This window comes from Myotis daubentonii, chromosome 6, assembly GCF_963259705.1.
Source record: "Myotis daubentonii chromosome 6, mMyoDau2.1, whole genome shotgun sequence".
Classification (NCBI taxonomy): domain Eukaryota; kingdom Metazoa; phylum Chordata; class Mammalia; order Chiroptera; family Vespertilionidae; genus Myotis; species Myotis daubentonii.
The window spans coordinates 20,400,512-20,544,690 of NC_081845.1; the positions used below are offsets into that span (position 1 = coordinate 20,400,512).

General features: G+C 41.3%; 1 protein-coding gene and 1 non-coding gene across 2 annotated transcripts; both read left to right on the forward strand.

Moving 5' to 3' along the window:
• The first annotated feature begins 13,110 nt into the window (after positions 1-13,110).
• TMEM200A (transmembrane protein 200A) lies at positions 13,111-77,297 on the forward strand. Its single transcript, XM_059700309.1, has 2 exons — positions 13,111-13,712; positions 74,389-77,297. Exon 2 carries the CDS (start codon positions 74,405-74,407, stop codon positions 75,878-75,880), a length of 1,476 nt encoding a protein of 491 aa, XP_059556292.1. The 5' UTR covers positions 13,111-13,712; positions 74,389-74,404; the 3' UTR covers positions 75,881-77,297.
• A 14,461-nt stretch (positions 77,298-91,758) lies between these two features.
• On the forward strand, positions 91,759-91,887 carry LOC132237842 (small nucleolar RNA SNORA11). Its single transcript, XR_009453660.1, has one exon. It is a non-coding gene; the product is annotated as a small nucleolar RNA SNORA11 (small nucleolar RNA).
• The last annotated feature ends 52,292 nt before the right edge of the window (positions 91,888-144,179 follow it).

Below are 144,179 nucleotides of genomic sequence, written 5' to 3' on the forward strand. Positions count from 1 at the left end.
AATTAAAAACCTGTTGGGTACAGCTTTTGTTTGTGAATAGATAGAACTCCCCAGGGCTGAAATGCACCTGCAGCATTTCATTTAAGGTTACTCTGATATCGATGACACTAAAAGATACTTTACTGAAACATGGCAAGATTATTCTTGAAACCAATAAACACAAGGCCCCCTGACTCCTGGGCAAGCTTTCACAGTGGGGATCCAGGGTGACACAGGAAAGGCTTGGTTCTTGTGTGTAGGCGGCACCAGACCAGATGAGGTGATGGCGTTTTCACCACTTTGTGCATTAATTAACATTTTTCGGTTCTAAGAAATGTTTTCCAAACTATGATTTTTGTTATTTTAGCCCCAGCTATTTTCCAAGATGTTGTTCAGATCTTTTGAGTCTGGGAATTTACTTGATGTATTGAAGAGGTCATTTGTCTTCCTCTGAGCCTAATTTTCCTGATAAGCAGAGTTTTAACCTAGTGTCTGCAAGGAAAGAGAAATAGTTCCAAAGGGGAAGAAAGCCCACAGTAAATTGGTACAAACCATTCAGAAAGTGCTTCATACTGTAAAAAAAACGCCTAAGTACAGAGATAAGAATAAGATTTTATACTTTGATGGTAAAGAAGCAAAAATCATTATATGAATTGATACAACCATACAAAAATATAGAATGTCATATATACATTTTTAACAGCCAAAACAACCACACTTACCATACTTATCATACTCATGGCTTTTACCAAATTGTGGCAGCAATACATTTAAATAGAAAAATATAATAAACATTGAATTTAAAATCCTGATTTCTAGTCTGAAAATAAAAGAATTAATTATCTCAGAGGTAACTTCTAACTCAGAAGGTTTACTCATTTAAATCAATGTTTTGGGAGTCAACTAATTTTTCTTAACTATTACCTTAATGTTTAAGAACATTTGATCAATCGAAACTGTAAGGAAATATTTTTAAGGCTTATTTATATTTAAAATGTTCAAATTTTAAATATATTTTTTATTAATTTCAGAGAGGAAGGGAGAGTGAGAGAGTTGGAAAAATCAATGATGAGAGAGAATCATTGATTGGCTGCCTCCTGCATGACCCACTCTAGAGATAGAGCGCAACCCGTGCATGTGCCCTGATCGGGAATCGAACCCTTTCCTCCTGGTTCATAGGTCTACGCTCAACCACTGAGCCATTCTGACCATGCGAAATGTTCTATTTTTCAATCATGTAAAATAATATGTTCATAAATGTGTCAAATTTTAAATGCCAGATTGTATTGAAGTCATCTTTTGTGCATCTTTTTAGTTCAGTGAGCTTGGACAAGTTATACACTCTTTCTGAGATTCAACTTCTTCATTTATATAATGGGTATCATTACAGGGTCAATGGAAAATTTAAAGAGCTTACATGCATACATGGTATCTTACCCAGAGACTGGTACACAGAAGATAGTCAACCCTGTACTAATCCATATATGATCTACACCTGACCCCTTGCTCAAAGCCATATATGCAATGAGTGGCAGATCCTAATGAACACCCAGGCTCCCCTACTTCACTTGCCACTCTTTCTATATTGCATCTTCAGCTGAGGGAAACAGTGAAATATGGACAATCGGGCTGTATTAACAGTAGACAAATCTGTTACCAGTAGACAGGCAGTATGCTTGCTCAGTGTGAAAAGGGCAACATATCATTTATCAATAATCCCTTTCATTTAAAAGATTGATAATATTTGCATAAACACTTGGCAACATAAATTGCCTTTCTCTGAGCTGCAGGGCCAAGGCCAGACAGTAGCAAAGAGTCAGGCTACCAGCTGCTATTTTTCTCAAGTTGGCTTTCCTAGTCCCAAAGATGAGCCAAATGGTCAGCAGGCAGCTGATTAGCGGCGTTTGTCATTCTCCAGGGTGAATGGAAATGAGGCCAAAGTTCTCTCCCTTTATGGGTAGGTACATGTCTGAAAGGGAAAACAATGCGCCAAGGCTCATGGGCCTGGCCCTGATCCTTCCCAAGAAACTCCAATGTGTATGACCTGTCACCAGGGCAAAAATGTCAAAGATGCCACAGCTCAGCCCAAGACAATCAGTACCAAGGAGACAGTTCCAACAGTGACTCTTCCTGGGGGAAGACCACCCACATCTTGTGAAGTGAAGAACAGTGTACTCAATATTATTATATGATACTGGCGGCCTAGTGCACAAAATTCATGCAGGGGGGGTGGGGGAGTGTCCCTCAGCCCAGCCTGCACCCTCTCCAATCTGGGACCCCTCGAAGGATGTCAGACTGTCACTGGGATCGGGCCTAAATGGGCAGTTAGACATTCCTCTTACAATCCAGGACTGCTGGCTCCCAACTGCTAGCCTGCCTGCCGGCCTGATCACCCCCTAACCCAGGGGTGGGCAAACGTTTTGACTCAAGGGCCACAATGGGTTCTTAAACTGGACCGGAAGGCCGGAACAAAAGCATGGATGGAGTGTTCGTGTGAACTAATATAAAGTCAAAGTAAACATCATTACATAAAAGGGTACGGTCTTTTATTTCAATAGTTTTATTCATTTCAAACAGGCCGGATATGGCCCGCGGGCCATAGTTTGCCCACGGCTGCCCTAACCACTCCCCTGCCAGCCTGATTGATGCCGAACTGCTCCCTTGCTGACCCTATTGCCCCTAACTGCCTTCCCCTGTTGGCCTGGTCACCCCCAACTGCCCTCTCCTGCAGTCCTGGTCCCCCCAACTACCTTCCCCTACAGGCCTGGTCCCCCCAACTACCCTCCTCTGCAGGCCTAGTTGCCCCTAACTGCCCTCCCCTGCAGGCATGGTCCCCCAACTGCCCTCCGCTAGAGGCCTGGTCCACTCCAACTGCTCTCCCCTGCAGGCCTTGTCCCTCCCAACTGCCCTCTTCTGCAAGCCTGGTTGCCCCTAACTGCCCTCCCCTGCAGTCCTGGGTCCCCCCAACTGCCCTCCCCTGCTGACCTGATCGCCCACAGCTGCCCTCTCCTGCTGACCATTTTGTGTCCACATGGGGGCAGCCATCTTGTGTGTTGGAGTGATGGTCAATTTTCATATTTTTCTTTTATTTGATAGGATAGACTTAAGCAAAGCAGAAATGTGTTGATTAATTAATTTATTCACTCAACCAACATTATCAAACCTGGGGTTTTGTAAACCAATATTATTAAACAGATACCATGTATTAGTTTTCTGGGTTTCAGCTATTAAAACGAAAGCTAATGTTAACACAATGGATTAAGCACTTTACATAAATTATCTCTTTAATTATCAAAAGCCACATATGAGCTATTTTTTATTATCCCTGCTTTACAGATGAGGAAAATAAGGTTCAGAGTTCCAAGGCCACACACGGTGTTAGAGCTGGGAGTTGAACCCTGACTTCTCTGTGTTTAATTGCTGTATAATGCTACCTTCAAGGGTTCCAATCTAGTGCATGGGAGTATCTATAAGAAATTTACATTCTAAAACAGAGAGGAGGGATAGTAATTACCATTGGAGAGGGTGTACTGGGTGAGTGGGAGTAATGTTTTTGAGAACTGATTTTTATTTGTGCATTTCCCATAAGTATAATGGGCATCTCCTAGTGACTTCCATTAAGAAATATTCAGAGGAAAAATTCATCATATTTTCCTATGTGCTGCAAAGCAGTAGTCTTGTGGGAGCACATACTATACTATAGTCATTTTCTACCTGAAGCTGGGTAATCAATCTTGCTACAGTAGATAGTATTCTGTTAAGTGCTCGAAAATGCAAGTGTATTCTCTTTTACACTGGAAAACTCATTATCTCAAATGCCGGTCATTGTCAAATTACAGTAGGACCTAAAAAGTCAGCTGTTCACATTAATAACGGGGGAGTGCCTGCCACCACTGTGCCGGGGAGGTGAGGCCAGGAGAGCACCCACGTCTCCAGAAGCCCCTCAGAAACAGCAGCATTCAGAATGCATTGGAGTCCCTGGCACATGCAGAGCCTTGGCGCATGTTTATTGAATGAGTAAACACAGGAACTGCGAAGGCCCTCCTCACAGCAGGAAGTGAGGCTGATCAGCTGTCCCCAAGTGGTACAAAGGAAGCCGGTCTATTTGACTACACGTATGAACACAGGGAGCTCAAGAAGAAAAAGAGAACAGACCCTGATAACTTGGACTAGAAAATGCTCAGTATCTGCCCTGGTCATGGGTTGTACCCTATTGCCAAGTTGAACATTGGGACATCCAGGTAAAGCAGCTCTGTTAGTGCCCTAAGCGGGTTATAGGTGAGTCTAGAAAGGTCAAAACCACATTAGGTTGTAATAAAGAAGCTGAATACTTTGCACTTTATCTTATAATAGGCAGCCATGCAAATTTTTAGATAAGAAAATGACTTGATTAAAAATTAATATGAATAAAGGGGTATCAACTCTGGTCATGGAGCTATGTTAATGAATAAAGGTATTAAGTATTTATAAGTAAAAGTCCACTCAAATTATTTCAGCACACAATTTTCCTTGTCATATATATTTTTTAAAGGTTGAAAGCTTTTGCTTTCTTTTTTTAAAAAACACACACACACACGATTTTATTGATTTCAGAGAGGAAGGGAGAGGGAGAGGGAGAGGGAGAGGGAGAGGGAGAGGGAGAGGGAGAGGGAGAGGGAGAGGGAGAGGGAGAGGGAGAGGGAGAGGGAGATAGACACATCAATGATGAGAGAGAATCATTGATTGGCTGCCTCCTGCACACCCCTGCATGTGGGGACGAAGCCTGCAACTGGGCGTATTGCCTGACCAGGAATTGAACCATGACCTCCTGGTTTATAGGTCAATGCTCAACTACTGAGCCACACTGGCTGGGCTCTTTATCATATTTTAAAACCCAAGAGTGACTCATAATTTAAGGGGTTTTTGAATTCAAACCTCTTTACTTTATGATTTTTCTTACTATAAATAAAACCCTCATCCCTGTCACTACTAGCCACCAATTCTCATATTTATGATTATAAATTATCTCTAATGAAAAGGGCTCCAAATACCCATTCCCTCATCAACAGTAATGCAAGGTCAAGAATAGGGCAACATAGCTGCACTTAGAATGAAGATCATTCAATAAAATAAAATATTATCTTTTTCAGAATGTAGCATTACAATGTGTCTGGATCTTCATGCTCAATGGAGTTAGAAACTAAACACTCTGAGGAGTAGACTCTTATTTTGAATGGAAGAAAGTGTCTTACGGACAATGATGGTAGACCTTGAAAGGCGGCCAGTGCTGAAATTGTATGAGTAGAGTGAAATGGAGTCAACCTGGGAAGCCTTCAATTTACAAGATGTTTTAAATTATCAACTATATTTTTATTTTGTTTTTAAACTTAAAAATGATTAATATAATGCACTGTACATTCAGCTACTATAGAAGAAATAGTATGATTTGATTCTATTTATTTTGTGTAGAAACACTGGTTTTGGTTGGTGACATGAGCAGAAAAAAACAAGTATCTTAGCCAGGAACTTGGACATTATCCCACTCTCTTACCAATCAGCAAATACTATTTCTCAGTATGTAGCTCTTCAATTCATCCCTCTTCCCAATGTCCTAGTTCAGTCTGTCGTATTTCCTTACCATGGCTATTACAAAAATCTAATATTTTTGCCTGCCTGCTTCCTCCTCCATGTAACCTCTACTACATCTGCCAGAAGGGCATTTCAATGGTTCCCTAATATCTCCAGGATAAAACCTAAACTTTTAACTTGGAATGCAAGGCCTTATGTGAGCTGGCCCCTGCCTAGCTCTTTAATCTCCTTTTTAAAGCTCCTGTCTTGGGTGCACCAAGGAAGCATAACAAAATGCGGAGACAAAGAAACAGGACAAAATTGTCAAAGGAAGATATAGAGTTCAGAACCACACTTTTAAGGTCTCTCAAGAACTGTTCAGAAGCTGCTGATAAACTTAATGAGATCTACACGAAAACTAATAAGACCCTCGATCTTATATTGGGGAACCAACTAGAAATTAAGCATACACGGACTGAAATAACGAATATTATACAGACGCCCGACAGCAGACCAGAGGAGCGCAAGAATCAAGTCAATGATTTGAAATGCGAGGAAGCAAAAAACATCCAACCGGAAAAGCAAAATGAAAAAAGAATCCAAAAATGCGAGGATAGTGTAAGGAGCCTCTGGGACAGCTTCAAGCGTACCAACATCAGAATTATAGGGGTGCCAGAAGATGAGAGAAAGCAAGATATTGAAAACCTATTTGAAGAAATAATGACAGAAAACTTCCCCCACCTGGTGAAAGAAATGGACTTACAGGTCCAAGAAGCGCGGAGAACCCCAAACAAAAGGAATCCAAAGAGGACCACACCAAGACACATCATAATTAAAATGCCAAGAGCAAAAGATAAAGAAAGAATCTTAAAAACAGCAAGAGAAAGAAACTCAGTTACCTACAAGGGAATACCCATACGACTGTCAGCTGATTTCTCAACAGAAACTTTGCAGGCCAGAAGGGAGTGGCAAGAAATATTCAAAGTGATGAATACCAAGAACCTACAACCAAGATTACTTTATCCAGCAAAGCTATCATTCAGAGTTGAAGGTCAGATAAAGAGCTTCACAGATAAGGAAAAGCTAAAGGAGTTCATCACCACCAAACCAGGATTATATGAAATGCTGAAAGGTATCCTTTAGGAAGAGGAAGAGGAAGAAAAAGGTAAAGATACAAATTATGAACAACAAATATGCATCTATCAACAAGTGAATCTAAGAATCAAGTGAATAAATAATCTGATGAACAGAATGAACTGGTGATTATAATAGAATCAGGGACATAGAAAGGGAATGGACTGACTATTCTTGGGGGGGAAAGGGGTGTGGGAGATGTGGGAAGAGACTGGACAAAAATTGTGCACCTATGGATGAGGACAGTGGGTGGGGAGTGAGGGCGGAGGGTGGGGCGGGAACTGGGAGGAGGGGAGTTATGGGGGGGGGGGAAAGAGGAACAAATGTAATAATCTGAACAATAAAGATTTAATTAAAAAAAAAATAAAGCTCCTGTCTTGATTCCATACTCTTGCCATACTGGCTTTATCTACACCAGTGGTTCTTAACCTGTGGGTTGCGACCCCTTTGGCAGTTGAACGACCCTTTCACAGGGGTCGCCTAAGACCATTTTGCATATCAGATATTTATATTATGATTCATAACAGTAGCAACATTACAGTTATGAAGTAGCAACAAAAATAATTTTATGGTTGGGTCACAACATGAGGAACTGTATTTAAAGGGCCAGAAGGTTGGGAACCACTGACGACACTCCTCTGAATGGTCTCTCCTCTGGAAATCGCACACACACACTTCTCATCCTTGAATTCTAATCCCCATTTGCTCACATTTTGAAGGTTTCTTGTTTTTTAAAGCCAGAATCCTCTTTCTGCATTTTTTTAAAATTTCCTTTAAGCTATAGGTCCCCCCAAATTTTCTGATGATGCCTACTTAATATCACCATTTTGTTCCCCTATTAGGGCACTTTTCATACTCTAATTATATGCTTATAAAAGCACCAAACTCACCAGAATAAATATGAGGAAAAGGGATCTGAATCTGTCATTTTTATATGGCTCCAACTGAATATAATATCCACTACATTATGTGAATGCTTTCTGAATTAATGAACAAACGTTCTAAAACTGAAGTTCTCCTATTTTTACCATAAGGCTGTTTCCTTAGGTGTGGAGGTGTAGTAAGGATGGGAAAATGCAGATACTTCCAGGGATATGTACAGATCTCTCAATCACCTGGGGGCTTTAAATCAGCCTAATATGAGTCATGTTTTATGTGTGTTGAATGAGCACTGAACTAGGAATAGGAAGACCTGTATTCTACTCATGGCTTTACCACTCTCTTGTTATATGATCCTGAGACAGGTACTTGACTCGTGTTCATAAACTACAAAATGAGGGAGCTGGAAGAAATGATATCTAATATATTATAAAGATTATTTTCCAGGAACTTTAAAAAGTGAAGATAGAACTTAGAAGAAAAGTTGACTTTCTCAAGTTCATAATAGCTCATTCCCTTAGAGAACAGGTGTTTCCAGCTCAGCAGTGCAACAAGCAATGCTCCTAGTGTCAAACGCATTACATGGCTATTGTAATGGGACAGATGCTCATATTTGATGTTTCTTTTGAAAAAAATGTCAATTTTCCCTCATGTTCTAAAATACATGCTTGAAACAGTATTCCCAGTGTTCCTAAATAGCACATTTTAAATTGCATTATATTATAACCAACATTATGGCTTAATTAGGGTCTATACATCAGTGTAAATAATTATTGTTTACAAAGTCAGCTATACATGTGTACAGATTTCTGTTGGTAGTAGAATTAAGGCATCCAGACATTTATACACATTTTGGTGTACAGGATGATGCTCCAACCAATTGAGCCACCCAGCCAGGGCCATTTATACACATTTTACTATTCAAAATACCAAGTCACCTTGTGCTAATTGAATAAAAACAGATCTAACATAATTGTCAAGAAAGACCTTCTCTTTCTTTACTCCAGGTTATAATTATGGGTGTGGAGAAACACTAAACTGAAAGAAGATTTGGTGGGTTTAAAGTTTTTATTGTATTAACTAATTTAATGTAAATGTTTTGTTGACTTCATTGAGCAGAAATTGGAGATTAAATTCTTTTACAATGCCTGGGAGTGTTATGGTGAGAGGGTACCCCTCCACAGTGTTTGAGAGATTTATTGAACATCTGCTATGTGTCAGGTTAAGTGCTTTACACATACTATTTTATTATTATTGAATCCTTAAAACATCATTATTACGGATATATAATAATATTGACATTTATGAATGAGGACAATGAGGCTCAGAATGGTCAGTACAAGCTGAGGTTTTAACCTAGCTGTTTGACTTAAAGGCTATGCTCTCTCTCTTAAAAAAGTCTTCATTGATTTCCAGGAGGAAGGGAGAGGGAGAGAGATAGAAACATCAATGAGAGAGAATCATTAATTGGCCGCCTCTTGCATGCCCCCCATTGGGGATTCAGCCCACAACCCTGGGCATGTGCCCTGACTGGAAACCAAACCATGACCTCCTGGTTCATAGGTCAACGCTCAACCACTGAGCAACACCAGCCTGGCAGGGCTATGCTCTCTTAACAGCACACTGCCATCCCCAAATTAAATGCAGCTAAAAAAAGGCAGCATTGGGGCTGCACCTCCAGAGGGGATGATATGAGAGGTGATATAAGCAAAGCATCAGGAAAGTCACAAGGCAACATGAACTGCATCCTAGTACAGCATTTCTCAAATTGTTAACAAACAGATGAATCATATGAGGATGTTGTTCATTGCAGAGCGTGATACAGTAGGTTTGGGCGGGGCCTGGGATCCTGCTACTCTAACAGCTCTCTAGTAAAGGCAATGTTGCGGAGCCAGAGACCACACTTCTAGGAATCAAGAGCTAATGCCCAATGACTGATTCAGCACCGTGGACAGCAGAACAGGTGTTCTACCACCATCACCTTCTCTGCCATTTCATTCAAATCCCTTTAATATCCTCTGTGATATGATTATGGTGACAAAACACATAGTCAGAAATTTTTAAAATTACTTTTTGGATTGCTATCACCTTGCGTTCACGCAGGTACAAATCTGTCTAGAGAAGAGAACTGGGGCTTAGAGAGGATGGAGGTGCCCCTCAAGCATTTTAAAAAAAGTATGCTTCCAATGAACCTTGGGTAAAAAGAATTTAATCAACTTTATTATTGAATAAGGAAGTTGATACAGAACTCATAAAATATTTGTTATATTACAAGATTCAATATTATAAAATATCTACTTGAGAAGAGTAGCACTCTAACTTGCACATGTGAACAGAAATTAGCAACATCTCTCCTTAAAACAATCGTTATTGTTGAAAGTATTACATATCTGCTGCTAAATCTAATAAACTATTAGTCAATTGCACATGAGAGAGAAATGATTAAAAATATGTCAAAGTGCTAGTCAAAATCAGAGTGAAACAAAAATGCCCTTAAAATTTTATTTTAAAATGTGTTTGTTCCCTTTTTCTTTCTCCTGTATTCCTTCCACCAAATTCTATATTTTAAGGACAAAACCAGACAGATCATTTTCTTTGAGTGACACTGTTTTTATTTACTCCCTAGTTTGAAACAGCAACTATGGCTGCCAGCAGAGATACCTCCGGGTTTTAAGACTATCAATCTATTTCACAGCTGGAACAAAAGAATTCAGATAAGAGTCTGGCAAACAATTTAACTTGTTTTCCTTTGAAGATATTTTTTATTTTCTGGTTGAGGACCCTCTTCTCAAGTCTGGAGAAGCTATGGGCTACACTTATGGCAAAAGAAAATGGGTATAATCCCAGGTAAATTTTCTAATAGGCCTTCCCTTAGCCTCATTGCATCATTTACTTAAGAATACATACTGTTTTTCATTCCAATGGATATTTTCAAACTTAATTCATTAACATTTTTTATATTTATAGTGTACCAAGATAAAAATGTTGATCATATTTCAACATTTTTCTTAAATTTATTCTTGATTCCAGAGGAAGAGTCTTCTTTTTTACTATGTTAATAGGATTCAAACAAGTTTTGTGCATGTGTAACTACATGTTGAGAATCTATGTCACAGGTAAACAGTTTTATATGTATTATTTCATTCAATTTGCACAAAGCCCTTTGAAATGGGTCCTTGTTTTTACTTAAGGGATGGGAGAAACAAGGCTGGAAGTCCCTGTTAGTAGGTAGTTGAGCCTGAATCACTGCAAGGAGTGCTCTCTTTTCTCTGCGCACTCTTATAAGATGTGCTTGTTCTGGCGGAAATTTACACATCTCAGAAGGATACACCAGAAAATATTATGTGTGAAGTGCAAGGCAGCTGGATGGTGAGAGGTCTCATCCATTACTTTAAAAATGGATATGGAGCTAAATTCAGAATCTATTAGACATGGTATATTCACTGGGAGTTTTTTCAGATGGAGAGATGCTGGCCTAAAGCAGATATTAAATACATAATTTACCTGAACTTGCCTTGAGCACTCCTTGGCAGGGGAGAATTTATAATTAATATCTCAAGATCTGCTTGGTCTACTGAATTGTAGATAGTCCTCTATTTAGAGGACATGTTACCCTAATCTTTTCTGAGATGAATAGTAATTATTTTTGAAAGAAACATAAATAATTCCCTTTTGGTAGTCTGATGTAGTTCATCTTTCTGCTGCTTCTTTTATGCCTGAATCACTGAAATCTAAGTTTAGAAATGAGGAATCATCAATATCTGTGGCCATAGAATGTGCTAATTCTTCCTTTCATCAGTCACTCTGTGAGGAAGGCTCAGTCATTCAATGTCTAAATGGTTAGATACCCATCTTAAATACTTCACTGCTTGTCTTAGATAAGATGCCTTGTCTAATGATCTCTAAGGACACTAGGAGCCTGTTCGTCATCCTGGGAAGCTAGTGATCCTAACCGGGAGGTGTCCACTCTCAGGCGCTTTATAGGAAAAGGTGACTTCAGGGTATTTCTTTAAAAGATGAACAGGCTACAACTGGAGGCAAGGCCGGGTGGAATCACAATCCTTTGATTGGATGCCTGGACAAATGTGTAAGAAAACCTGAGAGTTCAGCAGGTGGCTGTGGGCTAAGATGTACTAGATGCAGGTGAGGTAACATTAAACTACAGATGGTTTATAGCTGTGACTCATTTCTCCACCTCCCTCCCTTTAGTTTTTTTCTTTTTAACATTTGGATTGTGAAATTTTTACTAAAAGGGCCAATTTTCCAAATGTTTCTAGTCAAGATTGTACCACAAGCAATCCATTTCTACATTCTCTTATCTGATTTCCAAGATTTTTTTTTTTAATGTGGAAAGTTTTGCATGGAATTCTGCCCCACCACTCAATCTCACTCCCATTCCCCTCCCTCCCTCCCTCCCTCCCTCCCTCCCTCCCTCATACATTTCCCATCGCCAGAAACAAACTCCTTTTAGAAATATTTTTCACATCTCTAGATTTATTTCTATTGTTTAAAATTTAATCTCTAATAATAAAATAACTATATAGAAAAAAAGAGCCTAACAGATCATACGCTGAAATACACAAATACACTGCACCAGAATGTTACACTTGCCTTCTGGTCCACCACCTAAAATACATTGAGGAGACACACAAGGAAGGGCACACCCCACCCCCAAGCGCTGGGAGCTGGGAGCTGGGAGCTGGGAGCTGGGACTGGTGTGCTCTGATGCTCTGTGGCGGGCTTGGAAGAGCCCTTATTCCAGTTTTACACGAAACTTTACTTGCTGAATTGACCTGCATATATACAATCATCATTTCTGTCTCTGTCCAGTCGGAGGTAACCATCATAATGGTTTACTCTGTGAATGGGGCACAGTCTCCACTCGGTGGCTGTCTGGGGGTAAGAGGAGTAACTTGTATCCCTCATTGGCTTTGATGTTTGGAGCTGAACCTCACCACTGTCCGTCGAAGCCCTCAGCGATCCAGTTCATCCTCTTCGTCCCTGCCGCCTGTTGGGAGCCCCTTTCCGGGCCAGACCGCGCTTGATCATCGCGCGCTTCCAGGTGGGGAGGGAGGTCCACAGCGTCGCGAGGGGCCGGTGAGGCTCCGCTCGCGCAGCGCCCGCTCAGCCCGCCAGGGGGACCCCGCCCCGCCCAGGCGGCGTCTGATAAGAAAGACGGAGGGGCGTGGAGCGGAGGCGCCTGCTCCGGGAAAACCGTATCAGCCGGGGCTCCGCTACCGCTCGGGGACACCGGCGGGGCCGGATCCACGGCTCTCCGGGGCCCGGGGTCCACGGCAGAAAGGGCGCGCCCCGCGGTGGGTGTGTCCGTTTCCACCCTCTGGCCTTCCAGCCCGGAGAGCTCCTGCAAGCGGGTATTTTCTTCCCAAAGACAGGTTTTTGTCTGCGGTGATCCCGGCTTTAGAAGTGCAACTTTGCGGCTGGGGCGCGGGGCTGGGGGCTGGGGGTCCTGGAAGAGGAGGAGCGGACCTGGTCTGCATCCGCCAGGAGGGGGCGGGCCGCGAGAGTGGGGGAGGCAGGGCCGGGGGAGTGCCCAGGGGTCGCGGGGGGCGGCGGTCGGGTGGCCACGCTCCTGGAAGCCCGCCCCGCGCCCTGACCCCACCCGCCTCTTAGGTTTCGCCGGATCCATCAGGGACCCAGCAGAAAACTTTTCCCTTCCCCAGCCCCGGCTCCCTTTTGTCTTTCTTGGCGGCGGCGACGCCTGAGCTGCGAGCCCCGGTCCCCGGCCCAGCGCGCCGCGCCTGGTGACCACCGAGGGCAGGAGCGCTGGGATTCCGGGTGCCCGATGGCGGCGGCCGGTGTCGCTGCGACTCGTGGGGGGCACTGGCGGGAGCGTGCCCTCCCTCCCGAGGCCGCCGCCGCCCCGCCGGTGCGGGAGTAGGGCCGTCCCCGCCCCTCGCCACGGTCCGCGCCCCTCGCCGCCGCCCCCTCGCCTGACTCATCCGCCCGCGGTGGCCGCGCGCGCCGCTGCCCGAGCCCCCGCCGGGATGGGGAGGGAGACCGAGGCTGCCGGCGGCTGCGGAGCTTCCTGCTGATGACCCCGACCCTGCCGCCGCCTCCTGCGCTCGTCTCCGGAGGCGCCAGACGTCCCAACAGCTCCCGGAGGGAGAGCGCGGAGAGGCGGCTGGACCTCCGAGTCCCCGCGCTCCGGACAGGTGAGGGGGAAGGAAGGGTGCGAGCGGCGTGGGGAGGCGGGCGGGCGATCGCGGCAGCCAAAACGGGGAGCTTCTTCATCGCTCCCCCCTTCTCCCGCTCCAGCCTCCGGAGTTAGGGTAAACACCGTCTTCTGAAGTTTGGGAAATAAACCAAGTCCGCCATCAGTTCGGGACTCCCCAGTCCCTGGAGCGCAAGGCAAGCCGCGGGAGCAGCCTCCGAGAGCGAGCGCGGAGCTCGGCGCGCCCCGCTGGCTTTCTCCACGCTACACCCTCCTTTGTTTCCGTTCCGGAGTCGGCGTCCCCGGGCAGGTGTTCTCAGCGTTAATGGATAGCGGTCCTTGGCCCGAGCAAAGTGTTCAGGGGTTCCTAAAGCAGTATAGTCTGCGGTTAGTATGTACACAGGCAAAATGGAGAGGCGAAGCAGTTATTGCCAAACCCAGCGCTACTCTTCTTCCTATAGAGCCTGTCCTTAAGGAAAGGGCTGAGGGTTTGCGAGATTTGCTTCATTAATCATTTCTTTTTACTATAATTAATTGTCCAAGCCAGTATTTCATACTGTGCGGTTGTAAGCTCTCTCTGTGTGTTTTCTGCCCTTAGATTTAGATTGAGGGGTGTATGTGTGTGTGTGTGTGTGTGTGTAATATTTGTAATAAAAACATTTCATTGTTCAGTACCAGGCAAATGCCAGAAAGTCACATGCTTCACATCAGTGTAATTTACTAGTTGTAGTCAACCCAGGTGCACCTTAATCTGGTGTACTTAAGAACTAAGTAAAGTATGTTGCCCTCTTTCCTTGTTTTTTTCTGAAGTCGTTGTGGACAACTGAATATATTGAAAACATTTCATTTACTTTGGTGGTTTGTCATTATGGTAACACTTAATATATAAAATGACATTCAGGTTATTTGGCTACTGATACTAAAATATATTACCATTTTGTGAAAAGTAGGCTAAATTTTGAAACTTCATAAACCTTACTTTATTTTTCTGCTACTGTCTACTCATACAGAAGCATCTGCTCATAGTTTCATGATTTTCAAACAGCTTAGGTGAAGAGTAAGTGTCTTCTAAACAAATTATTTCCATTAAGTGGAAACTATAGTTAAATGCTTTAGCAACTTAATGTTGTGGAATTTTTTTTTTTTTTACTCTTTAAAATATATTCTGCCCCAGCCAGTTTGGCTCAGTGGATAGAGCGCCGGCCTGCAAACTGAAAGGTTCCAGGTTTGATTCCGGTCAAGGGTACATGCCTGGGTCGTGGGCTCGATTCCCAGTGGGGGACTTGCAGGAGGCAACCGATCCATGATTCTCTCTCCTTGTGGATGTTTCTGTCTCTCTCTCCCTCTTCCTTCCTCTCTGAAATCAATAAAGATATATTAAAAAAATAAAAACACAACACAAATGTATAAAATATATTCTGAGGTGTTAAGAGTGATTTGTTGAAGGAAGTCCCATTAGAGAGCCCACAACTGTGATGATCTGGCTATAATTTGTAACCTAGTTATGTATAGCTTTGTATTCTAGGCTAGGGAAGTCTTCAGTGAACCAGAGTTGTTTCGTGCAATTTTCAAGCAGTTGGCACAGGAAGGTTTTACCTGTTGCTTCTGTGTCAGGTCCAGGTAAATCCATGTAGTATCCCAAAGACATCTGTAATCAGAAGGGTTCTGCAGGCAAAATTGTTGTAAAGAAGGCTGCTGTACTTATTTTAACTCAGAGAAATTTGTAGTGAAGCTTTTAAATGCTCCAAGAGTTAGCTTGTGGTAGTTGGACTTGGTGTAGTTTCAGAATTTTGACAACAGCTCATTGGGCAGAGGAAGGTAACTAGTGATTTATAGGGGGAGTGGATCTGAATTGTTCCTTTATATTCTCTCATTCTCAGGATGACTCTCAGCTTAAAGGGAAATACATTCATCTTTAGCTTAGGAAAATAGATAAGAACAAGGATAAAAGCAGATGTCACTTTTTACAGTTCTTAAGAAAAATGAGTAGAAGATAAAATAATAAGCTCTCATGGCAATGCATATTACTTACCAAATAGAATGTAGAGTTTAAAAGCAGTTTAAATATAGATTTCATTTAATGTCACTGTCCTTAAATAGGAGACCGCATGGGGCGTCTGCATCAAGCAAAACACATCTGGAATGAGAACTTGTGTAGAGATGGAACAAACGAGCCCACAGTGAGATGGGCCCTTTATTTTATTAAGGAGTACATGAACTGCAGTTTTACCGAGTGTATCCATTTCAGGACTTAAGATCTGTTTTGTCTGCTGAGGTGTGTTATGTGCCCAAGCCCCCAGAGAGCACAGATGAACACTTGTGTCATGCTAGCTGCTGGAGGGTAAGGTAGATCCTGCTATGGGAGCTTACAGGCCGATATGGAAGGGACTGGAAAAGGTGCCATGGATCACTGAGGACTTGGGGTGGTCCTTGAGATTCAGGGGTTGCCAAAGGCACTGTAAGAGGAATTGGAAAGACCAAGTCATCCTGACCAAGACACTGATTATGTGGCCCTGAATACATTCCTTGGCCTTTTTGGGTCTCTCTGCCTTCATCAACAGATCAAAGCCTTTGGACTGTGACCTTCCCATCCTCTTTTAAAAATACTGCATGATGAATCCTAAAGGAATTAAGGGGAGGGAGAAATCAGAATGTGGTGGGGTGGTGTTGTGCCATCAGTAGAGTGTGGGTTGGTTGGAGGGTGACAGGGAAAGGGAAATATGATAATATCAGGAGGTAAGGAGATCTGACCTGGGGCATCTGGCCCATCATGGATAGTCTGTGTTCACAATACATAATAAAATAAGTACCCATGCTCACTGAGTACTTGATGGTTTTCAGTGAATTTTCAGAAATAATGGCAATTGATTTTTACAACAACCCAAGAAGTAATTAGAGCGGAAAGGTGAGGAAATCAGGACTAACACCGCAAAGTGCCCTTGCACCAGTAAGCTCCATTGCCTTTCTGCAGGATTTGTAGAGATAAGAGAAGCTAGATAGGACGTGCTTTGGAAACCCTGTGGAAATGGGAAAGAGAGAGGAAGTTGGTGTCAGATTTTTGCGGGTGTTCACATTTCTGAGTACAAATTTAGTTTACATTCTGGAAGAGAAGAGTCTCCAATCATGAGATAAAGACTTCCTGAAAAGTCTTGAGTTCTGATTGTTGATGTTTAGTCTGATGACTCCTGTCTGTGCTCCCTCTCACCTCACCTCCCTCTCATTCTCCGGCACTAATTCTGGGGATTTGATTATTGCAGAGTCATTGATAGGACTCTTCTAAGAGCTTTCAGAGCAACCGGTGACAGTGAATTCTCCTGTGAAGGTGTGGATTCTTGGACCATTGTGCTGTGAATTAATGGGATATGTTCCAGCAGCAGGTTGTGCTTTGGAAACTTTGTCACCAAAGGTGGAAATTACACAGAAATCACAGGAATTACACAGGAATGTGAGCAAGGCGAGAAGATGTGGATCTCTGCATTCCTTCCTGTAGTGTCTTTGTCATCAGCTCAAAGCATTAAGTGTACCAAAGGGGACAAGTCTCTCCTCACCCCCTGCCCCATGTTCCTGTGGAAGGGAGTTGGTCAGAATTCATCTGGTTATATACACGAGAGGAACGTATCTTTAACCAGGTTAAGCAAAGAGGAAGATTTATTGGCTCATGTGACTGGAAAGTTCAAAGGTGGACTTTGCTTCAGTCATAACTGTTTGCCAGAGACACTACATCTTTGTCAGGGTTCTTTCTTTCTCCCCCTGCTTCTCGGCTCCTCTTCTCTCTCAGTAAACTTCATTCTGAGGCTCTCTTCCACGTGCTGAGAAAGATGACAGTCTGTAGTAACACACCTGCATCTCTAGGCCTTTGATCCGTAAGAAATAGAGGGCTTGTCTCTTCTGGGCCCCATTTCTAGAAATCTGGAAGGGCTTGGATTGGCCCTGCTGTGGTGGTCATTGAATCAGTCTGTGTACAGCAGAGAGGAGTACCATGTGCCCGATACTGTGTGCATGAGATGCCAGTGGTGGGGTGGAGTGGAGGAGCCTGGTAGAGCACCTTGATGGGCAGTTCTGTCTAGTCACATAGAGGTGTGGTTCTCCCAAGCTAATGATGCTCTCTGCTGTTAAGGAGAATTGCTCCCTCTTTTAGGGGATAGTCCCCTGCACCATGATGTCAAGTTTGCACAGGGAGACATCTCAGATGCCATGCAAATTCCAGAAGTGGACTTTGCTACGAGGACTGTGGTTCGTAGAATAAATATTGTACACGGAGCCGACCACGTACCTAGATCTGTGTACTTTTATCAAATACCCCTGTGTTTTGTTTCCAGCTTAAGGATTTTATTTACAAAAGCCCTGGTCATCTAGGGATCACGGGATTGGAGACCCCTGGTTTGGGCATTTTCAGTGAAAGTTTGAACAGGGGAGTGAAGTGATAAACACAGAACTGTTATTTATATAAATTCATTGGGTTTGTGGGAGATGGCTGGGCAGAGGGGAGACAGTGGGCTCAGGTTAGTGTTATCACTTAGGAGGTATAAGGTGATAGGTCCCAAGTGAGAATATTGGCATATGTGGATGAGATAAGGAAAGTCTGGTGAGGTTGCATGTTAGGATGAGGGAGCATCTGTGTTGACCAAGCATTTGTGTGATGAAACAGATCAGGAGAGATGAGACCAAGTAAACAGGCTGGGCCAGTAGGTGAAATGGCAGCTGGATTGTGTAGAAAGGAAACCTGTGGCCACCAGGAGTCCTAGGGACAAAGCTTTTAGGTGTATAGCATTGCCATTTATTGAACACCTACCTACTATGCCAGGTCCTTATTGTTTTAAGTTCATTATATTAAATCTCACAATAGTCCTCTAAGGGAAGAAAATTGAAAGTTAGGAGGTAAATAACTTGTTCAAGGTTATGTGGTCCTTAAGTTGTAGAGCTGGGATTCAAACCCCTGCAGTCTGAAACAAAAGCCTCTGCTTTAAGACACTGTGCCACATGACCTCTCAAGCCCAAGATCAGAACCCAGGATAGCAGGCCACATGGAGGGACAGGTGCAGTGTTGTGCCTCCTAATAAGCAAGCAGAGCGCCAGAAGTTCAGGTCAGACAGAGAGGATGCAATAGAGGTTGGCAGGGTGAGGGTGCAGAGCATCCATGCTCAGAGGCAAACGGGACAGCAATGCCAGGGAAGAATAGATTCTTGGTTTGGGGTTTGGGATGTAGCAAAGAAAGTGGATGGAAGTGGTATCCGGACCAGGTGGGCAGTTCAATAGAACATCTAGGGCTCAATTGCTGATCTGAGAACAGGAACTCTACCATCTACTCTAGCTTCAAATATTCTTCCTGGTGTAAGTTTCTGAAAATATGGAATGGGCAACTGACTCCTGAGTGGAAGACTGGGTTCTATTAGTTGTCAGGTACTATTAAGGAAAAAATAGATGACATTTGTAGAATGTTTGCCATGCGTCTTACAACATCATCTCACAAAATCTTCGGTAGAGGCCTGGGAGGGTAAGTATTAGGGTTTTTTAAAGCCAGGAAATGGAGGCTTAGAAAGATTAAGTTACTTTCCTGAGCTTCTGGAACTAGACCGGAAGATGAAGGAGTGGTCATAGAAACCCAGATTCATCTAAGTCTGGACCTCATCCTGGGTCTTCAGAGAGTCATCCTGGTCCTGACAGGCAAGGTCAGTTTCAAATCTGGGCCATAGAAATTAGGGAAGTCAGCTGGGGCATATGTTTTGTGAAGGGGGACCGTGAGTTAACTTCTGGACATCTGAATATGAGCTGATACCAGGTCATCTGAAGACAGTTGTCCAGCAGGATTATATCCAGCTTCGGCACAAAACCTAGTAATCTAGTAGGTTTTTCCCCTCAGTACAGGATCTCTGTCATTATGCAGGATATGTACGTCAGCAAGTCAGATGTTTGGAAGGCTTAATTTTAGTCACTGATTTCAGTTGAAGAGCAGGGACCTCTGCCAGCTACCATGGCCTGGATTTACCTTTATACATACAGGTACTTTGCCCTAAATATAATAAATAAGAAACAGATATATACTGAGAGAGAGAGAGCAAGCAAAAGCACTAACACATACTGAATGTAGTAGGTACAGGGAACACACTCCAGCTGTAAAAATCTGTACTTGAAGCTGCTCTAAATCAAATTATTTACTACTGGAACATCATAGCGGTCCCCAAAAAATGCAAGGTCAAATTTGTATCTGCTTAGATGTATGACCAGATGTAGGTCTTCATTATGTTCAGTGGACTGTGTTTCTATCTAAGAGGAAGGGGAATGCGAAGATATGTGAGACGTATTTGTCAGAACTCATAGCCCATTTGGGGAGGTAAGCAACCATACATTAAACTTTTAAAACAACACAGTGGAATAATACGATCTTTAGAGTTGGAAGGATCTTTTAGAGAGTAGTCAAGATGACAGCACTATGTAGTATTATGAAATCCAAACTTAGTAGTAGCAGCTGAATATAAGTGCTATGGAGACTAAAAGAAACAGAGCTATCTGAAACCTGGAAGCCAACAGTGGGGCTTTCAGAGGAGGAGAGGTCTGTTGAATAAAATGGAAAGAGAGACAGGAAGGTATTCCAGGTAGGACCAGGAACTTATCAATGCCCTCCAGCCAGAACCACCAGGAAATTCCATTTAGTCAAACAGGGTTTGCTACTCATTGAGGCAAGTGAGAATGTACATCATAGGGAAAAGTGGGGTGTCTCAGGAAGAGGGTGTTAGGAATTAGTTATTGTGGGACTTGGGCTTGTGTTAAATGCTTTGGGAGACAGTTTAAAGAAGCAGGGCTTTGTTCCAGGTCGGAGCAGGCATAATCCTATGAGTTTGTATCTTAAATCTTATCTAGAAGGAGGCAAGACTAGAGAAGCTAATTGGCAAAGAAGCTGCAAGCTCCCATTAGCTAGGTTAGGGGGTATTGGTCATTATGGGGTTGGACGGTGTTCGTGTTTTTGTTTGTGTTCAGATATGAGTACATAGTGGTCTTGTTTCTGTCCTGATCCATCATGGTCACGAGGTGTCCTTGTCCAGTGTTGATGTTCTGTGACATAATCTCCATCTAATAGGAGAACACCAAGGTATAACCCTGAGTGCCAGGCCAGCTCCTGGGTATTAGGGGCTGCCCTGCTCTTTCATTAACTGCAAGTGATACTCCGGAGTATATCTTATTGCATGCACCAAACAAGGTTCCCATTAGCATAGGATCCTGTGAGTGAGTGTTTCTCTTGTGAATTAGTGAGATGATTTTTTTTCTCTGCTCTAAGAAGTTATTTAGCAACCTTCATTAAATGGCCACTACTTACTGGGTGCTGTGTTAGATTCTGAGGCTGTTAGGATGACAAGAATCTCAAGAATCTCATAATCTAATGGAAGAGTCAGATATAAACCAATGACCACAACACAGTGAAACAAAGCTGGCAGGGCTCTTAGAATAGGGAAAGGAGGTTAGAGTCTCTTGGGATAAGTCATGCTGAGAAGGGGCAGGCTCTTTTGCAAATAGTGAGTTACTCACAGAGGTGCTGATAGGTTGGCAGCTACTAAGGAATATTATCCTTTTTGAGAACCAGCATCTTTGGGCTGGAATGCAGGGTGAATTTAAGGAATCTCAGGACTGATTTTGGCATAAGAGAGGCACAAATTTTCACTCACTTGGTGAACCACATATCAGATCAGCTTAGTGAACATACAATACAGTAGAGTTAGTGTTTCTGAAGAGACACTATTATTTCTTATGACAGCAATACATGATCCCAATAAAAACTTTGGAAAATATATTAAGTATAAAAAAATCAGGAAGAATATTTGCCTATAATCCCATGACCCAAAGGCACCATAACATTTTGACATTTTCTTCCCTCTTATTTTTAACGAATTTTCCATAGTTAATAACATAGTACAACCTGCTCTGTTTGCTTAGCCTTGTCTCCTAAATATTTCCAACTTCCCGGCAAGCTTTACTAATGTCTGTATAATAACTGATTGTATGGACAAACCATAATTTATTAGCCAATCCTTTAAAATTAGACCTTTAGGCTGTTTCCAAATATCTGGTATTATAAATGGCACTTTGATGAAATCTTTGTACAAATTTCAAATTACTTCTTTAAGCAAGTTCCACGGAAGGGTAATTCCTGGGTCAAAGGTAATGAATCTTAAATCTTGTATCTTAAGATGTTTAATGCAAAACTGGTTTTCATAATAGATGAACTTGCGATTGACAGTGCACAGAAATACCCCCTCACTATGGCTGTACTAGTGTGTTATTTATTTTTTTAGATAAAAATGCTACCATTTCAAAACAAGTAACAGTTTATGCTCACTGCTGATTTTGTCCCTTTGTTACCAAAAACTCTCTTTTAGAATGTGGACTGGTTAAATATTGTGATGAACCACGCAGTTTTTAAAAATGTATTGACAAATGTTTATGAATATGCAGATCGGAGCCATGACAGAGAGAAGATTAGAATGCGTTTTGGAGCCAATAATATGTACAACTTGTGAGGGGATGTGTAGTGTAGAGAACATGCAGGAGGCTGGGATGGAATTTCCAGCTTTGAACTAAATATTGTTCAACATGAAAAGATGATGCAGGACAAGAGCCCCGCTTGCGGAGTGAACCCTCTGACAGCCTTGCCCTTGTAGCTTGGTGGTCAGGTCCTTGTGTTCATGGCACATTGTACTGTTGTGCTCATGGTCCTACCCTATCTGAAAGGCTGTGACCTAGGTCAGGGCAGGCCTGTCTGTTTTATTCCTGGTTGTATTCCCAGAAGGTCACCCAGGACCAGATTGTGCTGGTAGGTAGAATGTGAGGTAAGATGTGCTCTAATGTAGGATGTAAAAACCCTTGAGATTTCCCGCCCAAGGAACTCTCATCTCTGTTAGTCACTGATTCCCTCAAAACACACCAAGGATCTTCAACTTTGAACATTCTGATTATACTTCATTTTCCAAAGAAAAGCCGCCACATTGCAGTATCTAGTTTCTGTAGTGATAAACTGAGACTCATTCCACAAGAAGGAGGAACTTGAATCTCATTTAAACTTGGGTTTGTTTGTTGTCTAAAAACATTGCTTGAGACTACAGGGGAACTATTAAACTTACTGTAGCAGTCAATTTGAGGTGGATTTGGAGTGCCAATTTTAATTTCTCCACAACTGCTACTTTCTACAAAAGTAATTCACAACTAAAATGAAAATAATTTTGGTTTCCTTTTAAACGTTGAAGGAGAGTATTTATAACTCCATTTTCTTTTATGGGTCTCAGTCAGTAATTTTGAACAAAACTGTTTTCATTCATTTGTTCACTAAATCAGTATTTAGTGAGAGTCCTTCAGTAGTTGCTATTAAATTACCCTAATTAGCTGTTTTGTCAAATGTGAGGCACATCTTACACAACGATAATGCAGACAAACATGTAGGGAAGCAGGACCTGTACATCTATCATTTGCTTTCTGATGAGACATGTAAAAGTTCCCATAACATGCATAAAATGGAAACCTCAAACTTTGTAGGAAGTTCACTTATTAATAATTGACTTAATAAATATTATGTGCCGGCAGCTGGAAATAGGGTAGGGAACCATACAAAAGTTTTGGTGGAGCGTACCTTCTCTTTGGGGAGGACAGACAATAGATGAGCGAGTCAGTTTCAGATGGTGGCAAGGGCTGTGCGGAACCAGGGAGTCTGATGGAATAGACTAGTGCCTGGGCATCTGTAGTCAGAGGTTGGGGAAGGCCTCTCTGTGTTTGAGGCATTTGAGCTGAGACCTTTAAAATAATGAGGAGCCAGCCTCCCTATTTGGGGTGGGAGAGCCAGGTAGGCTTTACTCTCAGTATACTGGGAAGCTATTAGACGGTTTCTCTTTTATTAAAAACTAGAGGCCCAGTGCACAAAAATTTGTGCACTCGGGGAGGGGGGGAGTCCCTCAGCCTGGCCTCTGACCTCATGCAGTCTGGGACCCCTCGGGGGATGTCCACCTGCTGGCTTAGGCCCGCTCCCCGGGGGATCGGGCCTAAGCTGGCAGTCAGACATCCCTCTAGTAGCCTGGGAGCCTTTGAGGGATGTCCACTTGCCAGCGGGAAGCAGACCTAAGTTGCATTGGACATCCTTAGTGCTGCTGAGGAGGCGGGAGAGGCTCCCACCACCACCGCTGTGCTGGCAGCCATCAGCCTGGCTTGTGCCTGAACAGAGCTCCCTCTGTGGGAGCTCACTGACCACCAGGGGGCAGCTCCTGCATTGAGCGTCTGCCCCCTGGTGGTCAGTGTGTGTCATAGTGACCAGTCATTCCCAGTCATTCTGTTGTTAGGGTCAATTTGCATATTACCCTTTTATTATATAGGATAGGATAGAGGCCTAGTGCATGGGTGGGGGGCCAGCTGGTTTGCCCTGAAGGGTGTCCCGGATCAGGGTGGGGGCCCCGTTGGAGTGCCTGGCCAGCCTGGGTGAGAGGCTGATGGCCATTTTCAGGCTGGCCATGCCCCCCAGCAACCCAAGCCTGCAAAGGCCTCTCCTTTTATTCTTTTTTTTTCTGGGATTTATTTATCTTCTATAATTGAAACTTTGTAGCCTTGAGCGGAGCCCAGGGCCGGCCAGGGCAGGCAGGAAGCTTGGCTTCCTCCATCGCCAGGGGCAACCCACGCCTCCTGCTCACTCCAGCTCTGTGGCTGCTGCCATCTTAGTTGGGTTAATTTGCATACTTGCTCCTGATTGGCTGGTGGGTGTGGCTTGAGCATAGCAGAGGGATGGTTAATTTGCATGTGTCTCTTTTATTATATAGGACTAGAGGCCCAGTGCATGAAAATTCATGCATTGGAGGGGGTCCCTCAGCCCAGCCTGCCCCCTCTCACAGTCCGGGAGCCTTCAGGGGCGGGAGGTGACTCGACCATCAGGGGAAGGAGACGCCCCATCACACCTCTGTTGCTGCCACAGCCGGCAGCGCAAACCTCTGCCATCCCTGGTTACCTGAGCCTCGGGGAGCCCTGGGTGGCTGGGAAGCCATCATCTGAGGCTTGCGTGCGCCTCAGGTTGGCCCTGGGTGGCTGGGGGGCTGAGGGGACTAGGAGTCTCTAGAGGCAGGCATGAGGAATGTCCGGGCCTCCCTGCCACCCCAGCAGGACTGAGGGGACTGGGCGCCACCATCTTGTGGCTGTGGGTGCCGCCATCTTTGAGGGTGTGGCAGAAATTAGCATATTCCCTCCTTATTGGCTGTGGGCGCTGCCATCTTTGCGACAGTGTGAGGATCAATTAGCGTATTCCCTCTTTATTAGATAGGATAAGATAAGAATGCAAAGTAGTGCATTTTTTAAAAAATATTTTTTTATTGATTTTTTTTTACAGAGAGGAAGGGAGAGAGATAGAGAGTTAGAAACATCGGTGAGAGAGAAACATCGATCAGCTGCCTTCTGCACACCCCCTACTGGGGATGTGCCCGCAACCAAGGCACATGCCCTTGACCGGAATCGAACCCAGGACCCTTCAGTCCTCAAGCCGATGCTTTATCCACCGAGCCAAACCGGTTAGGGTGCATTTTTGACTCTGATGGTGGTATTGGATTTGGAAGTAACTCAGTGCTCACGTTAGAAACTCCCTATGTATTCATGCTCACAATGTGTCATACATCATTATGTGGTGAAGACATTCCATATACAGCATACCCACCTTCAACGGGTTTTTAATATAAGTATTAATATAAATATTGTCCTCTCAGTAGAATGTAAACAGCTAAGTCATTCCACTGCAAAGTTTTTGTTATGTGAAGCTTATATTTTTTAACTTGTATATTGTATGCATTCAGTAAATGGTTGCTGAATTAATCATATTGACTCTTCTATAATGTCAGGGGGGAAAAATCACTCTAGCATACAAAATCACATTTAAGACATAGTATTTTAATGAAAAGACCAAATAATTTATTTGAAAAAATTTAGATAAAATGTTATATTTTTAATTATATTCAGTGTTAAAATTGAAATATTGAAAATTAAAATATAAAATTCAGCTATAATTATCTTTACATATTCCCCCAGCTCCCACCCCCTCAGTATAGGTAGAACCCTCTAGAAAATCCACATGTTAGATAAAGGTTTCATTACCTTTATCAAAAGCACTGACATATGTGGAAATTCCTTACTTATTTTGTGAGTCTCCTAATCCTTGAACTAATCTCTGTGCACAATTTTTCTGCTAATACCTGCATGGTTATCGAGGCTGAGAGTTTTGGGAAATGGTAGTGAGTGAAATTGTGGGTTAATTCACAGGAGCCTTACATTCAAAATTTGGTTAATTGATTTTTAAGAGACATTACAAAAGGAAGACAAAGATGAAAAAGGCAGCACATGGCATCCATCTCCAGGTAAAAAGGCCTCCTGTGTCCCGATTCTCATTTCTACAGATATTACCTGGGACTTTCCTGTTCTCCTGCTCCAGTTGTAGAGGCTCATTGCTCAGTTATGAGGCAGGGGACCAGCTGACCGTCAGGCCCTGGGGGACCCAACCCCACCTGCCATACCATAAATTCAACCCTCCCATCTTCAGGCTCCTGGTAGGGGTGGGAGATCTGGGGGCTGCCTCTTGAGTCCCTGCCTTGTGGTCCCGGGACCTAAGCTCCTTCTCCCAGCCTTCATCAGCACCACTTCTCCACGGTCTCCATGTACTCCTGCAGCTTTAGATTGGAAGATTCTCAATCCTGCTTCCTTTTTTATTTCTTGTAGAGAGTCACTCATTCAGTCCTTCATTCATTCATTCATTCATTCAATAAATATTTTCTGAGTACCTACTATGTACTCTTTTAGGCACTAGCTATATAACAGTAAACAAAACAAAGTTCCTCTCCTTATAATCTCTATATCCCAGTTGGAAGAGACAGAAAAATACATGTATAATTTGCTGTGACAAATAATAATAATTAAAAATAATCAGGGCTCAGGGACAGAGAGCAGCTGGGATGGTGGCTTAGTGGGACATAGTCACAGCAGCCCTTCTGCTAAGGTTTGACATTGAGCAGAGATCTGAATGGAGGGAGGGAAGGAGTCATTAGAATGTCTGGGGTGGAGAGTGTCAGGCAGTGAGAACAGGAAGTGCAAAGGCCTAGAGGAGGAGGTAGGAGTTGGCTTGGAATGCGTGAATAGCAAAGAGCCAATGTGATTAAAACAAAGCAGTGGTTGAGAGAGAGCCTTAGGGCCACAGGGAACTTTGGACTTTATTCTGAATAATATGGGCAGCATCAGCTGGGATCCTAACCTACAGTGAGAGCTTTGCTGGGCCCCATCCTTAAGGTCATTACGCTTCTCAGAAGGAAATATGCAGTGAGCAGAGGCCCATATGTCTGCATTCATCACCTGTCGGTCCTGCCTGATGGGTCAGAACTCTAATTCAAGGTCCTCGGAAGCCATGAGATCAAATAAAAGTGACATTGATAAATACCTTGAAGCAAGCATAGCCCAGAGAATTCCAAAGCCAATGGGAGTTGTTTTACTTTGGATGTGAACAAAATTTTGTTGCAATTTTGAAAACAGTGTGCATTCATAGATCCAGAGTATGAGAGCTGAAAGGAGACTTTGTCATAGAACAGTGAGAACATGAGGTACTAGATGCAGATATAGGATTAAAGTCAGACTTTTCACCTCCTGATCTTGGCTCTTGAATAATGGTTGTGAGACACATCCATTAAGGAAAAGAAAAGCTGTGAAATTTGGACTGAAATTAGTTACTTAATAAGATCCAGGCCTGCCAGGGTCAACGACTTGGAGTATTTCCAGAAAACCTCCTGAAGTACCAGCGTTCTTTTGGTCAGCAGCTATTCATGGAGCACCTACTATGATGTAGGCACCGACTGTGGGTGATGCTAGGGGAAAAGCTGTGAATGGGGTGGAGAGGGAGCTAATACTCTGTTAGCAGGGACAAAAACAACTACACCATAAGTAACAAGTGTAATTAGTGCCACAAAGACATGCAGGTTGCTAAGAGAGAGGCTTGTGAGTCAGAGGGTTGGTGAATGCTTGCTTCCCCAGGAAATGTCTTATATGATGAGACTAGAATCCAGAGGAGCTTGTCTGGAGAAGATGCATGCCAGAGAGAAAAATCCATGCGGGAAGGATGAAGAAGGAAGGAGTTTGGTTTTTTTGAGGGACAGAAAGAAAGTCCTGTTATTGGATCATAGTGAGCAGGGGAGAGAAGGTAGACGGAAAGGTTGTAAGCTGGGCAGAGGCCCACCATGTAGTGCCATGAAGGAAATGGTAAGGGTTTGATACTCAATCCAAAGAGCACGCTTTGAAAAACCAGGAATGACATGAACTGATCTACATTTACACATCACTCTGGCAGTTTGGTGGTGAAGGGGTTGGAGGAGGCAAGAATGCATGAAGGAAGAGAAAACAGGGCTTTAGTTTGGGTGGTGACAATGACGATGGGGAGAAGGGACAGATTTAAGAGGTTTCTAAGGCAGCGTCAGCAGACATTGGTAACGGATAGCACATGGGAATTGTGGCTCAGGACACACCAAGATTTTAGCATGGGCAAGTAGATGGATGGTGGTAACATTTGCACAGATGAGGAAGCCTTTACATACGTTTGCTTCATGGGTTCAGTTTTGCACACGTTACATTTGAGATGCCTGTGAGACATCGCAGGGGAAAGAGCAAGTAGACATTTGGACAGATGGGTCTGGAGCTCAGATGAGGAATTGGGAATGGCGACATCTATTTGAGTCATTAGCAAGTAGGGAGAGAACAGAGCCTGAGCCAGAAGGTGACTCGGGAGCATGCTTGGGGATGTCCACATTTCTGAGTGGCTAGAGGAGCATATGGAGATGTGGCAGCCCTACAGGTGGGAGAGGAGCCAGGGGTGTGATGTCGCTCATGGAAGGTGTGCGTGGCATTAGCAGTAAAGCGTGGTGCATGCTCCTCAATGAGCCCTTCCTGAAGATTTGGTTTCAATTTCTTTCTCCAATTGAATTGACCAGTGAAACTCTCATGTAGGATAGCCTTCACACTTTTGGGTGAGATGAGATTAGAAACTACTGAAAATATTTTTTAAAATTTTATTTTGAAGTTGATACTGCATAAGAACAGAATAGATACACGAGTCATTCCTTCACAGTAATATAATGGTAGAAGAGCACATTTGAAGGTCAATTTCGTCATGCTGATTACTAATCTATTCTTACTGTCAACTCCTTTGCTGCCCTTCAGTTTAGTAGGTTGTTACATCTTTTAAAGTATTTGGGTATACTTTAAAAAACTTGAGACATAATTGACATAACATTATATTAGTTTCAGTTGTACAACATTATGATTTGACATATCATGTATATATATTGCAAAATGATCACCATAATAAGCCTAATTAACATCCATCATCACACAGTTAAAAAATTGTTTTAATAACAAGACCTCTTAAGATCTACTCTCTTATCGGTTTTCAAATATGCAATACAGTATTGTTAATTCTAGTCTCCATGCTGTATAGTACATTCCCAGGACTTATTTGTCTTATAAATTTATTTTAAAGGATTACTAGGTCATATATCATCTTTGTGACAGATGTTTTTAAAACCACAAATAGAGGTTTAAGCTAGCTTCCTTTCTAGGACCCTACAAGGAAAGTATGTAATTTAAAAGGGAAGTGCTTGAACAGCTCTCAGAAGACTCAGAGAATTATCCTTGCTCTTATTATAAATGCATTTTAGATCATTAAATCGAAGAGAAAAAAATACCTGCTATTGAAGGTCGTGTGTGATGGTGGACCTGAGGGAGCATGAGACCCTTGTTCTTATTTTCCTACAGAGGAAGATACACTGGGGAGTTGCCGGTAGTACATGAGACTAATGGGCAAAAATTGACAACCATCCTTGGGTGAATCATTGTCAAATGAGAGCTGATCCACTATATTTACTTCACATTTTCTTTTAATCATATGGTATGGCCTTTTCATTTTTATAGTTTTCATTATATTAAAACATTAAGATTCAGAAATAACCTTATTTATCAAATGAAGTTATCAGAGCACCCGATAGTGCTTACTATGTCCATAGTACTTTCTTAGGTTATGATTGAAAAGTTTACATAAAATCTCTCCTGGACTTTGAGTCCTTTGGGAGTTAGCACCATGCTCACCAGAACCCACTGCCATCTGGCTGTCTAGCTAAAGTGTCTCTCCTTCAGAGATCTTTTAGAAAATACATAGTCAACTTTTGATTCTCTGGGCTATTTATAATTTAAGTGAAGTTTTGCTTGACAGAGAGTCCCCTTACCAAGGATAATTTGAAAATCACATTATCACAGAAGAATTTGAGCTTTATCACCCAAGAGCTACGTGACCTTGGTCACATTTCTTAACCTTGCTGGGCTCTACGTCGCTCATCCTTAGCATGGGACAACATGACACCTTAGAAGGGTTGCTGAGGATTAAGTAAAGGATCTGGCACAGAGTGTGGCACACAGTGGACACTGCCCGGTGTACTCCTTCTCCCCGCACTCCCATGTCTCATTCACTCCCACCAGGATGCCCTTGGCACAGGGGTGGGCGAACTTTTTGACTCGAGGGCCACAATGGGTTCTTAAACTGGACCGGAGGGCTGGAACAAAAGCATGGATGGAGTGTTTGTGTGAACTAATATAAATTCAAAGTAAACATCATTACATAAAAGGGTACAGTCTTTTTTTTTTTAGTTTTATTCATTTCAAATGGGCCGGATCCAGCCCGCGGGCCGTAGTTTGCCCACGGCTGCCTTGGCACATGTGCTCTGTGTGAAATAGCTGTTATCTCTGCCTGTTCTCTAAGCTGGCCTCCTTGCTAGGGGAAGCACTTTTCATTTTTCTAGAGCCACCTCGATTGCACCTCTTCTGTCTATCTCCCCTGCCTCACCTGGGAGAGTTGGCTGTCAAGGTGCTTTGCTCATGCCAGCAGTTAAGCCTGATGCACTGAGAGTGACATGTCCAGCTTCTGTCTCTCTCTGATACCCAAGGGTATAAGCAGTGAAAATGCACCTAAGAACAACTCTCAGAACAACCAAAAGAGGGGAATGAAGCCTGGCCAGTGTGGCTCAGTGGATGAACATCGACCTAGGAACCAGGAGGTCATGGTTTGGTTCTTGGTCAGGGCACTTGCCAAGGTTTCAGTCTTGATCCCCAGTAGGGGGCGTGCAGGAGGCAGCCGATTAATGATTCTCATCATTGATGTTTCTATCTCTCTCTCCGTCTCCTTTCCTCTCTGAAATCAATGAAAATATATTTAAAGGACAAAAGAGTGGCATGGCGATTGGAAGAGAGTTTCTGTTGTTTTCTGCTAGTGGTGTTACCACTGGCAGTGTTACAAAAATAGAGCCCACTGCCGCTCTGTGGAAGCGGACGTGAACAGCTGCCTTTTGGAGACCAGTGGACGGGGTTCTGAAGAAAGGCTGCAGCCCTCTAAGAGTAACCCTTTCCACCCCCAGGAAAATTTTCTCTCCATCCTCCTGGGGAAGGGGCAAAGCAGCTGTACTAAGCAGAACTTTTCCACTAGTAAGCCTGCCCACTTTCTATTACTCAGTTTCTTCCGTTGAGTCATTTTTTTGTGGCCAGGCTCCTCAAGGCACCTGCTCTGGGCTCGTAGTGACTCCAGACCAGAAGCAAACCCTCTCCCCTGATGAATTGTGTGAGCTCCTTATGGTCTCCTCTCAGTGGTTATTGAATCGCTGCATTAAATTGAAGTGGGACAGCAGCTCTGAAGGGTTTATTAGCATTGGGTCTGATAGTGTCATCTTGATTGAGGTGTTGGTCTTATCCAGCAAGGATATTAGTATTAACTAGTCAGAGGATGAGCCATGCTGAACAGAATGAGGCAGCCAAGTCAGGGCATGCTGGCATTCCAAAACATAGCCAGATGGAGAGTTTTAAATGACAATAGAAAATCTAGTTCTTTGCTTGGCCTTATTCATTTGGATGTTTTGAAACATCCACGAAGCCATTCTAATAAAATATAAAGTTGAGCACTTGAATGCCTGGCGGCGGCAAATACTCTGATTCCCATAACTCATAACTCAGCCGTGTGTCTAGATATTGCTTTCTAGGTCTCTGAAAATACTGATCAATAAATTATGAGCTGTCATGCTAAAAATCCAGTGTCTTCAGTTTTCTTTTAATTTTTAGTGTTTTATTAAATCACATTTGGTTGGTATAGAGATAAAAACGAGTATCAAAAAGTGGTGAATATTGTCTTCAGAATGAGTACAAAGGGTTACTTTTCCCTTTTAAAGCTTTTCTAATTCTGGCAATTATTAAAACTTTGAGGGCCAATGAACCCAAAGAAATCTCTAGGAATAATTTATTTAAATAATGTAGAAAGAAAGAAACCACTTCTTAAGTATTTTCTCAGCATTATAAGTTGTTTTTATCAGTATTTCATATAAAATAAATTTCCCCAATGACACATCTATTTTTTAGTTTATTATAAACATTTGTCATGTTACTGAAGTTTTGGTAAGCATACCTTTCTAGAGGATGCATTATATTCTGTTACCTATGTTTTTCAATTACAGTTTTTAATTAATAAAAAAGGAAATACTAATTTTTATGACATTTAGAACTTTCCTTTGTGATTTCCTTGATTCAGGAAAGAAAGGAATGTTTCCCAAATGTATTGTTGGATTTTTTGACATTTTCTATTAATTTGAGGTGATGATCAAATCACACAGAAGTTAAGTTGTGAATGGGCAGATAACTCTCCTGTAAAGTTTCTGAACAGATTTTTTTTTCTTCTTTTTAGAAGCTTCTCAGTGTCAGACAGTTTGGGGTTATTTTTCTTTTTCTTTGAATATTACAAAAGTTTACACTTGGAGTACATTTATTTATTATCTCTTTGCAAAAGTATTAATCTTTAGCACTGTGGTAAAAACACAAGAAGACCGTTCAGTCATTTTTTAATACAATTTTCTATACTATCTAATAATAGACAAACATGATAATTAACCATACCTCTGCTATTCTTCCCATTGGTTAATCAGCAGGATATGCAAATTAACTGCCAACAAAGATGGCGGCCGGCAGCCACACAGCTGAAGTGAACAGGAGGCTTGCTTGCTCCAGTGATGGAGGAAGCCAAGGTTCCCCGCCTGCCTCGGCCTGCTCTAAGCTACGCTCTGAGCAACAAAGTTGCAATTATAGAAGCTAAACAAGCTCCCGATACCTGCTTTCAGCCAGCTTCCACCTCAGAGCTTAGAGCGCCAGTGATGGCAACAAAGTTTCAATTATAGAAGCTAAACAAACCCAGATACCTGCTTTCAGTCAGCCACAGCCTCAGAGCTGGAGCTGGGCCTCAGTTCCAGTGACAGCTATAGAAGGTAAATAAATCCCAGGAAAAAAAAAAGAAGAAGAAAAAAAGAGGCTGGGAGCTTCAGTCGCCCGCCAGACTGAAAACAGCCCTCAGCCCCTCACCTAGACTGGCTAGGCACCCCAGTGGGGACCCCCACCCTGAAGGGGGTGTGACCAGCTGCAAACAGCCATCAACCCGTCATCCAGGCTGGCCAGGCAACCAAGCGGGACCCCCACCCTGATCTGGGACACCCTTCAGGGCAAACCAGCCACCCCCCACTGGAGCACTAGGCCTCTATCCTATATAGTAAAAGGGTAATATGCAAACTGACCCTAACAGCAGAACGACGGAATGACTGGTCACTATGACACACACTGACCACCAGGTGGCAGACGCTCAATGCAGGAGCTGCCCCCTGGTGGTCAGTGCGCTCTCATAGGGAGGAGCTCTGCTCAGCCACAAGCCAGGCTGATTGCTGCCAGTACAGCAGTGGTAGTGGGAGCCCCTCCTGCCTCCTCAGCAGCGCTAAGGATGTCTGACTGCAGCTTAGGTCTGCTCCCCGCTGGCAAGTGGACATCCCCCGAGGGCTGCCGGGCTGCCAGAGGGATGTCTGATTGCCATCTTAGGCCCAATCCCCCAGGGAGCAGGCCTAAGCCAGAAAGTGGTCATCCCCCGAGGGGTCCCAGACTGCGAGAGGGCACAGGCCAGGCTGAGGGACCCCTCACCCCGAGTACACAAATTTTTGTGCACTGGGCCTCTAGTATATATATAAAAGCCTAATATGCAAAGTATCCCGTCAGGAGTTTGACCAACCAGGAGTTCGATTGCTCACTATGACGTGTGCTGACCACCAGGGGGTGGCACGGAATGAAGGAAGGCCCCAGCCAGCATCCGGCAGCCTGGGAAGAAAGGCCCCGGCCGGCAGCCAGCAGCCAGCAGCCGCTAGGGACCCTACCCATGTACGAATTTCGTGCACTGGGCCTCTAGTCTTTTGGATAAAAATGTGGAAGAAAGTAATCAGAAAACCTAGAAAGGGGATTCCCTCAGGTTAACATTCTGCTGCTTGCATGCACTTTTGGGGCATCACTAATTATGGAGATTACATAATAAAACTTTAACTTTCTTATGGCCTGGAGCCACTGCAAAACCTGAGGTGGGCGGGGCTCCTGGCTGGGATCCTGTGCCTGGAGGTGAGTGACTACAAGGAGGGATGATGTCAGGGCTCTAAAGGACTGACCGTCACCTGAAAGGTGGCTTTTTACAACCATTTTTTTTTAAATGTATTTTATTGATTTTTTTTTTCCAGAGAGGAAGGGAGAGGGATAGAGAGTTAGAAACATCCGATCAGCTGCCTCCTGCACACTCCCGACTGGGGATGTGCCCACAACCAAGGTACATGCCCTTGACCGGAATCAAACCTGGGACCCTTGAGTCCGCAGGCCGACACTCTATCCACTGAGCCAAACCGGTTAGGGCTTACAACCATTTTTATAACCTATTTGTTCTTCCAGAGATCTAACAGAGTTCCTTTAAATTCTAATCAGTTTATTGTCTGGGATGTGTTTTGTTAACCTCATTACATAAGGCAGTTGTCTTATTTTGCCAAATCAAAGTTCTTTCAATAAACACTTTTAATACACAATAAAGATAAACACTGGCAAAACACTCACTAGAAGTAAGTTTATAGATCATTTTCTAGAGGAGGCTGTTGAACAAGATCTTTCCTCCTTCCTCCAGTTCTTTCATCTCCACTCAAGTCCCACAAAGAAAATGCCTTTACTGAGAAGCCATTGACCAAAGAAAAAATCAATTTCTTTGCAGTTCTGTAATTTTATAATTGCATCATGTTCTGTTTGGAATAAAAGGAGGCTTATAATCTTGTAACCAGCCATCTCTCAGACCATTTTCCATTTTGCAGACTTTTCTAAGAGTCTGAACATTAACCAACTCATAATGCTGTGTAATCTCACATTCTTTTTTTTAAAATATATTTTATCGATTTTTTACAGAGAGGAAGGGAGAGAAACATCGATCAGCTGCCTCCTGCACACTCCCTACTGGGTATGTGCCCGCAATCAAGGTACATGCCCTTGACTGGAATCGAACCTGGGACCCTTGAGTCCGAAGGCCGACGCTTATTCACTGAGCCAAACCGGTTAGGGCTAATCTCACATTCTTATAAACCACAGGAAGAATTTTCAGATGAGTTTTTAGGGACGATCTTTTTGCCCTTTGGCCATGCTTTGAAATGCAAATGAACAATTATCCTTAGGACAAGAAACTCCCATTTTTCTGAAATCATATTGATATTCTGGAAAAATTTGTTTATTAGGGGAGAGTTCTTGAGTTATCTAGACTTTTCCAATAGTCTTCATTTCACTTGTGTGTATGTGTCTGGGTTCATACAACAACTGACGTAAAGTCCTTGCTAAAAATATCTAAAGTATTAAAAGAGCTTTCTGGTTTCCATTCTCTGAGGTAATCCCAGCCCCAACCCTGAAAGGTAAATGACCTCTAACAAAGTGAAGCAGGAGCTCAAACTGGGACCAGCCCTGTTCTCTGAAGAGGAAGGGTAAGGGAATTCGTGTGATGGGAAATCTCTGCTGAAAGGGAGCAGCTGCGTTTGCTTGAGGCAGAGCTGGAAGCTGCTCTGGACTGCGATTCTGCCTGTCGGAGCAAGTGAGGGTTGCCCTCATAGGTTCTCTTTCACTGTCTGCTTTTAGAGTTACTAAAAGAAACCATGCTTCTGTCAGCCATAAAGACTGGCACATGGGAATCGATGATCTTTTCAGATGAGTCTGGAGAAGGCTTCTGAGCTCTGCATCTTAGATGTCATTCCTCCCTCCCACCCCCAAGGGATGCAGCATTGCCCAATCTCTGTCCCTTTCAAATTTTAAGGAAGCCATTGGCATTTAAAAGCTACTCTTGGAGGTTAATGCTGAAATACTTTTACACACACACACACACACACACAAGAAAACAAAGAAACTAGTAAAAATATAATCTCAGCAGATAGGATCTTGGAACATTTTCTAATATAACAAGTTTGCTTTGCATTACAATACTGTTATTTTAAAACTGTGTTAAAAGGCTGTATTCCTTTCTCTTCATCAGCAGCATTTGAAAACCAGGTCCTTTTCTACAAGACCCTGCAGGACTCCCAGCCCCTCCCTGACAGAGAACCTGTTTCCAAACCTTTCTGTTGTGGTGGAGGCAGGCATGTAGCTCATTCATCAATAATCCTTTACTGCTGTTAAAGTGAGTAGATAGGAGAGTGCTCTTTCTTTAATTATCAATTCTAGTAAGAATGGACCTTTATGACTCTCCAGCTCTATTATTTTGTGACAGTATGTCTTTATGAGGGTGGTAGCTTAAGGCACTGAAATGCTTGAAAAGAAAGAATGAGGGATCCCCTGTCTGTAACTAACTGAACCCCAGCTCTGTTAAGTTTATAATAAAGATAATGTTAACAACATTAAAGACCTTTGTAAAAACTCCCATAATTCCTTCGTAGCAGAACAAATGTTTTTATTTGGATAGGGTTGTTTGAAGAATGTTTGTATTGATTTTAGAGAGAGAAGAAGGGAAAGGGCTAGAGAGATAGACACTTCCATCAGAGTGGATCATCTGCCTCCTGTATGTGCTCTACTGGGGATCAAGCCTGGCAGTCAAACCAGTACCGTCTTGGTCCATGGGTTGACGCTCAACCAGTTGAGCCACACTGGCTGAGCTGGATAAGATTTTTAACAGGTTGGGCAACCCTGGATCATGTGGACATGATCACCTCATTTCTCAAGTTTGTTTATAGTTGTTTGAGCCCAGGGGACTCAGATCTGTGGAGGGAATTGTAGACCAAATTCACGACAGCTTCCTTACCCTTAAATATGTTTCCCTGGAATAGTCAGTCATACATGAGGCTTTTTGGCAACTGGACTTAAAAATAGATAGGTTTAAACCTTCTGTCTAAAATGGTATAGATCCCTGTCCGGTTTCTGGGTGTCTTTTTTTTTTTTTTTCTCTTTGGAAACTTTTAAAGTTCTGTTTGCTTTATGTGAAAAGAGGAAAGAGCATAAAAATGTGAGGGTAGATATTCCAATGTTTTAGAGAATTGAAAATTTACAGTGAGTTTCTGCTTTTCAAGATAATTTTCTTTTCACAGGTGGAAGTTTTCATAATGAGTATTGTGAGAGTAGAAGGGAGAATGACAAGTACCACTCAGGAATGAAGAGAGCAAAATTTTAAAAATTCATTAACTTCATCAGACTCTGCTCTAGTGGAGGTCCTTTGGAGATTATCATGTCCACTTCAGGAATCTGCATGTCAAGAGGGAAGTAAAGGAGTTGACCTTTTAGATGAACAGTAAGGTTTGATTAAGAAGTTGGAAAATGTGGGAGGAACTAGGGTGATCCTGGAAACAAGAAGGCTTGTATTAATGGTTTTCAAATGTAAGAATCATTCCTCCCTCTTTAGGGAAATACAAGTTTAAGAGGAAATGTACTTAAACTATAATATTAGGAAATTAGCTATTTGTAAATGCTTTCTCACTAAGTTGATAACTCCCAAAATGATTTCTCAAGGGAGGTATTAGATCTGTGCTTAGAGAAAATGAGGCCCATCTCCTTGGTGTGAGACCTCATGGCTTATGTGAGTTCTGTTTCTGTTGATGTTATATGTGCGTTCTTGCTTATGTATGTTTTCACACGTGTGTCATTCTATGGTATAAATTTACATATCCCTATTTTTTTCTATTTCTGATAAGGTGATTGATTATTTTAGTGAGTGACATAATTAGGTTATCATGCTTTCTCAATCTTGATACCAGAAACAATGACTATATATTGTAAGTATATGTTTAATTTTTAAATAATTATGGTATTTTAAAAATTATATGCATCACTCAATTATAAACACTAAAATTACCAAGACTGGAAAAAGAAAGCATTTGAATATCCTTCCTTAAAGCATACTTATTGCAGTGTATGTGAATTACATCATCAATGGTTGCTGATAAAACCATTTAACTCCTGGCTTTAAGTGGCAATAATTTTAACACTAATCATTAAGTTCACGGGGAAGGCAAGCAGACTTATTATTTAAAAAAATGACTTCATCATTCATCTGATAAAGATGTATTGAATATAAATATAAAATACATTTTATGTAAAATATAAAGTAATTACATATAAAATGCTATATATTCTAGCTCCATTATCTTTTAATAATTAGATAGGTCAATGATATTTTCATTGCCTGTCAACTAATCAGAACCTTAGAATATAATTTTAGATTAGAACAATGGGTTTTTGGATTGAGGTAGACTATAGAAGATCTAAGATAATCCTCTGATTTTACATATGAGGAGATAAAGGTTTAGAATTGGACTCAATCATACAGCAAGGTATTAGTGGAAGCAGGAACCAGACTGGGCACACTCCACTGTAGTGCACTGTCCTGAATACCAAGTGTAGCTTTTGAGAAGCACAGGGAAGGTGCATGCTGGGAATAATGACAGGGAGGAGAGCTATTTCAGTGTTTGTACTGTTAGGGGAAGAGTGAGGCATGAGCTGCAGGAAAGTACTAAGGAGACCAGGACCTGTAGTTCACCAAGCCAACTCTGAACACGTGGGAGCCCTGTACATGTGTGACCCCTGTAAACGTGTGACCATTGAAAGGTGCCTTCTCAAATATAAAGGGTAGGCTGTGTGAGGTAACTGTTACTTTAGAACTCAAAGTTCATCTTTCTGTGAAGGAAAATGCGTAACATTTGCTAGTGTGAACTCTGCGTACTTTGCTAGGGACTTCGCGCTGTCTTCTCACTTGATTCTCCCTGCACTCTATGAGGTAACCATTCTCCATCTAAGAATATCCTAGAAAAGTAAAGCAACTTATCCTTGGTTGCTTACCAAGTAAAGGGTTTGTCTCCGGGGCTCTTGCTCTTTTGACATATGTTGCCTCCGTCAACATACAACTATATCATCATATAAGAAAAAAGTTTGAGAAAACAGATGTTATCAACTTGAAAGTTATGTGGCTCCCAGGGCCCTCCACCAAATAAAAAATTCATGTGATAGGAGGCAAGCAATGTTGCAGCTTTTCAGAATTTTGAAAACCATTCAAATTCTGAAAACCATTCAAATTTTAGATACTGAAGATCAGAAGCCAGATTTTTTTAAGGCCATCAGTTGATTCTGATGATTCACTGAATTTCAAATTGTCTCAGATTTTTCCAAATTTCTCAGTAAAATTTCCAGGTCATTTGTGCTAAGAAAGGGACATATGCCCTAACCGGTTTGGCTCAGTGGATAGAGCATCGGCCTGCGGACTGAAAGGTCCCAGGTTCGATTCCGGTCAAGGGCATGTACCTTGGTTGTGGGCACATCCCCAGTCGGGAGTGTGCAGGAGGCAGCTGATCGATGTTTCTCTCTCATCGATGTTTCTGACTCTCTATCCCTCTCCCTTCCTCTCTGTAAAAAATCAATAAAATATATTTTAAAAAAGAAAGGGACATACATGCAAGGCTCCATGGTCTCACCTCCTGACATGAGCTCCCATTGTTATAATAAAGCTATGGGGTCCTCCACCCACTTCTTAGTTAATATGCTTTATTTACAGTAAGAAGGCTTAGGTATGTGAAAATTGCTAGTAAAAGTTATTCTGCTTCCAAGAGCATTAAGCACTTGTTAGGAATGGCCAGAAATAAATGTTTTGGTTTCCTGGATGTTCTGGTTAACCAAGAATTACTATAAATGCTTTATCGATTTTTAAAAAGGCATGAAAAATAAAATGTGCAACAGCCTCCTAACTATTTTCAACTATGATTCAATCTTTCTTTGATTACAAAATCTCACAGCCCAATAGACATGATTATAAATCATACAGTTTTGTTTATTTTATCTCAGTTGTTTGAATCCTGGAGAAACAGGATCTTATTCTACTTCTCCGTCTTCTGGTTTTAACAAAAACGTGTTCTGCAGTTGTTAACTGCAGCAGTTATAGAGAAAATTTGAACTAAATGACCAAAGGCTTCTATCATATCATATCGTGTGAATGGGACACGCCTTACGTAGGTGCTGTTTTGCAGAGGGCAGGAGCAGCAGGAGAGTGACTTGCGTTCAGAATAGCTCCACTACTTCCTTTGTGGTCCGTCAGTTCACCTCGGTCAGCGGTTTCTGAGTTTACAAAGTGAGACTCATACTGCCTACTTCATAGGATTGCTCTGAGGTTTAAATGATGTGAAAAGGCTTGACAAGAGTTGATATTCTTTATGCACTTAAAGGTGAGAATCCTGACTTTTTCATGAATATTTCTCCCCCTGGCATGGGAGGAATGCATTGCATATAGTAGGTGCTTAATAAATGCTGATAATGGATTGGGATTGTGGGGGGAAAAAATAGTGCCCAGCAAGGAGCAGATGTCCATTAAGATCAGATGTCGGTTCATTGCCTGGCAAATTCCTTCTGGAGTCAGCGCCCAGGTTTGAGAGGTTGTGCTGACCCTCCAAGGCCGCCTTGTGTGTTTGATTCCTCCTCCCGGTCTTTCTCGGCTCCCCTTCATTCTAGCAGGAGTTCTCAACCTTCTCGCTGTTTTCAGTCTGGGCCATATAACTCTTCGCTGTGGGAGCTCCTCCTGTGCATTGCAGGCTGTTTAGTCACAGCTGTAGCTCTACTTACTAGATGTCAGTCACGCTGCTCCCCCCCAAGTTGTAACAATAAAAAATGTCAACAGACCTGACCTCTTGCCCCCGAGGAACAAAGTTGCGCTCAGTGTGAACCCCTGTTCACAGGTCTTCCAGCTTTGTGATGATGTAATCATCAGGTTGCCTGCGCCCCTCCCCGCCAGCCAGCCAGCCCCTAGAGGCGGGTACTGTGTCTTTCTCTGGGCCAGAGCTCCCCATGCACGGTAGAAGTGCAATACATGTGGACAGAGGAAAAGATCATCAGTTACAATAACTGTGTTGGTCCATTATATGTAGTGGACTTTGGTTTCTTCTGGACCAAAAGGGCAAGCACTTGCCATAACCTCAAGTCTCTTTCCTGAGGCCATTAATGTCACCTCATTCTCAGACTTTTCTGCCCCCTTTGCCCTGACCGTTATGCAATGTGTTCACTCTAAGCAGAGGGTGCTCTGAGCCTGGATTCCCGAGACTTTAGGCTTCAAGGTCCAGGCAGATTTTACAGTCACCTCTCTCTCTCCCTCTGTCAAACTCTGTTACACCTCCTGCACCCAGGCTCTAACTAGCCCCACACCCTGAAGATCCCTAGCGTACAGCCTCCACATTCATTCAAGAATCAGGTTTTCTAGTCCTATAAGAGACCCCTTCTTGTATATTTTATAAGCTCTAGACACAGAAGCCCGGTGTGTATAAACCTGAACTCATGCTCTTCCTTCTTTTGCTCCTTGTAAACTTCCTTTGGGATTCTTTGTCCCGGGAATGGTGAGGGCTCGGGAGTGAGTCTTCCTTCACCACTTGATAACTCAGTGCAGGTTCTTTCCTCCTATTGCTTCACTTTCCACATCTGTCAGATGGATACTGGTCCCCCAGGATTGTTGTGAAGAATAAATTAGGTAATGTATGTAAGTTAATTAAAATAATGCAAGTAAATCACTTAGAAAATAATGCCTGGCTTGTCTAAAACTTGCTGTAGCCAGGTACCTGAGAGCCATCTCTTAGTCCATCCTCACCATTTCCCTGTTCCCACCCACAAAACCCTGCATTTTGTTAACCCTACCTCCCATTTCAATTCCATGTGGCCCATCTTTAACCCTTTCAAGTTCAATGGCTTCAGGGCAGGCTTTGCCCAGATGAGTACAGTAGTAGCCTTTTAACCAGCCTCCAGTTTCACATTCAGCCTGTCTGTCCCTTGCCTTGCTGTGGGGCGGAGCTATTTCTTAGTGTCTCCTTTTGCCTTTTAATGATGGTCAGCCTCTCAAGCATGATGTAGATGGCCTCTGTGACCTGCCTCCTGCTTACCTTTCAGTCTCACCATCGATGTTTCCCGACATACTTTAGCAATCAAATCCTGTGCTTCCGTGCTTTTGTACCGGCTGCTACCTCTTCCTTGTTTTTCTTCTCTTGTCTTTGTTGGGTGAGCATCTATTCATCTTTAAGACAAAGCTCCATCGTCCTTTATCTTAGAAGCAGTACTTGGCCACCCTTCACTGAAGTCATTGCTCCACTGTGTGCTTGTCCTCTTATCACATATCACTGTGTATGTGTATCTCATAGCACTTACCACGCATAACTTTTGTTTCTTGATTGCATCCCCCACTAAATTGTGATTTTTTTTATGTTGAATTTATTTTGGTTTCTATATGAGTGGCTCATTTCTTAGCACATAAGAGATATGTTTGATAACCATTCATTGCTGAATAAAGCTAGGGTTTCATAAGGTTGAGTTAGGCAGCATAGACTGACAACATTGTAGGAAAAAATTGAATCAGAATAAGTTGACAGAATACCAAGGTTCTGGGTGTTAAGGCCTCCTTTTATTGGCCCTGACTTTAAGGAACTTTGACATCACAAGGGAAAAACACCAGAGGAAAAATAAAGCAATTCTTACAATAGAGGGCTATTTAAAAATGTGTGTACCTTGTGTCATGGCATTAGAGACAAAATAATTTTTCAAGTGGAGGTACGCCATTACCTGGGGGTCAGAAATGATCAGGTCAAACCTCAGAGGCAGATGTGCAGTGGGCACATGTTTTACATCACTTTCAAGCCTTCAGTGTCTATAACAGTGTCGTGTGAGGGCTAGATCAAAGATCGCTTTCAATAGCCCAGACAGTTTTGGGCTCACATGGCCTCAACCACAAAAGGTGCCAGTGTTCTGTCATTTTCTGCCTAAGCGTTATTAGATTAGTTTGCTGCTAAAAGCCATAGTGTCAGGAGACCTTTTTTCAGTAAGATCATTTTCAGGCATTTCACTTGAAGCAGGGAACACGGTGTCCACTTTCTCAGCGCTGAGGAGATGACCCAAACATCACTTAGTGACATCACTAACCATTTGACTTAGGACTTTTTGAAAGGAACTGTATTGGTCTCCTTGGTCCAGGAGCATGTGTCTACATTGCCTGAATATGTGCTTTTACAAATTCCGTTTGAAAAATCTCGAACTGCATTTTATCTTTTGGAATATCATCTCTTCTTCTGGGAAAGGACTCCCATCCTTGATCTTACAAGTTGAGTAGCACACATGGCTCTTCAATTAGAGTCATAAGTGAGTTTCGTTCCCATTATTTGTACACTGCTTTGTGGTTGAGGTGAAATAGCAATCCATCACATCCCTGGTTGTAGTTAGTGACTCAATAAACTGTACTTGAGAGTCAGTTGTTAGGGTTTGAAGTCAGTATTTGTCCATTTCTCACAAACCTTCCACCAACCCCGGAGGATTTGGCTCTTGGCTTCTCTGTATCCAAGGAGCCACCGCCGTTGTGCTAAACTCAGGCTGGAGTCTGTGAGCCTGGTCCTGCGTAAAGGAAGATGCGGGACTGATACACAAGAAAGAATTTTGATCAAGGCGTGGTATGGTTCTGCTGTGTGACACCTGTCACATTGAAATTCCCTTCCGTTCCCGCAGAAGGGAATACTTCTGCCTGCAGGTTCCTGCCAGGAACTGGAATGAATCCCTGTAAGTACGCAGAGTAGCAGGGGTGGCAGAGCTTTCTCCCCTCCCCAGGCTGCCCCTGCTTCTGGCAACGGTTTGGGGATCTGCAGGGACGCCCTGCCTCTGCACAGTCTGCTCTGGGAGGTGGGGGATTCCTCTGACTTCCAATTACCAGTTTCTTTACACGTGGGAGGACTTTTTTTTGGCACAGTTTATCCTCTCCTCTTCATGTCTGGCTGACAGCGCCCTTGCTAATTTATTTTTTGACATCCTTTCTGCATTTGTTAAGATGTCAACCATAGATACAAAGCATCGGAGTGAAGGTTGAATTTACATTCTGGAGCTTTGAGTAGGTCTGAGGCATTAGAAGCCTTCTCTCTGCAATAGAGGTTACAGCACTGGGTAAATAGAAGAGAGTGGGTGTGATTTACTTGCCTCCTTGCAGAAGTCTCAATACCTTTCAGTGAACAGTGAATTACAGAATCTCAAACTTGGAAGTGGGTAGGGATTTGAAAGTTCGTGTGATCTATTGCCCTCATTTTCCAGCTGGGAAAATGGAGGCTGGGAGCACTTAAGTGACTCGCAGGCCACCCAGCTGGCGGGTGCTGGAGCCTATGCCAGAATTCTGCTCTCTGTCCTGTGTTCCTCTCCCTATATCGCAATGCTTTGAAAGTAGTAGGCATTCAGTCAATTCTATTAGGGATCTCGAATATCTATTTTCATAGTGCTTTCTGCCCATAGGATGGAAAAAGGAACCTCTCTCCTTTCCCCTTCAAAAAAAAGTCTGATAGCTACCAGCCATACTGCATGGATTGGCCCAAATTCTTGCAGCTAGATTGAATTGCCTGGAAAGGGGTCACTCCAGTCGTTTTCCCTCTCTCATGTGGTTGGAACTGTGGTTGAGATGCCAGCCCGCTGAAAAGTGTCAAAATCCATCTGTGCTGCTGGGGGCTGTAGAGAGGCCGTTCCCATCGCCTGCCCTGGATGGTCTGTTCTGTTACACCATCTGAAACGCGAACAGCAGACCTGGGAAGGCATTCGCGGGAAGAGCCAGTCTCACCAGTCATGCCCTCGGAGGGGATGATTACATAAACAACGAATTTGAGTGAAAGGACAGTAGCTCAGAAAAAATGTCAGGTTCTGGTTGAGAATGATAAGTGTTCAATTAATTTTTAAAAAGCTCTTATTTAACCTGGTATTAGGAAGTGATTTTTTTTTTAAAAATAAAAGGTTAATGGTTTGGGTTTCTGTTCATAACAGTTGCTTTAATTTTTTAATTTTTCAGTTGCAGTTGACATTCAATATTATATTAGTTTTAGGGTGTGCCGCATAGTGGTTAGACATTTTTATAACTTTTGAAATGATCCCTCCTGATGAGTCTAGTATCCACCTGGCACCATAGTTACTGCAGTATTATTGACTATGTTCTTTATGCTGTATTTTACATCCCTGTGACTATTTTGCAACTGCCAATTTGTACTTCTTAATCTCTTCCCTTTTTTCATCCAGCTCCCTAACTCCCTCCCGTCTGGCAACCATCAGTTGGTTCTCTGTGTTTATGAGGTTGTTTCTGTTTTGTCCTAATGATTGCTTTTCTTTTTATTTTAATATTTTTTATTGATTTCAGAGAGGAAAGGAGAGGGAAGGAACGATAGAAACATCAATGATGAGAGAAAATCATTGATCAGCTACCTCTTGCACACCCCCTACTGGGGATTGAGCCTGCAACCCAGGCATGTGCCCTTGCCCGGAATTGAATCCAGGACCCTTCAGTCCGCAGGCTGATGCTCTATTCACTGAGCCAAACCAGCTAGGGCATAACAATTGCTTTTAAATTCACTGGCCAACATCCTGTAGGTGCCACGACTTCTGATCTGTTTCCCACAGGGCCACACTCTCTCTGGGCCACTCCCAGGCGGGGTACCATTGAGGGGCCAGTTCTGCCTGATACAGAAGTCATTTTGTGGGCAGGCAGTCTTTGCTTGAGTTTGGGCTGGCAGAGACTTCATCAGAGTCTCACGCATCTTGAAGCTCCTCCTCCTCGACTCTTCTTTCTCTCCTTCCCTCTCTCAGGTGCCAACAGTTTATGGTGGTCTGAAACTTCTTCTGCCTATTTCTGTACCCTACCCCCTTTATCCATCACAGGTGTTTCCCCCAATCATCTCTTATATTTCTAATTCTGTCTGGACATCTGCTTCCCATAGGACATGAACTGACACATGGTGCCTTAAAGTCTATTTTTAAATTTTAGTGTATATTTTTAAGTGGTTATTTATGTCTTACCCTATGAACTAAGATGCTTTTCCTTATATAAAATAAACTGTTTTTATGAAGTCAGTGGTAATCTTAACTAAATTAACTCAGGACAGATTGGACCTCTGGGCATACCAAGCCTTTTTACATACGTTTATCGTTACATCTACCTGGGATCCGGCAGGCTTCCGGAACACTAGTGCAGAACCGCCAGCCTTGCTTGGTTCTACTTAAGAAATACATCTCGTTGTGGCAGGCTTGGCTCAAGTTCAAAGAGCTGATGGATAGGAAATGCTTCAGACAGATAGGGTTTTTTCCCTGTCATTCTTATAAAGTATTTTGATATCTCATGACTAGCAGGTGGTTAGATAAAAAAGGAAGATAATTTGAATCTTAAAAGCCTGTGGCCTACCATTTGAGAAGACAGAATTAATTATAGCCAACCATAGTGTGATTTTTAAGGCAGTTTTTCTCTATGGAGTATTGTGCCTTACGCATGAAAGGCACTTCTCTCTCTCTCTCTTTTTAATAAAAATTCACTGTTTGAGTAAAAACAGTGAATCATGGTGCTGAAGTAGGTTGTAATCTTCAAACATCAGATAAGTATGAAAGTTAGTTTACATAATCTGGCTAATAGCAAACTTGTACACTGCATTTATTTAAAAATAAAATGCTAGGGTGAGAATCATGTTTTTTGAAACTGAGATGAACGTGTTTAAGTTGTGGAATCGAGCCTTATCTAATCTCCTGGGCAGACTTCCCCGTGATCAGAGCTCCTCCATGGGTTCTCTATCAGTGGGGATTCCCTGTGTGGCCCAGGATTTAAGGACCAACCTCGTGGTTTTCGCTGCACTGCGTTGCTTTCATCTTACACATTAGAATCTGTCCAGTAAGAGACAACTTAAAGGCTGACAAAAATTCAGACGCATTCAAAATCTGTGGAATGGTAAACTGTTAGATGCCTTTAATATTAATGTTTCCATGAAAAACATTTTAAATGCAAATAACATAATTGTGATTGTGGGCATTGTCTAGTAAGTTTTCATTTAAAGAGAATACACAGTAGTTGCTTAAATGTGAGAAGAACCATGTAAAGAAAAATTTCTCACTTCTGTGAAAGTGTCTAATAGTGCTAGGAAGTCTGTTTAGTAAAAGATTTCACGTAGTATCCTAATTTTATAGTATTTAGAACTTCTGTTTAAACAAAGCTAAATGATAACCGGTGAACATATAAAAAATGATTACTCCAAAAGCCCAAGTGAAAGGTTAAAGAACTAGTGTCATAATTCTTTTTTTTTTTTATTGCTTAAAGTATTACAAAGGTTATTACATATGTGTCTTTTTTTCCCCCCCCCGCCCTTGACTATCCCCTGGCCTCCCCCACCCCCCAGCGTCCCATGTCCATTGGTCATGCATATATGCATGCATACAAGTCCTTCGGTTGATCTCTTATACCCCTCCCTCCTGCCCCCCAACTTTCCCCGGCCTTCCTGCTGCAGTTTGACAATCTGTTCGAGGCAACTCTGCCTCTGTATCTATTACTGTTCAAAAGTTTATAATGGTCTCTATTATCCATGAATGAGTGAGATCATGTGGTATTTTTCCTTCATTGACTGGCTTATTTCACTTAGCATAATGCTCTCCAGTTCCCTCCATGTCGTTGCAAATGGTAGGAGTTCTTTCTTTTTTACAGCAGCGTAGTATTCCATCGTGTAGATGTACCACAGTTTTCTAATCCATTCATCTACAGATGGGCACTTAGGCTGTTTCCAGATCTTAGCTATGGTGAATTGTGCTGCTATGAACATATAGGTGCATATATCCTTTCTGATTGGTGTTTCTGGTTTCCTGGGATATATTCCTAGAAGTGGGATCACAGAGTCAAATGGGAGTTCCATTTGTAGTTTTTTGAGGAAACTCCATACTGTCTTCCATAGTGGCTGCACCAGTCTGCATTCCCACCAGCAGTGCACAAGTGTCCCTTTTTCTCCACATCCTCTCTAGCACTTGTCGTTTGTTGATTTGTTGATGATAGCCAGTCTGACAGGTGTGAGATGGTACCTCATTGTTGTTTTGATTTGCATCTCTCGGATGATTAGAGACTTTGAGCATGTTTTCATATGTCTCTTGGCTTTCTGAATGTCCTCTTTTGAAAGGTGTCTATCTAGGTCCTTTGCCCATTTTTTGATTGGATTGTTTATCTTCCTTTTGTTAAGTTGTATGAGTTCCCTATAAATTTTGGAGATTAGGCCCTTATCAGATATGACATTGGCAAATATGTTTTCCCACACAGTGGGTTTTCTTGTTGTTTTGTTGATGGTTTCTTTTGCTGTGCAGAAGCTTTTTATTTTGAAGTAGTCCCATTTGTTCATTTTTTCTTTAGTTTCAAGTGCCCTAGGAGCTGTATCAGTGAAGAAATTGCTTCGGCATATGTCTGAGATTTTGTTGCCTTTGGATTCTTCTAGAATTTTTATGGTTTCCTGTCGTACATTTAAGTCCTTTATCCATTTTGAGTTTATTTTTGTGTATGGTGTAAGTTGGTGGTCTAGTTTCATTTTCTTGCATATATCTGTCCAATTTTCCCAACACCATTTATTGAAGAGACTATTAATTGAGCATATTGGTTCGGGCCGATTTCTGGGCTCTCTATTCTATTCCATTAATCTATATGTCTGTTCTTGTGCCAGTACCAGGCAGTTTTGAGAACAGTGGCTTTGTAATACAGCTTGATATCTGGTATTGAGATCCCCCCTACTTTGTTCTTTCTCAGGATTGCTGCAGCTATTCGGGGTCTTTTTTTATTCCAGATGAATTTTTGGAGAGTTTGTTCTAGATCTGTGAAGTATGCCATTGGTGTTTTAATGGAAAGTGCGTAGAATTTATAGATTGCTTTGGGTAGTATGGACATTTTAATTATGTTGATTCTACCAAACCATGAACATGATATGTTCTTCCATCTGTTTATGTCTTCCTCTATCTCTTTTTTCAACGTCCTGTAGTTTTCTGAGTAGAGGTCTTTTACCTCTTTAGTTAAGTTTATTCCTAGGTAGCTTAATTTTTTTGGTGCAATGGTAAATGGGACTGTTTTTGTAATCTCTCTTTCTGAAAGTTCACTATTGCCTCAGATTTCTTGGGGTTAATTTTGTATCCTGCTACATTGCCAAATTCATGTATTAAGTCTAGTAGCTTTTTGATGGAGTCTCTAGGGTTTTGTATGTATAATATCATGTCGTCTGCAAATAAGGACAGTTTTACTTCCTCTTTTCCAATTTGGATGCCTTTTATTTCTTCTTCTTGTCTAATTGCAATGGCTAATACTTCCAGTACTATGTTGAACAGGAGTGGTGAGAGCGGGCATCCCTGTCTTGTTCCTGTACTTAGGGGAAATGGTGTTAGTTTTTGTCCATTGAGTATGATGTTGGCTGTGGGCCTGTCATATATGGCTTTTATTATGTTGAGGTATGATCCTTCTACTCCCACCTTGCTGAGAGTTTTTATCAAAAATGGGTGTTGGATTTTGTCAAATGCTTTTTCTGCATCAATTGATATGACCATGTGGTTTTTTTCTTTCAATTTGTTTATGTGATGTATCACGTTTATTGATTTGCAGATGTTGTACCATCCTAAGATTGAATTTGGGGGCATGGCTTCTTATTTAATTAAGAATAAGTTGTCAGTGTTGCCGTAGCGCCAGGGAAACCACAGTGGACGTATGCCTGGCTGCAATGGGAGGCTGCCTACGTCAAGTGGAAGTTTGGAAAATCAATATGGCCTCTCAGTTGACACTGGAGATTTATTTCAAACCAATAGTTGACTATTGTGCAGTGAGTGGATGGGACACTAAAACAAATCAATGCCATTTTTTCAAGTGTTTATTTTTTAAAACTCATGCTTACAGTAAGTTTGCAAGTATAATAAAAAAGCCTTTTTCCCCCTAAACCACTTGAAAATAACTTGTCCGTATGATACCCTCACCTTCCAGTACTATACTGTGCATTTCTTACACACAAGGACATTCTACGTAACTACAATCCAACCACCGAGTTCAAGACATTAATATTGGTACATTACTACCCTCTAATCCTCAGACCTCATTCGAGTTTTCCCAGTCGTCCCAATAATGTCTTCGGGAATAAAAGGATCTAGTTCAGAATCGTGTGTTGGATTCAGGGTCATATCTCATCACTTTCCTTCAGGCTGGAATGTTTCCTCCGTCTTTCCTAGACTTCCCTGCTCTTGAAAGGCCAGCTATTGTAGGATGTCTCCCAATGCGGTTTTAATGGATGCTTTTGTGTTGTTAGATTCAGGTTTGGCAGGAGTTTCACAGAAGTAGTAGGAAAATAACTTTTCCTCTACCTTCTTTGGTTTAGTGTTTGGAGGTCTGCAAATTAAACTGACAAAAGACAGATTAGCAAGAGGAAAGAAAAATACTTAATTATGTATGCACATGTGTTCACAAAAAAAATATGATTCGAAGAGGCACCTAGGATTTGGGGTTTATATATCATCTTAATAGGGAATGGGGAAGGACCAGCCAGGGGAGCACTTCTGGGAAAACAAATGACTTCTTAGAAGCAAAGGGGGCAGAGGGAGGTGGGGCAGGGAGGAGAGAAGGGCACCATGGAAGAACAAATGATTTTTAGGAAATATAGACGGGAGATATGATAGTTTTGTGACAGTATCTATTTAGATGGGTACCAACTTCTGAGTTTTTCCCGGGTTGGGATTCATGACAGTTGAATTTTTTTTTTTTTACTTCTTTTGGGAGGTTCTGCTTTTAGGCAAATAAGAGATTTCAGGAACTCAAATGCCTTTGGCTTAAAACAGTTTTTATGCCACAGTAGCTTATTCTGGGTCCCTCCGTGGTGCCGTATTCTCATTGTGTCATTTAGTGCTTGAGGTCAGCTCATCTCGTGATGATGATGATCACTTTGATCACTTGATTAGGGGTGTCTACCACTATCAAGTTTCAGATAGTTTTCCATTTTTAATTAATAAGTATTTTGTGAGGGGGTGCTTTGAATTTATACAAAGTATCTTATCCCTTCTTAAACATTCAACTTATTTATTTGTTAATTTATATTATTATGGTCTCATTTTTAATGGGTCATAATCTGTTACTGTCATTTATTTTGATGCTTAATTATCCCATAATTGGCCAGTGGCAGAATCAGGCAGGCTTCTATGTCCTTTTGATAACCCCTATTATTCTCTGAGCATTCACTTGCCTTTTTTTTTGGGGGGGGAGGGTTGTTCTAAAATCATTTTATACTTTCCCTGCCCTAACTCTGAAATTAGCCATTTCTCCCAGATGTCCTGATTCCTTTTAGTGGAGAGTGGTATTTAGAAACCAAGATCTGGAAGATAGATGTGCTCATTGCTATCCAGGTACCCTACAGAGACCATCTCAGTAGGTAAGCAGCCTCTTATTACTGCTGCCCTCATCCCACCCCATGGGGACTCTCTATTCAGTGTTAGTGTCCTGATTCCCTGCTCTGGCCTACTGTGCAATACCATTCCTTCCTCATGCTACTGAGGTGTCAACACCCACGTCAGGCCTCCTCACATCTCCCAGAGGAGTCCTGTCACACCTGGCTCAGGCTCTGACACCCTGTGCTGGACCACAGCCCCATATGGAAATATCTCTTGCTCTAGTTGGGCTCTGAGACTCTGTGGCTGGGCATCCCCACTCTCTCCCTGTGGGGATGCCTTCTTTGCTTTGCTCGATATTTAACACCCTGATTGGGGCTGCCAGCCTTCTAAGTGAACATCTTCCTCATGCTAACCAAGTTCTGACATCCCATTCTCCGGACCATGGCTCCCCTCCTCCTGCGGGGATTTCTACCTTGCTTAAATGGCTTTAGAATGAATTATTCATGAAGGGGAATGGGGCTTGGTGCCATTTCAAAATGTTGATTTAGAAGTTACCTAATCACTTCCTAAACTCAAAAGGTCTGTGGTCAGATTTTTCCACCAAGATTCTGGAACATATAATTGAAGAAAAGTGATTGCTTAAGTCTCCTCATGCCAGTTTATTTTTCATGTGAAGATACATATTTTAATAAGGCAATGCTTTGTTGTTTAATTGATTCTGCATTCAATGAGAAACAAACACATATTTATAGCATGTCTTCTCCAAAATAGACATATGCTCTGATTACTTAGGAGTAGGTTGTCTGCAGAGGATTTTGTATCTAAAGAAATCCACGATGAAAACTTTTAAATCAAGTACCAGCAGGTCCCCATTTACATTCCATCGGATCTGTGGTCTTTTAAATCAAACAAAGGGTCAAAGGCACTTCTCCTTCTGCACATGAGGATGTTGTATACTGATGACCCCAGATCTTGGCCCTGGAATTGCCTGCAGAGTCCTCTACTTTGGACTGCCCGTTTGTCTCAATTGTGCCACAACTTTGTCATGGAGATGCTTGTGAAATATCAAAATGGACTTGTCAAGTAGGCATCCCCCGGGCTTCATGCTCCTGTAGCCAGTGCCTTTGTGACATCTTGATTTTGATGTCTCACAGGTTTCTCAGAGTGAGCATGCCCACACCTGAACTATTGATTTCCCAACACTGCCTTCCCAGCACAGATTTTCTTCCCAGTCTTCCCTATCCCAGTGAATGACACAGCCATTCTTGTAGCTAGGGATCTGTAAATCTCCTTGGTTCTTCTCCTTTATCCCTTATGTAGAATAGATCAGTGCATTCTGTGGTCTGTTCTGTTCTTTTCAGCACCTTCTGTCCTGGTCCTAATCCTATCCACCTCTTACCTGGTCTCCTTCTTACTCCATCCCTGTTACCTGGGGATTCATTATCCTCACAACTGCCAGAGTGATGACTGCACATAGGATCATGTCACTAACCTGCTTAAAAGCACTTCACCAATCCCACAGTTCTGTGTACAGCTGCATGAGCAGCCCGTCCATTCCTACAGTCTCATCTTGTGCTGGTCACCGCTCACTATGCCCCAAGCACTTGGCCTTGCCCCTGTTCCTGGAATATATCAGTTTTGCTACCTGAGAGCTTTTGAACTTCATTCGCCTAAAATATCATAAACTTTCCTATTCCAAATAGAACCTTTAATCTTCACATGACAGCCTAATGCTTACTAATGAGTGTGATTTGGGGATTAATTTCTGTCTTCTTACAATATTATTTATTTTGTACTTGAAGGAGAATTTCAATGGCAATTAGTATGCAATAGTTGTTAAACTTAATTTACTATTAAGAAAACAACAGTCTGCTTCTGACTGCTTCTAAAATAAACGTCTTAATAAAAATCAATGTAATTATAACATTTAAAATATAAATTGGAAAAACCCCACAGTGTTTATAAAATATTCAGTATTTGAAACCTGAAATAAAATGGAATTCAAAGTATTATTGTTATCAATTTATTACTAGTTTAATTTTCACAAGACTCATTTCAGTAAAGATGAAAAATTTTTATTAATGGTTGTAAATACTATAATAATGCATTATATGTTCATAACAGTTCAGTGCACAAGCATGTGTGCATGAATTGTCTCTCTTGGATTTCCAATCTCATGAGCATACAGAAGTGACTTGTGTAGAAGCGTCTCTTGGCCAAGACTCCACTTTCATTCAGTAAAATTTGTTTGAAAATATACTATACTATTCATCAAGCACCATACTATGAATTTGTAAACAAAATGTTCTCTTAGAGCTCATGGTCTAATGGAGGAGACACATAGCAAACAAATAAGCCAGCAAATACAAATAAAGGTTGGAGGGATATATTTTGTTGCTCATACATACTGTTTTTTTGTTGTTGTTGTTTTTGTGTTTGTTTGGTTTTTTTTTGTTTTTTTTGTTTTTTTTTTTTTTTTGAGCCAGAAACATACTGAACTTCCAAACCAACCTTTGGAAGTGAAATACAAAGAAAAGGGAGAGTCAGAGACTCTTGGCATATTAACTCATAGGAGGTAAATTATTTGAGGCAGTATAAAAGATTTTATTGTTTTGTAGATCATCTATCCACTATCACTCCATCCAGAAGAGAATTCATTGGCATGGAAGGACTTGAAAATTTAGCCTCTAAGGAAGCAGAAGGTAGAGGGGCGGGGGAGGAGTGTCGGGAGTTACAGACCATGATTGATGGAAAGAACTGAGTTTGGCCCAAAGGGGAAGGATTTTTCTTCTCCTACAGAGTGTATGATAAGGTGCCAAGGTGAGAGGACGAGCAGAAGAGAGTAAGGGAACCGCTCCCACCTGCAATTCCCTATGCACCCTGTAGACACCAGCAGAGAAAATTGGAACCTGAAGAGACAAATGGTTTAGTATGCTCTCTTCACTGCTGTGGGCTTGACTGGCCGACAGCAAGCTTCATTATTAATGAAGTGTATCGTTCCTTGGTGAAGAAACCAGCCCTTTATAGTTTAAAGAGAACTACATGTCAGTAGTTAGAAAAAAGAGAATCAAAGTCTCCATAATATGACACATCCTTAAATTTGGAGCGAACATTCACAGTTGACTAAATTATGATAAATCTCCCCACCCTTCCCCTGTTTATGAGATCTCCTTTTCTCTATTTAAGTGTCATTCATTCGATGCCTCCTTCCCTGCCCCAAACAAAACAATTCTTGGAGGGTATCTGAAGTTGTGCCAGTATGTAAAAACAAAACAAAACATACAAAAACCCAATTGCCATCTGATGTGTAAAGATTCAAGGAGGTGAAGATTAAATCTAAATTGTTCATCATTTTATCCCTGGCCGCCAGCAAGGTGCTTTAGGCATAGCAAATGCTCAGTAAATATTTGTTGGGTAGATAAAAATGCATACATGAGTTGAGTGAGTCAATGAAAGCCTGATATGACTATTATTTAAACACTGATTTTTGGTGTTATGACAATTGGAGTTCAGAGAAACCAAATGAAAATTTGAGCACCGATGGATGGTACTTTTTCAAAGTTTGAAAGTGTCATTAACAGTCTTGTCTACTCAGGTTCAGTGGACTTGGCAGTGTATGGGTACATTTAGAAAGAATCTTTTGGGTGATGAAATTTAAACATACTGGTAAACCCTGAACTAGCAGGAAGGATTCTTTATGAACATGTATATGGAGTGTAAAATCTAGAAGATACGGTTTTCTTGAATTCATGCTACAACATATCTAAAAAGCTCTCTAACATAAAGGCTGGTCTAACATATAATGTTACACTCATTGGAAATGGACAGACGTATTAAGAACCCAGCAAAACCAGGAAGTAGACACACCGAAAAAGTAAAAAAAAAAAAGTTAAATAGATGTCATAAAAACCAAAGAATATGTACACCCAAAGTCTTCACTCCACTACAACTTTGCTTGCTCTTAATTTGCACAAAGTATCAATAAACCTATTCACTTGGCTCTCTCATTTCTAAGTCCAAAGCCCCAACAAGAGGTGGGCAGGCAAAGTTGCTGCAGTAACCCACTGCTCCCAGTGGCAGCGTCGGCCGTCATCCGAGTCTTCTTGCCCTCCTCCAGACCTTTGTGGACCTTTACTTGTGTGACAGCACTAATCACGGTTATGCTTTTAAAAAGTCATTTCCCATTCTTGACCTTAAGTTTCTTAAGAAAAGACCTTGGCTTTTCACAAGGTGTCCAGAGTATATCACACAAGACCATGTCCTCGTTGATATTCCAATCAAAACAGGGCAAAACCACTCTGAGTCATCAGGACAAAATTAAATTGTGTTTAATATTGTTTGAGGAGCCTGCAATAAAGTATTACATTTTAGAAATATTTTCATCCCTAATAATAAAAGTAAAAAGCTTTTCTTCTAAAAGCGGTGAATACAAAGTATTACTTTCCCCTTTTTTAGAGCTTTTATAAACCAGGAGTGTCCAGAACTAAAATTCTACTATTTACTAGTTGTAATTCTATTAATGTGTAGTTTGCAAACCCTTTAAACTGAATCTAGTTCATAACAACCTATGAGGAAAGGAGGATAAGTATTCTCACTTTATAAATAAAAACCTGTAGCCATAACTTAAATTATGACCTCAAGATGATAGCTATTAAGGACCAGAATTTTTAGTCTTTTTGGATGTGCTTTGCCATGAAAGTAATGTAGTTTTGTGATAAAAATCCCAAGCATTAGTGTCAGAAAGCTCTAGGTTTGGATCCTTCCTTTGGTCACATAACAGCTGAGTCACAGTGGGCAACATGTTAATCTCTTTAGATGAAGGCAGTCTCTGAGAAATTTTTGGTCATGTGATATTATCACATCTCAGTTTGGCTAAGTGTGAACTGGAATCACAAGAGGGATTCTTTGAGGAATCAGCTAATTAATTTCCTTTAGCTCGGGAAGCCAAAGGATCAGGCATTAAACAAAAATTCATTTACTCGGTGACACTACCCTTCTATGTGTTACTAAGGTATTTTTTAGACTCTCCAACTCCCAGTTTCTTTATATAGAACATTGGAATAATAATAGCACCTACCTGTATCAGTCAGCATAGGTTATGTGCTGTAACAAGCCCCAAATCTCAATAATATGAAATAATGAAATGTATTTCTTTCACTCATGTCCATTGTGGATCGACCAATAGCTCTTCCACCTCATCCTTGTACGAGAACCTGGGATGATTGGCTTTTTACTCTCTGGAAGGTTATTGGTCATCATGGCAAGGGGAAGGGATGATAGCAAATTGCACACTGCCTCTTAAAGATTTTCATCTAGAAGGGACACACATCTCTACTTCAGAGGGTCAGGAAAATACAGCGCAATAATGGGCCTATGGCCTGGAAGGAGAACTGGGATGTTGGTGAACAGCCCTAATGGCCACTGCCGGTCCTATTAGGATTGCCAGGAGGACTAAGTTAGTGAATGAAAACCTTACAAGAACTAGGTAAATATTAGGGATTGTTCTGACTTACATTGCTTACAAACTTTATTAATAATGATACCTTGAAGCTTATTTCACCTTGTTGTATGTAGAGTCCCTTAAGAAAATGAGACATCTGGAATGAAGCCTGTCTAGAAAAAAGTAGGGCTGCATAACTTCATAACCTTGTGCCGTGGAAATGTCTCAGTGTGCTACACAGACAGCATACTGACTTGGATGACTTATGTGTAACAGTGGTCAGTTATTCTTTTCCGTCCAGATGGGAACTTTGTGATTAACAAACTGCTAAAGAACAAAGACAGTTGGAATTCTACCTTTCATTTTCTGGAGCCACGTTCATTATTTTTGAGTGTGCAGCCTTGTTCTGTGCATTCCTTTGCTCCATGTGAAGCTGCAAAACACACAGCCCTGCTTATGGTTCACAGATCCTTCCAGGTTGATAGGAACCAGGTCAGACTGTAGTCAAAGCAATTTAGGCAAAAATACGTCCTAATGGTTTTTAGAGTCTTCTAGGTGTGACCCCAGGGAAGCAAGGAGGGGTCTCCCTAATCCTCCTCGCACTGCTGGGCGCTCTTGTCTCCAGCCATATTTCTCTAATAATAGCATTCCCTCCCCCACCTTCTTCCACCCCAGAAAAAGAGTCCTGTTTTAGAAGAAATGTGGTCAGCAATTCAACCCCCCTTCCCTCCCCCCTGTTTCATCTGAGCAGAGTCTGGGCCTGTTGAGGAAATTCCTCCATCTCAGTGGCCCTCAAACATGAGCAGGCCTCAGAATCTCCTGGAGGGCTTGCTCAAACAGAAAGGTAGGCCCATCTTCTGATTGTTTTTTAAACATTCTACATTCTTTTTCTTTTCCTTTTCCTTTTTAATTTTTATCGATTTCAGAGAGGAAGGGAGAGGGAGAGATATAGAAACATCAATGATGAGGGAATCAAACTGTGACCTCCTGGCTTATAGGTCGACACTCAACCACTGAGCCACACCAGCCAGGCCATCCTCTGATTTCTGATTCAGTAGGCGGCATTTGGTCCATGAATTTGGATTTCTGACAACCCCACAGGTTATACCAGTGTTGCCACATTTGAGTGGCACTACTGTATCTGAATGAACTCTTCTGGTGCTCCTACCTTCCCTTGCCCCAAGTCTTCCTGGGCCATTTCTTTTCAGGTACTGGTTTTGCTTCTTTTCTCACGTTGCTTTTGAACTGTCGATTGACCCTGTTTCTCTCCCTTTATGATATTGCAATACTAGTGTTTCCTGTTATGTATCTGCCAAAATGTTTTGATTGTTACAGATTATGAATTCCTACGCATTGGAACTATCTCCTGCCAGAAGACCTTATAGAGAGAAAGCCCAGGGAGTTGCCTGCCCAGTACTGGTGAAGGCTGTATTTGGTCTTAGTGAATGTAAAACAATAAACACAATGCCAGCTACCTTACAAGGGTAAAGGGATGGTTTCCTTGTAGCAGAGACATTTGGACCTTATAACCAACTATTTAAGAAATTTATGAGTGTTTTTATGATACTCCTAGTAGCTAGCTAGTTATTCAGTTGGCCTTTTTTGAAATCATTAAAAAAGAGTTATTTCAGCTATGTCGGTGGGAGATAAAATTAGTGTGCCTGCAATTTTTCACAAGGAGTTTTAGCATGTGGACTTATTTGAGCTATAAATTCATAGTTGTAGCTCTTAAATTGCTCTTAATGTAACAACAAAGTCATTTGACTTTTGAAAATAAAGGCATATTAGCCTAATGAAATGAAATTCCAGATTTTTAAGTGATCTTCAATTTGAGATGTTTATTAATAGATGAGCAAAGAAAAATTATATTTAGCTGGACCATGGAGCGAGCTCTTTTCCAAATGGCTTATCAGGATTTTTTTTATGTATATATTTTTTTCTCTGAGCCTTTAATTACAACAGGGCTATTTGTGTAGCTCAGTCAGTAGTGGACTTTGGACAGCTGTGTACATTTTTGTATTTGTTCTCCAGCTCTGTTTGTGTATATACAAATATTTTTAAATGAAATTGCTTGTCCTATTATGTTTTTCTTATATTCAATTAACTTACTTATTGAACATTATTTTCCTGTCAGACATTTTGTCTACATTTTAAAATGACCACATAGTATTCCTTTATTTGAATGTACCATAATTAATTGGTCAAATCATTTTGTTAATATAATTGAAAGAAAAGTATGCATGTTGCCAAATTACCCTTTGGAAAGACATAGAAAACTTTCATATAAACACTAGAGGCCCGGCACACGAAATTCATGTGCGGGTACTGTCCCTAGGCCTGGCCTGCGATCAGGGCCGTCTTCCCCAGCTGCCCACAGCCGGCCCTGTCCCCCGCTGCCACCCATCCCCAGTTCCCCATTTGCCATTGGGTGATTGAATCCCCCATCGCAGGGGGCGGGGTGCCTGGCCTGGGCGAGGGGCCGCGGGCAGTTTGTAGGCTGCCCACGCCTCCAGCTTTGTCAGGAAGGATGTTTGGAATGACGTCTGGAAAAGGTCCAGCCTATCCAGTCTAAATAACATATTACCCTTTTATTAGTATAGATTGCTTACAAATATAAAAGCTTTTGCTGATATCTCCTAAGCTTATACTTCTTATCTGATACTTCAGGGAGGAAAATGAAATAATTAAACTGACTGGGCTTTTTGTTTTTGTTTTTAAATTTATCTCTATTGTTGAAAGTATTACAGGTGTGCTTTTCTTCCCCCACCCCCGCCTCCCCTCTGAGGCTCATCAGTCTGCTGACTGGGTTTTAAAATATCAATCAGTTTTTAGAGTGATAGGAGACATGTTTTAATATCCTTCTCTTAGTTTTGGAGACAGATGGTCAAATCTGTAGCAATGAAGAGATAAAATACCAAAAATTGTGCCTTAAAGTAATAAGATACTTAGGAAACTAAATAGATTTGTACTGTTGCCAATGTTACCTGCTTTTGGGAATATTTGATCTTTATTTCACCTATGCATTGGGTGATATAGTTTTGGTGTGTATGGTGTTTTTTTTGGGGGGGGGTGCGGGGGGAATTTGATTATTTCCTACATACAGACTTGATAATTTTTATAGAAATGGGTTCTTATAAAGGTTAGAAGTTGAACTCATTTTGTTCTAACCAACAAAGTTACTGAGGGCATGGCAGGCTATGCCATGCAATTCAGAGATGCATCTGATTTCTTTCTTTAAATGACATACTTTGTTCTTATTTAAATAACATTTTTTCTTACTGCATTCTAAAATCATGAACTCTTCACTCTCACCCTCATCTGCTTGTTTTCTCTCAACATTTCCAATTATGTATCCTGCCCCCAATCCTATTTCTGTTAACATGCAGTATGATTGAAGGAGAAATCACGTGCTTTTGAAACATTGTTCTTCTACTTCTTGGCTCATGGCATTGAGCAAATTACTTACCCTCTCTGAGTCTCAATGAAATGGTAGTTTTTTTTCTCTCCTTTACACAATTTTACTGAAGATTAAACATGATAATATATATTAAGTTCCTTAAAAATACCAGAAATCAGCAAATGCTAGTTCCTTTCTCATTCTGATTGTGCATATTTTCTTCTCAATTTTTTATACCTTCCCCCAAAGTCTCCAGATAAATAATTTGAACCTCTTGACAGTTCTCTTGGAAAAGATTCAAGATAAAAATTTTTTCTTTCTTTCTGGAATTCATCATTATTAAAAAGTCACCATTTAACTAATGTTTACTTTGATCTCAGTAAGCTTGTAGACTTTAGTTTAGTCAACTTTATTTTACTGAAGTCTGAACAAATCCTAAAATGACCTTTTAAACAGAACATAGCCCTCAACTATTTTATGAAAAGGAATTACTCTCCGAGATCATGGGTTGAGCAGGCAGGGCTGGGTGGGGGAGGCTATGATAGTGACCAGTAGCTCCATCAATTAAGACTTAGAGATTTCCTCAAAACATTAAATATGGAACTGCCATTTGACCCAGTGATCCTACTTCTGGAATATATCCTAAGAAACCCAAAACAGCAATCAGAAAGAATGTATGCACCCTTATGTGTATAGCAGCGCAATTGCAATAGATAAGAGCTGGAAACAGCCCACGTGCCCATTAGTAGATGAATGGATAAAAAAGCTGTGGTACATTTACACCATGGAATACTATACAGCAGTAAAAAAGGATCTTTTACCCTTTGAAACAACATGGAGGGACCTGGAGAGTATTATGTTAAGTGAAATAAGCCAGTCAGAGAAAGACAAGTGTCATTTGATTTCACTCAATGTGGAATGTAATGAACAAAATAAGCTGATTAACAAAATAAATCCAGAGATGGAAGGCAAGGGTGGGTGAGTGGGTGTGAAGAGATCAACCAAAGGACTTGTATGCATATATGTATAACCCATAGACACAGATAATAGGGTGGTGAAGGCCTGGGGTGGGGAGTGAGGCCTGGCTAGAAGGGGTCAATGAGGAAAATAAGGGGACATATGTAATACTTTCAACAATAAAGATTAAAAAACAGAAGACTTAGAAATTTCACCACTGAATTCAATTTCTGCCTTGGGATTGTAGATAGAAAGTTATGCTTCTTGGGTCTAAACCCCCAACCAGTCTGAATTCATGCGAGCGTATTTATGCTATACTTGTGTCTCATCTTCCCTGGAGCAGAAGATCTCTGTCCAGCCTTTATGGCTGCAAGTTTTATGCGAATAATTCTGAAGCTACAGGGCATTCTCAGAAAGAAGCTACTTTCCTTAAGTGAATCAAAGTTGTAAGGTGAGAGTAACTGGAGGACTTCAGTGAGGTTGAGCTTTGGGGGAAGAAAGCCTTCCCCCTCTGAAGGCAGAGGGAGCTGTTTGAATAAGTCAGGGTCACCCAGGACAGATGAAGCATATCAATCCTGATAAAGGATTTGCTTTACAACGCAGAGCATTATCCTTGAGCAAAGTCTAGAAATTTCTTATAGGCAGATACCAATTCTTTTTTTAAAAAAATAACGTATAACATAAACTGATGAACAAAAACAGATCCATAGACAAAGAAGCATGGATCAGACCGTCAAACCTCAGAGGGAAGGGAGAGATCAACCAAATGACTTGTATGCATGCGTATAAGCATAACCAAGGGACACAGACACCCCCAAGGGGGATGAGGGCATGAGTGGGGGTATTGGGGGCATAAGGAAACATATATAAGACCTTAATCAATAAAGAAAATAAAAAAATACATTTTTATTGATTTCAGAGAGGAAGGGAAAGAGAGAGAGAGATAGAAACTTCAATGAGGAGAGAGAATCATTGATCGGCTGCCTCCTCCACACCCCACACTGGGGATCAAGCACACAATCTGGGCATTTGCCCTGACCTGGAATCAAACTGTGACCTCCTGGTTCATAGGTTGATCCTCAACCACTGAGCAACACTGGCTGAACTTTTTTTTCAGATACCAATTCTTAATTCTTCCTGGATGTTACCTTGCACCCAATAGATGCAGGTGTTGCTCAGGTAGGCAGAATTGTTTCCTGTGCTTGAAGATTATGGTCTAAGTAAGTCTCTTTCCTGAATTTATGATTTAGTCTAGTTAGTGATTTTAGCCATTTGCTATTTTCTTGTGTTTTTTTTAAATGAGCCAGCCCATTTAATTACCCAAATGTGTACCAAGTTGGTCTCCCCTTTACTCTAATTTTCAAAACTTTAGCATCCTTTTCTCTGCCCTGTATTTAGAGTTCCAGAATGGAAATGAAATAAAAGCAATGCATGCTCCTTGCAAAAAGGTGAATAGTGAGGTTACATATAAAGTGAGCGTTGTTACCTATCACCCGCAATGTCACCCTTTAAGCGTAAGCTCTGTTAATAAGGATGTTGCCTCCCATAGCCCTCCAATATGAATTCAAACACATGTTCTGTATGTTTGCCATAAGCAGGACTTTACTCTTTATTGCTCTTCTAAAAGCTACAAAATATGATGTGAACATTTTTCCTTATTGTCATACATTAATCCTTTTAAATATCTATGTCTTATTCCATTGTATAGATGCAGCATAACTGGTTGAACTAGCCTTCCATTGATGTGCATTTAAGCTAGTTCCAAGTTGTTGCTATGACTGCAGCGTGAAATGTGTACTTTTATGTATGCGTGTCTACGTCTACAAGTCTTTTGAAAGGCTGGTTCACAGAAGTGAGATGGAGGAGGATGGGCATTTAAACTTGCAAAAGTCATTCCCAAATTAACTTTTAAAAAGTACCATTTCATCCTCTCATTGACAGCTTATTAGAGTTATTTCCTTATACCTCCCTAGTAATGGGCATAATCAATCCCATTTTTTTGTTGTTTTTGTCAATTAGTAAGTGAAGCCATATTTTCACTTTTGAAATTGCTTTAATTTGCATTTCTTTGCATACTATTGAGTTGCTCTTTTCATTTGTTAACTGGACAGTTGTATTTTTCTTCTGTGAATTGGCTATTAACGTCTTTGGTCCATTTTTCTTTGGGATTGTGATCTCTCACAGGAAATAACCAGTGAAGCAAACCATAATAAAGCATAACAGGTATTTGAAGCTAAAAATATCTCAGGCATGACCCCAAAATACCCTCCCCTAGTGAAAAGTGGTCACCTGCATATGGTGTTTCGGAGACATGGTGTTGTCCTCTGTTGTTAGGTTAGGCCTCCCTTGAAACCGTTTTTTACTGCTAAGCATTCTTCCCTGTCTTTTTTTATACTTCTGATAACTTATGCAGTTTACGATTCTCAATTCTTCCTTTTCAGGTTACATCTTTAGAGTCAGGATTTGGTAGATGATTCAGTAGTCCCAGCAATCCCAGGAGATAATTCCTGTCCTTATATAAATGCTTCTAAAAAAGAGATGGAAAGAAGTAAGGACCTTACAGAAAATATGTAGGAGTTAGTCGTCATTTCAGATAGTTAATGTTTGCAATAGTAATCCCTCACTTTCTCCCCCGGGACATGTTTCTCCTTTTCTTCCTCCACTTTATCCCCCACCTTTGCCCTTCACCTGCTCCTTCCTTTCCTTTCCTGGTCTTCCTCTCCGGGAGCAGCTCTGAATCAATTAATTTTGTCTCCTGGAATTCCAGGTAACAACCCTAAGTACAGCAGCACTGCTTGGTCCATCTTCAGTGGTGAAACAGTAGGCACGCCAGTTACACTAGGAGAGAGGCAGGGATGTCTGGTTTGCTTACTTGTTCACCTTTGTTCAACATCTATCACCTGGATTGAAAAATAGCAATTGCAGATTTCAAATTGGGGAAGAGAATAGTATTATAGCTGGATGATACAATTGTATTTCTAGAACACCTAAGAGAATGAACTGGAAAAAAATGTAAAAAACATTGATCAAGTTCAGTAAAGTAACTTAGTACAAAATTAATGCACAAAAATCAATAGCCCTCCTACATCCAAACAACCATTTAAAGATAGAAATGCTAGTAAAAGAAAACACAGTAGAAACCCAGTGAGAAGATACCCAGGTAACAAAAAGTAAGAAATGAGAAAGATCTTGTTTTTAAAAACTGACATAAAATAAAATTTTTAGATAAAATGCTGCAGTGGTGTAACAATGTCAGTTCTCATGTGTTTATGTACAGATTTGGCATGATCCCAATAGAATTACTAACAAGATTTAAAACAATCAAATTCTAGAGCTCATAGGCAACATAAAATGTTCATAGGCATAGAGGAGGATAAATGGTGATGGGAAAAATAAAATTAATTTTAAAAAATGAGTACTTCTCAGATTTTACTTACAGGGAAAAATAAAAAGTAAAATGCTCCAGTGGAAATGATGTAGTTTGAACAATTTTCTTATGTTTTTCTAGGGTTTTAAAAAATTCTAATAGTAGCTTTAAGCTACCATCTTTGGAAAACTTTACAATAAATTTGATGTATGTTACTATGGATTAAAACATAACACAGCTCATTACTAATTTAAATGGTGTTTTTGCTCTGGTGAGAGATGATTCCTTACTTGGAGTAGAGAAGAAATATCTTTTGCATCCTTAACAGTGTTGGCACAGCTGGGTAACATGAGAAACTAATAGACTTATACAAGATTTTTGATAGAAAGTAGAGCAGCAGGAATTGAAACTTACTACTGCCCTCCATCTTTCCCCCTTCTCCTATATGACTGTCAACAGTATGTTTGGATTTTCTGGGTATTTAAAATCACTGGAAAGACTGTTAGTACGTATTAGAGTCTCACTTTCTTTTTTAAAAAATATTTTTTATTGATGAGAGAGAGAGAAAGAAGGAAAGAAAGAAAGAAAGAAAGAAAGAAGAAAGAAAGAAAGAAAGAAAGAAAGAAAGAAAGAAAGAAAGAAAGAAAGAAAGAAAGAAAGAAAGAAAGAAAGATCAAAGATGGGAGAGAATCATTGGTAGGCTGCCTCCTGCACGCCCCACACTGGGAATTGAGCCTGCAACCCAGGAATGTGCCCTGACTGGGAATAGAACCATGACCTCCTGGTTCATAGGTTGATGCTCAACCACTGAGCTGTGCCAGCCTGGCAGAGTCTTACTTTCGAATGCTGTCTCCACAAACATGGTCTTCATACCTCTAAGTGAAGTTCCTGTGTATGTTCAGCAGAGGAGGGATCTGTATGAAAAGTCCAATTTGTGATTTTAAATGCTTCAGCTCTCTATCCAGGGATAGCTTGGCTAATTTCCTGCATTTAGTAAATATATGACTTCTTTAGGGGTAGCTTCCTTACACCAATTCCAAGTTGACTTCCTGTCAGGAAGTGCAGTGTAAAGAGAGGGTGCAGTCATTGTAAAAGCTTGTCCAAATTTGAAGAATTGGGGTCGAGGGCAGGAAGCATATTTCTACGTTGGGGGAAATAGGCTTCTCATTTCTTAGGTTCCTGTGGAAAACGTCTCCCACTGGGTCTCAGTGGGGTTTTCTCTAATAGCTCATTATGGATCCGTTATTTGGCCTCCTGGAGACTTTTGTGCTCTGTGGACTTCATAGATTTTAGTCACTGGAGAGCAATTGTTCCATGTCATTGTTACGCAGCTCATAATTGGTTTGGGCCCATATTGTGTGGTTTGTGAGGGTGACAGGTGTGGAAGGCATCGGGAACCAAGAGCACATACAAGTGCAGTCTCTACTCCTGGCATTTTCTGCACATTCAGGATGCACTTGACCATAAGTGATATTTTATATTTAATGACTTAACTATATTCTGCTAATTATCAAAAATTCTATACTTCCCTTTAATTCCAGCTTTCGTGTGAGTGTAGTACTATACTGAATATTAAGCAACCATTCTCTCCAAGACAGACCAGCAAAGGCCCTCAGAGTGCACATAAAATCACAGCTTAAACTTTTTGTCACAAAATTACCATTTTGTGCATTTTCACTTTATTTCACCCTTATGGTTTCTTCTCTAGTCCCCATCTCCCCAACCCTCATATTCCTCTTTGTTTTCAGTCTGTTTTATGCCCAAATGTCCCTATGGAAACAGAATGGGGCTTGCAGAATCGATCAGATTATTCATGCATTTGGTTCAATGGCATCATTAAGATGAGTAAAAACATCAGATGGACTGGTTTGGGTTTTCCTACCTTGCTTTTATTATTGCTATTATTTTTTGTTACAAGTCTTTAAGTATGAAGAAATAGAATGAATTAAAAAGAAAGGCAGGCTTTATTCTTTCTATAATATATTCCCCACCTGTCTCTCTCTTATGTAAACTCTTCTTTGCAACCATTCATGCTCTGCCACTAAAATGCACAGACTCCATTCAGATAGTTTTTGACTCTAAATTCCAGGACAAATTTTCAATCATAATTTCCTTTCCATATGCAGTGAGCCATCACTAAAATTTAATTTATTAAAATATAGTTTTGGTTTGCTTAGCTGAGCAATGAAAGAGTTAATAGTGAGCAATGAAGAGTTTAATAGTATTAGCTAAGTTATTGAGAACTTAGTATAATCAACACTGTAAGCATTTTATATATATTACTTAATTTTTAATTTTGTCCTTAAGAAGACCTTAAAATCAGACATAGCTGATGTCACTAATGTAGACCTTAGTTCCCAACCACTAAACTGTGATGTGCATTCATTATTTCCTTTGCTTTACAACAACCCTATAGGTACTGTTACTGTCCCCATTTTACAGATGAAGAAACTGAGGCTCCAAGAAGTTGGGATGCACTGTGTATTAAAGAGTGTTTTGCCATTCTACACATGGAAGAACTTAGCTAAGGAGTTTAAGACAACTTGGCTAAGGTTGCATGGCTATCAAATGATGAAGCAAGGTTGTGACTCTGTTTCTCTGATTCCAATATCCATGTGCAAAACCATTATGCTACACATTAAAAAATGATTTCTATTCTTTCTTATCTTTTAAACTTCAATATGATTGAACTATTGGTCACTATAGGCATTTTCTCTTTGAACTCTGGTAAAGATAGATAAACTAGAAATCCTATTCTAAAAGTTTAAAATGTCTCTATTGGGAAGAAAGTCCTAAAACTGTTCTGGCTTGAACAGAAAGTATTTCCATCTGTCACATTTGTGAATACCACATGGGAATTTTATATGATGTTTTTGTTTGGTCCTAAAGGCATAGATTAATTTCTACTTCCATTTGGTAGAGAGCCTCACATTCTGGCGAATTTTTAAGCTTTGAGATAAGAATAAAAATTCAAACATGTAAGTAAGACATTGTTAATATATTTAAAATAATTGGCACATTTTAGGTGAAAAGAGAAAGAGAAAGCATGGGGCAAGGACCCCAGTGGAAGAATTAGGGACAAGGATGAATGAGAGTCTGTCTGCCTGGCAAACTCCTACTGATGTACCAAGCCTTTGATAACTACTGCTGCTTCTTGGAAGCTTCCCCTGATACCTCCAGATCATGTGGAAGAACATTCTTCAGTGTTCCCATGGCTCCATCATACAATCAGTTCATTTCATTATGAATGTGCACTTTGCTTTCCCATTGGACTCTAGACTCCTTGAAATCAGTGTCCCTAGTGTCTCGTGCATTTCAATGATACTTAAGCCAGTGCACAGTCAATAAACTTGCTGAGCATTTATTATATTCCAGGCACTCTGCAAGGCATTGGGATAGCATACAAAAACAATAGAAAGATTTCACCAAAAATGAACACTGCATTGGGCGCCTGAAATCATGAATACCAATCCTGTTCTTCCTGCTAATTCAGCGGTTCTCAACCTGTGGGTCGTGACCCCTTTGGGGGTCGAATGACCCTTTCACAGGGGTCACCTAAGACCATCGGAAAACACATATATAATTACATACTGTTTTTGTGATTAATCACTATGCTTTAATTATGTTCAATTTGTAACAATGAAAATACATCCTGCATATCAGATATTTACATTACGATTCATAACAGTAGCAAAATTACAGTTATGAAGTAACAACGAAAATAATTTTATGGCTGGGGGTCACCACAACATGAGGAACTGTATTAAAGGGTCGCGGCATTAGGAAGGTTGAGAACCACTGTGCTAATTCATTGTTGGAACTTAGACAACATTCCTGGTCCTTAATTGGCTAAAAGGAATGTCTCCTTCAAAAATTTGAAAAGTCTCTCAACTATGCAAGCCTATTTACTTATCATCAACTCAGATATTAGTATGTGAGTGCATCTGGAACCATATCTGATGTATAGTAGGCTCGCAGTGTGATCAGAAGACCTACATGTTCAGGAATCAACTCCCATGAGAGTGTGAATACTAAAAAATGGTATAAATTAGTGCCATGAAAAGCAAATTACAGAATGTCCTTAAGCTTGTAAGAAGGGTGTAAAGGACGACAACAATAAGGCTTTAAAAATTGTTATCAGAGCAAGAATAGGAGAGACCAAGTCTGATGATTAGACAGAATGATGTAGTGTTAACACGTGACACACAGGGCAGAAATCTTCTGTCAAGGAGAGAGCTTTCAGCCGAAAGGGGTAGAATGAACATGGTCCAGAGGGAAGATGAGCCCAAGGTAGGCGAGTAGATTGTAATAGAGGGCTTGAATGAGTGCAGGAGTTCACATCTGCACCGAGAAAGGTAACAAACAAGATTGAAATCCTACTGATAAGTTCTGAGATCCGTGATGAATGGGTAGGATGGTAAAGGCCTGAAGATAGCACTGCAGGACTCTGGTTTGAACAGTGAAGAAGTTGTGCAAATTTTTTAAAACATATTTTTATTGATTTGTGAGACGAAGATAGAAACATTAATGATGAGAGAGAATCACTGATCAGCTGCGTCCTGCACATCCCCTACTGGGCACCAAGCCTGCAATCCCGGGCATGTGCCCTGATCAGGAATTGAACCGTGACCTCCTGGTTCATAGGTTGGATTCAACCACTGAGCCTCACTGGTTGGGCTATTGTGCACATTTTAAGCTGGTAATCTTGGTAGCAAAATTGTGGCTGTTTTGTGAACACTGGGAATGGAAAATAGGATGATTAATATGTAGCCAAGAGTTAATTCAAACTAATTTTTTTTTGGTTGTCGACAGAGGAATATATGCATAGCTATCTTTTCATTTGGCCTTTGATAAAATCATAAGAATATTGAAAATATGGAAACCAAATGCGGCTGATCATCTAGTTAGGTTTATTTATAACGAGTCAAATGACCTCCTCAAAAAGATAGTTGCTGATCATTATATTCTTTGGGCCAGGAAACATTTTGAGCCCTATATCTATTGCATTTGCAGACACCAGTTTTTACTAATTACTTGAATGAATATCTGCGCAAGTTAACAATGTCCACCTAGGTCTCTAGTGAATGCCACAGGGCTTCAAGTTGCATAAGTTTGGATGAAGCTTTTAATCCAAAGACTGATAAGCAAAAACTCTGCCCAAGTTAACACAATGAAATTCACTGTAAGTCTTGGCCCACCCTGTAAGGGATGGAGGAGAGCAAAGAGGAGGAGTGTGGAGGTGGGGGTGGGTGGTCAATTTTGAGCCTGCACCTTCACGTGCTGAAGGGCATCTCAACAGGTGTGAGAGGCCCGCTGCTTGCCCAAGGATGGTCTTCATCTCCACCCCATGGCTTTTCCCATGTGGTCAGTGTGATTTGAGAAATGGCAGTTGGCTGGCCCATGTCACAGTTTTAAAGAGAAAGATCATTCTTTTTAAAAATATATATATTTTATTGATTTTTTTTACAGAGAGGAAGCTGAGAGGGATAGAGAGTTAGAACCATCAATCAGCTGCCTCCTGCACACCCCCAACTGGGGATGTGCCCGCAACCAAGGTACATGCCCTTGACCAGAATCGAACCTGGGACTTTCAGTCCGCAGGCCGACGTTCTATCCACTGAGCCAAACTGGATAGGGCCAAAGAGCATTCTTTAAAATATGCTGTTCTGATGGAAACAGGAATCAAAACTGACAGGGAAAGCAAATTTGGAGGCCCATCCCCATTTCAAATTCTGTAAGAGCACAGGCGCTGGAGCCAACCCTGAGCTGTGTGACCCTGGGTATGTTACTAAATTCACTTAGCTTCAGTTTTCTCCTCTGCAGAATAGAGATCATAACGATTATATCCACTTCCAGAATTGTGCGACTAAACAGGTGCTTATACCTGAAGCGCTTAGAGCAGTGCCTGGCCATAGTTGTGTGTTTGTATGTTAGCTAGCATTACTATTATTGTTATTATAAAAACTGAGGAGAATGCTGACTTGTTACAATAAGGAGATTGTAGTTAACCTGGTCCCTTTGCCCTCAAACACTCCTCCCTCCCCAAGTGATAAATGTGTGGGATGTGGCTTTGCAGCACAAACCAAAAGATAGATTTAGGCGCTTTTATGCTTATACTGAACAGTATGGACCAAGTGGACGTTGCAGTTTGAAGAAGCAGAGGCCTGTGCTTCTCCTCCCTCTGGGTTGCATGGTTTCACTAGGCTTCTTGCTGCAAAACTGTCCTTAGCATCCTCAGGCTACTTCCCAAAACCAGTCCTGGATGACTGCTTTCATCTACAAATTGAGATTAATTTTCCTCAGTTAAGGGCAACAGTACTTGTGTCTTACTCCAACCCCGTTGCATGTGAGTGTAAAATTGAAGCATTTAGGTGCGCCACTTGCTAATTTCCAAGACCTGGCCCTCCTTTCCTTTCCAGCCTTACCTGGTTTTCCTCCCTCAGTGCTGAGCTGTGTGCTAAAGGCAGGTCAGAGGTTGGTATCCAGGCATTCTTTCTCTTGACCTTCCCTGAAATGCTAGTCACTTGATTTTTTTTTTAATATATATTTTACTGATTTTTTACAGAGAGGAAGGGAGAGGGATAGAGAGTTAGAAACATCGATGAGAGAGAAACATCGATCAGCTGCCTCCTGCACACTCCCCACTGGGGATGTGCCCGCAGCCAAGGTACATGCCTTTGACCGGAATCTAACCCGGGACCCCTGAGTCCGCAGGCCGATGCTCTATCCACTGAGCCAAACCGGTTAGGGCTAGTCACTTGATTTTCATGTGTTAATGCTTTTGTCTGCCTGAAGCCTGTTCAAAGGCCCCCCTCATTCAAGGGCAGTGGTTCTCAACCTTCCTAATGCTGCGATCCTTTAATACAGTTCCTCATGTTGTGGTGACCCCCAATTTAATTGTTACAAATTGAATATAATTAAAGCATAGTGATTAATCACAAAAACAATATGTAATTATATATGTGTTTTCCGATGGTCTTAGGCGACCCCTGTGAAAGGGTCGTTCGACCTCCAAAGGGGTTGCGACCCACAGGTTGAGAACCGCTGTTCTAGGGGTTAGCTCATTCTGCTTTAGGTAGATATACTAGCTCTTTGAAGTGATGACTGAGTTTGCACACCTTGGCTTTCCCCTCAGGGCTGGGCCCGAATCACAATAAAGGTTCACTTAGTGTTGAGTTGTCTCCAGTGGAATTAAGAGGACAAGGGCTCTCCACCTGCCCCCTCCACCCGAGTTTGCTAATCCTGGGAGTGGGGTGCCCCTGCCCAGACCCGGCCAGGGTAGGCTGGCTGAAGAAGCTGTGTGTGCTTTGATTTTCCCCAATTCAGTCCTTTATTTCTAAACTTCTCCAGGCATCTTCTCTCCTTTTATTTTTAATAAACGTTCATTCTCTTAAACTGCCCTTGCTACTTCTTCATGTCTGGTCTAACCTGCTTTGCTTGCTCACAAAGGAACTCGGTCCCTCATCACTCTTTTCCACCTTACTATTCCCATCTATCTTTCAGAATACATATATTTTTCTTTCTCAGCCCCCTTTCCTTGGTCAGCCTCAGAAATGGAGAATGGCACAGCCTGCAGAAAATGTTTTAACAAGGGGGAGGGGGGAGGATTAAGAATCTGTGTGGAATGATAACTCATGATGGTTATTTTTAAACCAGATGAAAGCCTTTTGCCCTTGTTTTCATTCTATTCTGAAGGATTTCAGAGTAAATCCTTATCCTGTCATATAGGAGTAACTGAGTTAGATGGCCACTATCTAATCTAAATGTTTTATTCAAACATTTATAACTGTTTTGATTTAAGAAAACATAAACTGACACAAAGTTTTGTTTTAGCCAAGGTTTGGCAGAAGTTTTAAACTATAATATGTATACTTTGATAAATTTAATAGACTAGAGCTATGGGTTACAATATAGTTTGGTATTCGACCATTAATCTATTTTAATCCTAGTTATAACTCCAACTCAGGCTGGATTTACTAACCAGCTTGTTCAACTAGCTAAAACTGTAGATACCATCCGCAACGCTGATATTTAAACACAACAGAAATCATAAATAGAAATTCAAAAGGATCGCTTGATTTTGCAAGACAAGATTTGATGCTGTGAAGAAACCCTCTCAGAAATTCGCCAGAGACCGTGTGGGTCTTAAAATATCCTCCGTATCCTACCAGCCAGATTTGGCAGCTTGAGAACTAGTCATTGCAAATAATGACAAATATTTACCAATTCACAAAACGTTGCTATTTGTTTTGGCTTCGATTTTCTGTTTTTTTAACTAGGAAATTTAGTATACTAACATTATGGCCACTCAGCAAATCTCAGGGGAAGAATTACTCCCTTATTGAGCATTTTAGCACATAGGTTTTGAATACTGGCTATATGCAAGTACTACATACAGTGAATGTTTCTGGTGATAAAAAAGTGAATTAAATTTGATGTTTGACCACAAGACATGGAAGAACTGACATTATACCGTGAGTGCCATAGAAAACTTGCTGAAATGCTCTGAGGAATGAGAGCTCACGTGGGATTTGCTGAGTCATTCAGAGAAGGCTTTATAAAGAAAGTGGAAAGAAGAGCTTTGATGACTAGCTAGACGCCAATATGTGGAGTTGGGGGGAGTAGGAAGAAATTCTAGATGAATGAGAAACATTATTAACAAAGTCTCAGAAACAGTATAATATGGAGTATAGTTGGGTTTTAGTTTTATGTAAATGAAAGGGAACAATTGGAGATAAAGCTAAATTCCATGGGTGTGAAATCCCAGATTAAACCTGGGTAGGTGGTGGAGAATATTTTATCAATTATTCCACTCTTTAAACAACTTCAGAGCTGTGTTTCAGGGTAATTAATCTGCCCTCAGTGTGTAAGCGTGATTGTGGAGAAAGAGAAGTTGGAGTTTGGAAGAGCAGCTAAGAGGTTATTACTCTGGCCTAGTACCAAGAGTTAGTAAGAGCTTCTCTGGGGTGGGAAGAGTAGGCTGGAATGGAGGGGTAGAATTGAGAGAGAGCGTGGAGTGAGAATTTCTGGGATTTACAACCTGATTGGAAGATGTGAGGAAGAAGAAAGGGATAAGTTAAAAATGACTGTAAGGAGTCAAGCCTGAGAACTGACACCATTAAAAAAGTTAAGTAGTGCTGGTAGGAGGTGAGTTCAGCTTTGCTAGTGGTGCATGAATGTGTATGTGTTCCCCACTGGGGAGTTGGAAATGTGGAACTGAAACCCAGGCTATGGTTTGAAATAGAGACTTGGGAATCATTAGCATAGAGGAAATGGTAGAAGGTGTAGGAGCAGATATGAATGCCAAGGGAGAGTATAAAGAGAAGATGGCCAAGGACAGGGCCCTTAGGGAATGATGGTCTACTTTTAAATGAGGGAAGATGATCCAAAATTGGAATATGAGGTCAGGGAAGAGCCAGAAGACTTGGGATCATAAAAACCTGAACAAGAATTTCAAGAAAGGCGGGGTCAGTAATATCCATGGAAATAGAGAAGTAAGGAAGATGAGAATTGAGAAATTGAATGTTGGAGTTTAAGAGTTCTTTGGTGCTTTCACAAGAGTGGGGCTTATTCTTCTTTTAAGTCTAGGGTTTGTTTTATTAAGTATTCTGGATTTTTCCATTTCTGTAAAATAACACAGATAATGAGGATAGTGTGTGTGTGTGTGTGTGTGTGTGTGTGTGTGTGTGGCAGAGAAACTTAGGATATCGCCAGGGAACTATTTTATATGATAAGTAGTAAAATTATTGAAGTAATATATACGTTGAGCTTACATTTCATTAATAATAAAAACACTAATTCAGCCAAAAAAGGAAATCTCCAGGATTTTACTGTAGTCAATAATAAAACTTCTACCCAAATTATGCCAATTAAAAAGCTATTCTTCTGCCCCATTCCATTGTATGAAATAACAAAAATATACAAACAATGGTTGAATTGATGAGCATACCCCTAAACATGGTGAGATCATTATCTTTTTCCCTTCCTTTCAGAATAAAAGACGGAGCTATGATAGCGACTGGTGGAGTGATAACCGGCCTGGCCGCCTTGAAAAGGCAAGACTCTGCCCGATCACAGCATCATGTCAGCCTCAGCCCCTCACCTGCTGCCCAAGAGAAGAAACCAGTCAGGCGTCGGCCAAGGGCTGATGTCGTGGTTGTTCGAGGCAAAATCCGGCTTTATTCCCCCTCTGGTTTCTTCCTCATTTTAGGAGTGCTTATCTCCATTGTTGGAATTGCGATGGCAGTCCTTGGATATTGGCCCCAAAAAGAACATTTTATTGACGCTGAGACCACATTGTCCACAAACGCAACTCAGGTCATTCGGAACCAAAGTGGCGTGGTGGTTCGCTTCTTTGAGCAGCATTTACATTCTGATAAGATGAAAATGCTTGGCCCCTTCACCATGGGGATTGGCATTTTCATTTTCATTTGTGCTAATGCCATTCTTCATGAGAACCGTGACAAAGAAACCAAAATCATACACATGAGGGACATCTATTCCACAGTCATCGACATCCACACGCTAAGAATCAAGGAGCAAAAGCATATGAATGGCATCTACACCGGTCTGCTAGGAGAAACTGAAGTCAAACAGAATGGGAGCTCCTGTGCCTCGAGACTGGCAGCGAATACCATTTCCTCTTTCTCAGGTTTTAGGAGCAGTTTTCGGATGGACAGCTCTGTCGAAGAGGATGAGCTTGCGCTAAATGAAAATAAGAGTTTGGGGCATCTTATGCCACCTTTGCTCTCTGACAGCTCTGTCTCTGTCTTTGGCCTGTATCCATCTCCTTCCAAGACAACTGATGATAAGACGGGTGGCTCTAAGAAATGTGAAACCAAGTCAATTGTGTCGTCATCCATCAGTGCTTTTACATTGCCTGTGATCAAACTTAATAACTGTGTTATTGATGAGCCCAGTATAGATAACATCACCGAGGATGCTGAGAACCTCAAAAGTCGGTCGAGGAATATGTCTATGGATTCCCTTGTGGTCCCTTTGCCCAATGCCAATGAGTCCTTCCAGCCGGTCAGCATGATGCTCCCTCGGAATAATTCCATTGGGGAGTCATTGTCTAGTCAGTACAAGTCCTCTGTGGCCCTTGGACCTGGGGCTGGCCAGCTCTTGTCTCCTGGGGCTGCTAGAAGACAGTTTGGGTCCAACACATCCTTGCATGTGCTCTCATCACATTCAAAATCCTTAGACTTAGACCGAGGTTGCTCCACCCTAACTGTTCAGGCAGAACAACGGAAACATCCAAGTTGGCCTCGGTTGGATCGAAGCAACAGCAAAGGATATATGAAACTGGAGAACAAAGAGGACCCGATGGAGAGGTTGCTTGTGCCCCCAACTGCAATCAAAAAGGACTTTACCAACAAGGAGAAGCTGCTTATGATCTCAAGATCTCACAATAACTTGAGTTTTGAACATGATGAGTTTTTGAGTAACAACCTAAAGCGGGGAACTTCTGAAACAAGGTTTTGATGTTAAAAAACATATAATTTTACAAGGCTGTATATTTTAAAACTATTTTCATCAGTGTTTCCTTGTTAAAGCATTGGCGATAAGCATTTTTAATCAAATGGTTTGTAGTGTATTTGACCTGGCTGCTTAATTCTGCAATGGAGATAGTTACATGTTTGGGTTACTAAGACTGTAGTACTCTATGTTATCATATATGATTTTATTTTTTCCATTCCTTTGAAAGCATGATCTGAATTAAAGTTTATTTTCTTTACTTTCATGTTCTCGTTGACGGTCATATTCATAGAATAAAGTGTCCAGTTTGGAAAAGGTAGGGAACCAAAGTGTGGGCTAGAAGTACCAATTTCAGGCCCAAACCTCAATATAGTATACTTGTAAATGAGTAGGAGTGCAAATCTTAGGTGTGCTTTTCTGAATAATTGCTTTTATGCAGGATTGATTAGACTATTTAAAAGGAAAAAGATCCAGCTTCTGTGAGAGCCAAATGATATGAATTGTTTTAATTCTGTGTGAGCTAATGGATATGAATTGGTTAAGTTGGTAGGTAGGTATTTTTTCAACATCAGTTCTATTTTAGTGATATTTTATCAAGAAACCATGTATTCAAGAGCCATGGCTGAGAATGTGAGGTAGTTTTAGTGGTAGATGATAGAAAATGTTATTAGCTATGTCTTTAGATATCCAGAATTGAAATTTCTTTGCAACCGGCTTGAAAAATGAATGGACCAATTAAGTTTTTAGTAATGCTACCTTAAAATAATAATATACACGAAGAGAATGTTGAGTAATGAATGAAAATATATTATATGCTAGTTAATGTTAACTAGTTTCAGTACCTTTTACTAATCATCTCTATTATCATCTAGTATCCACTCATTCTCACATCCTTATTTCTCCCCAATATTTTTAAGATCCTATTATTTGGAAAATAATCAGCTAACCTTGACATTTATTTTTATCTTCACATATCACTAGCTTGGTGGTTTAAGAAAATATAGTCCTTGATAAATTGCCTTGAAATTTATCTTGTGCTGGAAAGCCTTATGATGACTCCAAAGACTTTCTTATGGTATAATACATTTTGGGGATTGTGGTTCTCAGTTATTGAAGATAATAAATATTAAAATGGGTGTTTCCACCAGAAAATTTTCATGTTTTCCAATAAAGTAATATATAATTTTAAGAACTGGTTAGTGGAATACTCAGAAAACTTGACAAGTTTTCCCCAATGCCTAAACATTTCTGAATATCAGATTTGCAGTTGTGGAAGAAGAGAAGGAAGATACCTTTGCAGGTTCCCGCAGTTACATCATGAACTTGAAGTACAGTATTACTTGTTAGAACATCAAACCTGTGTATTGTAATAGAGTGGGCTCAATATTTTACTATAAAACATTTAATAAACTTCTGTTCTTAATAGAAATTTGTGTTCTTCATACATTTGCTTTAATTTTTTTAAATAAAATAAATTTCTGCTTAAAGTATTGTTTTTCAAAATTTCAGACATATTCTACAGAAGGTTGTTGATACTCTTGTGCATGTATTGGTTGCTGTGGCTTTTTTATTTTGCCTCTGTTAGATTAGAGAGCCTAGTTCCATTCGCCTATTTAATTAGGCTGTTTTCGTATTTTGTTCCCTTGGTGTGATGGTTAATTTTATGTGTCATCTTGACTGAGCTAAGGGATGCCCACATTGCGAGTTGTGTTTCCGGAAGAGACTAGCATTTGAATCAGTGAATGAGTAAAGAAGCTTGTCCTTACCAATTCCAGTCAACGTCATACAATCTGTTGAGGGACTGAATAGAACAAAAAGGGAGAAAAAGGGCAAATTTATGCATGACCTGGGACATTCATCTACTCCTGCCCTTGGACTCAGGTGTACACCATTGGCTCCCCTGGCTCTCAGACCTTCAGGTTTGGATTGGAATTATACACCTGCTTTCCTGGGCTTCCAGCTTTCAGATGGCAGGCTGTGGAACCTCTTGGCCTCCACAATCACATGAGCCAATCTCTTATAATAATTATCTATCTATCTATCCATCTATCTATCATCTATTCTCTTTCTATCTATATCAGTTTCTCTGGAGAATCCTAACTAATACACTTAGGATCATTTTCACTTAAAATTTCATCAACTCTCAGAAAAATAACCAGATATATATTACAGTATCTACCAAATGTCAGTGATACAGATTTCAAAACAATGGCTCTCAACACCCCTGATGTGACAAATGACTAAAGCCATATAATTTTCTCAGTTCATCCCTGAAAGAGCTTTAAGAATTTGAAGAGGATTAAACAGCTTGGGTCTTAGAGGATCCAAATAAAAGAATTGGGGCTTAAAGCAGTGATTCCTGTTCAATCTCTCTCCATCAACAAACCGGAGTCCTTTACCAAACAAATCAAGTTTATTAAATGATAAGTAACCCCATTTTAAATTAATGAAAGGAACATGCTATAAGTAAAGCTTCAGATGAATATGATATCATTAGTGTTACTGTATTGGAATTTTAATTAGACTATTTTGTACATTTCCCTTAGGCTTTTATAAATAGTGAAAATTGTTCAGAAACCCCATTTCTTCTTGTGGGAAACCTCAGGAATTTGAATCATGGGCTGACTTCTGCCAGGCCAAAGAGTTTCTAAGGCTTGTGGCCTATCTTGGGCTGTGTTGGTTGGTTAGGGCTACCATAACAAAATACCACAGACTGGGTGGCTTAAACAATAGAAATTTATTTTCTTACAGATCTGCAGGCTAGATTCTAAGATCAAGGTGTTTGATTTCTCCTGAGGCCTCTCTTAGGCTTGTGGATGGCTACCTTCCGTGTTCCCACACAGCCTTCCCTTTGTGCATCGGTTTCTCTGGTGTCCCCTTCCTTCTTAGGAGGACACCAGTCGTGTTAGAATAGGGCCCCATCCTATAGGCTTCTTTTCACCTTAATCACCATTTTTAAAGACCCTACCTATCTCCAAATATATTATATTCTGAGGTACAGGGGCGAAGACTTCAACATAGACCTCTGTGGGGATACAATTCAGCCCATAACATGAGGTGTGCCATTGAGAAGTGGCAGAGCTGAGTGAGTGTTCTGAGTCTGCAAGTTGGTGAGAAGAGCACAATATGCCCCAATGGCTTTACTGCTGCCACTGTGTAGCCTTGAGTAAATCACGTAATCTCTCAATTTTAATTTATTCCATTTCAACTAATTTCTTAATTTCAAGACTTCAGATTCTTCAACCATGAAATTAGATGAGTAAGAACATCAAGTGCTACCTCTAAGGGTGAAGGGCTCTTGGTGCCCTGGGATGAAGATCGCTTTGCCTGTCACTATCCCTGCAGCAGTTTGCTTTTCAAATGAGGGGGCAGAAGCTATGGTAGAGTAGACTGGTGACTCATGGATGTTGGAGCCAGAGGACCAGGATTTGCACCGGATTCCTACTTTCTGGTCATGGGCCTTGGGCGCTGACCCAGCAGAGGTGCTGAGAACTACTGGTGTGTTGCAATGAAGTGCCAACCCCACTCCTCAGCTGATATATATGAAATGAGTTGATGCTCTTAGTGAGCATTCAACATATATATGTAATATTACTATCTGAAAGTATCATCTAAGAACTTTCCAATCTTCACCTTGTCCCCATCCCAAACCCAAGTATATCCCCATGGTAGCATGAATAAAGGCCTCTAAAAACGCCCATGTCCACAATCTGGAACCTGTGAATGTTACTCATGTGGCAAAATGAACTCCCAACTCTAAATTAAGGAGCCTGAGGTAGGAGAGATTATCCTGGATTATTCAAGTGGGCTCAATGAAATCGCAAGGAAGCAGGGGGAGATATGACTACAGAAAAGATGATGTGGCCAGAGTAGAGGAAGAATGGATGATGCTAAGACCCTGGCCCTGAAAATGGAGGGAGGAGCCATGAGCCAAGAAATATAAGGAGCAAAGGTCTAGTTGCAAGGAATGGATTCTTCCCTCAGAGCCTCAACAGGAACTAGTCCTGCTGACACCTTGACCTTTGCTCTGTCAAACTGATTTTGGACTTCTGGCCTCCAGAACTGTAAGAAAATATATGTGTTATTTTAGTCCACTAAGTTTGTGTAATTTGTTACAGCAGCCATAGGGAACTAATATATTCCCCCAAACCAAAGTGGCTTTTTCAGAGCAGTGAGCCAGTTGTCAGCAGACTTGTAAGCAAGATGAAAGGCATTCATACCAGCTAATGGCAGGTGGCTCAAAGCCTGCCATAACTTTAGTACTGATAATGTAAGCGTAATAATTTAAACAAAGAAGGTAGAACTTCTTTGAAGCAGGAAATATTGATTTTGATAGATAATAAAAAATATAAAAGCCCACAGTTGGTTTAAGAGTAGCCATCATACTTGTATGCATGCATATGAGCATAAACAATGAACACAGACAGTGGTGGTGGGGAGGTGAGGGCATGTTCCAGTGGGGTGGGGTGGGGGGGCCGGGGAGAGGTCAATGGGGGAAAAAGACTTATGTAATACTTTAAACAATAAAGAATTTAAATTTAAAAAAAAGTAGAAATCAATTGTAAAAGCTTTCAGGCTCAAATGAACATTCCTATCTATATAATTTTAGAAGAATAGTGGTAATATAAGTTAAACATTTTTTTAAATAAATTATATATTTTTGTTAAACATTTTTATATCAAAATGGATATTACATTAGCATTTAACAATTTGCTAAAGATAAATTTTTAATTACTTATTTTAGCAGTTCAAATTTAACCCCCCCTTTTTTTTCATTGATTTCAGAGAGGAAAGGAGAGAAACATCAATGATGAGAAGAATAATTGATCGACTCCTGCACACCCCATACAAGGTTAGAGCCCCCAACCTGAGCATGTGCCCTGACTAGGAATCAAACTGTGACCTCCTGGTTCATAGGTCGATGCTCAATCACTGAGCCATGCTGGCTGGGCCAAATTTAACCCATTTTCATGCTTACTTTAACACACCATGAATGATGAAAATAGGCTAAGTAAACAGTTAAAAAATTGTCAGTTTATCAAAACTTTAACTATAATGCCCTGCATGCTAAAGCTGTGGCCACCCCAGTGATATTTTTCTACAGCTGTGGTATTCAGATTGTTCAATGATCTTAACCACTTGTTCTTTAAGTAAGAACCAAAAGAGTAGCCAGATATGGATTATCCTGACTCTTACTTTCAATGAATTGCTCTGTTACCCTTTTCCCATCCTATATGCAATCCTACTTTAGACTCTATATCAATAATAGGGTACATAACCTTGATATTGGATCACATCCCTTTTTAACGATGATCTAAGTCAGGGGTCCTCAAACTACGGCCTGCGGGCCACACGCAAATACAAATAATGTATTTGTTCCCGTTTTGTTTTTTTTACTTCAAAGTAAGATATGTGCAGTGTGCATAGAAATTTGTTCATAGTTTTTTTTTAAACTATAGTCCGGCCCTCCAACGGTCTGAGGGACAGTGAACTGGCCCCCTGTTTAAAAAGTTTGAGGAACCCTGACCTCTGTGATTGGAATTCAAACTGAAGTAATTCTATAAGCTTCTCTCTATATTCTGTTTCTCTCAAGATTGTAGCACAAGGGAAAAAAGGCCAACTTCATCGAGGTGCCTTTTACTCATTAATGCCATCTTGAGGTAGTAACTTAAAATTCAGGCCTGCCCCAAAACAGCTCATTAAAGTGAGCGAATGGAGTAACTCAACCTTTATATGTCAGCAGGTCAATTCCTATTCTTGAAACGCATCTTTGGTATATTTCTTCTTTTGCTAACAGGTGTTTGAGAAAATAAGTGTTGTATAGGATACAGGAAATCTCTACACATAGGATTTTGCCATTCTCACAGCATCAAGTTGGTTTTTCACTATACTGCATAATCTTAAATTTCGTGTATTCCCTTACTACTTTTCTTTACTACTGATTGGTGCAGTAGTTGTTTTATTATAGAAATGATTGAGGAAATAATTTATTTTTGTCTCTTCTCCTATAAATTTACCATTTAACATATTGAAATTTCTAATAAATCTCTAAGTCTTTCCATTCATCAAATGGTATAGATTGTATCTCCAGGAATATGTGTACTCTACAAATTAAATTTAGAGATTTTGTTAGTAGTGCAATTGTTTATAATCTAGACAAAACCACAGTATTTGTGGTATAAAAGATTGGACACTTGCTAATAGAAACATAAAAATATAGAATTTAGAAGCAATAAGGACATTGCAGTTGACACCTAGTGGAACACACAAGTTAGTGACAGAATCAGCACTTGAATGCAGGACTGTTGATTCTCAGTATCAACATCAATGAAAACCAAACCAGGTTTTTTAAAAGGGGTTTATAAAAATATGTTGAAAATCTAATGAATAAATTTGGCTTTATTAGGACTGGTACAGAGAAAGTATTTAAGGATATATCCCATACAAGGATAGAGCCCACAATTTCAGGTGGAAAACATAGTGTTGAAATTTTCATCACATCTTGGAAGTGTGTGGGGGTGGCTGGGAAGGAGATGATATACTAGGGGCTGACATTAGAGATGTTGCATAGTCTGAAATGGGAATTCTTAGAATTTTATGCACTGGTTTCCTTTGTTTTAATATATTAACTATGTAACTGCCATGAAAATTATGCCATCATGCCCTTCTGAGCCATTATATTATCTTTGAAGATGATCTATAGAACTAAAATGAGTCATTTACATGCATATTTGATAAACCACATGTACTAGAAGGAAGGCAGGAGGATGACGAGGAGGGAATGAAGAGGTGTGGGTTTGGGGGATAGAGGAGAGAGAATGACATGTTTTCCTGCTTATTGAAAACCCATGCACAGCAAAAGGCATTCTATTCATACATTATTTGGGAATTAACCAAACTCATAATTTTTAATCCCTAAAGCAGTGAAAAATATTCTTAGTTGATTATAAAATACACTACCAGTGTTTATTATTCAGTTTGAATCAGTCACCCTAAGGGTTGGTGAATTAATCATTAATTTGAGGTTGTCAACTAATGAGTCATCAATAGCTCAAAGCTGTTTAGAGGTTGTTATTTAAAAAATGAAGTCACTTTTTTTGCACTCAGACATTTTCTGTGTTCATTAGATATATTTTTTTCCCTAAAGCATTTCAAAATTCCAAATGTGTTTCCTTGTGTTATCATTTACAATGTTCATTAACTTGAGAAGTCAAATTAACTTTTCAGCCAGCTGAAAAGTTCAGGAAATATCATACATTTTGTGAGTTTGTTATTATATTTTATTACTATTTCAGGGCCTTTAAGAGGGTCAAATAAAATATATATGAGCAAAAATTATGAAGAACATTCAAAAGCTGGATCATATTCAATATGGGCTATAATGAATTATCCCTTACAGTATAACATACTCATTATCATTTAATAGACAGGAAAACTTTTTTCTTATGAATAATTTAAGTGAAATATATTCTCTTTGGCATGTGAACACTACATTGTATTTAATACTGGCTAGCAAGATGTTTAACAACTTACAAAGTCAATTTAATATAAGCCATTCCTTTCTTACTCTAGAGTTCTGGCAATGATAGACACTAAAAAATTCTGGTACAAAATTACTCTCTGTTTATAAATCACACCAAAAGAGTCTAGTCCTAAAAGTATAACCTGCTCTCAAATATTTAAATATTTAGTAGTTAATCTGTGGATCATTCAGGCTCTTCTCTTTCAACTTCTTTCATATATATATATAATTATTACTTTTGTTCATGGTTTTATGGTTATGTTCTCTGGTTGATAGGTTAAAGGAGAGGTAAAAGTTAGTATTGACCATTCTGCAACAAAATGGTAACACTGGCATGGGCTCATAATGGAAGAAAAGAGAGAATATCTGAGAAAGTGCAATGGGGGTGGGGGTGGAATTTCTAAGTACATGCTTTCCATGTGTTACCTTTGTTCTCTCATTCCTGTTGCTGTAGTCAACCAAGAGTCAACTGTTGGTCAGAATGAAGGTTATTGTCAGAATGAAGGCATGTCAGTGAATTACTTATTTATTGGTAAGCCCAGGAAATTCTGGAATTGATTTTAACATATTCTTTGTAGACTCCCTTCTCAAAATTTCTATTCTTCTAGACTTTAGACTTGATTCATCAAGATGCCTTAGAGTATTACAGTGCTGGTACATTTTGGACTCCCAATGCATATTGATCCAGTTAATGTACTTTTTAGCTCATGGTGAAAAATACAGTCTATATTATATTGAGCTACCCTTATGGGTCAGTTTGTAAAATACTCTATAATAACAAAGGGAGAACATATGTGGCTGGTTATAAATGTTTAAGTTTTATTGGACGATAAGGCATGGACTGGCTTATAAACAAATTGCAGGAAGGTAAAGGAGTAATTAATCTGGTGGTCCTTTTGATTCTAGAATGAACAAGAAAAATAATTTCAAAAACTGTATGTTTAAAAAAAATTTTAAAAACAGGAAAGCTACTTCTGAAATAAAAAAGGAATTTGATACTTGTAGAGCTGGTCAATGGCCTTTTTGAAACTTTGTATTATCCCTATTTGAAATGAAGCAGATATTCCATTTCATCAATGATACAATTACCCATAAGTCTAAATAATTATCTTCAGTTCTTGTGAATCTCAGGTTATAGTTCATTTACAAAGATCTTGTGATTAGTATAGCACATTTTCCTCATTACCTAGTCTCCCAGGAATTCCAACATTACCTGAACATGCAAATTACTTTCATTTCCTAGTTGTAAATCTGAAATAAGAACTTGCTCTTAATGAACTTTTATATGTATGAGCTAACAGCAGTTACCAGGAGAATGAGAAAATATATACTTAAGATGCAAATATTCACTCTTCCAAGTTAAGTATGAAAAGTAATTCTGACATTATAAATTTTTTAAATGAGTAGAAAAATAGATTTTTAAAAGGACTCTTAAATATCTTAGATATTATGGATTCCACATGTAAGAGGGATCATAGAGTATTTGTCTTTCTCTGTCTGACTTACTTCACTTAGCACAATGCCCTTGAATTCCCTCCAGGTTGCCACAAATGGCAAGATTTTATTTTTTTAGGGCTGAATAATATTTCATTGTATATTGGCTTTTAAAACTAATGCCCATGACTTCCAAACTTTCCCCTTCATCCCAGACTCTTATCTTTTCCACTTGGAAGACTAATAGACAAATAAAATTTAACATATCAAACACTGAACTCTGATCATTCCCTTCAACTGGATGCATTTGTAGTCTTCCCTTTCTCAGTTGATGGCAATTCCGATTGCTCAGTCCAAAACCTTAGCATTATCATTGACTCCAGACTTTTTTTCACATCCCGTATCCAATCTTTCAGCAAATGCTGTTGGTTCTGCCTTCAAAATATATCCACAAGCCTCACGTTTCTTACCACTTCCATCGATTCAGTCCTCCATCATATCTCCCCTGAAATTCTGAAATACCCACATAACTAGCCTTCCTATTTCTTCTCTCCTTGTTTCCATGCAATCTATTCTCAACATGGCATCCAGATTGATTATGTCACTTCTCTTCAAGCCTTACAATGGCTTCCCACCCCTAGCAAGACCCTATATAATCCTTCTCTCATTACCCTCTAACCTCCTCCATTACTCTCCCCCTTACTCAGCTCTCACCATTCACTTTTCTTGCTGTTCATTAAACACAACAGACATCCTCCTGCCTTAAGGCTTTCTACAGTGTGTGCCTTTTTGCCTAGCCCGTGGTCAGCAAACTGCGGCTTGTGAGCCACATGCGGCTCTTTGGCCCCTTGAGTGTGGCTCTTCCTAAGCCTTAGGAGTACCCTAATTAAGTTAATAACAATGTACCTACCTATATAGTTTAAGTTTAAAAAATTTGGCTCTCAAAAGAAACTTCAATCGTTGTACTGTAGATATTTGGCTCTGTTGACTAATGAGTTTGCCAACCACTGGCCTAGACTATTATTCCTCCAGATAGCTGCCCCTGCCTTAGATCAAGTGGCATACCTTCTACATCTCAGGGCCTGAGTTAGTATTTCTGGTTTATTCTTGTCGCATACTCTCCTTGTCCCACTTCCCCAAGGCAGAGCTTGGACCCTGAATGCGGTCCTGCCTCATTTGGATAATGATGCTGCTTCTTACTAGAGCTATGTCTTTCAAAATGGGCCTGAATAACTTAGAAAGTGAAATGTCCCTCCCTTAGATGGCCACTATAACATTCACTTTTTGAGAGCCATTGTGTATCAGGCACTGAATTAGGTGCTGCAAAAACAAAGCGAGGTGAAAAATTGTCTGTCCTTTAAGCGGCTTGCAAATCTCAAATAATGAACCCCCCTTTCCTGCATGGACATAGTCACTGTGCTATGACCTGTATCTCACACCTCATTCTAGACACAAACCATCTCTTCTGGCCTGGTGACCCTCCTGCCTCTCTGGCCTTCTCTGGCTGTGTGGATGCACAGAACCCCCAGCTGACATGAGGGATGAGGAGGTGGAAACAGTGTATTCAGAATGAAGAGGCTGGATGAGGCCAGGAAGACCAAAGGCAAATAGTTTTGAAAAGGCTGTTTCTGAGATGATCCAGAAACTTAAAAGGTATTAAGTCATGTCACGTATAATTGAATAGATTTATGGATTTGAGTGATTCTAAGTTTCTTGCTTTTTCAGAAATAGACCTTCTCAGAACTAAAATCATTATTAAAAAGGGAAAAAGAAAAAGTCTCCCAAAACTTGAGAAACAGAGCGGCACATATCCTTACCTACACTTGAGAAAGCACCCAGGCAAGGAGTACTTGACCCAGCCAGGGGAGATCCTAAGGAAATTTTGAATATATGTCTGTTTACAGTTCAACCTCTTCCTATCTCTACACATGGCTCTTTGGAAGCAACTTACTCCATCCCTTGAGCTCCCAAGAGGAAAAGATCTAAAATAATCATTCCTGCCCTAGCTGGTTTGGCTAAATGGTTAGAGTGTCAGCCTGCGGACTGAGGGTCCCGGGTTTGATTCCGGTCAAGGGCACATGCTGGATTGTGAGCTCAGTCCCCAGTAGGGGGTGTGCAGGAGGCAGCTGATCAATGATTCTCTTTCATCACTGATATTTCTTATTTTTAAAAAATATATATTTTATTGACTTTTTACAGAGAGGAAGGGAGAGGGATAGAGAGTTAGAAACATCGATGAGAGATATTTCTCAAGGTCTATCCATTGAGCCACACCGGTCAGGGCTCATCATTGATATTTCTATCTCTCTCTCCCTCTTCCTTCTCCTCTGAAATCAATAAATATATATATATATATTTAAAAATTAAAGTAATCATTCCTGCTTGTTAATTGAATAATTGATTACACTTTGATTTTAAGCCTTCTATCTCTAACTATGGAGTGAATATCTTTGTTCTCTTTGCAAGCAGGTGGACATGGAGAATTTATACTTCTGCAGGCTCTACTCTTCTGAAAACTCTCTTAGTTGTCAGAGAACTATTTTAGAATCTGTTGGGAATGGAGGAGTCTAAGTCCCATACCTCCTGCTTTATCTAGGACCTAGGGCTTCTACATGTGAGTCCTTTATATTCCCTACATACCAGCCCTTTCCCCAATAACTCCCGCTCTCTTCTCTGCCTGAATTTGGATTCCATTCTGTTTTCTCGTACCCTAGTCTTACTCCTCTTCCAGCTTTCTAACCCTCCACTTCAAGTCTCCAGAGCATATATGCTTCATGGTTTGCATTACTGGTACAACGTGACCTACGCCAAGGTGGGCACAAATAACCATTTTGGTTTTTATTATTGTTGATTATAATACCAATGATTACAGATCAGTGACTTAATTATTGGTGAGTACTAAGCTAGTCTCTTACCTTGCTACCAAGGTTGTAATGAAGGCAAGTTCCTACCAAATTCTGGGACAATAAAGACACTTATTAGAAAGTAGGAGAAAAACAGTTTGTTCTGTAAGCTCGGTAAAGTTATAATTCTCCAAAAATTCAGAAGCTCCTAGTACACTCTAGAGGGGGAAACAGTTTTCCTTGAACCTCTTTGAATCTCTGATGGGGTCTGAAAATGAAACTGACAAAGACAGATTGACAGGAGAGAAGCATACAAATTTCATTAAATTTGTATATGTGCATGGGAGTCTTCACAAGAGAATAAAGACCTGTAGAAGTGACCAGAAAACAAGAAGGACTTCTATCTTTTATTTTTTTTGTATATTTTATTGATTTTTTACAGAGAGGAAGGGAGAGGGATAGAGAGTTAGAAACATCAATGAGAGAGAAACATCGATCAGCTGCCTCCTGCACACTCCCCACTGGGGATCTGCCCGCAGCCAAGGTACATGCCCTTGACTGGAATAGAACCTGGGACCCTTGAATCCGCAGGCTGATGCTCTATCCACTGAGCAAAACTGGTTAGGCAGGACTTCTATCTTTTAGACAAACTACAAAGCTGTGAAGAATTGACAAGACAAAGGGGTTCGGGTTGGGAATAGTAAATGGTGAGAAAGGACCAAGGATTGTTTTACAGCCTTCTTGGCCCTCACTTCCCTCGGTGATAAGATGTCTCCTGCCTCCTGGTACTGAGAGGGCACCTTTCCGCATGGCAAGTTTAGCTCTTGCTTTCAGGAGAGAAGGGCACGTGTTGGGGGAAGATCGGAGTTACCGTCCTGCTTTTTTCTGTGTCCTCAAACTTTTTCAGCTTAAGATATTCAGTATGCCAAGGTGCCATATTTGGGGTAGCATGTCCTGAACCCCATCAACATCTTGTATGACAGTTTCATTCAAGGTAGACATGATTATCTAAAATAGTGGCAACTTCAACTTTTTGGGCTCAGGAATCCTTTGCTCTTAACTTTTATTAAAAACTCCGAAAAGTTTTTGTTATGTTTTATGTCCATGGGTATTTATTTTATTGGAAAATAAGCTTTTATAAAGTAACCCCCCCCCCCCCCCAACACACTAGCTGCCAGAGCAATGGTGTTTTCATAGAGCATGTCGCCTCTGGACAACTCCACCTACACTCCTGAGAGAATGCAAGTGAGAAAAGCAAACACAGCCTTATTATTAGGAAAATAATTTAACCTCACGAACTTCTTTCAAGTCTTGAGGGCCCCCAGAGGTCCCAGAAACATACTTTCAGATTTGCTGCTGATCTAGAGTTAGGATTCAGTTATTCAGAAATTAGCAGATGCAATTAGAATCCTCTGAACCAGGGACACAGGACAATTTAGGAATAAAACCTCAGGCACCATCCCTACAGATGAAAGATAAAGAACGAAGTCAAAGGGATTCCAGGACTTTTAAATCTGTTCATGCAAGTGTAGGGATGATGCCAAAACATTTCAGCCAATCTTCTTGTCTTGAATACCACAGATTTCATAATAATGGAAGCCCATCTCTCACAACCATTTTGTTTTTAGAAAGGCACAAATTTTAGCAATGCAAAGTCATTTCTAATATCATTATACTAATTAGCAAAGTCTCTGATGTTGCTAAGAGATTTGAAAAACAAAAAGGTAACTGTCTCACCTGACTTCCACCACCTACCGAATTATTTTGGAGCAGATCCTACCTATACCGTTTCATCTGTAAATGTTTCAACATTTATCCCTAAAGGAGTCTTCTTAAAAAATATTAATTTTTTAATACTATTACATACTTGGTATTAAAGTTTACCCAATTGTTTAATAATTTTTCTGTTGGTTTCTTTATATCTGAATATAAATAAGGTCCACACATTATAGTTGATTAACATGCCTCTAAGTCTCAATATTTAGCTTCCTCTTCCATTTTCTTTTTCTTGAAACTGCTTTGTTAGACCATTTGTCTTCTATCATTTTCCACATTCTGGTTTAGCTGATTGCTTCTCTTTGATGTTATTTGCCAAGTTTCTCTGCCCCATATGTCCCATATATGCATTGTCTGATCAGTGAGGTATTTTGGTGAGATTTTGTCGGTGTTATTATGTGCTTCTCTTGGATCTAAGGAGGCTCATGAGATTTGTGGTCTCTTGCTCAGTGGGCCGTTTAAATTGGATTGGAATTGAGAAATAATCTTTATAGAATTAAACCTCTGAGATTTCTGGGATTTTCTGCTACAGAAGCCTTGCTACTCATCATTAATGCATCCACAGTACCATCACTTTGTCCAGAAGCAGTATTATAAGCTAGAGGCCGGGCACACGGATTCATGCACTGCCGGTGGGGTCTCTCAGCCTGGCCTGCACCCTCTGCGCCCCTCGGCCTGCAGGACTGGGCCGAAACTAGCAGTTCAACATCCCCGGCGGTAAATAGTAGTGCGTGAAGCGGCAGGCAGCCAGGGAGGAGCCTGAGCCTGGCCAGGTGCTTCGCCACTCCAGCTCATCCCGGCCTGCTGTGCCTGCTGGGCTGCTTGGTAGTGCTGCTGCAGAGGCAGGGGCGGCTTCACGCTGCTACGGCTGCACTCACCAGCCGTGAGCCAAGCGTCTGATGCCCGTGGGTCAGCTGAGTGGGAGCGCCCCAGACCACCAGGGGGCAGCTCCTGTGTTGAGCATCTGCCCCCTGGTGGTCAGTGTGCATCATAACGATCAGTCAAACAGTTGACTGGTTGCTTAGGGTTTTATATATATGGATTATAGGCATCAAAATAATCATCTTTCACATTATCAATTTTTAATAAATTTTCATAATGTAACCCTCTTTACTGAAAAGCATAACCATTTCTATTATTATGTCTCCCTCTAATAGTAAAATTTCTGAGAGAAATATGTGACTGGAACAGCCTTGTTGATAATGATTTTATTGTTTTTTTAAAGCCAGGACAGCCTAATCTCCAACCAATCATGCCAGATAACAAAAGATTTTTTTATTGCCTCAACATTCCATTAAGAACTCTTCTGCTTAAGCAATAGTACTTTCTTCCTGCCCAATTATAGACTTTCTTGATAACATCATGTATTTGATGGTTTAGCTAACCTCTCTCAATCAAGGCGATCTCTGTAAAAGCCATAAACATTTAAAACCTCAAAGATGATGATAATAATGTAGAGTTACCAGACTCTCAAAGTATAAGGATTCATAGCAAAATAAAAAACAACAACAACATACTCTTAAGTTTTCCTTTCCCAGGTGTTTTATCATCAAACCTTCATTTCTTCTCCTTGAATCATTCAACTCCCCTACAACTGAGCTAGTAAAAAGTTGTTTAGTAAATGAAAATGTAGCTGTTTACTAAGAGACGTCTTTACTCAGAGAGAAAAACACATGATGATAATTCTTAAATGGCCTAGAAAAGAGGATTTGGGCTTATGTGTCATCATAAAAGTGTTTGTTGCTCTTTGTGTGGACATGAGCAATTTGGCCAGATGATGTGATTGCAACTTGCACTGCTAGCCCTATTGGCATTAATCATCTCCAAGGTGATCCCAGTTTCCGTGGCAACTGTAATATTGATTTTTGCACACAGCACTGGCTGATCTCTGATGGAAGAGTAATCCTGAAATGTTAAGCCTCAGTCATAGATTTCTAATTGCTGATGTTGGAAAACCAGTGCATAACTTCCAACTATTCATCTGCATTCAGACAATTGTATTACAAATCTGTTCTTACTAGTAGTCAACCTGTGCTTGGTTGCAGGTTACCAGGCTCTAAGATCCAAAGGGCTTTTGCTGACTAACGAAACTCCAGTTGCATCAAATATTTATAATAACTTCACACATACATAATGTATCACTGTTATATTTACCTGGAAATAGACTGAAGAAGTCTAGGTATAACTCTCTCAAGGAAAAAGAAACTAAATATTAAGTATAACCTTATATGTTCTTCAAGAGAGAGATATCAATCAAGTTGAACTGACATTCAAGTTTCTGAATTTCATTAAAATTAATAAAATTCTATTGGGTGTGGAGAGAGCAGAGCGCCTGAAGAATGGCTTCTCTGTGTATAACACATCCAACAGCAACTTGGGCTTACTCCTCACGGGTGGCAGAATACTATGGCCTTCCTGTGACATTACGCCCTATACATAAAAAATAAAAAAATAAAAAATAAATAAAAAAAAAATAAAATTCTAGAGTAAATCAGGAAAAATCTCTGATCGCTCCTGTCTTCATCAGAAGTAATAAATATGGTGTCAGATATCAAGACTTTCCTAGAAAGGGTCCCAAGAACAATGACAGCTCGGTGGATTCAAAGGTGGAAGAAAGCCTTTTTGGAGAGATGGCCTGCAGTAAAATTTTAGGTTCTTGGTAGCCTTGCATGACCAGCATTTGTAATCCTGTTCCTTCAAGTTCTTTTTATCCTGTGTGTCTTTTAAAATATCTGATGAACCCATTAGACATATAACTTTTAAAACGTTAGCTCTCAAAGGCTTTTAAAAAATTATGCTGTGTCGGCTCCTTCCATCCTGCCTATGCACAAAATCGGCCTGATCCTTTCCCCCTGCCCAGGGTTGGAATGGTGCCGCAGAATGGCACAGCCCTCTTAGAAACCTGTGATCAGGTGTGAGAAAGGAGGCAGGAAGAGGTGTGGTGGGAACAGAGAAGAGGAAGTGTGAGGACAGGCTGAAGTCACCACGATCAGACTGGCCACTTGGTAAGGTCCCACAGCTGTGGCACTGGGCGTCTTATCCTGCCCTATAATGAGAGCTGTGCACCAAGTGCAGATGTAGGAACACTGGTGGCTGCAGAGGAGGCAGGTTAGGGAAGCCAAGCGCCCAGAAGGGGTCTGTACACACCGTCTGCTCAGAGGAGACACTGCAAGGACATGGAAGGAAAAACCTTATTCCCAGCCAAAGGGGAATGTTTAAGAATGTTTAAGCACTCTCTTAGATTGCATACATCCACACTTTGAACTTTTTCTACTCTGTTCCTTAAATTCAGAGACAGTGGATAGCTCCAGATATGAAAATGTGACCAAACAGAGCGAATTCCATTTCAGTCTCTGATACTTCCTCCAAAAACTAAAAAATTAAGTTGTTTGATTTATTGTAATGCTTCCAATATAAAGGTGTGTGTGTGTGTGTGTGTGTGTGTGTGTGTGTGTGTGTGTGTAGGGGGATGGGGTAAAAAACACACACACAACCCACTGCCCGCATGGGACATGGTAATTAGGTCTGCTTCTCTGTTATGTTGCTTCTCTGTCATGTTTTTAAGCTCCTATTGAGGAAAATCCTCAAAGAATCTCAGACTGATGTCAAGGTCCACAGGCATCATGATAAAAGGAATGCCTTGAATTAGACATGAATGTAATTATCTCAGTTCTCTTAAAGAGAGTACTTTATCTTTGAGGCGGCTATTCAGAGAGTGGACACTCCTCTGGGGAAGCCTTTAAAATAGATATGATGGATGTGATTCTTTAAAACCAAATGATTTTATGAAAGTCTGGGTTCCTGGTGGAAACAAAGAGAAGTCTACTTCCTCTATTTTTCTTCACCTTTGAGCATTTCTCTTATTGTGTAATGATATTTCATATTTCTCTGTCCCAAAGACAGAGGCACAAAGACACAACAGTTGTTGGGGTGAAGTGCTTACAAAGTACAGGGCACAATGGCCTTGGTTGGAAACCTTTCTCTCCTGCTGGGAAAAATGTGGTAAGTGGTTCACTTACAGCCAGTTCTCCCCCAAGGATGAATATAAGTGCGCCAACTTGAAGCAAGTCCAAGAAAAGCCCTCAGCCACAGCATTTTAGATTTGCAGGTAGCTTACAGGATGACCGTGAGCGAAAGGAGGAAACGCAGGAGCAGTGGGTGTCTCCATTCTCTGGAGCTCTGCCTGCGGCCAGGCCTGAGGACAAGTGCCGGCCGTCTTGGGGGCCTGGCCTACTGTGGGGCACGATATGCTTGGGAGACACACTGCAGCTCAGCTCTATGTTTTAATCAGCATTTTCTATGTGACTTGGGGAACTTGAATTTGGGGGGGGGGGGCACATGCAAATAAAATGTGCTAGGAGCTGTGAAACTTCACATTGTTGTGGCCTCTGACCCTGTCTCCAGAGGCACAGTGTTTCCAGACCAAGTGAAAAGGGAGGAAAAATAAGAAAGGAAAAGATGTCAAAGATGACAGACTCATGGAAGCACAGAGTAGATAAATACAAATAAACTCTAATGTTAATGCATTTGACTGGACTTTAAGATTCTATGATCTCATCAGAATTCTCTCTCCCTCTCCCTCTCCCTCTCCCTCTCCCTCTCCCTCTCCCTCTCCCTCTCCCTCTCCCTCTCCCTCTCCCTCTCCCTCTCCCTCTCCCTCTCCCTCTCCCTCTCCCTCTCCCTCTCCCTCTCTCCCTCTGTCTCTCTCTCCCTCTCTCTCTCCCTCTAACTCTCCTTCTCCCTCTCTTTCTCTTTCCCTGATTTAAATTAAAGCAAGCTTGCTGTGTTTTCTCTTCAGACACTCAGCTCTGAAGCCACTTCTCTTCCAACTCTGACCTTCTGTCTCCACCATGGTGACTGACAGACCCCTACAGGGTCTGAAAATCTCTGAAGCCCAAGCCTTCCCTGCAGGGATGCAGAGCTGGAAAAATCACTTGGGCTCATCCTCCTCACCTCCCTTTTTATTTAAAGTGAATGAATTCAGAGAATGTCTTAGAGGAAAAAAGAAGGCATGAAAGGGAGTATGCAGCAGAAGGGCAGAGTATAGAAGAAATCGGATGGCGCTGAACTGCTTAAAGGGCTCTGGTCTACATTTGCACCAGCTGGGAGAACTGCTGGGCCCCAGTCCCTGGAAGTGCCAGGCCCTTGCTCTCCTGCTGGGCCCTGGGGGGTGGTCCAGCGATTTTACCCATGTTCCTCCAATCGCTACCCTTAAGACAGCTCTGCTTCTTCACCCAACAGCCTGCCAAGATGACAGAAGGATATGCCACTGCTGCAATAGAAGCCCAAATTGTAAACTAAATCAAAGCCATCCTAATAGATTAGCTGCTAGATCTACAGAAGCTTGGGAATCTTTGTTCCCAGAGGGTATTTTCAACTTGAATTCTTTGGAATTTAGGCAGCTCATCACGTAATGGGAAGAGCATGGTTAGAGAAGAGAGACCTGTATTCAGGTCATGGTTCTGCCCCTCAGCTTGAGTTTTCCCATCTGCAATCGAGTGCCTTCCTTCTAGGGCTGCTGAGAAGATTACATGAGGTCAGGCCCATTAAACATGGAGGAAGTACGTTACAAAGGTCACCTGTTTTTATTGGCAGAGTCAGCCTTAAGGAAATTTTTAGGCAGGCTCTGTTTAATTTCAGAGTCTTTGTTCTGTTTTCAGTTCTTCCACATCTCATTGGGCAGCTTCAAACCTCCAGTACTCAGAGGAATGTCTTTGTAATACATTCCCTCTAACCACACCTAGGACTCTGATAATATAAACCCCTTCCCAAAATTAACCAGGCACACAGCACCCAGTGAAAGCCATGGTTGCAAACTTTATGTATGTAAGAATGTCTTAGGGTGCTCATCAAACACACAAATGTTACTATGCCAGTGATTCTGGAATGGCCTCTAGGACTCTGCATTTTAATGAGCACACGGTGTGATTCTGATATAAGAATATTGTTTTGAGAAAAACTTCAATAGCAAATAGAAGTTTCCTATAACAAAAGTTTTCAATGGGTGTGTGTGTGTGTAAATTTGCCTTCAGGAAACATTTGACAATATCTGGAGGTGTTTTTAACTGTTACAACTTGGGAAGGGGTGCTCCTAGCATCTAGTGGGTAGAAGTCAAAGTTGCTGGTAGACATGCCACAATGCATAGGACTGTCCCCAACAACAAAGAATTATCTGATTCAAAATGACAATTGGCAAGGATGCGGAGAAAAAGGAACCCTTGTGCACTGCTGGTGGGAATGCAGACTATTGCAGCCACTGTGGAGAACAATATGGAGTTTCCTCAAAAAACTAAAACTGGAACTCCCATTTGACCCAGTGATCCTACTTCAAGAATATATCCTAAGAAATCAGAAACACCAATCAGAAAGAATATATGCACCCCTATGTTCATAGCAGCACAATTTACAATAGCTAAGATTTGGAAACAGCCTAAGTGCCCATCAGCAAGTGAGTGGATTAAAAAACTGTGGTACATCTATACAATGGAATACCACGCTGCTGTAAAAAGGAAAGAACTCCTACCATTTGCAACAGCATGGATGGACCTGGAGAGCATTATGCTAAGTGAAATAAGTCAGTTGGAGAAAGATAAATATCACATGATCTCACTCATTTGTGGAATATAATGAACATCATAAACAGATGAACAAAAACAGATGCAGAGACAAAGAAGCATCGATCAGACCGTCAAACCTCAGAGGGAAGGCAGGGGAGGGTGGGGGGAAGGGGGAGAGATCAACCAAAGGACTTGTATGCATGCATATAAGCATAACCAATGGACACAGACACTAGGGGAAGGAGGGCAAGAGTGGGGGGGGGGCGGTGAAGGGGCAATGGGGGAATAAGGACACATATGTAATACCTTAATCCAGGGGTCCTCAAACTTTTTAAACAGGGGGCCAGTTCACTGTCCCTCAGACCGTTGGAGGGCTGGACTATAGTTTAAAAAAAAAACTATGAACAAATTCCTATGCACACTGCACATATCTTATTTTGAAGTAAAAAAACAAAATGGGAACAAATACAATATTTGTATTTGCATGTGGCCCGCAGGCCGTAGTTTGAGGACCCTTGCCTTAATCAATAAAGAAAATAAATTTTTAAAAAATGACAATGGTGTTAAGGTTGGGGAAACCTACCTCATAGCCACACTGACCTAGTCAGACCTGGGACCAAAACTCAGAACATCTGCCTTTAGTTTATAATCTACCCAAGAGTCAGGCTTGTTCATGGTGCCTACTCACCACTTTCCCCAACCCCTGTGGGCTTAGTCTTAGAAGTTTACTATAGAGCATCTTGACAACCTGGGCACAGAGACAAAGGAATAAAAATGCTGACTTACATCTGACTCTGGGGACATTGACATGGGCTTGAAGGATGATGATTGGTTGCTGTGTGGCCACTCCTGAGTCACCACTGCTTTTGGCAGACATGCTGGGAAGATTTCTCTGTGGATTTCAGTTCTGCTTGTGGTTCTAAAACAGTGGAGTTGGAATCAAAGTAGATGCTAGAAAAGATGCTTAAACTAGAAGCTGTGGAGGCTTTGCTGACCAATTATGACTCTCATTTCAACTCTACAATTCAACAAACGGTTCTGTGCCAGGCAAAGTGTAAGACACAGGGAAGGATTCAGAATTTGGTAAGACAGTCCCTTCTTCCAGGAGACAGCTTCAGCTCCCTCCACCCTCCTTCTCTGTGCTCTGTACTTCCTCCTCACTTGCTTAAAAAGCTCCTCCTCATGATTTACTTCCATTTATTGGCTGTTTAGAACGGACAAAGCTAAAAGGACCCAAAGAGACCAATCTAGAAGTCCCAGAAAAGGCAACAGACCAATGTCCCTCTTCATCGGAAGGTTCTGCTAATTTATCATTTACAAAGTAACAGCTTCCAGTGGGGCTATTAAATCCTGAATTTCTATACACAAGAACTATCTCATAATGCTGCTCATTTGTACAAAGCACCTATTTGCAGGGAAGGTTATTCTTCCAGTTTAAGTGTAATAATCATAGGACTAGCATTCGCCTGTGGACAAAAGTGCAAAAGGCATTGAAGTGTACCATACTGGAGTCCAAGTAAGAATATGAAGCCCCACCAGCCCACTCAGACCTTATCCTTATGCTCAGAGACCACCCTGGTGGCCCCTGCAGCACTGAGAAGCTGGGTTAGGGTCAGAGTACACAGAACACTGCTGGTGTTTCTCTTGAAAAGTTATTCAATGAAACCAAATCCATCATATTTTCTATCACCCACATTATTTATTCTCCTGTGCATTTCTTTTTTCCCCCCATAAAACCTCATATTTCTGGACTCTAAGTTCAGGATAGAGCCCACCTTCTCAGGGCGAGAGAGGCATTCTGAGACTGGCACCAGGAAGCTTCAACAGTGGGCAATATTCTTTTTTTTTAAGCTGAGTATGGTGGGTAACTGATATAATTATAATATACCAACCTTTAAATATGTGCTGCCTATATTCCCTGGGATATAGAAAATATATCTTGTGATTAAAAACAAAAGTTCCCAAATAATTCTTATGATCAACCAGATGCACATTTAGGGTTGTTGGTCCAACTTTCATTGTTCTTGCTTCCAAACCCCCATTTCTCTGTCACTCCTATTCCCTTCTCCCAACTCCGTTCTCTGTGTGTTTCTCGATCCTGTCTCTCCACCTGCTACTTCCTCCCACTGCCTCCCCTGCCCTTCTGGCTCTGTGTCCCATTTCTGCAAAACCTCCTACTCTTCCTCCCACGGACCCAGGCATCTGTGAGGAGGGCGGGGCTGGTATGAGCCGGCAGTCAGGTTAGTTCTAGACCAAAGCTTCACGTTAAGACTGTCCACATGGTCCTTAAATCCTCAGATGATTTCACACTCGTTTAAAACTGTTAATTACTTTACTTTCTGCATCAGGGATCTGAGAGTATTACTAACATGTATAGAATAGAAGGATTCAAAGCATAGAGGGAATCGGAACAAGGATCCTACCACGTTGTTGGGTTGCGTTTGCATGAAATTATGCTATTACCAACTTAATTAACCTGCATCTATGATCCCCATTGGTTCTAGATTAGAATTGTCCAAAAGAGAATCTTGTGCAAGATTTGGGAGGTAGAATGAAGAAGCAGCAGCCCTCCTCTCTGAAGGTCCTATGGTCAAAAATACCAGCAGGGTCCAGTTTCAACTCCCTCTGCCCGGCTTCTCTCTCAGCCATTTGTCCTGACTTTGGAGCCTGCTGACCAACAGTGTCCCTAAGTCTGTCTCTAGACATGTGGCTGTGGGCCCACAGGCTTCTCCTGTAGACTTCTCCACCAGCTCCCCCGAGGCTTGCTTCTCTTATGGTCAGCCACCCCATTGATCCTCCAACACCCCTATGAGAGCATCAATTCTCCTCCCCCTCCCCACAATTGTGAAAGGTCTAATTCCTGAAATAGATCAGTTGTCTCATAACTCTTAGAGATTTGGCTTTCTAAACAGATTCAGTGAGAATGGTGGTCAGGACCAAAAAGAAAACGCACATCAGATTTTCTCTCTGAAGCATTGGCTGTGAGCATCATATGACAGTGAGGTGTTCTAGTCCACCAATCTCAGTTACAGATAAGGAAAGTGAGGCCCACAGACATTAAGGCCACATCCACATCAAGGTCACATAGCTATACTGACAGACACAGGACTAGGACTTGTCTTACTGACTTGTATAGTTTCAATTTTCTTTAACAATGACTATTTATATTTTAAATTACTGATTTTCAAATCAGTTTGCTTTTAAAAAAAAATAAAAAGGATGTGTCAAAGCAACAGTTAGTACTTGGACACCGCTTGAAGCATTATTTTAGAAAGTAGAGAACTGTTATGATTATTGTTTAATATCTGACAGGAAGCTAGATGGCATATCATACAGAAGCTAAATTTCACCTTCTTTTAAAAAATCAACAATAAAGGTTATTAGAATGAAAAAATCGTGAGCATATGAGAGCCTGAATCTAAAGTTACTATGGCAACATTACTTAGCAAAATGGTCAGTATTAATTTTGTGCTTCACTGAAGATATTAGCATCTTCAATTTTTAATTAAAAAAATAAACACTCATCTCAAGATGTACCTATTTATATTTTTAACCAGTAGATTTATAGTCTATGGAATATATTTTCACTCTGTCTTTAAGACACACACACACACACACACACACACACACACACACAGGGGTCTCCTCACTTCCTGTTTAGAAATTTTCCTCCTTAAAATCAAATTTGCATTTATAAAAATATAAATAGAATATGTGTTGAAACAGCCACAGTTGCATGACATTATTTTTGGGTATGAAGGAAAGGAAAGCCTGCGATTGTGTAAACCATTGTTTATGTAGCTCCCTGGCCCGGGCCCTGGGTAAGATGTGGTTTGTGGGCTGATCATGAGGTGGCTAATGCTTAGGAGAAGGTGCGTTGCATACCAGCACCTTTGTATTATCACCAACTGGCTACCCAAGGGAAAATCCTGCCATCACTGGTTTGGTTTATTTTCTCATTTGTGAAATAAAAGAAAAGTCTGGACAACCTATGATGCATCTTGCTGTTCTTAAAATCTGTTTTTTTTTTGTTTGTTTTTTATAGTGCCAAGATATAGAATAATGGTGTAAATGAAATTTTATTAAGGATATTGTACTGTATAAATATACTCTACTTTCACCTAAATCATAGAATTATGATGCTGACAAATTTCTAGATGCTGTGTCAATCATTATTAAAAGTTAATCTTTTCAGAACATCTACGATCCATGCAGAATTCCTTGTCAGAGCAGCTCCATCTCAATAAAAACTTTTTCAACTCAAGATCCAAAGTTCCTCCAAAGCAGTGGTTCTCAATAAACATTAATAATGAATGGTGGTGACCTGGTATTATTTCATTTAAGTCATTTGTAGTTTAAAAGGTCTTCCTCAAAATACTACCTTAAGACAAAACACTTGATTTCTTATTACAGCAGTTCTTTCATATGTCAGACTAATTTGAGTGATACTGGGGGTCAGAAAGACCTTCCCTGGCCCATCCTATCAAATGATCAATCTATAACTATACATTAGTCATCTTCAATGTGCTCAGTGAGGCAGTAAGCCCTGGGGCAGGGTGTGTGTGTGCACATGCACCTGTGTGGTGAGGAGGCCCAGATGAGTAAGTAGGAGTTCACTGTGTCACAGGCCATCTGGGATTCTTCCCCCAGGGTCATGCTACCCCCCCCCCCCACGCCACCCCCCCCCATAGATCGCCTACTGCACTGGATGGGGCTGAGCACCTGCAAGAGTGGTGGGGTCAGGGAGCATATACCCTGGGCTGCAGTGAGAAAGAAATCTACCACATTTGGCGACCAGATGGCAGAAATGGAGCTGGTTCTGTTCTGTGCGAGTCAACATTATTGTCTACCTGCTGCAGGACTGCAAAAGAACAACTCAGATGCTTCTGCGTAGCCACTTCTCACAAAAGGAGATGGTTTTCTGAAGTCCATAGTATAATTACCTCTGTTCTTAGCTTAGCTTATGACAATCTCTTTCTACTATTAAAAGTGATTTTTCAATACAAAATGTTCTAGGTTTTAGTCCAACCAATTTAATTTGCCATCGGGGGTAGGTTGGAGGTGGAACTAGGAACTGTGAATTAAAAGTAGAACCATTTTCACTGACATCAAACAAGAGTGACAAACAGGTAATTAAGGCCAGCATAGTTCTAATTAAAACTCTAATTACATCAAGTTTTTCTGACCCAAATAGAAATCCACAGTTCCTACTGCTTAATAAAAACAAAATTCTTACCAATCGATGGTGCTGAGTCTAATGCTCATTATTTCTATGAAGGTCAATGGCCCAATAATATCAACTGCTGATTGCCACCCACAGAAAAAGTGGTGGGAAGGAACACACTTCTGTGATGTTGTTATTCTTGCCTACTTTTCCACCTTTTAAAAATACCTGCATCTGTGTGATGACTATAGCAGGAGGCCTTGATTGCAGCCATTTTTATATGTGGATTAGAAGTGAATATGCTTTTTGAGCTGTTATAATAATACTAGAGGCCCGGTGCACAAAAATTTGTGCACTCGGGTGGGTCCCTCAGCCCACCCTGTGCCCTCTCGCAATCTGGGGCCCCTTGGGGGCCCCTTCCCCTGGCTGCTGGCACCAGTTTTCCTCCGGTGCCCGGAACCCAGGCCTTTGCTCTTCGCTGGGAGGGGCCCACACGGTGGGCGAGGGGCTTAGCTCTTTTAAAAATACTTCTGAATGTTTGGTAAATAACCCTGTAGGAATCTACTTTCTGAAACATGCTGGTTGTTAAGGGCTGATTTGGGTAATCAACAAAATGTATGTTAAAATCCTAATCCCCAGAACCTCAGAATGTACCTGTATATGGAGATAAGATCTTTAAAGAGGGGATTGCATTAAATTGTGGCAGTTCCAGTGGGACCCTTAGCCCATCTCACTGAAGTCCTTATAAGAAGAGGAATGTTGGGGTCCAGCCCCAGCAGGTCCAGGGGTTCCCAAAGAAGGAATGACACAGAGGCAGCATTCAGGTTATCATCATAGCCAGGTTCTCTTTTTATTGTCCTGTTACATCTATATTTATACTATTTGATCCTATAAACATGCCTCTATAAGCTTTTTTTTTTTTGCATCGGGTCCATTTATTGGGGGGTCAGTCAAAGGGGGAGCTGGCTAGGGTGGGGTAGGGCAGCTACTTGTCTGGCCCCCGAGAAACCCAACTTAAGTCCAGAGCCTCGAGGGCTTAGAAGCCAAAGTCTTCCTCCACCTTTATCTGCACGGGGGCCAGCTCCAGAGTCAGCGGGACTCCTGCCCAGTGCCCTTCCTATGGCACTCGCCGCCTCTTCCAACTGCTGGGCCCCTCGCCAGGGGCCGGGCTGCTGGCTTCTGTGGGCGCTGGCGTCCTCCTGGGAGGGGACAGCCCCTCTTTCTCTGGAGGCTCGTTCTCAGCGTTGCCTGGGTTGGGGGCGTCTCTGCCCTGGCTGCCCTCGTCCTCCAGTAAGATGGTGAACTGGCTGGCCCGGTAGTTGTCACCGTAGGAGTCCAGCACCTTCATGAGGAACCTCCACTCCTGCTGGAGTCTCCATGTTATCCTCTATATCTGATGGAGCCTGTTCAGGACCTGCTCCTTCGCCTGCTCAATCTCCCTGCAGCACCGATCCAGCGCCTGGTACTTCCTGCGATTGGATTGAGTTCCTGTTGGCGCCGCCCTTGCTGGCCTCAGGCTGCCTCCTCCTCTTCGTCTCGCTCCTGGAGGCTGGAGCTGCCCAGACCCCCAGACACGAACTCCACTTCGGTCTCAAGCTCGCTCTCCAGGATGTGACCACCTTCAGCGGAGGCAGCGCCAGCTCCCAGCCGGGAGGTGCTGAGAACTCCTCAAAGCCCACAGCTGCCATGGCCCCCTCTCTCTGTTCCAGCTCCGTTTCTCCCTGGCTCCAGGCGCAGAACTTCCAACTTTGCAAGCCTCTAGTTTAAAGTGGCTTGTGAAACTACAGCCCATTGGATTTCACAGCCAGGCACCCAGGCCCTGGCCGCTAAGCCTCCTGGGAGTTGTAGTTCTCTATTTCCGGCTTGCCTCCCTTGCCCCACCCCCACCCCAGTCCCAACTGAAAGGCCCTGCTGGCTGGTCTAACCCTGTGGCCAGGCATCTGAGTCACCTCGGGTCTTTATTCCTGTCCCGACACCACGCCATCTGACCATGGAGACTCTCCTCTTGCGAGGCCCCTGGGTCTCCTTCTGGGTCTCCTCAGCCAGGTACTGGATCGCGTGCCCCAGCAGCGATACAGCCCTGGGGCCTGGGTCTCCTTCTGGGGCCTGGCTATATCGCCCCCGGACCGGATGGCGTGCCCCAGCTGCGACGCAGCCCCGGGCCCTGGGTCTCCTCAGCCTGGGCACCGGATTGCGTGCCCCAGCGGCAAAAACAGCCCCGGCGCCTGGGTCTCCTTCTGGGTCTCCTCAGCCCAGGCACTGGATTGCGTACCACAGCTGCAACTCAGCCCCGGGCCCTGGGTCTCCTTCTGGGGCCTGGCTGCGTCGCCCCTGGGGTCCAGATGGTGTCCCCAGGCAGCTATGCAGCCTGGCCTCTGGCCCCGCCTCTGGGTGTTCTCCCATCACTGGGATCAGTGATCTGAGAAGCCAGGCAGACATCCGCCTCTTCCCTGCCCCACCCAGCTTCTCCCATTACTGGCCCAGGGCCGGCAAAGGCGGCCAGGTTCTCTTATCACAGAAGCCGGCAAAGGAGGCCTGGCTTCTCCGAGCAAAGGCAGTTCGGTTCTCTGGCTCTTGGCTGCCGCCTGGGTTTCCGATTGCAGTCAGCGGCAGGCAGCTTCTTCCCTCCTTCCCCTTTCGCCTCCCAGCATTGCGCCTATGTTGGCAGTTAACTGCCATCTTGGCTGACAGTTAATTTGCATATAGCCCTGATTAGCCAATGAAAAGGGTATCGTCGTACGCCAATTACCATTTTTCTCTTTTATTAGATAGGATAATATTGGATTGTAGCTGCAGAACAGCAATCCTCTTGTTTGTTGTCGTTATCGCAGTTAACGACAGAGAGTGCATGAGAGCATCCAGCTCAGTTTCTTAAAATGCCTCCATTGCTCACTGCAAAAGCATTGTCAGACACAATTCATGTTCCCACCTGTCAAATTTCAATCCTATTTTCAAACACTTAAGGAGCAAGATTTTATATTTTAGCCAAATCATAAAACACTAAGATCTCAAAGGACCCGGCAGCCAAATAACGAAGCAAAATGCTTCCCTCCAGATACCTAACTATTTTTCATGCTAGAAATTTTACCCGCTGTGCTAATTAGCTGACTGTGAATGAAAAAGAAACATCCCACAACTCAGCAGAGGCTGGGAATACCTTATACAGCAAAATGAGTTACTAACCTTGACTCACCAACAACTTTGTATATCAGAGACAAAGTTGTTGGTAAGACAAGGTTAGTAATGATATAGTACTGGAGAATATATATATATATATATATATATATATATATATATATATCTCCAACACTAACTGGATGTATAGACTTCAGAAAACCATCTCCTTTTTTTATATATTAGTATATATAAAATGAATTCAGAGAGGGAGGGAGGGAGGGAAGAGGGACAGAGAGAGAGAGAGAGAGAGAGAGAGAGAGAGAGAGAGAGAGAGAGAAACATCAATAATGAGAGAGAATCATTGACCAGCTGCTTCCTGCATGCCCCACACTGGGGATTAAGCCTGCAATCTGGACATGTGGCCAGAGTCAAGTTGGCTGGACTGGTATTGCTTTTGAGACAAATTCCAAACATCAGAAGAAAATTTACTTGAAAGTGCTCTCTGAAAAGCAGAAAGAAAGCCATGAAAATGAGTTTATTTGTCCCTGCAAACAAGGATGAAGTAACACCATAGAATGGAGTGAGATGATTCAGTGGTTTCTCTAAAACACGGAGAGTCACTGATACATCATGTCCTGGGGAAATGTCCATCCTAAGACACAGTGGACAGTTGGCAGGTGATCCTTGTCACCTGACTCTGGGTCTCTGGTTCCCTTTCCCACCTGGATGGGGCACATGGTCAGAGCCTCAGGCTTTCCCTTTGGATGCCTGCGTGCCCTTGTCGCATCTCCTACCTGTTTACTTGCTTCACAATATGGCCCATCTTAGACCTAAAACTTTCATTCACCCAAGACTTGATCCTTCTCTTCTATTTTTCTCAACAAATGTTCTTATTTACTAACCACAGGAACCTATTTAGCTAAAATGTCAATGGTCCTTAATGATTTCAATGTGTTATTACACCCTATCCCCCTACCTCCTCCACCACTAGGTATTTGATTTGCAATTAAAAATAATATCTTAATGTTACCGTATCTTAAAATAGAACCTGGGGTATAAATTGTCCTGTGAACAAGCACTATCCCTCTGAGCCCCGATGCCAGTCCCAGGTGGGGCTGCTGGAGTTGTCTGTCACAAATAACCCCACAGCACATGCCCCTAGGGCATGGGAAAATTCTGTTGCTGGGATAGTCATGGCCATTCACTACTAACTTCTTTTAGCTGCAGGTGGACTGAGGCGGGGAACCTGGACTCGAGGAACACTAACAGCTGTGGGCTGACAAAGATGTCAAATCCTTGCCTCTAATGGTGCAGACTTGGATATGTATATGTGAGCTCATTTCTCTTGTATGTTCCTTAACATATTGTAAAGAATTTTTAAACTGATATTGTTGTTTGTTAAAGGCCAAAATGATTTTCAAAATTGCAAACCTGATCATATCACCAGGTGGCTTAACACTCTTCAGTGCCTTTCCGTTCTCTTTTAATAGAGACCAAACCTTTCACACTTTCACATGGCCTAGGAGCCCCTGCCTGCCTGGCCCAGGCTGCCTCCCCCAGCTCCTTTTCCCTCTGCTTCTTCGTACCCACTTTCCTATCCCCCCCCCCCATTGCTCTTCACTCCTGGGGAAATATGATCTGAGATCTGTTACAATAATAAGGAAGACTTATTCAGGACACTGCAATAGTAAGTTTGATGTCCTTTATTCAAAGGAAAACAGTCCATGCAGCAGTGGGGCACTCTTCCCCGGGGATTTTAGGCAAGAGCCAATTTTATAGAAGAGTGGAAGTGGCAACATGGAAATACATCATGATTGGCTAGGTTGAGAATTTCCTTTTAAGGTTAGCAAGTCCTGTTTTCTGGGGGAAGGTAGGTAAAGCTGAGTTTGAGGATTGTGACTGGTGCATGTTAGGTTTCCTTGACAGGTGTTTCCCGTAAGTGAAGGCTGACATAAGTCAACCTTTATGTGTCAACACTCTCACAGTAGGGGACTATCAGAAATATCACAAGAGGTTACTTCAACTCTTAGGACAACAAGGACAGTGAGACTATTATCTCTGAGCAGAGTGAGGGGGTCAGGGATGGAAAATTACTCAGAAGAGGTATCAAAGTTGGGAGGGAGTTGGTTCATGCTAAACTGACTTAACAGGATTCTTGCTGAGAGCAGGCCAGGGCGATCAGATATTGAAGATGATGGATTCTTCCTAAACTGACTTAGCAGGATTCTTGTTAAAGTGGGCCAGGCAGCCGAAACCGGTTTGGCTCAGTGGATAGAGCGTCGGCCTGTGGACTGAAGGGTCCCAGGTTCGATTCCGGTCAGGGGCATGTACCTGGGTTGCGGACACATCTTCAGCAGGAGATGTGCAGGAGGCAGCTGATCGATGTTTCTCTCTCATCGATGTTTGTAACACTCTATCTCTCTCCCTTCCTCTCTGTAAAATATCAATAAAATATATTAAAAAAAAAAAAAAGTGGGCCAGGCAGACCAAAGACAGGAGTAGGAGAAGGAAGGCAATGTCAAGGACTAGTCAATAAGAGGGCTCAGAGATGCCCGACTAAAGTTGGTAAAGGAGAGATTCTCTGTCACTCCCCAGCCTCCCAGCCAGCCTCCAGTCAGGCCCTCCTGCTCCCTGTTCTCCTTCCTCAGAAGGAACATTCTTCACTGCCCCTCTCCCCAGCACCTACTCATCACTGAGATCTCAGCTCACTGCCCCCTTCCCTTGGAAGTCCTCCTTGATCCTGCAGACCCCTGGCCAGTTCTTCCTAAATGAAGATAACCAGAGACCTCTTGACTGTCTATCAGCAGAGCATAGAAAGGAGGCTCTTTTTACAAACTCAGCCTGTTGTCACATAAGCATCACCCGCCACTGGAAGCTGTGTGGTCAGAGCACACATACAGACAGCACATAATAAAGTTCCTGGGAGCCTGCTTGGATACTTGCTTAAAAGTGTTCATCCAGTTAATGAAAATTATTTGTTATACTATTTTGCAATTTAAAAATAAGGGAGTAAAATATGGTGTAGAGGACTTGATTTTTTTTATAAGATTCAAAACCCGATTAATGTGACTCTTTGCATTTTTAGTTCTTTATTGAGCTCTATAACCCTGCTAATGTCTACGTTGATTTTAAAAAGAGTACACATAAATTGTTTGCCTGTTTCTTGCATAACACATTTGGTTTGGTTTTTTAATAACAAATAATAAAATTAATTTTACGGACTAACAGAATGTTTTCTGGAATGTGTGATGGTATTTCCATCAGCATTTAATGATGTATTTTCTATGACCAGGCTTTTCTAAGCCATTGGATAAGAAAATACTCCTAGCTATTTTTAAACAGGACTATTGGCAATGTGGAGCACATATCAAGGGTTGTCATAAAACTGCTATCTGTGTATGAGAAGAGGAATTTGAGGAGAGAGCTGTGATTGTACAATGTGGTCATCCTCTGTGACCCCCTCAAATATTCAATCAAATTACTAAACTATATATAAATAAATAAATAAATAAACAAACAAACAAACAAACAGGTGATTTAGTTTGGTCTCCAAGTTTATCTTTTGACGTTAGCTCAATCTCTGAGCCTCCTTTCCTAATAATTATACCTGAAAATTTCACAAAAGTTATCTTTTGGGTGATTCTAGGCTCATAAATATTTACCACAGATGATTTTTTTCTAACTTAAAACGGATATTTGACATCATTAATTTGCCCTTTTGTTACATCACCCTCATTTGAGATCATTGAGTTGGAAACACTGAGATATTGTCTCCATTGTGGGTCCAACAAGTTATTTGAATCATATGTCACATTTCCTATCCAAGCCCTGAGATGACACATCAGGGATTGAATACTTTAAAGTTCTAGAACAACTCTTTGCCTGACTGGCTGACCTATCAATCAGAATATCTTATCTATCTCTTTCAGTGTGAAAACAATCGAATTCTGAACCCAAGGTGATGCCCAGTCAACTTAGCGGTACTTTACTAGCTATACAGCACTAACTTACATTGTTTTTCTCGGCCACTGTTTCATTTATTCTGCAAGCCCATTAACTGTGTCATAGCACATGTGAAGTGGATTGTTACTATTCATTATCATCAGGGAGAAGACATGATCTTAAATTTGCCATGAAATAAAAATATGTTTAATGGACTAACGCTGGTGGTCTTGATCCAGCATCTAGAAGGGTTCAGAAATCTGGAGAAGGGCTGTGTGTAAATTAATCAAGAGTCCAGAGATGAAACATAATTTTGAAAGGCATTATGGAGGGCCAGAGGAGCTTGGCTAAAGAAACCAAGTTCTCCTTGTCTCAGGACCTTTTGCTATTTATTAACACAATTTGTCCTAAGGCAAGGTAGATATACACATCAAAGGGTAGGGCTACTATACAGAATCCATTGTCAGATTGGGGAAATTGCCTATGGCTGTTCAGGTGTTTGGCCAGTAGGAGGCAATAACATGTAGATTGAGATGCCCTTAGCTGTCTGGCAGCAAGCAATTATTTTATGGGTCCTTTTCAGATTTGGGGAAATGCCCTCAGCCATTTCCAGATGATTCAGCCCTGCTGACATGCTGGAATTGGCTTTCAGCAATGGACCAGCCAGTTTTGAATTTTGCAACCAGGAATTCACAGTCACACTCTCAAGGAGCTAATCATCATAATAAAAATCACTAAAATTTATTGCTCACATATTGTGTGATAGGTATTGAGCTTAGCTTTCACATACATTTTCAGTATAATCCAGTGTTTACACTGAGTTATAATTAACAAGTGATGAAGAGATTGTTTTGGGGGCCATTATAGCTTTAAAAAGCACAATCAATACTATAATTACTTTGAGTTTTTTGGTTAGTCATGATAATTCATTTCTTTTGAAATCCCCAAAACATTAAAAGGGTATTGGATTTCTTTCCAAAAGGGAAGGATGGATTGAAGAAATTGAGACATTATTCTGCAGGAAAAAAACACTACATATAAAGCAGAATAAGATCAATGCTCCAAAGAGGCATGAACAGAAGATCTCATCTGGCTAGAGAAGGGTGTGTGGGGGAGAGACAGACAGAAAAACAATCTCAAGGAAAGAGATCGCACTGGAGAGGGGTTTTGCATGGCTGGTGGCATTTTTTTTTTTTTACAAACAAAAATTGTCATAAGTCAAGGGAGGGCAATTGACGTGGAAGAAACAGCAGTTATGGAGGGGAAAAAAAAAAAAGGATTGGGAGGTGGGTCAATGAGCGGGAAGAAGATAGAGCCCGGATGATACCTGGAGGTAAAGGAGAAGTGAGAGAGGATCCTGGAAGAGGAGGGTAGGATGTTGCTGTGATGGGTGTGACAGCTGCAGCCTGGGGAGCTGGAGTTTAATCTGAGGGGTGTGTGTGTGTGTGTGTGTGTGTGTGTGTGTGTGTGTGTGTATGGGAGGTACATTAAAGCTTCTTAGCATGATCAGCAGATGTGACATGATCAGCTCGGCGCTTAAGGAAAACGAATCTTGCAGGGACACTTTGAAGGCACAGGTCCAGGAGCGACTGTTTTGGAGGAAGCCAGTTAGAAGGCTATTACCACAGTCCAGGTGAGAGATAATGAGGACCCGAGCCAGGGTGGCGTCAGGGATAATGAGGAGTCGGGAAACAATCAGCCTGCATTTGGCCGAAGACGCTGATCTCCGCACATCATCAGCCCTGTAATTAACGGGCAAACAAACTGGACTGTTCTCACAAGCTGTGAAACCACCTCCTGGTTTTATGTTTAATTCAGCAGTTTCGGCTCAGGGTAAAACACTTTCTTGTCGTTTACTTTTAATAGAAATGATTGAAATTTTTCTAAGTAAAAGAAAAAAGAATTCAAATTGGAAAAACACACACAAAGAACTGTTCAGTTCATTTCTCTGAGGATTAAGAGAATGGGTCTTGTGTGAAGTCAAGGTTAAGTGGATGCTGTGGGCAGGAAACTTTTTTATAGGGTGCATGTGTGTGACCATGTGTGCCATGTGTAACAGAGTTGTGCTATATTTAACCTTCTGGAGAAAAAAACAGTTAAGAGGCAGTAGTTCTTACAAGACTGTTCTTTTGTTGAAATAGCACAATTGATTTTGAGTTCTCAAAATGCACAAAGCAAGAAAATTAAAGTTTCTGACCATGCCTACCACAGCTGGAAAGTCTAGCACCTCCAGCATGATTGGCTCATATCACAATTATGTTTTTAATTAAGTTACATTCACTTTCCGTTCTGTTCCTAAAAAATGCAATTAAACGCATCAGTTATCAACGTTGCAAGCCTCTGGTTTTGCAAAGTTTGAATTTGACCATTGCCATTAATTTCCTACTTCAGAGGAAACCTCTGATGGGTAATGGCAGCAGGGTTTTCTAGAAGCCTTTTAATTTTCTAATTCGCCTGCCAGTAGTTCAGGCAGTGTAAGTTGTCTCTAAATCTCCTTGCCAAGTTTCTGTTTTTCTTTGTAAGTAACACCCTGAATGTCAGAAAGAAAAAGTGAGGGTCCTGAAGCTGAGGTGGATGTGGTGGACAGAGAGAAGAGCAGCCCCCTGTCTTTATTGACTAAGCAACTTCGTTTCTCCCCTCTAACTTCCATTACCTATATATTGAAGTTGTGAGCAGGTAAACGTTCTTCAAGGACATCAGAAAGCTCAACACGCCTGAACAGAGTTTGATATTATATTCAGATGAAATTTGCATCCAAAAATTTCTGAAACCCACTAACTGATTAAGCATTATCAATCACAAAGTGTCAGCCAATAATCTATATGCAATTTGTACAAACTAGTTTTAGAGGTTATTGCTTTTTTTGTTTGTCTGTTTATTTCTAAGTAGCAAAGTGCTACAATAAACCTGTTTCCTTGTTCTTTCCAAACGGTTATCCCACAGCCATGTAAAAAAAGCCTTCACACACACACACACACACACACACACACACACACACACACACACACACACTGATTTGTATTTCTCCCATAAATCTCGAGTACAGTTGGCCCTTTGTCCAAAATGGAAACTCTCATTCCCTTTCTATCCCAGACATACTCCTCCCCACTTCCATTGTGTAGAAGCAGCCCAGTTTCCCCTTAATAATCCAGATCAAGTATCCCAGCCCATACAGTAAACTCCTTCTTTGCCTGGTGATTTGCTGGCACAAGTTGCCTAAAAATGTCAATGGCCATCTCAAGTTACAATTTTGTGGAACCACTGCTGTGTTGTCTAGTGGAAGCATTTTTTACTTGGAAACTAAAACTAAATTATTAGAGTCATAAGTCATGAGTACAGGATGCAAAAAGTTCACTAGCTCATCTCTAGTGAGAAGAGCTATCCCATTTCTAGCCCTTTGATTCCTAGACCTGTGAATCTTTGCTATGAGAGAAATGGCTCTCCTTACTAGTTGCTGATTTAGAGCATATATCATATCCAGGAGGATATTACCCCAACCCTGGTGTTGCCATTCATAACTGAGTTTCAGATGGCCATTCTAGTGTTCCATCAGGCCAACTGCTTCAGGGTGAGAAAGGGTATAATCACACCAGTGTATTCCATGAACTTGAGTTCATTGCTCCACTTGATTAGCTGTAAACACTGGGAACAGGATCATTGATGATTCTAAATCTAATTATATCCGAAAACCAATTCCAGATCATGTAAAACCAATTCAGAGAACCTGCCCTTAAGGTTCTATGAAAACAAGTCCAGTGTCAAAATTTGTATCACTCAAGGTTCAATCAGAGAAACAGAATCATAAGGACTTATTAAAGAACTAGAGGCCCGGTGCATGGATTCATACACCAGTGGGGTTCCTTGGCCTGGCCTGTGGGGATCGAGCCAAAACCGGCTCTCTGACATCCCCCGTGGGGTCCCGGATTGTGAGAGGGTGCATGCCAGGCCGAGGGACCCCATGCATGGTGTATGATTGGGGCCAGGGAGGGCTCCAGGGCATGTCTGGCTAGTCCTGATCAGCCGGACCCCAGCAGCAAGCTAACCTACTGGTCAGAGTGTCTGCTCCCTGGTGGTCAGTGCATGTCATAGCGACTGGTCAAACAGTCAAACAGTCGGACACTTAGTATATTAGGTTTTTATTATATAGGACTAGAGGCCCGGTGCATGAAATTCATGCATGGGGGTTGTCCCTCAGCCCGGCCTGCGTCCTCTCGCAATCCAGGACCTCTCGGGTACGGTCCCTAAGCCTGGCTGGCAATCAGGGCCTATCAGGGCTTTCCTTCCCCCAGGTTGCTGGCAGCATGCCCTGTCCCTGCCACTGCCACTGTTTGCCATCTGTGAGGCACTGCCCCTGCCACCGGTCACCTCCTTTTGCGGGCAATAGGTGTGGAGTGCAATCACTTGGCTGGCCTGGGCCTCCCTCTGTGGGATGATTGCTGGCCGGCCCCACACCCCCAACATAGCATCGCTGGCTGGTGGCCTGGACCTCCCTCTTTGGGACAATCAATCGCGGGGCTCCACGATCGATTGCCCAGCAGAGGGAGGCCCCACCCACCCAGGGTGGCCTGGGCCTCCCTCTTTGGGGTGATCGCAGAGCCCTCCCCCCTCATCGATTCTTCTTTGGGACAATTGATTGATCATGGAGCCCCCAATTCTATCACCCCACAGAGGGTGGCCTGGGCCTCCCTCTGCAGGCGATCATGGAGCGATAGCGGGGCCCCCTGACCAATCACATCGCACCCGCCTTGGCTGGCCTGATGCTAGTGTGTGTCATAGCATGGTTGTCTGGAAGGTCATTTGGTCAATTTGCATATTATGCTTTTATTATTATAGATTTGGCCTTACATATTTGTGGGAACTTGTTAAACAGCCTGCATAAGGTGCTAGAGTTTGAGGACACTGGGAAGAGAAAGTGAATGTGAAGATGGGGAGAGAGAAGAAAACATGGACCCCATAAGATTGGTCTCTCATTAGCGCTAAGCTTCCAACTCTGGTGGGTGTTCTATGGGAGCTAACCATGTCCTGGCCTAGAAGTCACAGGAGCTGAGGAGGATCTGATAGGAGCTGAAGGAGATGTGTGCCCAGTGCTGCCTGCCCCACCCCAATGAGGTGAATCAGCAGATAAGTGAGAATATGGGAGAGCTTGGGTCACCCTATCTCCCAGCAGAAAACAATATGGCTGCTGCTTCACTTCTGAGTTCCAAATCTCAATCAAAATATCCCTTGTGGGTCACGCTAACATGAAACTATTTGAATTCTGGAAAATACAGTTTCACCTTAGCTAAGTTGGATGAATACAAATCCATCAGAACATGTAACTTTTATCACTGACACTGTGAACTGAAACTGGCTCCATTAAAGGGGACAGCAGTCTTTCTGCTGAGGTGAAGGGATTCGCTAAAGAACATATATGCATAGCCCATGGACACAGACAGTAGTGTGACAATGACCAAGGCTGAGCTGCGGGCTGGATGGAGGTGGGCAAAGAGTTGAAAATGGGGAACATATACAATAGTGTCAACAAAAAATTTTAAAGGAGAGAGAGCAGTGGTACACTGGTTTTAGTCTTTTTTTTTTGTCATAGTGTTTTAAAGACTTATTCTGTCCTACAGATACTCAGTAAAGTGTACTGGTTATTCTGATTATTTTTAGAACTGTTGTTGCTAGCAGTCTAAACCCATGTTAAATAACCAATGTCTACTACTTGTGGTATATTCTGTTGAACAGAGGGAGTGTGCTAAGTTCCAAACAGAACATGGAGGGACAATTGGACAGCGGCCAGCTGACTTTCCACCTAAACCTAATTCAAAGCAGAGAGGAACTGTTTCTTGTTAAAGGTTTTGACATCTTGCTCTCAAAAACAGATTTTTTTTCTTTTCTTTTATTTTCAAAGGGACAGTGATTGTAAACTCACCTTTCCAAATTTTTCCTTTAGAAGATTTAGCATCAGTAAAGGAATAAAAGTCATGAATGTCTGAGGATAGCATGGATCTCGTGCTTCAGTCATTGTTAGAGGCTGAGTGGTCTAGTGGAGCTATGAGAAACAACCCTCTTCTTTTCTAGATTCCAACAAAATAGAGCAGAGGCTCACAAACTGTCAGCTTCATTAGTTGCTGCTCACCTTCACATTTCGATGCTTCTGTGCACTATGGAGATCACACAGCATAGATCCTCTTCCCACTGAGTCTTGGGAACTGGCTGTGAGGGTAGCTGAATCAGTGAGATAAACACACAGTGCACTGGTCTATCTAACCTGCTGCAAGATTAGCAGGGTGGCTTCTTGTACCCAGTCACTGGCAGTGACCAATAACAGGCTATACATGTTGGAGAATAGATGTACTTACGGTAACAGGGTAACAGGAAGTTAAGAGGAAAGCAACAATGAATGGACATGCACCTCATCTGATTACACAGAGACCCTGAGAGCAAAAGGGCCTGCCACACATGACCACAGGCCCTACCCACCCCGCACCTGGGCCATTCTCTCTCTTTCTTATGAGGAGGAGGAATGAGGCCAAAAGAAGCCTCCCCTTTTGAATGGGGGTCAGAAGTCCCTAGCTATGCAAATGGGAGGTGGAAGGGATAAGGACTGCCCTCACCAGATATATAAGTTTGTAGAGTTCTACAGTCTTGAAATGTTTTCCTATAAACCAGTCAATTCTTATAATCATTTTGTGAAAAAGTTGTTTTTCATAGACTCAAGTACATCTTCCCTTCATTTACTGAAAAGGAAACCTATGCTTGCAGAGGTTAAACGGCTAGCCCAAGGTCGCACACATATCATCGCTCAAAGAAGGACACAAAACTAGGTCTTCTGACTGCAGTTACTCTATGTGCATCACAACCTGTGATTTTTTAGTGCTGAGGACCCTTAGAGGTCATCCTTCTCAACCTTCAGGAAGCAAACATCAGGCCATGAGTATCTTTGAAGGTTTGATCAGGGAGTGCAATCGCAGAGAAGCAAGCAGAGGAGGAAGTTAGCTGTGGAGTGAGAGACAGAGTGGCATTGATGCGGCCACCACTTTGTAGCGAGCTGACGTTTACTAGTATTGAGCTATCTTCTTTGTCAGGCACCGTTCTAAGGATTTTACATGTAATAGCTCCTTTAGCCCTTGCAACAACCCTGTGAGATATGTACCATTATTATCCTCTTGCCATACACTGAATGGTTGTGTCTCCCAACCCCTCAAATTCATATGTTGAAACCTAAGCTCCCTTGCCACCATAGTTTAAGGTGGGGCTTTGGGAGGTGATAGGTCATGAGTAGGATTAGGACCCTTAAAAAAAAAGGGCCCACTTTGCCCCTTTCGCCATGGGAGGTCACAGAGAAAAGACAGCCACTATGAGGAAGCAGCTTTCACCAGACATCAAATCTGCCAGCACCTTGGTCTTGAACTTCTCAGCCTCCAAAACTGAGAGAAAGAAATGTTTGTTGGTTAAGCCACTCAATCTGTGGTATTCTGTTATAGCAGTCTGAACAGACCAAGACAGCTCACTTTACACAAATAAGGCAACTGAGGGGTCGGGAGGTTCAGTAACTTGCTCATGATTATTTGCCTAATAAATGTCACGCTGGGATTTACCGGTAAAGCGGGCCATCTGACGTAGGCGCTGCATGCTCAACCCCTGTGCTCTCCTGCCTCTCTCGTGGTGAAGCTTGTACACAGCTCGTGAATGGAAGCGGCAGACTACGGCCCATCTTCCCAAGCAAGACAAGACTGCTCAGCCAAGAATAAAAACTGCTTTAAGGCAGAAACCATTTGATTTAAATCTACTGTATGAACTAGATCTAATCACTAGCAGATGCAAGGATTTTCTGTTATATTAAAGGTTGATTTTTTTTTTTAATTTTAATTTTGTCAGGGGTTGGTGAGCAGAGAGCAAAGACTGCTTTTATTCTGAGGATAAATTCTTTACAAGTGGCATTTTGAGCAAAATACATATAATCAGAAGAGTTTCAATTTTCAGGCCATCAGCCTGCTTATTTCTCCTGATATTTTATGCAACACAATCCTAGAATAAAAAGTAAATAAGAGAGAATCAAGGTCGTGGAGTCCTCCTCGTGATAGAAGGATAATAGTGCTCCACGAAATCCCCAGATCGCCTGGGATGAGTTTATGGGAGTGTTTTTATTGACATTAACCACCACAGAGTCACGTCTCAGAAAGGTCTGAGCATAAACGGTACTTGAGAACCCAGTTGGCAGTCTCTCTGGAACAGGGAGCTCTCATCTCAGGAGAGATGACATTTGTCGTATGAATAAAAAAAATGCCACGTCAATTTCTTGCTTACAGGGCTTCTTCAGAGGTTTAGTAAATCTCTGAAGAATTCGGTGGCCTGCCTGCGAGTTCAGCGGTGCTGCAGGAATGGAACACTCGGGAATATTACAAGATAAAAGCTGCGTGGGAACTCCTGGCTTTTCCAGGAAGCATTCTTAGGTTTTCAACCATTCAGTAACGTCATGGAGAAGACACACAGGGATGATAGCAAGCTCTCCCAGATTTTTTGGAGAATAGCATTATAGAAAATTGATTTATAAAAATAACACCATTTGCATCTTTAAAGCTGTAGCTAAGTCAATGTTTTGATTTCCTTGGTTCTGACAATTTTTTTTAACAATACGTCAAAAATAGGGATTTTAACATTTTTACTTAGTATTGTATTCCTAGTGCCTTGAATAGTCAGGCCATTAGAGATGAACAGTATAAACTGAAGGAATGAATGCAAATGATTCTGAAACAAAGAAGCATTTTCTTGTGATGTGTCCACATAATAGCAGGGCTAGGCTATACTCAGCGCCGCCCACTGGAGAGTGAGCAGTGACCCAGGGACACCATCAACAGCAACCCACCTTCTACCTAAGTGAGGAAGACAGCCCCATCACCCTAAATGGAGGCACCTTATACCAAAGCCCATTCCAGCCCTTTGTTTCTGATTTCTCCTCACCCAGCAGTATTTTGAATATGATTTTGCTTCCTAGGAGAACTCTTTAATTTAGTGACAGAATACACAAAACTTTTTATTCAAGCACTCTAGTCTTTCTTGTCAGTTTTATTTCTCCATGAGAACTCTTTTAGTGACTCAGTCTCCTGTGAATTTGAGTATATGAATATATCCAGGGAGGTCATATCAATTTTTAATGTTCTGATAAAAAAGACCCCCTAGCCCTGCAAAGTTGTAGTAAGGGCACTGTTTTGGGAGGGAGACGGAGCTGAGTTTAATTGTTAACTCTGATGACTTAATACGTGAGCTTTATGTTGACAATTTTTTTGAGTTTCAGTTTCATGATTTCCTGCTATGAAGATGTGGACAATAAGGGGGGGATAAGATGAGATATAAGTAAAATGCCTATAGGTGACACATGATGAATGCAATAAGTGTTCCTTTTCTTCTGAAAAGAAAAACTAGACAGATTAGTACTTGATGACCCAAAAATGATGCTCGCCTGGCAGCATGCCACCAGGAAAGCCTACAAGTATTCTGGAGGACATTGCTACTCTTTTCCAAATTGAGCTGTCCTCGATGTCATAGAGTTTTCATGACTTCAGGTGTGAGCCCCTGATTGATCTCAATCAGATGTTGAAGAGCTGCCGTAATCTAGTCAGCCCTGTCTACCTTCTGTCTACCAGTCCTATTCCTACCAGCTGGTGGATCTGGAAATAGTCTCTTTGCTCTCAGCCTCTTATGGACCTTGGGGTCCGGCATGCCTCCAGAGAACCAGAACCAATAGAGATACAGAGATAGACAGAGTGGGATTTATTATAAGCAATTGGCTCACATGATCATGAGGTTGAGAAGGGCCACAACCTGCTGTGTGCAAGCTGGAGGCTGGGGAAGCCAGTGGTACAGTTCACAGGCCTGAGAGCCAGAGAGCCAGTCGTGTAGATTTCAGTCTGAATCTGAAGGTCTGAGAACCAGGAGCCCTGAGGGCAGCAGTAGATTGATGCCCAGCTCACTAGTCAGGTAGACAGTGAATTCAACCTACTTGAGCCTTTTTATGCTGTTCAGGACCTCAAAGGAATGGATGATGCCCACCCACATTGGGGAGAGCCATCTGCTTTACTCAGCCCATCAATTCAAATGCTAAACTCTTTGGAAACTCCCTCACAAAGACTCCCCAGATATCTGGGCATCCCTGGGCTCAATCAGGTTAACACATAAAGCAACCATCACAACGCCTATCAAGCTACAGCATCCAAGTCACCATTGTACTGAAGGCTGGCCTTTGGGTGGCACCTACTACTTGGCCCCAACCCCAATCATTTATCACTTATTATCCTTTCTCCACCTCGAGGTCCCAGACCACCTGGAGGAGTTAAATCACTGACTATGGGAACAAATTTATTTCACCCTTCTTTTTGATATATCTAGCAGACAAAAAAAAGTCATATTTTCATGATATAGCATCCTTGCTTTTTCAGACTTATTTGCAAAGGAGAGGAAACAGATGGGTTGTATATGCTGAGAAATACAAATAGGGAGACTAACTTTAAAAGCTGTAAGTCATATTGTTGCACATGTATCAAATGAAAAAAATATAAGGAATTTAGGAAGTTAGACTTCAAGTCTGGATATTGGCAAAAATATTCTAATTGTACAATTTATTTACCCCAGGAAGAATGTGCATGTCGTTGACCATAATTCTAGTCAAAATAAGAGTTAATTCCTGTTACTAACGTGGCCATTTTGAGCTACCTGATCATTCTTTGCCTGTTTTTGTGGAGTTTCACTCCTATGCATCCACTTCCTATTGCTCAGCAAAAACTCAAGTGGACTTCTATTAGCGGTCTGCGCTCTTTATCTGTCTTGCTTCCTCCTTTGCCGAGCTCTGTTCCACCACCAGCAGACCCCTCAGCCTCCCTGAACCCTAATTTCTCCCTGCTCAACTCACTGCTATGTTTGCATTCCTCTTCTCTACTTCTGTAGTCTTGATACTGGTTCGAGGCAGAAAACTACCCAATCACAGGGCTCACCTTATTTGTCTCCTTCTCTTAGGGATCTCAGAACTGCGATGCCTATCGAATTTAATATCTGAGAACAGCTGCTGCATGTATTTGCCAATTTAAGTTTCCATGGCAGGAGGTTAAGTCCTATATTTGTTACTCCAACTTGGCTGGAAGTGGAACTTTTTAAATGTTAAATTTCATATCTTTCCTGCATTCTAGATGTTACTCAGAACCTTTATTTTGTTTTTATTTTTAATGTAGTGTTTTTTTAAATGTTTTTATTGATTTTTAGAGAGAGAGGAAGGGAAAGGGATAGAGACGCAGAAACATCAATAAAGGAGGAACATCACTGATTGGCTGCCTCCTGTATACACCCCTGCTGGGGATTGGGCCTGCAATCTGGGCATGTGCCCTGACCAGCGACCTCTTGGTTCCTGGGCAGAACCCTTATTTTGGAAAACATGTTATAGTTTTAAGTGGAAATTCAGAAGAGACAGTAAAAATTCCAAGACTCAAGCTGAGGTCAATTATTTTAAATAGCTAGACATAAATTTTTCAAAACTAGACTACTTTGAGTTCAAGCATGATGAACTGAAGGCTGTTCAGTGCTGAGTGCATCCTTTTGTCTTCTGTCTGTATATTCTTCAGGAACCTACATAGAATTCTAAGCTTTAATATTGTGGCCATATGTCTGAGATTTTGTTGCCTTTGGATTCTTCTAGAATTTTTATGGTTTCACGTCGTACATTTAAGTCCTTTATCCATTTTGAGTTTACTTTTGTGTATGGTGTAAGTTGGTGGTCTAGTTTCATTTTCTTGCATATATCTGTCCAATTTTTCCAACACCATTTATTGAAGAGACTATCTTGGCTCCATTGTATGTTCTTGCCTCCTTTGTCAAATATTAATTGAGCATATTGGTTCAGGCTGATTTCTGGGCTCTCTATTCTATTCCATTGATCTATATGCCTATTCTTGTGCCAGTACCAGGCAGTTTTGAGAACAGTGGCTTTGTAATACAGCTTGATATCTGGTATTGAGATCCCTCCTACTTTGTTCTTTCTCAGGATTGCTGCAGCTATTCGGGGTCTTTTTTTATTCCAGATGAATTTTTGGAGAGTTCGTTCTAGATCTGTGAAGTATGCCGTTGGTATTTTAATGGGAAGTGCGTTGAATTTATAGATTTAATGAAGGAAAAATACCACATGATCTCACTCATTCATGGATAATAGAGACCATTATAAACTTTTGAACAATAATAGATACAGAGGCAGAGCTGCCTCAAACAGATTGTCAAACTGCAGCGGGAAGGCTGGGGAGGGTTGGGGGGCAGAAGGGAGGGGGGTAAGAGATCAACCGAAGGACTTGTATGCATGCATATAAGCATAACCAATGGACATAAGACACTGGGGGGTAGGGGAGGCCAGGGGATTGTCAAGGGCGGGGAAAAAAAGGGGCACATATGTAATACCCTTTGTAATACTTTAAGCAATAAAAAAAATATATTGTGGCCATTTTTCCTGGGTCATCACTTTCATTTCTTTAAGTTCAGTTGCCCTAGAAGGGCTAACTGTTCTGCACAGATGTTTTACTCTTAGTCATAACTTCTGGAAACTTACAGCTTTGTTCGCTGTTTTTATCTGGCTACATAGTATTTGAATTTCAAAAAGCATGATATCTTCTGTGGTTCCCCTGTGTAACAACTCTTCTCCATCTACTAACTGACAGGTGCCTTGTGGTACTTATTTTTCAATCTTGAAGGCAATGAATATGACAACTAAAATTAAAAGATGTATGAACTGTCACCATCCAGGGAGAATTTTAAACTCGCTAAACAATTCAGTTAATATCTTATCTATCTGGGAAATGTCTGCCAATTCCATTCAGCTGTTATTTTGCTCCAAATTAAAGTATTTGGTTCATGTAATTAAATTAGAGCATGATATTTTATTTCTCTTCTGCTTCATTCTTCATGCTTTTATTTTTACTTAAAATTCCAATGCTAAAAATAAAACTCAAGCCTTCTGGGGAATAGCACTAAAATTGTTGAGCAACTTTTCTTTTTCAAAACATTTGTTGCTATTCAGGTTCCCTCACCCACACAGGTGTGCTTGATGGGTTAATTTACTAGATATTTTATTCCACAGTTTTCATTATTAGTATAGACCAAGTAAAGGTCCAATTGTCAATTGATTCATTCATTTATTCACTCAGCAAGTTTGTACTGAGTCCATTACTATGATTTGCACTGGTGAATTAAAAAAAGCATCTGCCCTCATATATTTTATAGTCCCAAGTCATAGGTGAACAGTTAACATATTAACAAAAATGAATAATTATATCTCTTTGATAGAAGGGGACATGTAAAAAATTTCCGAGTAAAATTGGTGATTACTTCTCCCTGCTATTCTGCTGGTTATTACTTTTCTGTGTCTGGCTATATTGTTATATGCATATGTATTCCTTGGAATAATACCTTCTTATTCTATTGTCCTTATTATTTTTCACTTTTAACGGTTTTTGACTGCTCATTGTTTCTCACAATATTTTTTGGCTTGAATTCTTTTAGGTCAGACAATAACATGTCTACTCTAGTTTTCTTTGTTCCTTGAACACGGCATGTTGTTAAATCTTTCTTTTTTTCTTTTTTAAATTGATTTCAGAGAGGAAGGGAGAGGGAGAGATAGAAACATCAGTGATGAAAGAGAATCATTGATAAGCTGCCTCCTGCACACCCACACTGATGATCGAGCCTACAACCCTGGCATGTGCCCTGACCTGGAATTGAACTGTGACCTCCTGGTTCATAGGTTGATGCTCAACCACTGAGCCATACCAGCTGAGCAGGTCTTTTTTTTTCTTTTGAATAGGTCATTGGTAAATTTTATAAAACATTTAAGTAAGGAATGATAAAAGTTCCATACAAAAGGAAATACTTCCCAACTCATTTTAAGAAGCCAGAATTACCATGATAGCAAAACCAGATGAAGATATTATAAAGAAGGAAACTACAGACCAATATGCCTCATGGACATATATATAAAAATCCTCAACAAAATGTTAGCAAATAAAATCTGGCAATATACCAAAAAGGTAATAGTTCACAACCATTCATATCATGGGAATGCAAGGTGGCTTTCAAAATCTGAAAAATCAACATAATTCAACATAATACTACTAAGAAAGTAATTTTATCTAACCATCTCAATAGATGCAATAAAAGCATCCTCTTTTGGCTGCATTCTGTTTACCAGTGACCAGATGCTTCTGCTGCACGTGCAAACTCCATCTCTCTCCGCAGCTCCCATCTCTCCTTAAATTCAGGTCTACTAGTTGCCCTGTGACCTCAGTTCTCTGATAGTTTCAGGAAAGGTCATAAATTAGCCGTTTGTTTGGCTTTTTGTTGTTGGTGGTGGGTTGCTGTAACGTACAACAGTAGGGGCACTGCCTCCCTCAGCTCTATATCTGAAGCAGGTATTAAATTATAATGACCATCTTCTTATTTCCAATATTTATATGTCTTTTTTCATGTCTACCAGGATTTGTTTTATTTCTGACTATTTTGATTCCAGCTTCATTCCATTAAATAGAAGCCATAGACTTCTGTTTCCAGGAGGATGGAGTTGGTATAATTTGTCCTATCCCTGCAGCTCAGCACAACTAAAATCCCTAGACATAATATATAAAACAAATGTAACACAACTCTACAGGGTGGAGAGGAGAAGGCAGATTGACTGGGGACCTTGAAATTCAAGGAACACACAGCAGTGCGCAGCCTGGGTTTCCTTTTGCCTACATTTTAGACTTGGAGCTAAAGAAACCAGAAACTCAGGTGCCATTAGATGTGAACAATAACAATAAAAGTCCCAAGAAAAGCCTGTTCTCTCCCGCCAGAGGACCAGAACATGGGCAGTCTAGCAAGACAGAACAGTTTCACACACTAACTGCTCCTCGACAGCCAACGCCATAGAAAAAACGGTGGCTCCACCCCTTCCATGCCAGCAAGGTTCCTAATCCACAACAAAGACTCCTAGCGATGCTTTGGGACTCCTGTCTGTGATACCGGGGGCACTGCAAATGCAGGCACCGAACCAGCAGACGGGTTGGTGTAGCTGGTGGTCATGAAATTGTGGCTCACCCCGATCACGTCCCCCGGTGCTCGGCTTCCGATAAAGCTGAAGTGCCGGAGGCAGGTGAACAGCGTTTATTCACTCTCACCCCTGGGTCAGAGAGCTGTGCCCGGGCCCATGGCTTCACTAGAGAGCCCCTTTCCCACCCCTCTCCTTGTGGAGGATTCCGGCTCCCTTTGCCGGGCAGGAATGGAAGTCCTGGCCACCACAGTGGCTTCTGGAACCAGGTCCCAGAACGCTAATAGCTTCATCCCCATGGACGTGTTCATTTCTGTGCAGTTTTTGGTTCATTTTCTGTGCAGTTTTTGGTTCAGGAAGATTTCATCTTGGTTTTGAACCTGGACGCATACTTTTGGTTTTCTATTTTACCTGTTACTGCGATAGTTTGGAGCATATGCTCAGTGTATAAACTCAGCTGTGCCTTTGTGACCTGAAGCACAACAATAGGAATTTTCACCCGAATTTTTATTTAATGTAAATTGGTGAACAGATCTTAGTGAGTGAGAGGAAAAATAGCTGCCTAATAAAAGAAGTTATAATTCATACCATGCCGTAACCTGCTAAAGATAGTATGTCAAATGTTTTAATTCATTATATTTTTTAAAACTTCGCATGTAATTGGGTTGTCTAGCAAGGCATTTTATAGGGACACTCACATTTTTTAGCATGCTAAGAATATATTGTAAGATATGAAGTTAACACCTTATCAAGACTATTCCCAGCTATTTACTGTTACTACCAACAAATGTTAATAAACATCCCCCGAATTACAGCAGCAGTGAAAGAATCCCATCCTTGACCACATAAACAAGGCATCAAATGTGGTCTGACTAGACCACAGAAACATAGGGTTAGTGCACCTACGGCCTCCACACATAGTTCATCCCCTTTCCATATTTTGAAATTTTGCAGGAGAAGAATTTAGGGAAATTAACTGCCAGCTTTGCAGGGCAGCATCTATAAGCACACAATAATGATAAATAAAATATCTGTCACGATTTCTTCCTCGGTTCTGTTTCCCTTATTTTAAGTCACCGTCTTAGTTAAGAACAATAACAAACCTAGTTAATGATCTCTCCTGCCTACACCCTGATATACCGCATCATCTTGTTTATCTCTGTGTTGCACGGAGAGAAAAATTTGGCTCTCTTTCAGTTTCCGCAATAAGAGTGGACAGTCAACCCAGATAATTCAGGACAAATGTTCCACTGGGGCCCTGAAGCATCTTGCTTGTTATCCGTATTAATCACATTACTTACGTCATGGCCAATTCCATCTTGTGCTGTGTGGTATTGAGGCAGTCTTAATGTTTTATGATTATGCTATGTAAATTCATTTTTACCTGCCTAATTTGCCATACCATAAGATAAGCACCATTCACTTAAAGAATTGGCAGGGTCAGAAACTGCACACATTTTTCTAGAAGAGGGGTTCCACATCTTAAGAATTCATCAACAAGCTAAACAGATTTGATAATAAGGAATTATATTTTCCCTATTGGCTTTATCCCCATGACCAAATTAATAAAAAAAAAAGAGAGAGAGAATTGAGATAAGTTGTACATATACCAGCTTTTTAAAATACCTCATTAATTCCTGGCCTGTCAATAGCAGCATTATTGACACCCTGGGCCAGATAATTATTCGTTGTGAGGAGCAGTCCTGTGATTGAGGATGTTTTGCGGCATCTAGCCCCAGTTAGAGAGTCACCAGTAGCAACCCTGCCCTCCAAGTTAGAATAATCAAAAATGTCTCCAGACATTGACAATTTTTGTCTGAGGGTTCAAAATTCCCCACCTCCCTAATAAGAACTATTGTTTAAATTTGATTTTTTTTTTCAGGATATCAGTATTTTTCACTTTCCAACCTATCAGTTTCCTGTTATGGATATGACCTTCTAATTTGTCTATCCAGTGATGGCGAACCTTTTGAGCTCGGCGTGTCAGCACTTCCTGATCAGGGCATATGCCTGGGCTGCCGGCTCGATCCCCAGTAGGGGATGTGCAGGAGGTAGCTGATCAATGATTCTCTCTCATCATTAATGTTTCTATCTTTCTATCTCTATCCTTTCCTCTCTTTTAAATCAATAAAAACATATAAAAACATTTTAAAAAAACAATTAGAAAACAGAAAAAGGTAATTCACAAATTAAGAAATATGATTAGTAAATAAATTTTGAAAGATATACACAGCCTGCTGGCAATCATTTACAGGGTGGGGCAAAAATAGGTTTACAGTTGTTTGTATGAAAAATAATATAATAATTAATAAATAATCATACAAGAATAAACTCTGTGTTTTGCATACCCAGAACTATAAACCTACTTGTGTACATGGAAATTAAACCAAGGCAACATTTTTGTTTTGTGTCTATTAAGTTTGAAAGATTTCAAACTTGTAATTTTGAATGATGACAGCTTCTTCCCAACTTATATACATTGCTATGATTTTATTAATTATTTATTTTGGAAAACAGATTGGGAATTAAGAGTAATTTATAATATCCATTCATTTAAAAATAAATATATAATTTGATCCAATTTACAGCACTAACATTTATCTTAGAAACTATGTCCCTAAAAGTAGGATTTCTAAGTCAAAGATATTTTTATCTCAATGTTTAAAAGATTGTAGCAATCTATTTATCAAGAACTACATACAGAAATCTATATTAAGGAAACAAAATCTAAGATACAGGAAAACTACATAAATGATAATATAAATCATCAATGTTTATTTATAGAGAAAATCTGAAGCAAGACAGGTTTCCTGCAATAGGGAAATATTTATGTAAATTATGGAACATCCACATGATACAATATAATACAGGTATAAAAACATAGTTCCTATGACATGTAAAATATAAAGTAATTAAAGTAAAAAACTTTAAAGAATATTTACAAGAAAGAGAAAGAGGAGAGAGAAGTAGAAGTGATATCACTTCTATTGAAATGTACGCCTTCCCAACACAAGCCACATATGAGGAGGTAAGATGTAGCTCAGGGAGGGATTTCAACTATTGGGCATCTGAAAGTCTCATTCTGTTAAAAGTAGACTGATAAATTTCTACTAAAATTTGCTGAGAATTTCAAGATTAAGGAAGGAACAAGCGAACAAGTGGGATAACTCATTCTTCAGCAGGATATAATGTAATACATGAGGACTTGACCTTTTGCAAAGCAAACTCTTTTACATATGTATAAATGTTCCATATTAATTTTGACCAATGCAAGTAGAGTAGTAAATAACTATTTTAGGATGTGCAACTGATAGAAATCTTGGGAGTAGATGACTGTACCATAGTCACATAGTTAAAGAAGAGACAATCAGGGTATAAAGTTATATGTTTGGCCAGACCTTGTACTAGTAAGAGTGGATTTCCAAAAGCTCAGAGAGAACTAAAAGGCGAGAGGAGATGAACAGAGTAATACAAGTGTATTAAATTAATATATTTAAATAAACTATATGGAATTCAGTAGAATTAAATGACAGACCTTTTACTTGGGTTAAAAAAAGTAATGAAGAAGGTAGGGCAAGAGAGACCTGGCTTTCCATTATTGTGTTATCAATGGTGCCTCAGAAGCCATGAAGTTCCCTACATTGGATGTGCTCTTTGACCACATGACTACAAGGCAGAGGAGATGAGTTTCCCTTGGAGTGAAAACATGATGTTAAAAAACAAAACAAAGCAAAACTCCCCCAAAACTGGAATTGAGGTCTCATTTATTATCTGTAGTTTCACATTGCAAAATCACTGTTAACCTCAGAGCCAATTTTTTTTTTTTTTTGCGCCTTTGAATGTTTCCATGAAAGGAAGATTTTCTTAGAAGCAGATTGAGAACTATTAATTTTTTCCCAGGAACAAGAGAGATGAAAAACACTCACTGGCTGAATTCCACATCCACAGCCGAAGCTGTATCAGTCAAGAGAAGAGGCAACACATTTCTATTCTTCTCTCAATATCAGAAAAGGAAGGAGATTCTCTTATGCACTCCCTGCCACCTAGAGAGAAGACATGTGTGGCAGTTATAACTTTCAAGCATAGGCATGTAACAAACACCACTTCCTCCATTTCCCATAAATCAACTTCAGTTTTGAGTCTGAGGCCCCGTATTTCAAGCTGGCAGGATATGAGTCACTTCTCCCCCAACTCAATGTATGGGTAAGTCCTGGATTGCTGGCTGCATAGCAGTACCAAGGTATGTGCATGGTGCATAACCCTGCGTGGTCCCATAACTGCAATGCCTGCACTACACTTCCTATGAGGGCATTTTGGGGAGGCTGGCAACCCCAACACTAGACTTTCAGTTCCCAGTTGGCTCCATCATGCTGACCTGCTGCTCAGCTGCCCACCCAGTGCCCACACCCACTGAACACTGAATCACAAGCCGTGAGAAGTGGTGTGATGTTCACAAACTCTCTGGGATTCAGTGTTCTCATCTTTAAATGAGGTTACCGTTGGTTAGTAAAAATTGCTATTTTGAGCGAGGAAGGGCAGCAGGTTGACGAAAAAGAGAAAGCTGTTTACAGAAAGAGGAAGTAATAAATTTTAGGGAACATCTGTGTGTAGGTAGCTAAAGAGAGGCTGGACGGGCCTCTGGAGAGGCCAGACCTGGCATATTATGTTCAAAGCCATCTGTGGAGAAGCCCTTTTCCGCTGGGATTTCGGTGTCTCTTCTGCCGCTTGAAAAGAAAGAACAGAATGTCTCCCATGGCTGGGCCCTCTAGTGAGCTACTTAGCCTTGATAGGAAACAGAAGCACAGCTGTAAAAAGCCTAATGGTTTGAAGGCCAGGTTAAATTGGATTAATATCTATTCATTCCTATACTTATGCAATTGATCCTTGAGATTTCCTTTCCCCAGGAAAATAGGCATGGTACCTTACACCGTTGACAGATCGTGTGTCATATAAAAATCCAACAGAATGAAGTGCCATTAAAGGAAAAAAACAGTAGGCCACCTACATACACGGTTCAGGGAAGGGAAGCACTTTGTCTGTATGATGTGGTAGAAGGGATTATTAACAGCGAGTGTGTTCCCTTGTTTAGAGCTTCCATGATGAATTTTACCGTGTTTGGAAGCTCTTGGTCATACTGTCTGGTTAACAGCCTAAATGCTTTTCTCAGTTTAGAACTACAGACTCAAGACCAATGGCGATATTTTTAACACCACCACTTTAACAGCCAGCCCCATATCAACTCAGGGTTCCTATGGGAAGTGGAGAGACATGAGATAGAATTATGAAGTTTAACCAGCAAAGTTTATTAATGACAACTGAAGTTAAAAGCTGTTCTTGTCTTCCTGTGAGAGCCTATAAGAAGGTGTTGAAATCTTATAAATTAATAAAGTATAAAAGTATATGAATTGCCTATAAAAATGTCTAACCTTCAATGACTGGTGTTATACTTCTGGCAAACCTATGAGATAGTTTAATTGTCTTCTGCGTTTTACAGGTATGTAAACAAGGTATAGAAGAAGTATTTGCCTAAGTGACCGAGCGAAGGAAGAACTAGGATTTAAACCCGGGGAGCCTTTCTGTTTCTCCTTGTGATCTGCCACCGTAGCTGTTTTTACTGGTGGCGCTGGTGTGGGCGTGTGAAGGAGTGTTCCGACAGAGTCCAGTCCAGCAGTATGAATCCACACTTACCCGTCAGTGTCTCCACACAGTGAAACAACCTCAGTGTCTTTGGTGCTTTAATTTCACATTCCCATAGCGCCGAGCTTTATCTCATTACGTCAGAAAATATATTGCATCCCAATTGCTGGTTAGTGTTTCTATTCTCCTACTACATGCGAGGCATTTTGAGGACAAAGACGGTCATTTACTCATCTTTGTGTCCCTAGGGATTAATACTGTGCCATAGTAGGCACTGAATACATTTCTGAGGAGTAACTGAAGAGCAGCTCCACTTTAAATTGTTTTAAAATTCTTCATTTTACCAATAATGAAACTTAGGTAAAGTTGACTTGCCCAAGACCCACATTCACTGTGTGGTAAAGGAGACACAGGACATTGTGCCCAGAATCTTCACCCAGTGCTCTTCTTCTCACCACTGAAAACTGAAATCTGTGAATGTGAATAGGAGGAAAGAGGGAATCTGCCCAGAGAGTGAAAAACTCCAGATATTTTCTGTTACCTAGCAACACCATGAGAAATGCTTTGTTTCAGTTTCATTCCACATACAAACAAAGGATGCCACTGTTAATATCTGACTCACGTCAGGGCCGTGACAACTTTGTTGTCTTAGCACCTGGATGAAACAAGTAGCATTAGTAAGTATTCCCATTATAGAACCACGAATGAGGCAATTTGTTGAATCAGTATCCCCTTACAAACCAAAATCAGACAAATGAGCTAGTATATCCGAAGGTTTAGGGCAAATAAAATTCTCAGTAGAAATAAAAATAGGGCCATGGCAGGTACTCCTTGTATTAAGTTCATCTGAAACAAGCCCTGTGACTCTTTATCATACGGAAGACCCGGGACATCTTGCCCATCCACTGGACATGGTCACGAGGGTGCTGACAGGCTGGATGGCTTTATTTGGAAGGACTCTCTCCTTCTTCTAACCCACTGAGTAACAACACAAGGCCAAAAATGATTTCAAAGGAACTATAAGAGAATTGTACTGATTCTTATCTCTCTATATAAAAGCCTAAGTGACTGGAATGACTGAATTAACTAGAACAACCGGTCGCTATGACATGCATTGACCACCAGGGGGCAGACACTCAATGTAGAATCTGCCCCCTGGTGGTCAGTGCGCTCCCACAGCCAACCTCCCGCTGCCGGCCAGCCTCCCGAGGCCCCTCCTCCTGGCTGCCAGGCCCCAATCGCCTGATCGGGGCTGGGCCCTGGACTGGAATGGGGAACTGGGGATGGGTGGTGGAGGATACGGACCCTTTCCTGGGGGGCCGAGGGCTGACTCCCTTCTTGGGGCTGGCGGCCAACCTCCTGTGCCCTGTTCCTCCCCCCGGCCAGCAGGCCCTGATCGGCCCACCACCTGCCCACCGTGGTGGCGGCTCAGCGGTGAGGGAAGGAGGAGGGGGTGAGGCTGGGAACCGCATGGTGGCAGGGCACCGACAATGGTGGCATCGATGTCCAGCGTTTGTTCCTTCTGTGCCCGGCCCTGATCCACCTGGCCCCGGTCAGCCCTGATCTCCAGCCAGGCCTAGGGACCCCACCCGTGCATGAATTTCATGCACGGGCCTCTAGTACTCTGATAAAAAGAGAAGAAGATGAAGCAATTTTCTTAATCTGTGATGCAAGTCTTCTGCGATCTGATGACCACAAACCCCTTGGTACGCCACAATGCTCATTGTCCCGAATCATGATATGTCCATCTCATTGCTCTTACTGTCTCTCCTACCTTGCCTAAATGACCTCCTCCCACACTTCCACTTATAAAACCTGTGATGGTTAATTTTGTGTGTCAATTTGACTCGGTAAAGGAATGCCCAGATAACTGATGAGACATTATTTCTGGCTGTATCTATGAAGATATTTCAGAAAGACATTTGCATCAGTAGGTTGAATAAAGAATATCCACTCTCACCAATGTATGTGGGCATCATTCAACTAGCCGAGGGTCCAAATAAAACCACAAGGCAGAGGAAGAACAAATTTTCTCTCGCACTTCTTCGGCTGAGAGACCCATATCCTCCTGCCCTCGCATATTGGAGCTCCTGGTTCTAGAGCCCTTGTACTGGGAGTGATTTAGACCATTGGCTTTCCTGGTTCTCCAGCTGGCAGACAGCAGATTATAGCAATATCTGTCTCCATAATCATGTAAGTCAATTCCCATAATAAATCTCCTTATATGTATCCTATTGTTCTGCTTCTCTGGAGAACCCTAATACAAACCCTTCTCTTAGAAATGTTGGCACATATGCCCTCATTCTATATTCCATAATGACCTGGATCCTCACTTCAGCGACATTGCCCTTGACCTCCTGTCTTTTGTGACTTGGGATCATCATCACTGAAGACCCCAAACGTAGGGTCAAAGCTGACGAATCTTCTCTGGTCCTACACCTAATCAGGGGTAGAGGGCACTGTGAACTCTCAGCTTCTGGAGGCTCCTCCAAGTACCTAATTAGTGTGTGCTACTACTGACGACATTGTGTCTAGGGAGGGTCTTGTCACACAGAGGGAGCAACATGGTGTACTGCCACACATTTCTTTTTATGTGCCTATGTCAATATTTCAGAAGAATATGCACACGCTCTCTGTGCGGTACAGACTTCCTGCTCTCCTAGGTCTGGCCACTTCAGTGCCGTCTCAGACACACCAGTGGCCAGTGAGGGGAAGTGCCAATTTGTCTTTCTGCATCTGCCTGCCCTGCATCCTAGAAAAGACATTTCTGCACACCCAGAAAGCAAATAGTTACTCCCACTTTCTCTTTTTTTAAATTGCACCAAGGAAATCACTTGGAGGAGGATGCTAATAAAGACCTGCTAGCTTCCCAAGACAGGTGACCTCCAGAAAAGCGCTTGGACTCTAACTGAGATAATAACACTATTACCTAACTGGGTATTTTTCTTTTTGTCCCTTCTTGTATAAAATAAGGAAAATAAAATTCACCCTATCAGACAGATATGCAAATTTAGGATGAAACAATAATATATATGAGCCGACTTTGGGATTGCAAAAAGCACAATGGATAAGGTCATTATTGGGATAATAATAGTTGTTGCAAAAGAATAAGAATTGCTTTATCTTCCTACAAGCCAAAATAGCTCATGAAACTTCACAGTTATTATAATCTTTAACATTTGCAAAGAGTTTTACAGAGCTCTTTCATATAAATTAGGCCACTTAAATCCTCATATTGGCATTAAAATATGGGTGGTTAGTTTTCCCTTTCTTAAAAAATGAGAAAACTAAGTGCTAAAGAGATTAATCTACTTTAGAAAGCTCAGCCAGTTACAAGTGACATGAACTTTGGTTTCTGGCTCTCATTTTATTTTTATAACTCTTCTGTTTCAAGAAGAAAATTCCATAAAAAGTTGAACTAAAAGTATTACATTTATGACTTTGTTATTTGTATAAGAAAAAATGCCCCGTGGGCACATACTATTCTGATTCCATTCATAAAACCAAATTATCCTTGAAAATTATTGAAAGCTTTTACTCAGCTTCATGCATGTGTTATGGGGATTAATATTTCCTGCAGAGGTTATTAACTACTATAAAGAACATTTTTACCATTCTCTTAGTTAAACAGGCTTCCTCATTATAGAAACAAAAACAATACATGGAATTAGATGGCAGCTTTAGTAATTACAACCAAAACCAAATGTAAAGACATAGATGAAGTAAACTATATCTAAATGGAATCATTTTTCAGACAGCTTGAATGAAATATCAGAAGGCTTTTAGTAATAATAGGTTTGCTTGATTATTCTGAAATACAGGCTCATTAAGAGTTTTATGATTGATGAGTAAGAATATAGTACAAATGCTAGAATAGAATAGTGTGTGTACATTACAATAATGTCTTACAAAACTATTTTTAAAATAAGTACAATTTATCATTAAGTAAGCAAAATTGGTATTTGAATTAATAAGATCAGGGCTGAGGGATCTATATTGCTCACCACATTAAAAGAGTGATTATTCATCCATTCACCGCCTCTGGAAAAGAGTGAAATATCTGTGAAAATTAAATGGTACGTGGCAGATGGACATTTCTGAAGCCTGGTAACAGACATGAAGAAGAAACACTCACTGAAGCCCCTCTTAGCCACAGGAAAGTTGTTCTGAGAGGATCTCCCTAGTAGGGTCAGTGTCTCATTGCTCTGTGTAGCCTGTCTGTGGTTACAAATTAGATTACAGAATCAGCATTCAGTAAATCTAAGCCTCCTTCCCTTCCCAGCCTAGCTCCTCACCCGCTGAGTTTAGAAAAGAATACAGGAGGGAGGCAAAGGCAATACCCCTCTCTGCCATCTTCTTTGAAACTGGAGAACTGGGAACAATGTTCAGAAAGTGAGCCTGAAATTTGACTTTTTTAAAAAAATATTTTTTTATTGATTTCTGAGAAGAAAGGAAAGAGAGTGAAGAGATAGAAACATCAATGAGGAGAGAGAATCATTGATCAGCTGCCTCCTGCACTCCCCTTACTGGGGATCAAACCTGCAACCCGGGCATGTGCCTTGACAGAGAATCGAACCATGACTCCTGGTTCACTGGTCGATGCTCAACCACTGGGCCTGAAATCTCAATTTTTATTCTTTGAAACAGAGAGCATGTCTCCTGAATGTCCTGTTGCGATGAAAGGAAAGGAAAAGGGAAGTCAGGACCCAGTTTCTAGTTGTAGCTGTTTCTGTAAAAGATAGGGCCTTGAGCAAACCTCCAGAATCCAGAGACATCAAGAGATTTGGAAAAAGGTGACTTGTGAATAAATGGATCAAACGTGATCATCTCCACTTCACTCCAGAGCTAATATTCTATTATTATGTGTGCATAATTTTTAATCTAAAAATACTTATCTTTAAATTCATATTATCCATTTAAGAAGCTACGAATGAATGAATTCAGATTCATCATTGCATTATCAAGCCCCTTTGTATGATAGTTCCCAAACTGTGGTGATTATCAGTATCATCTGAGGGATTGTTTAAAAATGCAGGCTCCCATGCCTCACCCTCAGCCTATTCAACAGAGATGTAGGACGGCGGGCCCCAGAATATGTTTATTATCAAAGTTTGACCTGTGATTTCATGGTCTGCCAGTGTGACTGCTGTTGCTTTATCAGTGGTTCTAAAATGATTCCATTTCACAACACGATTTTATCAAGAACTTGGCAACCACACTGACAGACAAACGCTGGGTTTTCCAAAGACTATTGACAGTTTACAAACAAACGTAACAGTAATAGTAGCTATGGATCTCTGAGATCCAGATTATTTAAGTGACTTACAAAACGTCAAGGAGCAGGTGAGTAGCAGAAGTCAGGCATAAGCTAAGCTCTTCTGACGTCAAATCCAGTTCCATATCCACTGCATCACTAAACCTATGAGACTGATACAAATGCTATCCCATTTTTATGAAACAATAAAGGCACAGAGAGGATAAGTCATTCGCCCAAGGACACCCAGCTAGCAAACAAATGACGGGATTAGGATTAGAATGTAGGAGCTCAGCTTCAAAACCTCAGCTCTTTGAACCCGAGGCAATACTGTATAAGAAATTAACATTTGTTGAATACCCTGGGCTACATATTAAACCTCCTGAGGAAACAGGCTCAGGAGCTGGAGTCATTTACCCCAAGTCACATGGGGCAGTAAATAAACTGGTTGAACAGTGTAACACTTAAGATTCTTTTAGATGCATGTGACAGGAAATTTAACAGTAATGGGCTTTTAAAAAATGAAATATATTGGTTCAAACAACAGGAAAGTCTAGGGACAGGGTCAGCTTCAGGTACAGCTTGAGCAGGGGGTCCAAACGATGCCATCCAGACCTGATTTTCTTGGTCTCCACTTCAGCATCCTCCGTGTTGATTTCATTCTCTGTCCCATATGGAGCTTCATGGAAACAGCCCCTCAATGAGAAAATAATCTACTTTTCAATAGCTAATACCCCCAAATTTTTACCCTGAGACTGTGTGCCTGCTACTAACGCCATCATGCAGGTTTGTAATCTCCTGACTGGCTTAGCCTAGATGCAGAGGAGAGACCAAACCTAACCGATGTCCACTGCAATCCAAGCCCCATCCTGGCCTGGGCTCCCTGAAAATTGCAGCTTATTTGTGAGAACATTGATGTGTTTTCTAGGCGAGTCCCAAGGTGCTTCCTTCATTCAATCTTTCGTTTAAAAGCTTTTCACTAAGCTCCAGGGAGAAAAACACATGGTTCAGCTTTCACTCAGGCTGCCACTGAAGCTCCTCCCGTCTGTCTGCCTCTGCAGGTCCACACTCGCCCTGTACATGGGGGCCCGGCTGGGTGATGGGAAGAGCAGAGGAGTCTGTCGTCCGCCATGCAGACACTCCTCTCTGCCCGAGCACTGCCTCGCCCCGGGGCTCACCCCAGACAGAACACAGGACCCCTTCTCCTCTCAGGCCCCAGAACCCTATTTAGGTTTTGGCGTCTCATCAAGGTTCTGACTAGAGCAAGGCTCTGACTCAACCTTCCTAATGCCGCGACCCTTTAATACAGTTCCTCATGTTGTGGTGACCCCCAACCATAAAATTATTTTCGTTGCTACTTCATAACTCTAATGTTGCTACTGTTATGAATCATAATGTAAATATCTGATATGCAGGATGTATTTTCATTGTTACAAATTGAACATAATTAAAGCATAGTGATTAATCACAAAAACAATATGTAATTATATATGTGTTTTCCGATGGTCTTAGGCGACCCCTGTGAAAGGGTCGTTCGACCCCCAAAGGGGTCGTGACCCACAGGTTGAGAACCGCTGGACTAGAGGGAGGCCAAGGGGTCCTTTAGCATCTGCCAGAGCAGATGCGGTTATTGCTTCTCCTCCAATCCCTCCTCCTAATCTTTTGCTGAGGAATCCTCATTAAATATCAGGGTTTGGGGTTTGAACAATAATATAAACAGAACCAGTTTAAAATAGAGCCGGAGCTGCCACGTCAAAGGAACTGCCTTCCGTGTCTTCTGTCTCAAATCTTTGGAATGTCAAAGCAGGGCAAAATAGCCTTCGGGCTGGGACTAAAGCAACACTGTGTCCCAAAGGACTGTTTGCAAAGATAACGTGAAAGCAGTTATTATGACTGAAGACTGATGATGACTGAACTAAAATTTTAAAATATTGTTTAGAATTAACATCACTGCTATGTGATCTGCACCAGTAGAAATGCCTTCATTCTATTGACGCAATTATTCTCCTTTCCTTTCTCATAGATACCCTTGCCTTTGACTCCTAATCAGGCTTCTGCCTGAATCAGTGCATCCTGAATAGCTATTCTTCTGTCTGAAAATAAATGCTGTTGCCTCTCACTTTGAAAGGCCTTTTATTTTTAGTTTAACAGGGGGGTTGGGTCAACTAGAAAGGAAACCTCTACCCTCCTCAAACCTCTGTCTCAGACATTTGGCCTAGTCATTTGAGACCCAAAGACATAAACTTTGGAAGGCAATATCCTGGAAGAGACTCAAGGCTACTTCCCCTGCTCATTTCTCCCCTGAGCTAAGAATTAAGAAGAGAAAGGAAATACCAGTAGAAACCAATGGCTAACATTACAAAAATATCTTCCCACCACTCTACCTACATGTGCCAGGCTGTAAACTGGGCACGATCCATACCTCCTTTATTTTTCACAACTGTGTACGGTGTCACCACAGACCGGAAACCAAGTCTCAACTTGCCCACTGTCAGAGGTCCACTGTCATGGGGCCTGTGTGCCCTCAGGTGTGCTCTTCAGCACTTCCCTGTTCTGCTCTGTCTGGGAAAAGGAAGGCTGCCTTTCCTGGCTCCCACCTCAGTTGATGGACAGCTTGATTTGGCCAATAGGAGGCACCGATTGGAGGGTGAGGATGAGGAAGAAGCCAGGGTAGCTCTTATCCCATCTCTCTCCTTACTGGAGACAGCTTCTCTGGCAGCTGCTGAATGCCCTCTGTGGCTACGGTTCCCACTACATGGGCCATTGGGATTTTAGCTTCTGCAGGAACGAGGGTGACCAACCAGGATTTCAGTGCTAAACAGAAAGTTCTGGCAACCCGACAGCTGGTGGTAGCACCACCTCCTCAGCCTAAGTGGAAGTGCCTGCCTGAGGTTAGCTCTGCGCTGGGCGGCTTCCCAGCCTCCATCACCTGTTCACCGACCCCCTTCATAAATTCCTTCTGTTGTGAGGAGTGGTCCCTGTTTTCCCGGTTGGAACGGGCTTTTTAAACTGGTATGTCCTTTCTCTTCCTTGTTCTTCATGCCTCAGGGGAAACAGACGGTGAGTCTGATGAGTTACCCAGCTAGTAAGTGCCAAAGGTAGTATTTATACCGAAGGCTGTGCTTTTATCACCACCTCATATTCAATCAGGACAGCCTTGCAGCTCAGGGAAAGATGGTTCTCACACCTGCCTGCCCCCGCCTAGATAAGTTCACCTTCAGGAGAGGTAATTTTATTTTCCCTTTGCTTCGAAGGATTAAGTCATGGTAACACATTTACAAATGAGTTGTTTTTAGCTCCAGCAAGTACAACACAGCTTCTGTCTCTGCTCTTCTGGAGGTGGAAGGAGAGTGGGAGGTTACTGCTGGCTGCCTTGTGGGCTCGGCTGAGAGACCAGACGCTTCTCTTTCAAAGGGAAGCAATGATTACACTTAAGGTAATGGCAGAGGCCACCCGGACACAGGCTGGGAGCTCAGGTTATTGATGATGAGTACACATTTTTGGATAGCCCCCATCTGACCAATAAAATGGCCCCCACAGTGGAACACATCTGTGTAATTCACATTATGTGTGTGCCTATTGCTATAGGAACAAGCAACCAGGACTTCTTTCTTTTTTTTACTTGAAGATTCTTTTTTGAGGACAAATATGCATACTATACTATATTTGAAAGAAGAAGATGCATAAGTAAGAAATATGGTCTTAGATATTCGGGTATAACATATCACCTTAAACACTTTACAAAATAGTGATGTAGGACACATGTCAATCAGTTCAAATTAGAATTTATTAGTTGTGAATTCCACACAGTTCAAGGCAAAAGAATGTGTTAAAGAGGCATGTTCCAGATCAATCTGCTTTTCTTGCATATTTAATTTTCTTGCAAAATTTGAAACAAAGAAGAGTTCATGCTAGGCTATAATACACCATACTGAGTCCAACAGTTTCTAACAGCAAGAGGTTTAAGATGTCCAAGTCCACAACAACCTGCTTCCACATTTTCAGTTAGATGTGCCATTGAACAGCCTGCACTCAGGAAGGTACACCTAGATCCAAGTGTGAGGAAACAACAAATAAACACAAGAAAAGTGTTCTACTAAACATAAATGGTTAAGGGTGGGGGTGGCATACATGATAAAGGCTGCAGAAATATTCCAGATTAAAGGAGACTAAGGAGCATGATAGTTAAATATAGGGTAGACCAAAAGTAGGTTTACAGTTTCTCATATGGAAAAATAATACAATAATTAATAATAATAATACAGGAATAAATTCTGTGTTTCAATTGTAAACCTACTTTTGCCCCACCCTGTATAATACCTACCCCTGACTACATCTTATATTAGAGGGAATAATATGCTACAAATTATGTTATTGTGTCCACTGACAAAGCTTGAATGTAGATGGAAAATTGGGTAATAAATGTTGTAGCAATATAAATTTATGAGGTGGATAATTGTACTGTACCTATGTAAGAGAATACCCCTATTCTTAGAAAATACACATTGACCTATTTAGGGATAAAGGTCCACACGTATGTAACTTACTTGGAAATGGTTCAGAGCATTTATATATGTTGTGTGCATGTGTGTTGTGTGTGTTGTGTATGTGTGTATATATGTGTGTATACATATAAATATATCTATATAGAGAGAGATAAAGGAAATAATAATAAAGCAAGTGGGGTAAAATGTTAACAGTAGATGAATCTGGGTAAGGGTGTTCTTTGTATTATTTTTAGTTTTACAACTTTCTATAAATTTGAAATTATTTCCAAATAAAAATTTTCTAAAAATACCCTTTGGATCTCTGCTACAGATAAGGCAGTCGGTGAACTTCATTCACCAGCTCTCCTCTTTTGCTCTTTCCTTCCATTTTATCTCTACATTATAAATAAAATTTGCATTCTGTTCTGCATTCTAATTCTCATGTTTGCTTTAGATTCTATACTGCAATGGAATATTTTCAGTGCTCACTGCCAGTCAGATTGCTCAGTTTTCCAAGGCCTCCCTTGGTTGATTGATGTGTCTTCTTAGTAGATTTCTTACGAAGGGCTCATAGGAACAATATCCCTGAGTCCTTGCGTTAAAAAACTGTTTTTCTGAAACAGCTGTCTTTATACCTGAAAGACAGCTTTCCCAAAGACAGAACCCTGGTGCACAACATGAAGGAATGGCCCCACTGTCCCATGACAGTAAGGGTGGCTGTGGAGAAACCCGTACTCAGCTGCTTTTCTTTTTCGTCTCAAGAAAAGACTTGGTCTTTTTTTTTTTTTTTATGTGGCCGACCAAAGGCTTTTTTGTTGTTGTTGTTATTTTAAAATTACTAAGATATGTCTTTGTATTGGCTGATTTGGGCCAACTTTCCCTGGAACACAGCATACCATTTCGATATACAGATTTAAATATTTCATTTCAGGAAAATTCTCTTAAATTACATCTTTTTTAAAAAAATATATTTTATTGATTTTTTAAAGAGAGGAAGGGAGAGAGATAGAGAGTTAGAAACATCAATGAGAAAGAAACATCGATCAGCTGCCTCCTGCACATCTCCTACTGCGGATGTGCCTGCAACCCAGGTATATGCCCTTCACCGGAATCGAACCTGGGACCTTTCAGTCCACAGGCCGATGCTCTATCCACTGAGCCAAACCGGTTTCAGCTTAAATTACATCTTGAATATTTATTTCATTGCTTTGTTCTTTAAAGATGCCAAATATGTGCATGTTGGACATCTTCTGTCTTTCTTCTATATCTAACATGGGTTGAGATAGAGGTGCTTTTCCCTGGCTGGCCTCTGTTGGCTCCAACTTCACGTACTTGTTCAAGTAGAAGTTCATTGTGTAAGGCTCTATCTGATGAGGAGGATGTGCAGCACACTGTCCTGCCAGAATCGGGCCTCAGTTCTCCAATAATGCGTTCTCCCCTTCTCCTGACATCAGAACAAGCAGCTGTCAATCACCGCTCTCTAACTGGAACAGAGACTACAGGAAAAGTGATCTCCCTTCTCATTGCTTTCTTAGGAGTTCCTGTTGCCTTGACTCTCAGGAGAGCAAAGGACCCAAGAGTTACAGACTCAGTGTTGTGGTTAGTGTTTGTTGATGAGTACTGTGTTATTTTTCCAGGCAATACACCCTAATTGCAGTGCAAAAAAAATATGTATTTTTTTTTAACTTTTGGAACTTTAGTTTTATCACCAACCCTAAAATGAGGTGAATAAAATGTGTCTTGCAGGATGTCTGTGAGGAGCAGCAGTAAGATATGAAACCTTCCTCCAGGGTTCGTGGCCTACCGTAGATGCTTGACAGCTGGAGAGCCATTGATCTTCACATCATCGTATGCTTCACTCCTTTATATTTAGAGAGGCGCAATCTCAATGGCAACATGACTTTTGAAAGTTCAGCCTGTCTCACAGTTGCTAGAATTTTAGAAAGGCAGTTTAAAATAAAATCTCCCATTTGGTTTTAGCTCCATTTAGAAAATTCAAAAGTTTAGTACACTCTGATTTCCAATTTTAAACAAAGTTTAAAAAACAGAGCAGCAAAAAAGATCTTATTTATGTCTATTACTGTGATAGTAGCCATTATATTTTTGTTGAAGAAAGATGAATTGAAAAGTAATTTGAAAAATCACTTAAATGCTGAGCAGTAAGATCCAACAACAGTTAGTTAAAATAGCACAGGCTCTGCAGTCAGAAATGTCAGGTGTGAATCTCAAACCCACCATTTACAAACCATGTGATCTGGGGTTAAGCTACCCAACACAACCCTTTCAGGTTTCTCATCTGTAGAATGGGATTATTTATCTCACAGGATATTAAGAGTAAATGAAGTAAGAGAGATGCAAGGTCTATACAGTTTTAATTATTGTTTGCTGTGAGTCCTGAAGTATTAGTATAGTAAAAACAACTCTGTGATTCAATGATCATATTTGTGAGTCTGAATCCCTATAATTTCCATATTCACTGGAAGTCAGGGCAGGAGCTACTCAGAGTAACAATGACTCCCTTTGTCTAGGTCAGTGGTTCTCAACTTTCCTAATGCCCCGACCCTTTAATCCAGTGCCTCATGTTGTGGTGACCCCCAATTTCATTGTTACAAATTGAACATAATTAACACATTGTGATTAATCACAAAAACAATATGTAATTATGGATGTGTTTTCCGATGGTCTTAGGCGACCCCCGTGAAAGGGTTGTTCGACCCCCAAAGGGGTCACGACCCACAGGTTCAGAACCGCTGGTCTAGGTGTTATCTGAGGACCTGGAAGCTGCAAAGGGAGCCAGAGATACCTTAATTCAACGTGCCTTGAAATAGCTTATTTGCAATCGATTAGTATTCCTTTTGCATGAAGAGTTTCAGCATCTAGGCAGATCAGGCACCCTCAGATGGGTTCAGCTAGCACTAAGCCTAATAATGAAAGCGATACAGAGCACTGAGAATGAGATTCCTTCTCTGCATCCATTTCGAGGGCAGTCAGTTAAATCCTTACTGTTACAGCCAGGGGAAGGTCTTTACAAATTCGATATTTCTAAAGCTCTCTAAGAGCTTTTTATATGTGGTTCCTGCATCCAGCCAGCTCTCTTTCATCTAGAATCACTCTGAGTAAAGGCCTTTCTTTTACAATTTAGGTAGGTGTGGGATTCTTAAAAGCTCTTGTCTCTGTAGGATTCCAGGTGAGGGACCTTATTGTTATGGCCTCTTGATGAAGCTATGTTCATAAAGAGGCTTTAGCAAGCAGTTTGTATGTTCTACCCATCATATTCAAGGCACATGTGGAATAAAATGTACCACCATTTTTGCTGTATCATCAGTGACTTCTGGGCACAGCACACAGCCATTCCCCAGTGAGATCACTCCCTCCAAGACACATGTCATTCTTGAAGAAGGTGTTCTTGAACTACGACAATCACTTTACTCTGCTTTGGGCTACTCAATATCTGCCAGGGTTACTTTATTTTATTAATATTTTCTATAGGCAACCTTTTGAGTGTCTACAACTCACACTAGAAAGGAAAGTCTATGGAGTTAAAAACCACTGTCCTTAGGAGAATTTTTAGAATGTCAAGTATTTCCCGACTTTCAGGTCTGGGCTGGTTCACTATGTGGACAAGCTGCTGTTTCCTATCACTTGTGCTTCAGTGTACAGCATTGGAGCAGTGTTTCACAACGACTTGTCTGAGGGGTCTCAGATAGACTAGTGACTTGCCAACAGCACAAGAAAAAATGCCATCTACAGAGTGGAACTCTACCCGAACAAAGAAGGGCTTGCTATTATCCAGGGATCAGGAAGACATCTCTGCCAACCCCCTCCCTCCATAATTCGTTGACTGGTACATTTACAATGTGAACTAATGTGAGTTATTGTACTTGTTTTGCATGATCATTATAGAAGTGTGAGATATGAGCATTTGGATTGAATAAAAGTAGAGACTATATAAAATAATTATTTATTGTATTAGTAAATTGAGTATTAGCTATCAATCCAATTTCTCCCCTCAGAAGGCTTTTAATAATAAGATGCTAAAAGATTACACACGTTACACAGATTATCCAAGTGATTACTTTGGAAACATGAGGAGTTGACTTGAGAAAAGTGCTTTCACAATGAGGAACCTGAGCATCCATAAAAACAAAGGTCAATGCCCATAATAAGGTGTGCACAGCCACTGCATTGGCCCATGTCAATAGATGGTTCAGATTTTTTGAAAAGACCAGATGTAGACACTGCTAGGACCAATCAAACAGGGCTTACTTAACAGAGACCACAAAGAAGGCAGCTTTGTCAAGACACATAGCAACAGGACCACCATGGATGGCTGCCCAGGCTGTGCACAGCCCAACTGTAGAGGCACCATTCAGTTGCAATGCACTGTGACCAGGACCCTCTGTAAGTTGGCACCCTGAATTCCCCTGGACAAAGAGAGCCCACCCCCAGAACCTTCCTATAGTGTCATCAAAGTTGCAGATGATTGGTCATGTGAGTGACTTTCTATAAACATAACTGCCCCTCTCTTGGCCAGGTGTTATTTGCACCAGTCTAGCATATTTCTGCACACAGCTCATACCTTCCAGAAACCACCACATCCAAGCCAGGTACACCACATCCATCTCAGTTTTATGTAATGCATCATGCACAGCTTGCTCCAGCATGAACAAAAGCCTCATCCATCACCCTCACTCTCTCCAAGCTGGTACATTCTGGTCTGAGCACAGTCTGAGTGCTGCAGACTGGGTTCCTGAGCAAACAAATCCCTTAGACTAGCTGCGTTTATCCTGAACGCTGAAAATTCAGGAGTGTACACTAATAGGGGACACAAAGAGCATGGGCTTTAGAGTGTTACAGAAACGAGCTTGAGTGCTGGTTTTACAAATGCAGGCCCTGCTGTATATCAAGTTAGGTGCTTGACCTCTCTGAGGAACGGTTTTTTCCACCTATCATACTTTAGGAAAACATAATTCCTAGGATGACTAGTAAGATTAATGAGATGTACTTGAAGCTACTGGTACAGTCCCTAGCATGTGGTAGCTGACCACTAAATAGTATCTATTAATTTTATTACAAAATGAACTATAAATCATGAGAATAATTGCACTAAGTGGATGTGTAGGTATAACATTATATTTTTATAACTAGTTTGTAAAATTGATTTCAACGACATACATTAATAGAATATGTTCTCCCTTTAGATAAATAGAACAGTACAGATGAAGTAATTATTTTGATCACTCTCTACTACCCCTTATTGTTTCTCTCCTCACCTCCTAAGTGGCAATCAGTATCATGAGATTTTTATATTTAAACAGAAGTGTATGTAAAATATATAAGGTGTCTTGTGGATTTTTTAATTTCCACATCAATAATTAAATGCTATGATATTATACATATCATACTAGTAGTGTTTGTGTCTGTTTTACTTATCATTGTTTTGAGATCAGGCCATACTGTTATAATTAAATCTATATAATTTTTTAAACTATTGTATTGGACCCTCCAATTTATGAACATACTACCTTTTATCCATTG

Excerpts from the sequence above, each read along its gene's own strand:
- TMEM200A (XM_059700309.1), top strand. The coding sequence starts at position 74,405 with ATGATAGCGACTGGTGGAGTGATAACCGGCCTGGCCGCCTTGAAAAGG.